This window comes from Oenanthe melanoleuca, chromosome 6 (genome assembly GCF_029582105.1).
Source record: "Oenanthe melanoleuca isolate GR-GAL-2019-014 chromosome 6, OMel1.0, whole genome shotgun sequence".
NCBI classification, from domain to species: domain Eukaryota; kingdom Metazoa; phylum Chordata; class Aves; order Passeriformes; family Muscicapidae; genus Oenanthe; species Oenanthe melanoleuca.
In genome coordinates, this window is record NC_079340.1 from 10,521,078 (window position 1) to 10,634,759 (window position 113,682).

Here is a 113,682-nt window from a genome sequence, read left to right on the forward strand (position 1 = left end):
CCTGGAGTTACAAGAGAATTATAAAACACCAAGAAATACAGTACAAACAGCATGGTCAGAGCACATCCAACACACACAAGAACATGTAGAGCAAATCCAGGGCACAATAAATGCTTGTGCTTCTTTTCAGGAAACCTTGGACAGAACTCTGGTAGCTGTAATTACATGGTTTTACCTATAAAAATATATAAAGATGTTCATAATAAATCAGAAGTGTGCCTCTAAACTCAGTAATGGCATTTGCTATAATGGATTCCCCATCAAAGCACTTCAGATATGCTCACCCCCTGCTCTGACTCCTCCACTCTCCCTTCTGTTCTCTTAGCTTTATTTTCATCACAGTTACAGAAGTTTCGTGCTGAGCAAGTAAAATGATAGTTCCTTTTCTAAAAATCTTTTGATGTTTCCCAAAATAACTGCATCTACCAGACCTGTGAACCAGACCAAAATACCCTTTCACTAGTATTCAAAGGCAGAGAAGATAAACAGAGCTGTATATGAAATAAGAATATGTCCCCCTCTGCAGAAAGTCCTTTCCAATCAATCTTTTTCTGATATTTTACTGCTCAGATCAACACAGATATATACTGTCCACTTTTTTTTTTTTTTTTTTTTTTTTTTCTCCTGGGAAGAGGACAGTTTACTTGAAGCCACAATCAAATGAATCACATTTCCACCTTGTAAAAAATTAAAGCAGCAAATTAACCCTCAGATGAGAGGTACATCACACTGCAGAATATTGGATTAACTTAACTTAGAGCAATCCATCAACTCAGAAAGGAGGAAAGACTCATCCATTTATTCTAGATAATTTCTTTTGCTGAAAGGAAATTTTTCCATTGCTATCTGCAGAGAAAATAGTTTCTCTATTCTCTATGGGATGTGCCTAGAGGAGGAGGCATAAATACAGCTCAGGTTCCCCAGGTGGAGGCTCAGCTTTACCCCAGGAGCTGTGGAGGCACAGGGCTTGCCAAAAACCCTGCACATTGTCCCTCTCAGCAGTGCTGAGCAGCTAATACTGCACCAGAGCTGAGCTTGCTCCCCACCTGAGGAGCAGGGACACTGACCCTCTACCAGGTTACTGATCAGATATCTTTTGATTTTTCAGTTTTCCAGTGAAAAATTTGCTCCCTGTGCATTTGTACAGCACCCAGCACAATCAGCACCTGATGCTGGCAAGAACCTTGTGCAGTGTCTCTGACAACAGACTGGCAGGATTATGTGCAAACAGAAAATCATTTTAGCCTGACATTGCTGTTCTATAGATTTGGATTCCCAAATCACCTTATTTTGTCATAATCTTTGAAACTGATTAGTTTGCATATAAAATCACAGTCCTTTTGGCACAGGATTTCCATACCTGGCTGCTTGTCAGTGCTTTGTGCAGAATTATGAACCTCTGTTCCCCCATTAGCATTCACTGCAGCAGAATGATGAATGACACTGAAGATGTGTTTATCTGATGTGATTTCTCACTTGTTTTCACCCATTTACTATATACTTCATTTTGTTTCCTTTATTGTCTTCAGTCTTTTACCTAGGAAAGCTGTTAATTATTTTTTTTCATGACCACCATTTTCTACATATCCATGAGCCTGATCCAGCTCCTTTGAAAGAATTCCTACTGACTTCAGAGCACACTGGAACTGGTCCCTGTGGAGGGTGAAAGTGCCTGGCATGCCTAATGCTGCTCTACCACCACCCACTCATCCTCTCTGGTTCTTGTCTCTTTTGGGGCTTGCCAATAAAATGCTAACATCTACCCCCCTTGCTTGCATTTCAGAAATATCCCAACCCCTGGCCATGCTGACAATCCTGCCTAAGCCTCAGTCTGCACTCTGACCTCAAAAAACAGCAATACCTTTGATACCCAAAAGCCAGCTCATCTTGTCAATCTCTGAACCAGCAGGAAGGTCTCATCATTTTGTGACATGCAGCTTAATCCATGATTGATCTTGCTCCCTTTTAAGCAGTCAAACATATGGGTTCTACTTCTCCATCACCTGTAAAAAGCACTTCTTTCTGGTTGTGACAGTGCAAACACAATGCAGAACACACAAGAATTTTCCCCATTACAGGATGTAAGGTAGCAATCTTTACCTTAGGACTTTTATTTTCCAATTCACATGCAACATTGCAGGATGTATAATTTCAACTGGAAAAAACAAATAATGCCAGAAAGGATTCAGCTCATCCTCCCTCTCCATAAGCCCAGCCAAAGGGATTGGCTTTTTAATTATCCAGCAAGAGAGTCAGTAAAACATCTCCACCTCCTTCACAGGATCCTCAGGCTCCAAACTCATTATCAGATTGCTTTTTAAGAGTCAGCAAATTAAACTCCCTCCAGCGTTATAATCACCACAGTGATTATAATTCCATGGTGCTGTGGAGTTTTAGGATGCTACAGACTTGGAGCCACTGTTAAAACCACAGACTGCAACACACAGCCCCCACCAAGCAGCACCACACTGGGAAGCTCAATCTGCTTACTGGAACAATCTTTAAATAGTATTAACTGGCAGACAGCATTTCCTCTAGCTCAGGCTGCAGCAACACTAGGGGGTTGTAATGCATCCTGAATAGAACACAGCACATGCTTCATAAGCTGTCCTAAAACTGGCTCTGATTTATTAGAGATTCAACTCTCCCATAAAGTGGGCTTAGAAAGGCAACAGAAAAAAAATAAAACAACCTGTACATTATTTTCAAACTATTGCTTCAAAACCTGCAATTTTTCTGATAACCAGTTTATTTGAAATCCACTATTTTTTGGCTAACCATTACAAAACAATAATTGAGAATATTTGTGAAAGCATTCTACTTGATCAAAAACAGTAAGTCAGAGATGGCACCTTTAGGCTCTAAAGTTTCCTTTACAGAAAAAAAAAAAAAAATATCCTCTTTTATATTTTAGCCACAGACTTGAAAGATGAGTGTGAAGGGCTTGGACCATTTCTCAAACATTTAGCACCTGGCCAGGTGAGGTCCAGGTATGGATAAAATCTGGCTGGACTTTAGAATCAGCTTCTAGGAGCACTCTTAAATCTGGCTGTAAATAGATGCCAATCTTAATCTAGTTTCTTTTGGAACTCTGTCCTTTATTAGATTCAATAATCACTCTTCTGAATGACAGCAGAGGGAAATTCACTAAAAACTGTTTGGAAGATCTGAAAGGATCTCTCCCAGAGTGATAATTACTATGTTTCCATTTCTGTTAATGACACGTAAGAACTGGAAACAAAAGTAGTGGTGGAGGATTAAGTAATTACGGAGTATTAGATGCATTTGAAGAGCAGGGTCACAGGAAAAGGCAGGAGGAGGAAAGAGTGAGCATGCTGTGGGCTGCTCATCAGCTTGGAAGCTGTAAAACATTCCCCCTTATTCCCAGCGTGGTGGTTGTAAAGGACAAAGACTCACAGGACAAATCAGCTGTTCTTTATTGTCCCCATTCTGGAGAGCCACAGCTTTTATGGGTAAGTAAAGCTCTTGTTAACTATAGATAGATACAATCTCTAGTCTGTGATTAAATTTCTCTCATCTAGAAATTGCAGATGTATGTGACAGAAATAGAAAACTAATTTAGGATCATTTAAATATACAACTGTAGTTCTGTGATAAATGCAATACCATAGGTGACCTAAAATTCTTGTGTCTTCTATTTCAAACAATACTTAACACTCACAGTCACATGAAAATCAAAGCTGGTTTAAAGAAAACTAGCCAATTATGAGAATGGCAATGAACAGGGAACTTAAAGCACTGGAAAATGATGAGTTCTTATGAAATTTAAGTATTTGAAAGGGAACTGAAATCCATTCCTCTCTGCTGACAGCAAATCTGCTCATGTGTGCCTCTGCATGCATTCTGCACTCTGCCTCCATGGGAGGACTGGGCTGCATTTAGGTGGTCCAGCCTTTGAATATGCTGTTTGTGACTCAGCCCTCAGCACAGGTAAAGCTGGAGTACAGGCTCTTAGCTATGACCTTCCCACGTGAAAGGATTTAAAATATGCCTTTGAGACTTGAATTTCCATTAGTCTCCAGATCATTCCAAGGTGTTGGGCAACTGGATCAAAGGGTTCAGCCTTCCACCTTCATCCACATGATGGCAACTCACATCACAGCTGGACCTTGTGACATCAGCAGAACTAATCTTAGCAATACTCAATATGTTTAAGGGTGAAATAATCTCTCTTTAAGAGCAGTATGACAACTGAGCTGCCATTTAGAGTAATTACCTCCCTAGCCAATTAAATTATTGCTCAAGTAAAGGTAAACATCTCAGTAGTTTTGGGGTGCTGATAAAATAGCAGGTCAAATTTAACTTAAAAGCACTTTAAACAGTCAGAGAGATGGGCACAAAACATAAGTGGACTAAACCAGTGTTGGGCAGGTATTACTTCTGGCCAAACTTCCTCTGTTTGTACAGGTAATTTCTGTAGGACTGGCCTGCTATTGCAATTCAGGTGGAGACAGCTGAACTTGCTGGGTTGTTTCTTCTGCATCATTTATGTGTACCTGACCTACTTTCTGAATGCTCTGCTCAGAAGGCTTTATCCTTTTGATATATTTGCTGGTCATGGCTCAAAGTTTTATGCCCACTTTTGCTCCTGCTCCTTCCAGCCTGCCTTTGCTCCCACAGCAATGTTTCTGCTGCCCAAGTACAAAACTCTGGGCAGGATAATGAGAAATGACAAACAGAAACCCACACACTTCTAAGTACAGGTTTGTCAAACTCAAAAAAAAATTCATTCATATAAAATCGTGTAACAATCGAGGCAATTTTTAGATGTAGGCTGTATTATCTTCCTTACAGCTAGAAATACTAAAGCCAGCCTGGAAAATAATTCCTGTGTGAGCAGCTTTCAGCATTCCCCTTGCCATTTGCTTCAACAGCATTACAAACCCATAATACATCAATACCATGGGGAAATCCCACAGCTGCTGCTTTTAATTCAAGTTGTTTTTCCTCCTAGCTTTTAAAGCATTGTATCAGATGCACGCAAATAAATCAGAGTCAAGAAATCTTATTGCTGCCTAGAACCCAATGAAAACTCAGCCACTCTTTCTGTAGAGCTGGAAATAGTCTGCACCAAAGCCAATAAACCTTCCTGACTGTACAGGCTGCAGGAAAGGAGACAGGGTCCCAAAAGCAGTTTTGAACCAGCTCCTCAAAGGCTCTCAGCCTCCTTTCTGAGGTGCTTTGTCAAACAAAGCTCCTGCACTTGAGGAAGGATGGGATTGAAGGCTCATACCATTCCATCTTTTCTGTTTCTAAGGACTTGTTTGTATCACAGGGTCACAAACAATCTAAAAAAAAATATCAAAAAAACCCAAAACAATCTCCCTATTCTTGCTCTGTTGCAATTCAAGTAACTTTTAATATCCATTCACCCAAACCTATCATTCTTGTGCTTTGGGATTCCTCCACAAGCATTAAAAAACATAAATTAAGTAAATAAAATACAGTGCTGCTTGGAAAAAGCTAAATTATCTTCTCACTGTTCTAATATAAAAATCCAGTTTTCAGAGGGAGCTGTTTTCTAATGGAGATACAATTTAAATTAAATCTATACAGAAAAAGTACTTCATTCAGGGCCCAGGCCAGGGAAGGACAGTGACACTCTATTGTTATTTAAACACTGGAATGGGATCTTTGCTATGGTCATTTGTAGTTAAGAGAACAAAACTATGTCCTGTCCAGTCTAAAAACATTTCAGACTAAAAGCACTCCAGCTTTACTGAAAGATCTGCAGAAACTCCTTCAAAAACACCAATTCCAGACAGAAAAAACAAATATCCATTTAAAAGAATTAGCCCATGATACAAATTAGAGAATATTTTAAGACTATAAGAAATATCAGAATCAGTGCTGTTCAATGCAGATGTTGAAGTACCTAGCACCACAAAACTATTTTATCCAAATAATTCTATCATTCCTTAATTTTTTTTTGCAAAAAAAGTAGAACAAAAGGAAGAAATCTAGTTACAAAATAATTCAGCCAAGACAAGCTCAGCACAGCAAAAGAATCTTATGACTTGCTCAGAGACAGTCCCTCCCTCTCTTTATTAAATGTTTCTTTTTCTGAAAAGCCCCTCCCACATTCTTTGATAATTTTGATATTAATAAAATTATTTAGATAATTTCTAATGATTGCAAGCATTTCTTCCAGACAAATAAAAGTAGGAGAAGCCTGCCAATATTCTTGAACCTGATAGCTCTAGGAAATGCCAAAAAAGCTTGCACAGCATTATGAAAACATGGATTTGTCCAGGAAAATCTTATTTCAACCTTCAATGCCCAAGCAACACCAACCCACTCATGCAGCAGAGCTCAAACCTACTCACACAGCACAGGTAACCAGGTCAACATAATTAAGTTAAAACAACCAAGAAATTACCCAGCAAAAAAACATATTGGATTTTCAAAATTGTTAAGACACCTGTGTCCATCTGCATGTATTTAAAATCTGATCTTTCTTGCTCTGCTGGGAATGAGCATAAAAGTAACACTTTATAGGTATTGATAAAGTGATGCACCAGTAAGCAGATTGTGCTGAGCAGAGCTCAGAATTGTAGGTCATATCTTACAGCACTGTGCTGCTCTGCACTAAGCACTGACAGATCCTATAAGGCCATAGCTTCTAAAATGTGTGTCAGAATTGAGAATGATCTCTTTACAGTACAAAGTCTCTTATGCTGCATAAAAATAGCCAAACACACACACCCACTAGGCAAGAGAAAATATTCCTGGCACCTCCATTATGCAAGCAACTTCTATACTGTGTTACAAGGATCTTCTTCACATCTCTCTCGTTGTAAAATGGGTCAAACACACACGTCAGGATCAAAATCATAAAACTCACCGCTACAGAATTTCAGACAGTGACACAAAAATATTTTGCATTTAACAGAATTTAGGCAAATTCCCACTAGATTATTGTGGAGATCACTGAGATTAGTAAGGCATCTCGCTCCATAGGTCATGCAGCACCCTTCCCTTCAACAGTGCAGGAGCAAAATCCTCCTGTCTCAATGGCTTTTTCCAAATCTTGAGTGGAGTCACACAAGCAATTAGCAAGAACAAGACAGGTGCAGGTGGAACACAAGTTACAGACAAAATTTACTCTTTTTTTTGGCATTGTAGCAGAGAAGCAAAAGAGAAATGAATACAGGCCTACAAGATATCTTTGTATTAGAGCTCTTCAAACAACATTTGTCACACACAAGCAGAACAGACAAATGCTCAGGCCTATTGACTTGCATAGAAGCAATCATTAATTAAACACTAGAAGTTCAGGAATTTTAATCTGGACAGTGGGACCTTTGTGCTGTGCCTGTTTAGGTGGAGTCAAGGCACAAAAGGCCAATAATTGCATTTGCTTTGTTATTTGTCATCTCTCCACTGGGCTCAGGGCTGGGCTGCTGCTTCCAGACCAGCCAAAAGCTCCTTCCTTTCAAAAAAAAAAAAAAAAAAAAAAAGCTGCTCTTTTGCTTGGCTAAAAACCCCTTGTAGGAGTTGTCAGCCAAAGGAAATCAGTGTTTTCTCTGCCATGGAGTCTAATTGGTTTTTTTCTCCACTGACAGCTCTTCAAGCTAAATGCAGGGAGCCAGAAAATGAGGCTGAATGCTCTTTGGCTGAGCCTATGGCTGATTTCCCATACACACATGATGACCATAGGGAAGGGCTCCTTTAATCCACTTTAGGCTGCAAAACTTAAAATGTATATCAACTGCCTGATCAAAGGCATCTTTAGAGACCAACATCACTCCACAAATGCAGAAAACTAGATCTCCAGTGAGCAAGACAGAAATTTCATTCATTTCCATAAATGAAGCCAGTTTATCCCCAGCTGTCACAATTTGTCTGATTGATTATCTGCTCACATGGAGCTTTGCTGCACTGACAATTTACTCCTCTTCCACAATACATGATGAAATCAACACCTCCTGGACCAAACCACTGTGAAAGAAGTTGAACTTTGATTTAAACCATCAAGTTTCCTGACCCCTTGTTTATTTAAAAAAAACTATTTATAGGTTTATAGTAATTAAATTTTATTTATATTCTGAAAATATTACACAAATTGTGCTGATGGTGCTTTGCTCATTGCTTTTGAGCACAGCACATTTGTGGCTGTTCCTGCAAGCATGACTTCCAGCCTTTGGATCTAGAATTTCCTGACCTTGCATAATGAATTGGAGCACCTGGGAGCTCAGGCTCAGCATTAGCCTACAAGTGTAGGTGTGTGTCCAACAGACCTATTCCCTAAGCACTAAGTCAGTGAAATTACCAGGCATGGAGAAAAGCACAACATTTACAGCATTGCTTTGTACTCATGCTTTAAAACATGAGTTTACAACATTTAGGTGCCTTTACACTAAAGTGAATTTTATCCCTATTCTCCATCCCTCAAAAAAAGGAGCAAGTTTAACAGAATACAATTAAGCAGCTCTTCATGCTATAGGTCATCTCTTTGGCACATCTGTTCTCCCTTGCTGCACTTGGCTGGCTTTATTTTGACTTATCTCACTGACCTGATTTAGGTTTTCATATTTTTCCTCTTATCAGTTTTCAGTCAGGGTTCTGCAGCCAATTTTCTTGTTGACTCCACAGGGTATTATAACATCAGCCACAAGCCAACAGGATCTGCTTCCTACCCTCAGTTTTCCTCACACACACTTTTTTCCTGCACTCCCTCCTTGGTGGAATTCAATCACACAAGAATAAAGACAAAAATTATAAAAATAAAGAGCTGCTTTCCCCCTCCCATGCAATCTCTATTTCACAACCCATTGCCATTTTTTCCTCACCTTAACAACATATCAGTTTGGGTTACCACAAGAATATCAGTATCTCTTTTTACCAGGGCCTCTTCTGAGCCTCTATTTCTCTATTAGTTTTCTCAAAACTTCTCCTGTCCATCTCAGTTTCTTTTTCTACCTTACTGCTAAGGGATTTCTTTACCTAATTAATAAAAAGAATAGATATTGCCCATCATGACACCCCACCAAAGAGCATTTTTGGCTGTCCTACCTAATTTATGACAATTAAGAGAATTTCAGATATTGATTATAGAATTATTTTTTTTAATCCTTGTGATTTATAGAGAACATTAATGTAAGTATTAGCCAGTCAGGCTTAAATTCCTGTCTTCATCAGCCCTTCCACCTGGGGCTCTCCTTTAAAACCTGCTGCTTTCTCATGTTCTTTGAATAGTAAAACGTTCAAAGGTCAATCCCATGGGATCATAGGCACTGAGAATGCTTTAAGGAGCTCAGGATGGGTCCATGCAGTCCAGAAGGGTTACAAAAGCAATGAGCAAAGGCTTGATTTTGGGGCTTTCCTCTGGTTTCCAGTTCTAGGCAAGAGGTGTTTTTAGTGCACACTTATGTATTTGGCCATTACACTGAGAATAATTAACCACAGTCTAGACCAGGAGAAAAGAATATTGGGGAAAGAAAATATGGGCCTTTTCAGATTCTGAAAGTGGGTGGAAGGAGATATTTCAATTCCCAGATGATGACAGGGCTCCAGACTTCTAGGAAAAGCTGTACTCATACATCCCTGCTCCTTTCCTCCTTGAAGGGAGTTGCTGAAGAATGCAGAGGAACAAGAGTTAAAAACCAGCCAGGTCAGGAGTTGTTCATAATTATATCCCTTCCATCCTCAGGATATGAGTTTTAAATTCTCTCCCCAGGTCCTTTTTAATCTCATGGTTTTTCTCCTAGCTCTCATCACCCCTGAGTGCAGTGACAAAGACACAAAATGTATCTTTTAACACGGCCCTAAGTGGCTTTCCATGGAGACACAGATAATAGCTTATCTGATTTATAGCACAATTTTCTTGCCATGGGTTTGAAAGTCTGAAGAGATGGAGAATCTGTTCCTCCAATGCTTTACTTCATGCACCAAGATAAGATAGTTCTACTGGACAGAATATATAACTCAGCCCAGTCCCAAAACAGTTGCATGACTTTCTGGAGATGAAATACAATAGTTCACCACTTGAGAAATTAAAAATATATATATATATATATATTTCCTTGAATTGAACTGCACCTTTCTTCTCCCTTCCCTGGTAACAAAATCAACAGCAGCAGCTTCTGCTGCCCCTGGTCACAGCAAAGTGCTCTCATCATGTAGCTGCAGCACTCACAGCCAGCAGGGATCTATTTGACCTCACAGGCTTTATTTGCTCTTAACACAAATACACTTGCCAGCCCTCCTGGACTTCTCATCTCCAACTGATGCCTTTATGTTTCATATGAAACAAATTTAATATCACATTCCCAGGCAAGGGGACCTGGAGCTTTATTTCAACTCCTATACAATAATATTTCCACTCAGCATACAGGTACATTTATTACCATGGGTTTATTTAGGACATGCCACAACAAACCAGCAATCATTTTATCTATTTTAGGGAAGAGCATTAAAAAATACTGTGAGAAAATAAGAGACTTACAGGCTGCCACACTTATATGAATGCAGGTCAATTTTTCTTTTTGCTTTGTTTTTAATTACATTGCTAGACAGACCCAATGGATATTTTGCAGTATTATGAGTTGAAATTTTAGTTTCTTCAGGCTAGATTTTATGCTTTTCAGCTTCTCTTGTCCTGCAGAACTCTAGGAGCTTCTCAACCCCAGCCCTCATCCCTCAGCTGTTACAGGATATGTCAAAATAGAGACTTGTGTTTCCTGCCCTGGTGATACAATACATTTACAGAAAACTACAGTCAAGAGATGGCCAGATGACAATTTCAATAAGGAAAAAAAAAAAGAATGAGTTATTTTCTCTCTCAGTCCAAAGTTATTTTGTGGCACTTTTCTCTAGTCCATGTTCTGCAAGCTAAATTACAAACAAATCCAACATAAATATTTCAGTGAATTTTAGTGCAATTAAACAGGATGAAACTTCCAGCAAAGAAAATCCCAATAAGAAGTTGATTACTAGAAGTTAAGAAAGTATACCTGGGAAAAGATAATTAGTGCCTTCTTTTACTGTTCTTTAATCACTTATTACCAGAGACACTAGATAAATCTCAATAGAACTCTATTGTGAATAACAAACATATCTTTACACTCTGGAAAAATACATTACCTTGTTTTTCTGCTTTGAATGATGCTGATGACAATAATCCATGGAAGAACCCAAAGCATACTAAAGGTGACAGAAGAATAAGCTCAGTATGTGAAATTACTGAAGGAAGAGGCAGCAAAGCACAAGGCATTTGACTGGATTAAGTTGTTTCAAGCCCTCAGATTGGCTCATACAGACCTCACATTGCTCAGGACCCAAACAACAATAAATAATACCAAGAGTATGTTGAAGGATAGAGTCTATACTTCCTCTAGGAAAAGAAAATTTCTACACATGTGAGTGGCTATGAAAAGGAAAAAAATCAGAAGCATTTCTGTTTTGGAAGGGGCACAATCAGCTGCTGAAAGAGGGAGATGTGTGGGATTCTCTGAGGATTTATAGGTCAAAACCAGCCCAGAGAATGGACACAGCAGTGGCTCAGGGGATCCAAAGAGCTCCCTGCTCCTGGCTCTTTCCCCTGCAGGAGCCAGGTGAAATTCCTGTGCTTCAGCCCATCTTCTGCACTGCTGTCTCTGCTCTCATTAGGATGATCAAAACCACCTCCCACAGCACAAGTCTGGTTCCTATGCCTCTTACTCAGTGTCTTATGTACAGATTTATGTGTGAATTAATAATCTATGCCATCAGCTCAGGAAAAAAAGCCTTTTGTAGCTCAGCCTCAAGGGATTTCCAAACTCAGGCCCTGCAGGCAATGAGCCCATTCCCCTTCTTCTACAGTGAATTCCTAAAGCTGGTGAGCAGGATTCCAGCAGAACTGCTGATTCAAGAGGATGAGCAGTATTCCTTGGGAGGTGTTTATTCTGCCAAAAGCCTCCTCAGAGGGCAGGAGGGCAGGCATCCCTCCAGCCTGGCTGCAGAAAACCTGGAACAAATCCTCCTGGTCTGCCCCTAGCTCCACCCTGCCAACAACCTGTTCCAGCACAGGGTGAAACAAAATGCCAACACCCCAGAATTCTCCACAGGAGAGAAATGAATACCTTTTTCTGGTCACTTTTAGTCACAATCTGTATATCTCCTACTGCTTTTTCACATAAATATCTGTCTTAACAGTGTCTGCTTCACTGGCCCTGCAGAAGCATGGACTTAAACACAAGGAGTATTGAGGAATCAATCCCAAGCTGGTTAAGTTAATCAAGGTTTTATGAATAACAAGAATGATAAAATTCTGAGTCCCTGAGAAAAGGGTTCAGTATTTTAGCACTGTTATAGTTAAATGCTGTTTTCTGTGAGGGTTTATAAGTAACTCTTCCATCAGCTACTGCTCATACTAATTTCAAAGCAGTACAGACTGAAACCAGAGGGGTGCTTTAGAAGGACTTTGTCTGTCATCATGCATGTGGTGTTATTCTACTGATCTGTTCCCTGGAGGAATGGCAAAGCACTTGATTAAATGACCCAAAGAGTGACCAGCAGACTGTCCCTGCTGCTTGTAAAACAACCTCCTCCATCTGAAGAAACCCAGGTGTCTTTCCATAACTTCACAGATCCTGAACCAGAAATTTATTAGAAGAGTATTTGCAAACATCACTGTTGTTCTGATTGAGAGCACAGTAAAATGCCAACACATTTTGGGTTGTGAGAAGATGAAAGCAGAGTTCAGCAGACAATTCAATCTCACAGGCTCCTAATTTATTTCATGTTGCTCAATCAGCAATTGCAGCCTTCTGCTCACTCCCACTAGATCTTTGTTTAAGATCAAACCTGATTGAACTGTTAAGGTTACTCAGGGGTTTATTTTCTGGTGGTGTTTTTTTGTTTTTTTTTTTGTTTTTTTTTTTTTTTTTTGTTTTTTTTTTTGTTTTTTTTTTTTTTGTGTGTGTGCATGTAAAAAGCTGCATCCTACACTACTTTATTTACACAAAATGATTTATTCAGCAAATTTTGGCAGGAGAACTGGACCTGATGAATCCAGCCATTTCTCTAGAGATAGCTTATTTAAAGCACAAAAGCAAAACTGCTTTTGATTTTTTAAGTCAAACAGTTTTTCTTCTCAATAGGCAGTAACAGCTTTTAATTGTGTTCTACTTCAACTTCCTTTACTTCATCCTCTTTTCAAAACAGCTCAGGACACTTTTGTTCCTCAGAGGTAAATTCCTGTGTGCACTAAATTAATGTGTTTTCATTAAAAAAAAAAAAATCTCACATTAATTAATGGATAGTTAGAGAAAGAGAATAAAGTGAGTTCAACAAACAAAAATAAGTGATCAATTATTAATCCTCATCAAATAATTTCTGAGGCACAACTCATTTTCAAGGAAGCCATTTGTAAAGCAGTTTATTTATTTATTTTATTACAGTTTTGGTAACATCCTACATGATATCCTGTAAACATTAACTACTGCAGACATCAGTTTTCCAGCAATATTTCTTACATTAATTGCAGCCACTTCAGGTCTTTTTGTTTTCAGAAAGTAGATGGAGGAATCTTCATATTGAAAGGACAGAAGATTTTGAAGAAATCAATAAAATAAGTGGCAACCAAGTGTCAGAACTGGATGCTATCCTACAGAGAGGTGAAAAGATGATTCATAAATCACTGACTGTGACATGCAGAATATCACTGAGATCATTAATAAAGTTGGAATGGGATGAGTTTGCAAAAACAGGTGCAAGGAATGTGGGAAACTAAAGTGCAGAAGTCTGATGTCTGCACAGGGAAATTGCAGGATTACAGGAAAGCACAGAGATACTAAACAGACATCATGAAAAAGGATAGTCTCCACTTATCTCCCCTTTTGTGCTCAACCTGTCTCTAAACATATTTTTAAGGAGCTGGTAAGAAGGTAAATAAAGGAGATACTGTTAATGCATTTCAATTTCTACAAACCTTTCAATACCTTTACCTAAGTTATCTTGGGATATGAGAGATGATTATCTGGTGAAGTCTGAAAAGCTGGATAAAGGCTGCTTTTACAATAGAAAGCCAAAATTATTAGAGGTTACCTTTGCTGGAATCTTTGTAATTCAATGTATTCATAAATGACCTAGAAATAGCAGAAGGGTAAGGAGTTTTTTCACTATTTGGAGTACCCAAAATTGACTGTAGAGAATTGCGGGAAAATTTTATCATCTTGTGTGGCTTGGGATAAAGAGGCACATCAAGCTCAGTGTCTGCAAATGCAAAACAACCCACTTGGGGGAAAGATGGCCAAATTATAAATGATGGTGGGGTTTAAGCTGACTCCCACTGCCCAGAAATGAGAGATCATTTTGATGAACTGCACAAAAACCTTTCTTAAACAGACAAAGAATGAGCAGAGTAGAAAACAGCACATGACAATCTCTGTCTGAATCCCAGTCCACCTGAGTCATGAGAGCACTTCCAAATTCTAGATCCTCACAAAGAATAAAAGTGAGCTGGAAAATTAATCGGGCAATTTATCAAAGTTTCTGTAAATACTAAGCAAATTGGCAGAGGAATTGCAAAGGAGGACTATAATAAAAATCCATCTGATTATGACAAACATGGAAGAGCAAATAGTGAAGGATAATTCCTGTCTCTTAGTACAGCAACTCAAAAGCCATCAACTTTTACCTTTCTGGTAAATATTTTAAAGCAAAGGGAAATATCTTCCTCTTACAACAGTGAAACTGTGGAACTTAATATCACTGTGTGATGTGGAGATAAAAATTATGAATTAACTTATACAGGTAAAAAAAAATTCTTTATAAAAGTTGATCAGCGTGTATTAGATAGATATTGATGCCAATACTAAGCATGTTCCTAAAAGCCAAAGTTGCCAGAAACAAAGGGAGAAGTATTTTACCTCATCTGGTTCTTGCATTCTTTCAGAGCCTGCCTCTGGCCACTGCCACAGTGGACACTCAGCTGAGCTGCAAGTACTGTCTTTATTTATGATAAACAGGTATTTAGAAATGACAGGCTTGATTTGAGTCCTATTAAGTAATTATTCCTCTCTCCTCCCCACCTCAAACTCTGCCATAGCTATTGGGTGTTAATTTCTGTTTCCAGTCAGAATCTATCCCTGCATGTTTGTGCCTGCACAAGAGCTCTGTGCTCTCTGAGAAGTGACCAAGCCTCTGACCTCCTGATGCTCTTGGAATAAATGAGCATGTTTAGGTCTTGACCCTTCAGGAAATTATTTTACAATAAGATATTAACATTGAAAAGAACTCAATCTTTTCCATGCTGGCTCACCAAAGTTTTCTATCCCATTCTGTTTAGAAACCCTGAGTAAGCACCTGGAATACCTTGGGCTTTGTGGAGATGACACAGAAGCTGAAGATCAGATCCTTGAAAGTTTGAATGGGATTCTCCTGGCTATTACTGAAGATAGTTAAGTATCACTCTGGATCACCAAGAAACAATTTGTACAATTCACAAGAATTCATGTTAGGTTTAGTTCATTGTGATAATCTGCATTTCAAGAAGTTATTCCTGCTGGAACTATAGCTGTCCTCAGGCTATGTTGCTTTCTCTTCTCTCTGCATAAAACTCACAAAATTACCTGTGACCAGATAAAGTTACTGGTCACTAAAATACCAAAAGCTCCAGAGAAATTCCAGGTTTAATATTCTATTTACTACACACTCTGAGGATTAATTTAGGGTGACCCTATCAGGTCAGGCACTCTAAAAGTAGTTTCTAGTCTACTTATACAAAAGTCCCTAAAGCCTTTGCACATTCTCCTAAAATGACATAAACCTGCATTTATTTGAGTCTCCAGGCAGATGGTGATTTACTGCCTTCAGGACAGCTGGCCACAGATCTGATGACAAAAGGCTAAGGGAATTGTCTGTTCTAATTGCTAGCCCAATAAAAGATGCTGTGCCTACCTACAGAATTAATTGCTAGGCCATACCTCAGGAACAGCTTCTTAATCCCTGACTTCCCATGCCTTATGCAGGCATCCTTTTATAGTCAGGGAAGATGAAACTGTTTTCCTCTTTGCTTTTCACCCCTGCTCCAATTCAGCACAAGGCAGAGCAATCAGTTGGAGCCACACCAGCTGCAATTCAAGCAGGTGACTGTGCCCATATATTCTGACTCAGAGAGCCTGTAAGAACCTTGTTAAATCAGAAGCTTGGGTCCCACAGATACCCACTCAGAACTCCAGGAAACAAAGGAGCACGTGAATAAAGCAGCTGCAAACCTCCTGCAGGTATTGCTAACACTCTTATCATTGCAGAGCAGAGATCCTTCCACCTACTCACAGGGAGTGGGATCTTCCCAACTCTGGCAAAGATCCTGAAGGGCAATCCACGATGTGCAGTGAAAGCAGCCCACGTGCTCTCAGAGATAGCCAAAAATGGTGAGTGGTGCTCAGATATTACTACAAGGCATCCTGCAGCACACTGGCATCATGTTTTCACTCTTGAACTTTGTTTCATGGCTACCAGCTATTGCAATTGTTTTATTCCTAAATGGCAAAAGCCTGGAATTGCCTCTTTTGTCTACACAGAGGAAATGAAGAAGCCATGTATGGAAGCAGATTTGGTTCTAACACTGATCCCTTTGCTGGAGAGCACAGACCAAGAGATGCTGCTCCATGCTGGGAGGGCCATCGGCCGCATCTGCTACGATAACCGTGAGTGCCACCGGGCAAAATCTGCTTTCCCTGGCTCTAAGGCACTGTTTTAAAAGGCATTGCAGTCTGCAACTCATCATAACTTCATGAGACCTGAGCACATCATGATATTCAGTTAGCTATGCCATTCACTGAGCTCACACACACCTGGCTGAATGCACCCCAAGCACTGCCTGAACTCTGGGTTTTCCCCCTGCATTTTTTACTTCAAGGTGGCACATCCCTGTCAGAACTGCTTTGAAATTACAGTAGGAGCAGAGCCTCACACATATCTTAACCAATTTTGCAGATTTGCCTTGGGTCCAAATCTTGAATGGCTTGGACTTCTTCCAAAGTAATAAGAACATTTATAAAGAAAAGCACTTGTTTAAAAAGTGTGTTAGAAAAAAAAACACAGATATTTAAAAAAAAGCAAACAACTGAGATATTTATCTATGCAAGGAATAGTCTTCTCTGAGAACTACTGCTTACATGCAGGAATTTTTTGTGCTCCAAACTGGCTGGATACCAGTTTGCTTGCTGGCCTCACAAGTTAAACAATTTGCATTTACTTGCCCAAAACAGTTTAAGACTTTTTTTATCTTTAACTCCCAGACAAATATTTATTGTACACTGAAAGTAACATTGAAATGTTCACCCAGTATCTCATATCCATTACCCTCTGCCTTCAAGCTGTCTTCTCTAATCCTACTAGTGTGGATCTGCACAGCTTTACTTAGAAAGTTGTGGGTTTGCCTCCCCCACTGTTCTTATGAAATCCAAGCATGATAGGCACCTGGAATAGATTCCACTAAGCTCCCTGTGAGTTACATGCATTCAGCAGGGAATGACACAATAGTTCAGAAAAGCTTTTCCCTGCAATTACATTCCTGGCTCATGCAAGTCCTGCACACAGCACTGCTGCAGCACACAGCCATCCTGCACATCTGCCTCCCTGAGCACAGGCCCAGCCAAGACAACTGTGACATGCTTTAATAAATCCTATTAGTGACACAGCAATAAATGCATCAAGGAGAAGAAAAATTACCTTCACCAATTCCCTGTCTGAATTCCAGTTGTTTATGCTCCAGCAGCACCAGTCCCTTCCTGGTGCCTGCCATGCACTCTGCCACCCAGCAGCAGCCCAGCTCTCAGCAAGACACTGTGCAAAAGCTGTGCCATCCTGCTGTTAAGCAAACATCACTGTCCAACTCTGTATCTTACAGTTCTTGGCACCCACAAAAACATTTCAGACATTAACCTTTCATTCATTACAAAACAAACTACAAAAACAAATAAAAGAGTTAGGGTTTTCCTCAGCAAGCACATGTGGATGGAGGCAGTGGCTTAACACCTTAAGTCAAAGTTGAACCAGGTTTAGCAAAAATCTGTTCCAAACTTGCATTTCCTCCACACACATATTAGCCTGGAGCCACCACACAAAAGCTTTACAGACTCTAACAGGGTGAGAAAGAACCAGGCTGCCTTGCTGCTCAGCATCTCAGTGGGACCCTTCCCACTGATTTAATCACTGATTTAGCACCTTTGACACCCATGCTTTGCTGCCCAGGTGCCCTTCAGGAGGAGCTGGTGAGGGTTGGAGTGATCCCATCACTGGTCCGAATTCTGACTGACCATGCAGAGAGTGAACCACTTGTCCAGGTTGCTCTGCTGGCCTTGTACAACTTGGCAGACCTTGGTAAGTAAGGTCTTTCTTTAAAGTCTTTTAAAGTTTTTCCATCTTAGAGCAAAGTATCATCTCCACAGTGTCACTGCCTTCCCATGCCCACGGGTTTGTGGGCTTTGTTTGTGCTCTCCTTTGGTTTTGGGGTGGGGTAGGGGTGGTGCTTGGGCTTTGTTATTAAAACACTACTGATACCTAATCAGGAACTGGCCACAGTATCTGGATTGGAGTACCAGCAATTACTAATACTATATTCAAGCAATTAAATTTTAACAGCCAGTTTTTGACCCCAAATGAAGAGATGGAACAACTTCATATGACAAATTGACTGTTTCAACTACTTCAGATTTGGTACATTAAAAGCTTGTTTATTAAAATTTCATTTCTATTTAATAATTAAGTTTCTATACCTTACTGAAACAGCTTCCATTTTCATTTACACAATTTTCAAGGCAAAAGCATCTCCACTAATTTAAAATATATTTGTCCTACACCACACAAGTTGTGAGTGGTAATGGAAGAAAAAGACCAAGTACAGAATTACTACCACTTATTTTTTTATACAAAAAAAAATCAAAATTTTGACTTTATCACAGATTCAGCCAAGGAAGCTCTAAGCACGACAAAAGTTGCTGAACAGCTGGTGAAACAACTGAGGAGAGCAGAGAGCCATGAGAGGTTAGAAATTGTGTTTGAGGTCCTGCAAGCACTTGCAGAAAATGGTAAGGCTGCTTTGGGTCTGGGTGGAACAAGGGGAGACTGGTGTTGTACTGGTTTAAACTCTGGGCTCCAAGTTTGCCATGGGATCCTGCTAACAGAACCAGCAACCCTGTCAAGAGAAATAAGCCCCAAAAACATGAAGATCCTGGCTCAAACAAGACTTGAGCAGGTGAGACAACAAGGGAAGGAGGGACAGAGCATCACTGCATTTCAGCAGATCCAAAAGACAGCAGGTTCAAACTTGCTCTCATGGTGGGAAAGAGGAAAGCAGCAGCACAGATCATTTGTTTAGTCTCATAAATCAGAACAAGCAGGTACCAGTCAATCCCTGTTTGGGCCATCTACTTAAGAGTTGGACTTGCTGCTCCTTGTGGATCCCTTCCAGCTCAGAAAATTCTGTGAATCTGTGAAGATTCACTCTAAGCAGCAGTGCAACAAGCACTGGCACTGCTCCACTAAAAATACCTAGATATCTGACACAGATTTTAAAGACATGAGAGCTCATGACTGGCAGCACAAGAAAGGCCACAGACCAATGCAGAAACCTTTGCTCATCCAGAAAGCTGGAGCTTTTGTGCTCAAAACCAAAACCAAAACAGTGACTGCACCTGAAAAATGACTGGCCAAAGTTCAAGGATTTATCTTTCTAGTTTGAAATGCTTCCACAAAAAGCCAAGAAGCTTTTAATGTGCTTTTGCTGTGATCTCTTCAGATGCTCTGAAGGTGCAGTTGGTGGATGCAGGTGTGCCAGAGGTGCTGTCTGAGATCCTGCTGAGGCTCCATGGCAGTTCCCAAGCTGAAGATACATGCATTGTGAAAGCTGCATCAGATCTCATTGTCTCTCTGCTCCTTGGAGGTAAAAAGGGGAATATTACAGGCCAGGTTCACAAAAAATCAACACCCAGAAGTCTCTTTAGCAGAGGAGTTACCATCCCTATTGGTTTATTTTACTTAACAGGGACCCATCCACAACCTCTTTTATCATCCTTGCAGGAATTCTTCTCAGGCATGACACTTTTCACTTCTACAACCTACAGCCCAGTGCTTGTGCCTAACAGCAACTTAGTTTATGTTATTGCTATGCTGTATTTTGGGGAACACAGATTAAAACATAAAATATCAAATGGCCTCTTACACTGAATCTCACTGCTCTCAACCCCAAAGCAATCCACAACATAAAGGTCTTAAATTATTAATCTTAGCAACAAACTAAGTCATCACCAACTGAACAGTTCAGTTTGGGGCTAATTATAATCAGATATGAGATATTCTCTATTTCTCTTAACACAAATAAGTACACACAGAAGGTTTTTGCTAAGGGCTGTGGCATCATCTCTTAGAACACAGATACTTGCACCACATCCAGACACTTGCTGGTACCCAGACAGGGGCAAGGCTTATTGCTAATTTTACAAAAGAAATGGTAAGGTTGGTTATTCTCTACCCTTAAAAGATGGAAAGCCTCTGTTTGTGAGTGCAGAGAAAACCAACACTGTCAGATTTCACTTCTCCCTGGTTCTGAAATATTTACTTTCTTTTCTGCAGACTAGACACTTGCATGTTTTTTAGTTAACAGATGCTAGTGATGCTAAAATAATTTGGGGGGGCATAACTGTGAAGAAAGGGGTGACCAGGTAGGCAAGCTTTTGCACTTGTCTTTTTCCTGAACCACACTTTATTAGAGGGAAGAGTCTGGAAGTACTTAATGGCAAATATATTTGTTAGAAATTAAAACCAAAACAAAACAAACAAAACAATTACCACAAAAACACACAGAAAAGCCCCCAAACAAACAAACAAAAAACCCCACAGAGTTACTCCTGTTTTAGATTTTAAATCCTTTCAGGAAGGGAGTGTTACTCAGACAATGGTGGGGGGAGGGAGGGAATCTCAAGATAAGGCATTTTATCTTTCAATTCCTATTATAGAAAGCAATGAGCTTTTATACTCTGCAGAGAGAGATTCTTATGAGCAGACTCCTGGAAAGCATGCTGTGCTCAATCAGTCAGCACCACACTGCCTGTCCTTTCTCACTGACAGCTGCTGTCCTGGCCCCAAACCCAATTAACACAATTGCTCAACTTTCTGCATTAACAGGCGCTTAATTATTAGAAGAGATTCCCTCACCTCTGTCTGAATGTTGGGTTTGGGGTTTTTTTTAAAGCAAGCTATCATCACACATCTCTTCACCTGAACCTCACAGTTTTTGTGGACTGCCTTTCCTGCCTGCCTCACGCCTTGTTCTCAATCAGCCATTGTGCACCATGGTCTGCAAAGGGCACAAAGTGCCCCCGGTGCCTTTAGCTGGCAATTCCCATTTACTCGCTGAATGCCTGCCTTTGTCACTCACTCTTCTCCCCTCATCCTCCCCACAACAGCTTCAGATGTTTCATGTGGAAGAAGTGAATAATCCCTCTCATGCCTCAGTGTGTGCCACTGATGTATGCACAGCTTTTAATCTGAGAGAAAAAAAAAAAATCCTGTGGAAATCTGTTCTCAGCATCAAATGACTTCTAGGCAGTGAAAAGATGACAGACAGCTTTTGCAGCTATGAAAAGTGGCTGTTCCCATCAGACTTTAACTATGAGCCATTAAATTGAATGTTCTGATGCTATCCAAGCAAAAACTCCATAGGAGAGAAAAGCAATTTGGAGCTCTGTGACAATCAAAGCAAGGCAACCACTAATGGGCTCTGCCTATTTGCACTTTACCACATGAGGAAAAAAAAAAAAATGTTCTCACATTCTTCAGTTTGAGAGGTGGGGGAGGAGAGAAATTAAGTTCAATTAAGGTTAGTCTATACGAAGATCAAAATGTTTTCCCAGTAGAATTTTATAAGACCAAAAGAGATGACCTATTTCTATGGAATCTGTTCCTAAAGAGGTCTGGGCAATTTTCCTCATATACTCTGATCTCCAAAGATTAGGACTAGGCAAGAGAACACTTGAAGAATGACAAGCAAAACCATCAACTTTAGAGAATATATGGATAAAATGGTATCGAAAGATTTCTCTGTGAGTTGAATTCCAACTATTTCACAGACTGACAGTTCCCTCATGAAAACATCCAATTACATTTTACAAGCATTTGAAAAATTCTTATCTAACATATGTAAGAATAGAGGGCAAAAACAGGCTACTGAGGGAAATGCTAAGATATGAAAAGAATAATAGGCACTCATTCAAAAGACAAGAGGAGTGTCTATGACTTTGAGGTGTAAATAACATGCAAACCAGCAGAGGTGCTAAAATCACTAAGGCCCTTTTTACATGCTATACATACAAAAACTAGAAGTCTGTGTGCTTCAGTCTGTAAACTCAGTTTTTTAGAACCTTGAAAAGTACTAATGGCACTTTGGGCCAGATCATGTATTTGCATGAGGTGTGATAGTTCCAGGGATAACTCCTTTTTCCAGGTGAATGTGTCTTCCTATTTAGAGTTCACACTGTTTTGCCATTTTTAAAACAGCTTTCACAAGGTAAGATCACAGCAGCGATGATATAATTCTCTTGAGGTATAATAAATTGCATAAAGCAAAATACAGGAAATTATTTTCCAAATGGCATCTTCAATAACTTCCTTCAGAAAGGATGCCATCTGTAGCATAGAGAATTTCCTTTTGCTCCTTAGAAGAACTTTCTAATTTCCTAACAAGGTGGGTTAAGCAGCTTCTGAAAACAAAGCTGCCACCTGTACAGAGCAAGTTCTCAAAGACAGGAGGAGAAATCCAGACATGCACTGACAAAATACTGCAGAGCATTGCTGGGCAAAGTGGTAGTTTTTGGAATACACAAATCTGCTCTTTCACTGGGATTTAATAAACCAGATACCTCCAGGTCAACTCATGTTTTCTGAGCTTTGTGTGAGTGCAATACCAATAGACTTCTCTAGTCAGAAAGTGGGTTTCTCAAAAGAGGTAAGAAAAACCTAGCTCTGATTCTTTCAGGGAGTAGTTAATGACAATTTATTTCATAGGAAACAAAGAATAACAGCAGTACAGAACTAGTAATCAGATTTACCATTGGTGGGTAAGACCCCTGGTTTCACAATAGTGTCTTAAATCAGTAGAACAGCAAAATTAAAGGAGTGTTAAGGCTATCCTGGTGAGAAATGAAAAAACCACTGGTATTTTACTACATGTATAGTGGAAAATGCAGCAGCACTGAGGGGTTTTGAATGGTTTTGAATTTGACAGTGATTGTCCCTTGAAAGCTCTCTTGAGCTAAGCTCCACTGGAGTCTGTCTCAGCATCAGCTTACAGGCAGCTGATGCTCACCTCTCTGAAGAGCTGCAGGTTGCAAAAAACAATGCAAAAGCTATTGTCTTGATCTTGGCAAGGCATGAAATTAGTCAAGGCACAGACTCCCTGGATTCTGAATTTGCATCATTCTTCTCCATCGCTGTGTTTCTTACCTCTCTCTTCAGATGGCAACTGCCTGCGGATGTTCCAGCTGGGAGTCATCCACCAGCTCCTGGATCTTCTGGAGAAGCACATCCAGAGCAGGGACACCTCTGTGCAGCAGGCTGCCCTCAGTGCTCTGCAGAACCTTGCTGTCCCAGGTACCCAGCCTGAACACATCTGTACAGATGGGTCCCTCTGCAGCTCTGACCGAGTCTCCAACACCTGCCCCTTGTGTTTTGGGGCACAATTGACCTTTTACTCCTCCCCTGCAGGAACACAGAGTTGAATAATTCATCAGGACTTCCTCATCTACCTAAAGAGTTTAAATATCATAAAGTGTAATCTCATTACTCATTACTGAAATAGTTTCATACTAATAGCAGCTCAAGACAAAAAAAATCAGAACAGCTTAAATTACAGATTTATGGGGTGGAGACACCTGGTAGGGATGTCAAATGTCAGATGTTTGTCTCCTATAAAGCTAATATTCATTCATATTACACAGAACCAGTAAATCTTAATATTCTTTGAAGCTGAATTTTAAAAAGCTCAACCAATTATAAAATATCAATATAGAGCATTTTGATTACCTGTTCTGTTCAAGCCTATTACAAACCATTTTAGATGTTTCCAAGTGTGTGGACACCTAAAATGCTATTCCTACAATGTACTTTTCCTCATCAATTCATAAAAGTATCTATAATTTATCTGTAATATTTGTTAGATATTCTCTAACAGAAATACAACACTTCTAGAAACACAGACTCCATCACTTTCAACAATATAATCTGCTACCCAAAAAAAGAAAAAATAAAAGACATTGAGTGGAAATCCATAAACATGAATTAAATATGGGTCAACACTTGGAAATAGACACAGAAGAACTCTTCAAGTATTGATCTTAAAAGTGAACAGATGCTTATAAAAAATTGAAAAAGTCATTATGATCTAGTAAAAGGAGTCAGTGTGTGCCACTGAAAAACAAGGACATTAGGAACAAGTTACTTAATAGGGCATGCTTCTCAATTTGCCCAATAAAAGGATGAAGGAATATAACAGTTATCTCCTTCATTCCACTGTCCAATCTTCCTCAACTCCCCCAAAAATATATGCAGAAATTAGGAAAAAATTTGCTCTGGAGGAAGCAGCTTTTGGTAGCACAGTTAAGCAGTATTAAAACTCCTTCCAGACAAGCTTCTGATTATTACAAGGGATTTACTGCACCAACCACAGGAGCAAAGACACAAAAATAAGGAGAGAAAAGCACAGAAACAAAGGCATGAACAACAGGGGATCAGCAAGCTCAAATACAAAGAGAAAATCCATTTTCAAAATATATGGCTGAATAAATCACTTCTTCAGTTAAGATGAGCTAGCAGAACAGGCTTCCTCATGTGACTGGGCAAGTGGATGGATAATTTATTACAACTAAAAAAAGGCAGAGAAACAACAATGCTGTGTTTTATGTACTTGGTTCTGGGCAGGGATAAGATCAAAAGTAACCAAAACTAACCCAAGGGCAGTTCCTATGAAAGTTTTATCCCAAAACAGAAGTCTAAACAACCAGGTAGCCCTGCCTTACTTTCTGAGCTAACGAGCTGGACTTTCCACTAGAAGCCTGTCAGAGCACACAGCTCACAAGGGTTATGTGCTGCCTGTGTTTGCAGCTGCTGGCCGAGGCTCACACCGTGTCTGTCTGTGTTGCAGCTGTCAGCAAGGCGCAGCTGAGGCTCACACCGTGTCTGTCTGTCTGTGTTGCAGCTGTCAGCAAGGCACAGCTGAGGCTCACTCCGTGTCTGTCTGTCTGTGTTGCAGCTGTCAGCAAGGCGCAGCTGAGGCTCACACCGTGTCTGTCTGTCTGTGTTGCAGCTGTCAGCAAGGCGCAGCTGAGGCTCACACCGTGTCTCTTTGCTGTTGCAGCTGCTGGCTGAGGCTCACACCGTGTCTGTTTGTGTTGCAGCTGCTGGCCGAGGCTCACACCGTGTCTGTCTGTCTGTGTTGCAGCTGTCAGCAAGGCGCAGCTGAGGCTCACTCCGTGTCTCTTTGCTGTTGCAGCTGTCAGCAAGGCGCAGCTGCTGGAGGAAGGCATCGCAGGGCGGATCCAGGCGCTGCTCAGCTCCCAGAGCCCCCCCGTGCAGTTCAAGCTCCTCGGAACCCTGCGGATGCTGGCGGATGGTCAAGGTGGGCACCTGCCAGCCCTCACCGACATCAGCTGCGAGTTCCCTCCCCCTGCCCTGCAAAGCCACCAGCTGAGCGTCCTGCTAACCCAGTTCCCCTCCATCTGGAGAGCTTCCAGCAGAGATTATTGCCACAGGCTGCAGCTTTCCCCACTGCCCTGCCAGCCTCAGAGGTAGCTGAGAAACAAACCACATGGAACAGATCCCCAGCAGTTGGTGAGAACAGGCAAAGCCTAAAGAGATGATGTTTTTTACCAGATACAGCAGCAAGGCATGGCTGTGATGAAAAAGAGCCAGGTTTCAGTGTCAAATCACAGGACAGCAAATCAATAAAGAACTAGAGAACATAAAAGGAATAAAAGGAGCTAATGTGGAGCAAGGCAGGAGAAATTAATTTCTACCAGTTTTATCTTGCTTGTGTGGCTCAAATGTTGAATTTACTTTGCATGTTAGTGTATTGGATTATCTACTTGTACTTTATTCATTTTAACACAGAGGCAGGTTTGCAATCTTTCTGTGCACATCGTTGCATTTTGAGAAACATGTACAATATTGGAACTACATTAAGATAAACTTCTATATCTTAATTTATCCTTAGGCTTCCTTAGCTCTTACCAGACCATGGCTCAAAAACAAGCATCATGTGCTTTGGTACTGTCTTTCACATTGCCAGAGCACTAATCAGTAGTGATTCCTTGATATGCAGGAATAGCATTAGTTAAAACCAGAATAGTTATTACAATTTTGTGATGGGGAGTGGTAATTGGCATAGGACAATTACAGACATCACTTCATTAGTTATATGGAAGAGGATAAAACCTTACTCTGCTACATTGCATGCTGCACTCCATTGCACTACTGCAGACATCACTTATTATGAGAACTATTTGCATCTTTCATCAAATTAACATGCATGACAGACAATTTAAATCTAGTCCTTATATTAATTTGCACTACTTCCAGTCCAGTGAAAAGCTGCTTTCACTTACATGTCACCATGGTAGGAAATGAACATTACAAGATACATAGAAATGTAGCATCTTCTTGTTCTGAGGCTTTGAAGAAGTCATTGTAAGGTCATTTCTCCAAAGTTATATCTCAATTGTGGCAGGGCATTTAACATTTAAAATTGAGACATCATAGTAACATAGATTTAAATTATCAGACACTAAATTATCTTTATTTTATTTACTAGCCCTAATACAAATGTGAAATTTAGCACAAGGTACATCTTCTGAATCTGAAACAACATAATTATCAAAATGCAAAGTAGAACAAAATATGTAAGAGACTCAGAGTTTATCCATTCCCACCTTTGAACACACAATTCTTTTACTTTTAATTACCGTCTATTCTGTTTACCCATGAGCTAATGTTGCCCTTAATTAACTCAGCCTGAAACTCTTATGAACACACATCTACTAAGAAGTCCACACTAAATCAGTTAATTGCCTTATCTAGAATAAATTCATGCCTGACTATCAACAGGCATGCTGAGGCTTACAGACTAGAAGAGGCAGGTTTCTTCCTAACCACAGAAAACTGCAGGCAGATCTGTCAGATTCATTACTCTGAAGAGATGTTTAACTCCTGGTTCTTCCACCACTGGGCTTCAGAGGAGCAGAATAATTTGTGCACTTCAGTAGCCAAAGGACTTTCAGCACAACTGAAAGTTCAATCTTATAAAATTACAAATTTGAATAAATTGTAAGTTAAAAGGTCTTCCTGTTAAGAATAACTAAATGGCTTTTATCTCAAGGAGATCTGCTGCCTGTCAAACTGACTAAAGAACCTGCCTTTGCAACAAATCTCCCAAAATGGCTCCATCCTCCAGCCTCTTACTTCAGCTTTCTGTAATAAACTGGATTACAGTGATCTCTGCAGACCAACGAGGAACATCTGACTAGAAACAAGTCTTGTGTTACAGGAGATAACATGCAGGGAGCTGTGCAATGCCCAGTAACTCTTATCTCAAAACAAAGTATGCTAGGCTACAGGCTCCCAGATTCCTTCTGGGATTTTAACCTGTGGATTGCTCCTTAGAATACTGGACAAATTAACAAGCAAGTGTGTGTACTTCCCCACCCCCCTCCCCAAAACAGAGCATAGTCTGACTTACAGCTTTTGGAAAATATCCAGAGCAATCATGTGGTTTATTGACACTGACCTTCTGGTGCACGCTCCATCTGACTCTTCCAGTGTTTCACAAAAGAAATGCAATGCACAGAGAAAGGGACAGGTGAAGGAACAGGAGCAGGGTGATGCCTCTATCAAACCTTCCCTTCTGTTACAGATGTTAACTTTTCATAGGAAGTGGGACTCTAATTATGTTATCTATCTAGTGAGGTTTTTTCAAATGTCAACCACAGATACTACTATTTCTGGCAAGTCTTAAGATAGGGTTCCTGAAACACAGGGGAATGGAAATTATAAGGCTCTTCCACACTAAGGGGAATTTCTGGTAATGATTCTTAAGACAGATCATCCAATTACTGACATGCTGCCATGCTGTACTAAGAATTGGCTTCCCACACTACCAACAGTAATGAATGATCACCAAAACAGCACAAGCAGGCTCCCAAGAGCCCACAATTAAATTTGTGCAGGGCTCAAAGTGCAAGTGCCAAAAGCCAGGTGGGAAAGGGATGGCCCTCCTCAAGTAACACAACAGAAGATTTGTTTTCAAAGACAGAAAGCTGCTTATTTTAGGCCCAACTTTTGTCCTTCCCTTGGTAAAGTATCCTTTGGTAAATGCTTTCAAGATGATTTAAAAGTTCAGTGCTTCAATTAGAGTTCTTGAAGGTTGCTGAGCGCAGTCCATGGCCCCTGTTCCCCCTTCCTCCACACTCCTGAGACAGACAGGCTGAGGGGTCTGGTTTGAATGCCTCTGGGTGATGCTCTTTTCCTCAGCTGATGCAGCTGAAATCCTGGGCCAAGACCCCCAGCTGCTCAGCAGGCTGGTGCAGTGGTGCAGCGCGAGCGACCACAGCGGCATCTGCGGAGAGGCAAACCGGCTGCTGGCATCCATCCTGCACCACAACCGCTCCCAGGTACGAGCTCTGCTCCGACACTCACCCCACCCTGCTCAAGTAGCTGTAAAGCTTGTAGGCAGAGCTAGGGCTTCAACAGCACATCCAGATTAGCAGTGAAAACCTCTCTGGTCTGCCTCAATGCCAGCACAGGGGAACCTGTGCGCTCTGTAAGCACAGACACCTCACAGAAACGAGCACCTTGGTCACTTACTGTCACTTGTCAGCACTGACCCTGCTTGGGCAAGGTAAAGCTTTTCTATGGCCATAAATATGTTTCAAATTTCAAATTAAAATGGTAAAAGTAACTCAGAGCTGTCCTAAACATCCATCCTCTGGAAGCTCCAAAGAGCCCACTTATCCACGATGGATGAATCTTGCATGATCTTTATGTGCTGGCATTTTTGAACAGGCTTCTGATTTTTGTAAATTGTGCTATTACACACAGGCATCCCAGCCATGCTTTACCATGAGGCAGTAACTAAAAAAGTATATTCTTGCACAGGCTTTGATAAAGCAAAACTAATCCTTGCTACTTTGATGCCTTGAAATGAAAGAGTGGAATAAGGACTAATTGAAACAAGACAAAATACGTATTTATCTCAGATCTATGCATCTATAGTTAATTCTAATTACTGATAGTCCAGGTATATTAGACCAGCCCTAAGCAGACATGATCAGTGCCAAAAGCAATGCTATCTCTAGTCTTTGAATCCTGCCAGCTTGCACTGCAGCAGACAAATTCCCTCTTCATCCTACTGTATTCCTGCATCAGATTTCCATCTGTTTCACCTTTGCTTTCACAGGAAGTGGTCAAAGCCATCCAGGCAGCACAAGGAGTGAAGCATCTGGTTTCCATGACAACATGTGAACACACTGCCATGCAGAATGAGGCTCTGAACGCCTTGGCAATAGCATCTGCCATCGATTTAGGTATTTTCTTTCTAAAAGCATTTATCTGTGCAAGTTCCTCAATAATTAAAAAACATTGTCATGCTGTTAATTCTAGGTAATGTGTATGAAAAAGCACATTTCTTGTCTAGATTTAGCTCTTCAGCATGACATAAAGGTGGTCACCATTCAGATCATAAAATCAATAGGCTTTGGGAATGGCCTGAAGTTTATTTAACTTAGGATAGACCCAAATTATCATGCTGTGTGGACAGGCACTATTTGAATAGCATAATATGATGCTAAAAGCCTACACAAAAAAAGAGGGAAAGTGAAGTTGATGGAGATAAAAAAAGATGATAAAGGCAAATTAAAGAAATTATATACCCAAATGATCAATGACTATAAGTAGCAGAAATAATCTTCAGACAGACATGAGGAAAGAATAAAGCAGAAGCATAAGTAAAAAGGAATTGTAGAAACTGCAAACTAAGCAAGTGAGAAAACTGTAATGATTCAAACTACTTTGAGCTAACTTTCAGAGTTATGTACAAATTTTTTTCAGATTTTTCCTGTATAACTTGAAAATAGGTCTCAATTTATTACAATAGAGAGACATCACAGAAATCTTTGTACATCAAAAGGTAAATTGAAAAGAAAAACTTGAAATTTGTAATTTTCTATACCAACAAGATTGAAAGAGCTCATTTTACTGCTTGTCTACCATTAAAACTCTCTAACTCACATTTGGGCAACTAATTGGGAATCAACAATTCTAGCACTGAACATTGCAGGTTTTAATTTACTATGAGGTTAACTATATACAGTCAATAGTAGACTGGTCCTGTCTTCAAGAGTAAATTCTGTAAAGGAATTCTGTACAGGAAAGAGCACAGAAATTCTTCAGTGCAGAAGACAGATGCACAAGACATCCCTGCAGAGCCAGTTTGAAATTAAGCCAGTCCAGAGTTGTTTTTTGTTTTTTTTTTTTTAAGCAAGCATATTCACTCTATAGTTTCTTTTCAGATAACAGCTCAGGGTTACTTTTTGTTTGCTTATGCTTTCAGAAACCCTTGAAGAATCTTTTAAAGAATCACAGCTAGTTCAAAGCTTACACAAACTTCTACAAGATGATAATACAAGTCCTGAGGTGAAATACAATTCAATGGGCCTTTTGTGCAGACTTCTTAATTCAGGTAACTTCATTTTAAGTTGTCTATAGTGGAAGGATGAACATTTGTGATGAAGACAAGTGGTTTCTGTTACCAAAATATGCTGCCTGCAATGATCCAGTGAATGAGTAAAGGATATTAGAGGTTCATTCTGTAATGATCACGAAAAATCATACTCAAGTAGTTTCCTTCTCTATGAAAAGCTGAGTAAATCATCAGTTGAATTAAAAAAAAAAAAAAAAGGAAAGCTTTATTCCAAGTGAGTCAGTGGCATAACCAAGTCCCAAAATAGGAAAATTAGAGTCTTGGAGTAAAGGCATCTTTGTCCAAATTCACTATGCACAAATGCCTGGCAGCCCAGAGCATTTCTGTGTCCAAAGAAACAGTCTGTACCATGCTGTAAGGCAGGCATGCATTTGTTCTGCCTGTGCTGTGATCAAACCAGAAGCTGAGATAAAGCAGCCATTTTAGCTGCCTTCACACAGTGACTTTCAGTACAGTGTGTGAAGGGCACGATTTCAGTTTCACTCCATTGTCAGGGAAGACTTAAAATGCTTCAAGCAGGATGGGACTATGCTGGATGTGTAGCACTGCAGGAAAAGGAGCACCTTGAACCCCAGGAGTCCAAAGATCTCACAGCAGTTTCTCACATCTTAACACAAAAATTACATAAATTGAAAATAATGATTGTACTTAGGCAAGAATGGATCACAAGTTGAGCTGCCTTTCAAATCCTGGAACCACCCTTTACTGACAGTCAAGCTGGATTTTGCAATATATTCTATTTTATCCCCATAGACACACAGATACTGGAATAGGGATAAAGAACTCTTTCAGTGCTTTCAGTGCTACTGTGAAGTATTGACATAACAGATATGCTCTAAAAGACTTTTTTCCAGATATGTATATGCTTAATATTTTATAGGCTAACTGTAAGACTAAGAGTTGAGTCTAATATGGAACAGTAGCAAAAAGCATACAGGCAAAAAAGTGCTAGAAATTGTCCTGTATTAGAATTACAGAATTTGCTTTTTCTCTGTCAATCAGTTCTTAGAAGTCAACCAGGAGAAAAAAAACCCTAATCTGTCCAATACTTCCAATGGCTGAAAGGGTATCTATTGAGAAAAATGTTTTAATTGAAGCAGCTTATTATGAACAGAATGTTGTCCAAAGTTCTATCTTTACAATTGCTGGGAGCCACTATGCCATGGCAGGTAACTAAAAGTCACCATTTCATCTCCCATTCAGGTGATCTGAGACAAGAAATAGAAGAGAACAAGATCAAAGACACCCTCGAGCAACTCTGCAGTCACAGCAATGCAAATGTGGCCAAGGAAGCCAGCACAACATTGCAGGTTTTGAGAGGAGAGCCACCCCACTAACCTCCCTCCTCCCACATGGCAAGCCAGCACTGCTGCTGAGGCAGACACCACCAGTGGGCAACCCTTGCATTTGTCCTGCTGCTGCACAACCAGCACTGCTGAAGCCCAGGTGCAGCTCCTGCTTTGAAAGCTGTGTATAAAAACCCCTCATTAGCCCAACTCTTTGGCCTGATACTTGCACCACTGCTCCTCTTCACTGATCCACTAACACACAGCAGCAGGAGAAAGTCCTGTCAAGCAAATGGTGTTAAGAAACATCACAGGAGAAACATCAGGCAATTACCAGACATTATAAATTTTTCAGCTCCTTGGTTTTGTGAGATTAGGATACACACTTGCAATTTTTCTTGTATCAATGGGACTTTTAAATAATTATATAAAAGTCTTAACCTTTTATCATGCAACCTGAAACACGAGTTAGATTAAAGCTGTATCTTAAACAATGTAAAGGGCTAACTAGCACCATTTCAACATCTGCACATTGTGAATCACACTGTGAGCTTAACTGTTGGGTGAACATGTTAAAACCAAAACTTTCTTTAAGCTAACAACTCCTTCAATCTCCAGTTTTAAAGCTTGCCTCTGAAACCAACCAACTCCTGTCACAAGTTTTATTCCTAAATACTTGAGGATACAGTCTTGTCCTGATTTCAGAGTTGCACCTACTGGAATGAGACCCTGCAGAAGCAAAGTTTACAAGAAACCACAGTCAGTGAACACAGTGCTTGGACAAGACACAGAAATAAAGCCAGTCAGAAATTACAAGTGGGCAAGGGGGAGGATGTGAAAGCAGCCAGCGTTGCATTACCATCTATAAGAGAACCTGGGTTTAACTTCAGATAATAAAAAAAAAAAAGTCATGCTGCCCAGACCTAGGAAATCAAATTCAAAACCATGAAGTGGTAGAGACTGAAAAGCTTGGGAGCAATTACTTTTTTTTAGCCAGCAGAAAAGCCATTAAGGATTAAGCTATTTCTGATCTTCAGAAACCTGTTATAAAGCAAACTGTATTTAGAAGACAACAAGGCCTCACGTTCTCAATTTGAGAACAACTGGCTTATGTCTGCAAACAAACATGCCACCTTGGGTTTGCAAGTAGGAAAGCTTTTGCAGGAACAAAGTAACACTACTTAGCCCACTACACTCATCACCAAATAGTCTTGAGTAGTCTTGAGAAAGGGAATTTCATAAAACCACCCCAGAGAAGTGTCATTTGTTGAGTAACACACAAAAGTTTTGACCTCATAGGACAAAAGAAAACAGCATTTTTAACTTTTTTGATGTCCAGAGATTTAATAGTTACTCTACACCATTCTGCAGCTCTTCACTTGTTCATGGCTTTCCATTAACAGTGCAGAGAAAAGCATTACTATTATCTATTATTCAACAGCCCAAACTGCAAAGAAAAAATATCAAGAATTAGTTTCGGCAATATACAAAAAACAAGTACCCCTGGACCTTGACCATTACTGAGTTATCCACAAACAAGGAGTCCCAGTGGCAAGTCTAAACCTTTGAGAGTGAAATATTAGTGAATGGAAGCAACAAATCTCAGGAATCAAACTAAGGAGTAGAAAATATTAAATTTTATTTAATCAAATTTAAGGCTTGAGGAAAAAAAAATATATTGAAAGTCACTCAGAAAAGCCATCCCAGCAGAGGAGACAGGAGTTCCCCTTCCAGTGGCTGAACAAAGTTCAAGCTGCATGGCAATGCACAGGCAGTAAGGGGAAGAAGGAGGGAAGGAAGGAATGGGGAGACAAAACCCAAGGCAATTTTACACATAAATCAATGGCCACATCGAGCTCCATGGGCTGGAAGCACACGTCTGTCCACATGGCACTGCATGAGGTCACCAAAGCTAAAGACCTCTTGGGAAGAAACATTCAGGTTTTCACCAGACAGCCCAAGGTCCTTTGGTCACTGCATTTTCTTCAGTGCTCATTCATTCTCCTCTTCATGTACAGGGAAACTGTGTCCAAATGCAGTTACATCAATAAAAACAGAGGCAGCTGCACTGTCAAACAGACTGACAGATACATACATTGCTTAACGGAAATAAATTGTGCTCATTTCTCAGAAATAGAAGTGATCACATTGAAGTTTGCTTCTCTCAGTTCAGTTCTTCAAGTCTGACCTCATTTGACATCTTCATGAAAAACCTTTGGTTCCACTGTAGTGTTTGTGAAGCTGTTCCAAAGGCAGCTGCTGAAATCTCAGCATCAGCAATGTATCAAACCTCTCTGTGAGATCATGAATTACTTTTCCTTTGAGGCTTTAGAGGCAGGCTCACACCCAACTGCTTTTGCTGACAAGACTTTTTTTAGACCATAACCTAAACCTTTAGCCATGAAGCCACTGCAGGTCCACAGAGAAGGTGCTAAATAAATCTAAATAGAAATTCCCATTACAAGTCTGAAATTACATTAGCCATGTATGGGAGTCCTTCAGAACATACAGGGACAAAACAACCTAGAGCCCCAGAATTTAAAAAATTATAATGAATAAGCACAGAGAAGTTTATCCACAGTGGCAAAAGACAAAAATCACTCAATGAATTTAAAGATCCTCATATAAGTTGAACTTCTCTCAAATTCAGTTCCAAATAACTGAAACACTGATATAAAGGCTGGTGCTAATATTGCCAAAGACATTAAGAATAAACTGTGGAAAGACAATACTTCTGTTACATTCTGGTGTGCATACAAACAGTACTTCAAAAATACACAAGTATTAATTTGTCTTCAGGTAACTTGGCAAGACTTGCAGACCCTGGAATGCTAATCTGTAATGCTGGCTCTTGTCAGCAGCTAATTTCAGTGTAGGAACTCCACAGCCACCTTTGACAGCAGAATGATTTTCACCAAACTGCTGGAATTCCTTCCTAGCATTAGGGGCTGGCTGTGTCAAGAACTGGCAAAGGGAAATGTACTCCCTAGCTGGTGTTTTCAATGCAATGTTTTATTACTAAGAAGTTCCAAATAGGAAGCATCTCTCTCAAATTTTACATATACCAGATTATCACACATAACCTTAACCAAATAAGTTGGTTGGTGAGGTGTTGTAAAGTTTAAAGCACCAGAATTTAAAGCAAAGTTTGCTCTGCTGCTTGCCAAGTCATGGTACAATCACACATTTCTGGCTGCTCCTCGTGGATCAGATTCAACAAATAAGTAATACAGACCTCAAATTCATGGCTTTACAGAAGAAATGCCTCTTGCTCTCCCCTCAGTGATCTACTGCTATTGTTTTCTTGTGGTATACCAAAGTTAAAAAAGTCACAGTGCACTTCGAGCCATTTTATTTTCAGGTTCTCAGATGAGTTAATAGCAGGCTATTCTCTGCTACTGTAAGGAAATCAGCCATCCTTAGACAAGCTTCCTTTTCCTGTTGTGTCTCAATCACTGGCCAGAAAAAGAACCATGAAAGCTGCAGTACACATGAGCACTGTCTGAAGTGCTTCACAGATTACAAGCTAGAAGGATGTCTGGACAATCAACCAGACAGAGTCTGTTACTGTTGATCAACCTTTGCCAGTGAAATGTTTGTTAATACATGCATAATAGAAAAAAAGGACATAATATATTTAAAAGTCTGGCTTCCAAAGAAAGCCACATACTTTAAAAATACAAGTATTAAAACCTTCAGGCACACTACATATAGTAAAATATCATTATAAAAATAGATACTTTTCTAAAATTTACACTGTGTTAGGCACTGTAAATGAACCTGCTCTCCCTGAAAAACCTGGTGTCACTGGAAGCAGTAAATGATGTTAGTTATGTGGCCCACAGTAAAACTGACAGCTACAGCTACTTCCAAGAACTTTTCAGCTACATGCTTTTACCTTACAGCTAAGGGTACAACACCAAAGTCTTACAGAAGAGATTGAAACTCCTACTGAACTACAGATCCATCTACTAACCCCCCACAAAGGGAGGACTGGAAGAAGAGTTTACTTTTCTCTTGATTAAAATAAAAACCCTGACAATAAGGAGGACTAGTTCAGCTTCATGTAGAAAATGAAGAAAGAAATCATTCTGGTTCACTGTATTTTGATTCACATTTGAACCATGAACCAGGCAGAACTGATGGCTGAATGGCTTTATACAAGACTTAAAAATTCAACAACTCTGTCTTTTGCTAAATCTGTACTTCCTTATTTAAAAAACGTGTTTCAGTAAGGATTAACACTGAATTTGTAAGTCTTTCATCAGTCCTGGTAGTGGCAGTTAGGACTTGTGAAGATCAACATAGCAGTTGTGAGAGAAAGAGGAATAACAAAAGCCATCAACAGCTAGCACGGCATGCTTGCTACCTACTGAAACAAGCTGCATTCTGAAGTGTATGCAGACAGCACTTTGTAAAGATATTACTGATCATTGAAAGGATAAGCATTTTTAAGAGGTTTTTCTTCTATAAATAAAGAATATTTACATTTTTCTCAGACATGAAACAGCATCAGGGCTTTACGCTCTCTTAGCTGAAATGGAGATTTGTAAGACTTAATGCTACAGATAGTCAGATTTTTCCCACCCTGGGAACTGGCTTGCATTTTTCAAAACATCATAGGGTTTGCACAATCTAAAATCAAGTAAAGATCTAGACAGTTTGTGATTTTTTTTCCCCAGTTTCCAATTATGGTTGCTGGATATGTTGCCAAAATGATTGGATACGTCTACTGTGGAGATTAGCATGATTGCAAGGTTCTGAAGAAATCAGCATATGACATTTGAAAAGATCACATTTTAAAATAGATGACAGGAGTGAAGATAGAACAATCTTCATAGCAATCCTTCAAGGAAAGGGTTTACAGCAGTTTCATGTCTCCCTGCTACAGTCTTTAAAATCTGTTCTCTCGATGTCTTGGGGAATTCCATTTCTTCCTCAGAGATCAATGCTGGTGCACTGAGTTACCTTGTTAGAAAAAAAAAAGTAGACAGCATGTGTTTGGTGATTTTTTTTTTTTTTTTTTAACAGCTTTTAACAAAAAATATGAGCAGGTAAAAAAAGTCCACATAAGGCTTTTAACAACAGGAGTATTTCATGGTCTGTGCATTTCTTCTGCCTTGATGTTCAATCAATAATCTTTACACTGTCTTGCAACATGCATCTGCTTTCATATTCAGAAGGCATTACTTGCCTTTACAGCTTCAATATCAGAAATCAATGTCCTGGCTAGGAAAATCCCAAAAATCTAAAAAGAAAAAACATACCATTTGTGAGATAAAACACTTGTACTAGTCTGCAATATGTTTTTTTGCAGGTTCAGATATCGTTTCATAGCCAGGATCATACACCAAAGTACAGCTATTATTAAAAAGTAATAAAGGCAACAGAATCCTGCAGGTAATAAAACTCACAAGAAAAATGCTTTCATGTAAAACTTCAGCAGCATTCAAAATAATAAGCTTCCAAATGCCTTAGAGCTAGAAAAAAATCCTCTTAACCAAGTTTGAATGTCATAAACACCCATGCTTGCCTACTGTTAAAGCTGCAAGACAGACACTTCCATTCATTCCACAACTTTGAATAGCAACCCAGACAGTTTTCAGATCAGTTTTTTAAAATGCAGACAGAATGTACAATTACCTGTATTAAAATGAAATTCTGGTCACAGACTACAGTTAGAGTAGTCCCAGATTAATCAGAGACATTTCAAATTTGAAATTTTAACATTCCCTGTCAGTTCTCAGGGAAATCTTCCTTTATAAATTGAGGATAAATTTGTAACTTGGCAAATTTCCTGAAACATTCTTCAAAATATAAAACTTCAGTTTCGGAAAGCTAAAAGATTTCATTTCAATGTAGTCAGGTTATGTCTAGTTCTCAGTCTCACTGTGAAACAGCTTAATGCACAAGACTGACTGAATTAGAAAATACAAATAACTGGAAGTGGTTTCACAGAGCCTCAGGAGATGAATAAAGAATAACATTGTCAAGTTCTTGTCAATCAACACACTGCCAAAAGATTAAACTTGACTATCTTCCTAGCAAGAGGTGCTGTTCTTAGCACAGCTTTTCTCAAACCCATGGAAGCACTATCACCAGATGGTGATAAAAATATATCAAACCCTAAGCTACAGAGGGCAGTACTACCAGAGATGAAGAAAGGTCTTTTGCTAGCACTCAATACTCATGGAAAATTCTTTCTGTAGCAGATTTACGAGTTTATTTTTTCCCATTGAAGTGAAGGAACTTCATAGCTTAGAAATTAACACAGTGCAAACAACTGCCACAATGAAAGCAGGATCCACCTTGAAAGCAGCAATCTAACATGCTTTATTGAGAATCTCAGCTCTCTTTGATGTACTAAGCACTGATGAGGTAACAAATCACAGCAACTCTTTCATCTGGTTCTGCTAACATCACATTTGCAACCTGTTCACCTATTTCCCTGCCCTTACATCCCAACCTTCTTGAGCAGCATGCTATACCCAGTTACAGTTGGCTGAGGGAACCTTAGCACAAAGGACAAGGTTGTATCTTAGTAATTTCAGGTTTGTGATAGAAGGCTGGAGCTCAGACCTACTGGAGCAGACAGCAGACTCCCCCTCCTCCATGACATTGAAACACAAGGAATATTTTATATAATCATCATATATTACAATATATTACAATTATCACACACTATTATTATTGCACTGTATTTTTATTATGACCTTCACTGCTTTGAGCAACAGGTGTTTTAACACTAATCCCCCTTTACTATAATTGGTCCTTGTGCCATACTCTTCTCATACCTAAAATATCCTCGTTCAAAATATTTATTACATCTGTCCATAACTCCTTTTACCTTCAGCAGGTGTGTATCTGCAAACATGACTTTTTTTGGAAGAATCATAACAATAACTAACCTGGAGCAGTGAGATAGCTATGAAGACACCTGCAACAATGTAAATATTTCGAGGTAACCAAGCTTCAAGTGCATGAATACATCCTTTGACAAAAATCTGATCATCCCATTGACTTTTGCTCTGAATGTAGAAAGGAAGAATAAGAATATTACATTTCTGCTCAAGTTTATTATAAGATCAATCACATGATCTAGCTAAGCTAATGTTTTGACACTTTTGCAGTAAAGTTTTTAACCACACTTCAAAAATACACATCTGAATCAGGGCAGGTTAGACATTGATATTTGTATCTTCCTGAAAATTCTGGTATTAGAAACACCATGGAATTAGCAGATAATAGATGGTCAAATTAGCAGACAATAGATCAGCAGAGTTAGACTATTACAACTGGTACCCTCCCACAGCAGAAGCTTACTTTAAGTAAAGGACAATGTCTGCCCTGCTCTACCTGTAGTATGATGTAGCACAGTCATTAGTTCCTAGAATTTTGAACTAACATCTATCAGCAATCCCACCACTTTTATAGTTTTGTCTATGCAGGCACAGAACACGACACAGCACCTTACCTTCTTTCTGATATCATAGCCACACTGTGTATTCACAACTTTTTGCTGCAAAGCAAAAGAGATTTTAAATAAACAAATCAATTGACTTCTACTCATTTCTGTTCACAGCAAGTTTTTCTATCTTTTATATTCATAAACATATCAGCATTGTCAGAGCCAGCCATTTTAAAAAGCATTTTTTAGCAAAAACAAAGCCCTAGCAGAATACAAGAAAATTAATGACAAAGCAAAATGTGTATTGGCAAGATGATACCCTGCACCAGAAATCTCAGCTGCTTCTATTACTTGGCATTCAACTTCTTAACATGAAAACTGCATTGCCAGCACACAAGGAAGACATCTGCATTTACAACATGCATAGTAAGTTATATTGAAATATTAATAATAGAATCTCACATTAAACAGATTTAAACATCCTTTTGCCTCCTAAAATACAGCACCAGAGAAATGTGCAGTTAAACAATACTGCTCCAAACTAAACTAGAAAATAATTACTGGGGGAATCTGAATATGGAATATGTCCCTGACAAAGGCTTTCCTTGGCTGATTTCCAGTACAATCAGAAGCCTACCAGGTATTAAATATAACTTATCAGTGGCTCTCTCTCAGCAAAAGGACTGCTGGATGGATTTTGAGCTGTAAATATTCCCAGCAATACCATAAAGCACTATATATGAGCCCCTACCTCCACATGTTGCCATCTGCTGTAAGGCTCACCAAGCTTCACAAAGTTTAGTAAAACAAATTAAACCTTGCCAAAATCAAGGATTGACTCAGAAGCTTTAAACTTCATCCATGAGTAGTTTACTAACTACTGACAAACAAGCAGCAAATGGAGTTACTCCTGCCTGTCTGGCAGAGGGGTGGTGAAACATTAATTCCAACTGGGGCAGACACACTTAGTGCTCTCGGCTCCTTACAAGCCAGGAACAAAAGCCAGGGATCCAAGTAAACAACACACTGGGAATAAAAAAAATGTCAACCACCAGTGCTTCAGACCAAAATCATACTAAAATAGCTTGAATTCCCAGTGACAACACATTTTCAGCTAACAGGTTGCCATGTGTGGACTCTAAAAAGAATGCAACAGAAACACAAAAAACGTTTGTCTGCACAAGAATAATTTTTGGTCATTTAGGACACCTCAAAGCCCTTCAACACCTTATTCAGGAAGTACTTCCTGTCATAACTTTACAACCTCAGACCAAAAACAAAGCCAGGAAACAACTTACAGCAGGATCAGGTATACAACAGGAAAAAGGAACTCCGCACTTCTCACGACTTTTGCTTTCACTCTTGCAGTCAAAATATATGTTAAAGTCCCAGTCTTCTGGACCTTGGGCACCACAGCAATGGTTCTGCAACAGAGAAACACATTCCAGAAGTCTGCTCAATGGATAAATTGTCTCTAAAATACCTCCAAACAGTAAGTGTTTGATTATAAATCTTCACCATCCCTAAGTCTGTGCAGAATCAATGACAACAGCAGAGTAAAAAAGAAATTAGTAAGACACTAAAAAGGCTCTTTGAAATCAAAGCAATACATCTGGAACACTGCTCCTGGAAATAGGTGTCAGCATGTCAAACAAAATAAAAAAAATTATCACTTTAGATGTAATTGTCATATACAACCAGCTCCATTGCAAAATTTCTTTAAGAGAAAGCTTTTTCTTAGGGAGCAAGGGAAAAGGGAGAAAAGAGAAAGGTCTAAGGCAGACACATGCCTGAGAGAGCTCCTACCATGTACATCAGAACAAGCCTGGATCTCAAGATATCTTCCCTCCCTGCTGCTTTCAATACAGAAGGAAGAAAACCAACATATCTGCAACACTCCACTATTTGCTGCAAAATATAATAATTCTATAAAAAAATGAAAATTTAAATCTATATTCTCCTAGGAGGCATCAAAGAAATGACAGGATATGAACTTACAATTCTCTGTAGTGAATCAATGATGTTCTGGAGGTCAATGTCATCTCGGTAGGATTTAATGTTATTCTCAAAGAATTCCTTTACCCTGTCCCTCACCCAGTCTTGGAACAGGAAAGCCATAACTGCTACTGCCAGTTCCAATAGGAATATAAACACAATTGTTCCACAGAACTGTAAAAAAAAAAAGTCTTAAATTAGAAAATATAATTTTTGAATGAATCTCTTTACCACCAGAAATAGAGACAGAATTGGGTTCAAATTTTGATTCAGTACAGACACTGAGCACATTGAGAATACAAAGCAAAGAAATCCCCAAGAGGCAAAGTTATCCTTCTGTTCTTGTCACCTGAACTTGACAGTAAAAAGAGCATCAGACACAGCCATTATGCATAGCAGTGAAAACAGTAATAAATGAGACAGTAAAACACAGGGCTAAAAAAGTCTTGATACTACCTCTTGGATTGTTTCTAATTTTATAATTACTATTTTTTAGATTTTTGTACAGCTTAGCAATTTTCAGATCTAAAGCAAAGAAGAAGTCTCAGTATAAAAACCTCTATTTAAGAAATTTTATATCAGACACTGAAGTCCCAAAGTTTTGCCAACATGTACAAGAAACTAGTTTTTAAGGGATTTTGTTTGACTATACTATATTCTCTCAATAATTGCCAACTGACTAGGCATATTCCATAACATCAGTATCAAATTCTGATATACCTACTCATCACTGCAGAGCAGGACAAATTAAAAATGACAAGTAAGAACATGTTCCACAAAGGGGAAAACAGGTAAGCTGGAACCACCTCTGCTTTCAATACCATTAGTCAGAGGTTTCTCAAGGCAGCAAGTTTACCATATACGTTGTCACAAACAAAATTCAATCATTAATTATCTGGGTTTGCTCTCAGTTCATCATTTGCAGCTGTCACACATATAATAATTCCCTCATGTAATGATGGTACTTACAAACTTCAGCAGGCAGATGTTTTCTCTCAATGCTCCCACACAACCAGCAAATCCCAAAGTAAACATCACTATTCCCACCACTAAGACAAGCACCACTGGGTCCAGACCATGAAGACCAGTCACCTTTGTCAGATCAGACAATACACCCTGAAAGAACAAACCAGAACAGAATGTGACCACTGTAAGCATGTTATTCATTCAGCATTCTTTTCTGGATGATTCTGAATGAACTGGTTGCAAACCCTTGAACTTGCCAATAGAGATACCAACCAAAAAAACTTGTTGTAAAATGGTCACTGACAATACCAATCTTCTTCACCCCAGCAGGGAAGTATTACAGTTATAGCTAGCAATTCTTTTAATAAGTCACTTTCTCAGATTACATCTCCCTAGGTCTATTTGCCAAACATAATTCCACAAGATGGTGCCAAAAGCTCAGTTCTATCACTGAATGCTCATTTAGTTTCAAGGCAAAATAATTAATGTTTTCTATTAACTTGAAATGTGTCAATCAGAAGGGCACTCCAATATAATGGGCTAAAAATAAATTAAGAAAAATTTTCTAATCCTAATGTTTAAGTGGACGAAAATGAAAGACATTCTAAGGACAAAGCACCTTGTGGATGACATTTTAAAGATAGAAATAATCTCTCTGGTTTTCAAAAGAAGCAGATTTTTCCTCTGATTTTAGTTACAACCCTTCTAGTGCCACAGTCTTACTAGTGCTCCTCCAAACTCTTTCAGAAATATAAAGGTATAGTCTAAACAGTTCACTCTCACCCTGATAAAAATTCTTACACCAAAAGGAGTTATCTATTCTCTATATTTGCAATTTGCCTAACAGACACAATATTTTCTTTTTTGTTAACTGTACAGAAGCCACTTACCTTGACAATGACCTTTGCTATGAAACCCGTCTGCCTAGATTGCTAAATCTATGTGAATGTAATGCTAACAGTGAAAACATTCCTTTTACTTCCTAGATTAGGTTTTGAAAAATTATTACACCAGCTACCATTAAAACTCAAAACACACACCACAGGATTCTCATGTGATGTGCAAGAACAAGATGGAACAAACAGAAGAAAGAAGGGACAAACTAAGGAAAACTCTTGATGAGAATGATTTGCAGGAACACCTGGGCAGCCTTGCAGTAGTCTGAATATTCATCATACAATCATCAACAACACACAGAACATCTTATAAGAAAGTAATTTTACTTTTGAAACAAATAAAAATCAACACAGCACAATATGCCATCATCACACGTTCACTAATTTTTTTCTTTATAAAGTATATTCTCAAGCTAACCATGTTTAGTGTGAGAGAAAAATATCAGAGACACTTACAATTAGCTGCCTAATTCTTCCAATAAAATGCAAACTCCCACCTTTCTACCCAGATACCTGTTCTAGAGTTAGATGCAAAGGATATACATCCTAAGACAACACCTTGGAAAAATTCCCTATCACTTCTTATTCAACTGCTTAATTAACAAAAATAAAATCTTTAAAATACAGCATTAGAAGAAATGTGCCCTTGGAGAAACTTCATCATCTGGAAGACATTGATTAACAGCACTACAGTGATCCACAGGACTCCATCTTCTTTCATAGCATGTTCCATAACAGATTGTGTCAGAGCTGTTAATTTGGCAGCAGCAAGACAGAGTTGTTTTTAGCAAAACTGGCTGATGGGATGAAAAGAAAAAAAATAATTGAACTGTAGAACTCAGAATTGCCTCGCAACAGCTGGTGACTAACAGATGAAAGAAGCTATTAGAAAATGGGCTCTAGTTTGTTGATCATGTGTTACCAGTCACACATTTTCCTTCTTAAAAACTGTTACACGTCACAGCTAGCTAACAAACTTGGTCTACTTGGTTAATTATGAGAGTCCCACCTAATCAAACCTTGGCTCAGACCCCACAATCAAGAAACACATGTCAAGATCAGATGGGCTAATGCAGCATCCTTGTAGAATCAGCATGCTGTGACACCAAACATTGCATGACCGGGATGCTGAAACATTCATAAATATTGCCAGCCACCTCCTGCCCACACCCAGACTCCAGCTCTTTGTTTTCAGACAATCTCACTTGCTCAAGACAATTTCCTCTGATCAAAGCATGTTACACATAGACATTGTCAGGAACTGGGCTTTATTATTCAACCTCAGATGTCACTGGTTCACAACACTTTCTTCATGTTCACACTTAACATATACAACATGGTCTTTTAAAAAGAAGGTTATGATGATTTTGCCTAAAGAAAGTCAAAAATCCTGAAGGATGAAACAAGGGAATTAATTCAGAAAACTCTCATCCCACCACACCCATTTCGTTAAAGACACTCCTGCCTGTGCCATCTGCACCTGGTGCAAACAGGCTGCCCTTCACAACACACATTTCCTCAGGAGTGCAGCCTGATACCTGCAGTCCACATCAGAGATTCTGCAACAAAGCTCACACTAAGTCTTTCTCTCGGTCACACAGAACAGTGACTTATTTCTCCATGCTCTTGAAGTCCCTCTAAGCAACAGTCCTGATTTGAAAACTGATTGTTCCCTCTCCATTTGTTATTAGCCATGAACTTGCTGGAATGAAGTTAGGCTGGCTAGCCTCTGATTCTAGATCTTCCTTTGTGTCCTCCTTGAAACCATTCTAACAAAAACTTTTCCTGATAAGAGGGCTCAGTGTTATTCACCTTCTTTCTACCAACACTTTACAATAATTCACTCTGTGACATTTGCAGTATCTTTTGTTTGACAGATAATGACACTTTAAATTTTATGCAGGATAGGCCAATTAGATACACCAGTTAGAGAGACTGGATCTTAATCAAGTAAGAGGAGTATTTCCATGCAGTATTTTCAACACTTCTCACAAACCAGCACTCTCATTTCAATATATTATCAGCCAAAAGAGAAGAACAGAATTTATAGTCAGAGAAAAAGACTGCTGAGGAATTAATCTGAAGTGTAGTCCTAATGCACAAAGAAAAGAGAAAATCAGAGAAATGAAATGGACTTAATGTACTTTATGTTGTGGTAAGAGACAGGATGTTCTTCCACCACCTGTAGTTTATCTTTGGGTTTACCACGGCAGCACAGTTTCTGCAATGTTTCTTTCTCTTACTTCCCATCTATTGTTCACCAAGATGTTTATCTGTAAAATACAGGCTACTGGCTGAAGAATGGCACTACTCTGAAAGACTGAAAACACAGCACAGAACAACTGACATAAGAAATAACAAACAGATTTCATGAGCCATTCAGAAGTTCAAAACCACAGGAAAGGCTTTGAAGCATTTGTTTGCAAGATAGCACAGAGAGCAGAAAGAGCTCAGGCAAAGTTAAAAAGAAAAAATAAAGACAGAAAGAGTCTGTCCTTGCCTTTTAGTAACTTCAGTGTACCATAAAGCCAATTCAGCAAATGGAGATACTAGTCTCCAGCCACACAGATCCTGTGTGCTTTTCTACAAAACAGAAGAATGAACATTAGAAAGGCAAGTTTATCATCCTCCTTAACGGGTTGAAAAGAAAATCCTTTAGTAACAGCAAAATAGGAGGCAAACACATTTGTGTGTTGCTTACTATATAGTAATGAGAATGTAGCAAGCACATAGAGAGCAGGGAGGAGAAGAATAAATACCTCAGAATTAAAATAAAAAACTCACTTCCAAAAAGCAGAGGAATCTCAGAACCTCTCTGCATGTGGATAGCTGCTGCATGTAACCACTTCAATTGAGGAAAAGTGAACATATTGAAGTCTTACTACTTAGTGGCACAACTGAACAGCCCTCCACTCCAAATTGAGATGCAGATCAATGCATCTAGTGATGGTCATTTTCTCCTAGTGCTTGAATTCAATAAACCCATCCTACTACATCCATTCATGGACTTCCATACCTGTATCATTCTGTTCTGTTGTAACAACAGAACTCACACAGCTTCCTTTGACTGAGGAAGTTTTTTTAGCTATAAGAAATCTCTGCCAAAATTTAGAGTTATTCAGCTACATCATATCCCCCAGTTTTGTTCTTCTACATAGAAACACAATCACTGAAGCACTCCATGGGGAATAAAGTGGACAACAGCTGGCCAACAGACTGGGAGCATCTTTCTGAAGTACTTCAAAGATGTAGGTTTAGATTTAGTGGTGCTTTTTCAAATATAAAGACAGCTCATACTCTTCACAAATATTTGTTTGTAATAAAAGGAGGTGGATGGAGAAATAGAGATTTGAGAAAACATGCCTTTGAAAGAGAACCTGTTCATAAAGGCTAAATTGTCCCTAGCGTCCTGTTCTTACAAGTTCATAGAAAAGCTCTGAATATCAAAGGTCACAGCTTAACTCCTGATCAGTGAAAAGAAGCAAGTTCCAGCTAAACTCAGTTTAGATTATTTGAACATGTTCCTGAGCTCAGATGCTACATTTAACTTTCACTTGTTCCTGAGGAAGTAGTTTTACTGGAGCAGGAAGGGGCAGCCACTTAAGTAAGACCAGTCATTTCTATCCTTACCTTTTCACTCCATGCCCACAGACCAGCTGCAAGGAAGGCCACTCCAGCTAGCTAGAATTAAAAAAAAAAAAAAAAAAAAAAAAAAAAAATTAATTAGATATACTAATCAACCACATTCTCAAAAAACTTAGCTAGTAGCACTATTGCTCAAATAAAACAAATATTGCCTGTAATTTGAGACAATGGTAATGGGACCCTCCTCCCCATGAGTCAAGCTCTTACAAAAATTAATTGAAGGGCATTTATTCCACAACGTTTATGCATTTTATAAATTACTTTTTAAAAAGTATTTTAATTTGATTCTTCCTGATTGATCAAGAAGCATATGGTACTTAACAGACAATCCCAGAAAGCAGCATGCAAGTGGGAGTTATCCTTGTCCCAATGACTTGCTATAAATGTCTGTCTGCCCAGTAATGAAGATGTCAGAATATTTAATGCATTTTGAGGTTACTCCCTATTTAGTCACTTAATAGTACCAATATTATGGCTATGACAGTAACCATGCTTGCTCCTTGTAACTTCTCAGTGTCAAAGCTCTCTATATTAGCCTCCTCTCTGATTAGATACAGTTTGTCTTCTGAATCCTTACTTTAAGCCCATCTGAATCAAGTTAGATTAATGGTCTGTTTGCTTACTTTCCATAAGCACTAAATCTAACTTACAACAAACCCTCCACTAATTCATGTGCTTGTATAATAAATACTTCTGAATTACAGTCACTCAAATGAAGCAAGAGCTCCTTGTTCTAATATTTCATTCCCTTTCTTCAATGCTCAGGCAATTTGTGTTTTACATCCAATTTCAACAATCAAACTAAAATGACCACTCCTTAACCCAAGGACAGCTCCTCCTCCCAAGTTAAAAAGCATTCAACCCTGTAAGGGGCCTTATGGCTTTCTACCTGAAAGCAGGCTGTAGTGAGGTGGATACCAGTCTTTTCTCCCACATAAGTAGTAACAGCACTAGAAGAAATGGCCTCAGCTTGAGCCAGGAGAAGTTTGAATCAGATATTAGGAAATACTTATTCCCTGAAAAGGTTATCAAGCATTGCAGCAAGTGGCTTAGTCACCATTCCTAGACATATTTAAAGGATGCACAGACATGGCACTTAGAACATGGACTCCTGGCAGTTTGGTCAATGGCTGAATTCAATCTTAAGAAATCTTTTTCCAGCCTAAATGATTCAATTATCCTGAAGTTGCCTCCCCAGTGCCAAGCCTTACACACACTGAAGAGTAAATCCCAACAACTGAAAAAAAACACTTTGAAAAAGGAATCCTTTTCTCTAGGAAATGCAACACCTCCCACCAACTAAATGGGCATCACAGGTAATTTTCTATAGCACAGGCAAGAAGCAAGAATGGAACCCTCTTACAGTCACACAAGAAAACAGATGTGTGAGAGTAAAATACTGCTGAGTTCATGGGCTGCTTGCCCTAATATCTCTCAGGGCAAGTGAAGTTGTTCTGGGTTTACTCTGCTGGGGAGAGTGGGGAAAAGCAAAGCCAAAAAGGGTTGCAAGCATCATCCATGCTATTCTGTAAAAATTACTCAAATTATGTTAAACACTTCTGTCTAGACAGGAATTATTACATGCCATATTCTTAAACATTAAGCAACCAAAACCACCGAAACAACTGGACAAAGCAGTGCTAAATAAATTCCCAGATGTTGCATAATAAGCAATATAGCACAATGACTATTCACCTTGGACTCTGAAGCAGCTAAGAACATCTGAAGTGATCATTCGGATCAAAACATAACTTGAAAAATGCTATTAAAACCACAAATATAAACAGAATATCGACCTAGATCTTAACAGAATAAAAATATAATATAAATATAAACAGAATATAACCCTAGATCTTAACCCAGTGATCTCCAATCAAAAAAAGCATGGAAAATAGTCAGTAGTCAAAATTGTATGTCATTAAGTTGCACAGTGAATGTAATTGATGCATCCTTCATCCTTTTCACTCCAAATGCTCCAGGAATGCTAGGAGACAAATGAAGATAACTGGTGTAATTTGCAGTAATCAAGGTAAATTATACAGACAGCTGGATCTTCAGGAACTTTATCTACAGAAAACAAGGTGGAAAAAAATAATTGGGAAGACATATTCCACTCTCTGTATACATACTAAGGGTACTAGAATACTAATATTGTACTATTGAATTTGCAAATAGGGTGACCTCTTCAGACTGTCTGCCTTTCATTATAATTATCTTCTTAATTAAATTGTAACAGATTTTTGATTGAGTATATTTTTCACTAGCATGCATTATTCTCACCTTGGAACAAACTTTGATCTCATGTTTTTATGAAACGTTCAGTTTCAAGAAACTATACTACTTTTGCAAAGTTATTTTCATAAGCATCTGTGCAAACTACCTACAATTAAAATTGAATTTATCAGAAGAAAAATAAACTTAGTCTCATTAAAACAATGTGGATAAATCTAAAACTTAATTCAGCTAAGACAAGTAATTCAAATTTTTCACTAGAAGCAACCAAACCAGATACATTAAAAATTTCTTTAGCAAAAATCCAGTGAAGTATGAGGTACTTGCAGAAGAAACAAAGCTATCAGCCACTACAGTGACAGGTGCAATTACCAAAACAACCAATTTGCAAAGTCAAATAGTAGTGAAATGAAAATAAATTCTCTTGCTTTAAAGGCTATTTGCAAGATACTTTAAAGTACCTCACTGAAAACCGTGGTGACCAAACTAGCTCACAAGTTGGTGCCATTGAGCATGCCCAGAGTTCTACAGAGAATTAGCACCAGGAAAATGCCCTCTCTAACACACTTGTACAGAGGCATCCAAGTGATGGCTATGAGGCAGAACAGAGAACTGATCCTGCCTAAACTAAAGGACAGGTTTTACCCTTCTTCAGCTTACTGAACTAAATGCCTGAGTGAATGGGACAACAAGCAGCTGAGAAGGAGCAAGGGCAATCAAGTGTTCCCAATGTGAGAGTAGGCTAGTCAGCTATTTCAAAAAAGCTGACATTTTGAAATATGCATTTTGAAATTTGCCTTTCCCCAGAATCTGAATGACATGTAACCAAGAACAAACTGGACTTCCCACTTCACTACTGTGCTGGAGAGTCCTTTAAGCCATATACTGCATTAAAGGCTAGATGGAAACATAGACAAGGCAGCTCGATTGTGCCCCTTTGAACAGGAAACTGAAACACTATTTACCAGCATTTGCTTATTTCCTGCTTTAGAACCGATAAATCCACTTTTTAAACATAATGCATCAAACTGTAGGCTCTGCTCAGATGTACAATATGATGCAAACTCAGTGACACTGTGCCCAAATTACCACTTTAAGCATTACCCATTTATCCATTCTCAATCACACTTGGAATTCCTTTAATTTCTACGACTGTGCTGTCAGAATCACACTAACAAGTGAGAAAACAGGGCTAATTTGTTTCTCAGCTAACTGACTCTTGCAAGACAACTTTAGTACACAAACTGATCATGGGCTGGTCTGTCCCCAGGTCTGATCAGCAGCAATAGGAATTACATGCAGGTTTTGTACACTCTTACAGAGAATACATTTCCCACTCCCTGGATAATCCTGTTTTACACTGCAGCTCCACCCATGCTAGAGCAATCAGCAGCCTGCAGCCCCTTCCTTCCTATCCTTGTCTCTTCGGAGACTCTTCCTCTCAGAGTCAGAAAACCACCTGGTGGTACATTCTCTCCACTTCCTGGCACAGCACTGCTGTTGCAGAAGTTTCTGGAAAACAACATACATAGCAAAAGCCAAGAAAACCTTATACTAACCCAGTCTTCTCTTATTTTTCAAAGAGACAAACTCAATTCTTTTCGAGAACTGAAGAGAATTTTTGCCCTTCATCACCATGTTCAGGACAAAATGCCACATCTATAGGATGAGTGACAAGTTCTGGATTTGTCTCCAAATTTGACACTCCTTAAGAGTCACACACAACTACAGACTTTTAGAAGATAAATTCAGATGATAGTAGCTAAAAGCTATTTTACCCTCTCCTCTCAATTCATGTGAGACAGTGAGTTCATAAGTAACCTAAAAGGCTTTGGCAGAGCACACATGCAATCCTTCACTAAAACAGCCATTGCCCAGCTGAGGTACAATTCTTAGTCTACCAAAAAAAAAAAAAAAAAAAAAAAAAAATCCCTTTCAGCTGGAGGCAAAGCACCGGAGCTTTCACAGAAGAGCTCACTCAATTGCCAGGATGATTCAGAACAGAAAGGTGCCAAAACCAAGCTCTTCACTTGGCATTGTTAGTCTTTAAATTGCACCATGACAAATGAAGTTATTTGACAAAAAAAAAAAAAAAAAAAAGCTTTCAAGCACAAAAACATCCAGCCTTATCTTGCTCTCTGCACTGCTATCTTAATGGCTGCAAGTACTGCCTTATCACCTCTCATTAACAAGAGTGTACTTGGACAAGCTAAGTCTTTTGAGCATGCTTAAAAAGCAAGATGGAAACAAAGAAACTGCACATCAAAATCATGCCTAGGCAGAGCCTTCCTATGGCCTCCATTCTCTTTCTTAGAAGAATAGAGAAGTGGTATTACAAGCCAGCAGTCCACAACTAAAAGCCAGAACTTTCTATCCCCAAGTCACTCACCTGAAAAAAAAGATTTACAGATTCCTGAAGGATCTTTACACTGAGCTTGCCATTATTAGTCATATTCATCCTCTTGAGTTCAATATTTTGTAACAATCTAAGTGAACTGTATTTGAAGCACGACACAAACTGCAGTAACCACTCAGTGAGGAGTTTAAAAACTCTGAGAATTACTGCATCACCACGCTTTAAAGATTACACAGTCAATGATACCTTTAGAGCTACAATTGGAAAGTCAACACTTACCTTTAATAAGTATGACAGAAGAACAAATTCAACTAGTTACATGTATATTACCTGGTTTGTCCATAAACTGTCCTGAGCTGAAACACAGGAAAGCTCTAACAGCTTATATGGGCAAAAGGTCCTCTGACATCTAGCTAAATCCAATCTTCATCCACCTCTAGAGCAGCCATGCTCCCTAACAAATGCTCACAAACAAGCTCTCAGAAGCACCTGTCCTGCAATCCAAGGAAGATTAATCAAAACTAGCATTCCCTCCTTAAATGCTGCTTGTGAGTTATGGTTACATTTCCACCTCTGGTTTCATAGCTCTTCAGCTTCACAAATGGTGAATTTGTAGTCACCTCAGTCAGTAGGATTCCACAAACTCCTGAATCCTTGTGTCAGCTAAATGATTCATGGATTGCCTATAGGGGTGTCTCTCCTCAACATTTACATAGCTTGTTCTACAACTAAAGGTGCCAAAAATCTTATCAAAAGAGCTGTAGCTGTACATCATTTACCAGGTCAGCCGGATAAAGTCAGCAGAAGCATCAGACCCTTTTGTTGAGGAAGATACCAAGAATACAGGTACCTGTTCAGAAAGCTAATTCCTCCAGCCAACAGATCAGCTGAAACACACAGGTTGTATTATGAATTCTCCTCAATGTTTTGGCATCTCTTTAAAAGTTTCTCTTTAAAGAACAGAAATATCTTTAGATCTTCACCACTCATCTCAAGAGAATACAGTTTTTAAAAGGTGAAAAAAATTTAATGACTGCAGAGAAGAAAAAAGATACAAAATTGATTCCTGTGAAAAAACAGAGGCAAACTCTTGACAATCTTTTCCCATTACAATGAAGACAAAAAAATTTCAGCTTTTTAAAAGGTTGTCAGAAACAGTCAGTCATAGACCCCACTTCCTGACACTCTAGAAACTAGAAACCATGAACTGCTGAAGAGCATCCACATAGCTATGAAGGGATTTCTCTGAAAACCAGAACAGTTTGGAAAATATCACTTCTCACTGTGCCACACTTCACTACAGGTACATGGGAATTGTACAATAGAGAAGAAAAGGAACTGCAGAGCTGGTGGTTTGTTAAGCACAATTTTTGACCTCCTGAAGGCGTCCTCAATTGTGACACAGAAAATATCATCAGTAATGAACACTTCCACTATGCATGCCCCGGTATCCACAAAAGGATAACTCTACTGTGGCTTAATGCTACAGTATCATCTTAGAGCACTGCACTAGTAAACAAAAGGTGGTGACAGTAGCAAAAAGTTCTGTGGTTTTCTGCAACTTTACTGCTAGCACGGGACAAGTCACTGTATCTGCACTTTTCCAGGACTACTCACGCCTTTCCATGACCACAGTTCCTAGGACTTCAGGTGCAAACTCTTAACATTTGGCCTGAAAGTTCCAAAAGGAATTATTGCATTTATCTGAATTGCTTCCTCCTCTTCCCCTCAAAGACATTTTAATTCTTTCTAGTGCAACACTATGCATTAACCTTTAAAGGGCCTTCTTTTCCAAAGCAGGTGCTTCATTAACCATCATACATATCTAAAACCATTCATTTATTATTGTACCTGTTCACACCCAAACAAACATTATAGGCAGGTTAGTCCATAGCTAAGCATTTCAAGACTGTATCAGACAATTCAGCTGCCCATAGAGCGTGACATGTGCTGCCAGCTGTTGACACATCTGAGGCAGCTCCTTTCTTCTCTTATTCAGAGTGTATTTACAGCTACACCACCCAACAGAGATCAAAGATGATCTGAAAGGAAACATTATAAGAGGGTTCTTTTAACAGGGAAGCAACTTAACATGGATAATATGGACACCGAGTCCTCACACTTTCAAGAATAATTAATTTCTCATATGGGATAAACTTCAATGACAAAACACCTGGGGTACACTATACATCAGCTTCCTGCTTTCAGGCAACTATTTCAGCTTGTTCTCTTGAACAGAGTAATGAAGTCAATAAAACTTAGCTATGCCTAAACTCTTTCAGCCCCAAAACTTTGTACTCACCCAAAAGACAATGTTGTAGCTGAAGAGCAAGTATTTGTACCAACAGCTGACTTCTGCATTAGAATATCGGTAATAGTGCATCTTCCACAGCACAGCGTCTGCACAGGAGAAAAAGAATAACGGGATTAGGCAAAGATTTCATGAATTAAGGGTTTTTTCCAGATATCTCTCACTCTGTTGAGAAAGGGAGTACCAGAGGTATTTTCAAAGCCAGCTCAAACTTCCACTGACCCTATACTTCCTTTCAGTATCAGTTGCTTAATAATCTTATCTTTAAGCACCCTAATGTTTTATCTGGGCAGGCACACCCACAAAGGAAACTCACTCTACAGTTAGTTTAGGAAGATCTGCATCAGCAAGTTGATACTCATCTGCCCTCTCACTCTTTCAAAACCATTTTACTTCTGCAGATGGCTGCTTGGAGTTATCCACAAACCCTGTGGATTGCACGTCCAGCAATCCAGCTAGCAGGATATCCAAAGTGGTTACCTGGAATCACTCAGTATCTATAGATGTGTCAAATATAAAAGGTAGTTGTACCCAACTATTCCATATTTGTGTGTTCCTTTACCAGATCATCTCCTGTAAGAGGCTTTATTCTCAAGAACCAAAGTCCCACCATTTAAAACCCATGTGCTCTGAGGAGTTTGGTTTGCTTCCTTAAACACACTAGAGAGATAAGGTTCAACCACAGCTCTTGCTCAAGTATTTCAGAGAACTACAGCTGCTCAGAGAATCATAACTAAACCACCTCTGCAGAAATGCCATGCAAAGAAAAACAGAGAAACTGTAAATTCACAGCAGGAGTGAGCACTTGCACAGCCCTCACATTCTGGACAGCTGAGTGCTGCCTAAGACAGATAAGCAGCATTTCAATCTTCCACTTCCTTGAGGTAAATGTCAGGGAAACATTTGCAAAGGCAAGGAAACAAGAATGCAGAACTTTCAAATACCTCCTAACGAAGAAAATCTACTGTGCCAGCCTGGTCATTCACAGACAGCATGCAAAAACCAAGCCTACCCAGTAAAGTCTGAAACCCAGACCATGGAACGGACAACTGGCCTGCACCACATCCACAGCTACGAGAAGGTAAACTTGGGTTCCTGGGGTTGTTTGTTTTTGGGGTTTTCTTCCTAGAAAGGAATCTGCACCCAAGTATAAAAAACACTCCCACTTACAGAAGAAACAGAAGTTAGCTTTGAGAATCCCATCCAATACAGACTAGAGTGTGAATTAATACTTGAGCTTGGTATTTCTAGAGTACAGATGTCAATTTCCATATAATTTGAACCAAACACTGAAGTTTTCTTCCTTCACCTTATAACTTCTGATGCACACAATCCATTTATAGCAAAAAATATTCAACTTTTGTTAAAGCAAAGGAAATTGCACTTTATGGCAATATAGGCAGTGACTGGAAAGGACCTTCCTACATGTAGCCCAGTCGTAGCACATAAAATGAGTTTTGTAATTTAGTTACTGACCTTCACAATCCATCCAGTGTAACAGACAAAATATAGGAACCTTTACACCTGTTATCAATCATAGCAAAGAACTCTTGCTTAAGCACCACTCTCCTGCTTATCTAAGTTCACAACTGAGTGAATACAAGAGAAGGAACAAAGTTTGGTTTTCCCAACTCGATTTCAGTTTCTAGCTCTAAATTATAATTTATATTTAAACAATCAATATGCATACACTTGTCCAAGTCAGTCAGTCTGATGTGCCTGGGCAAGAGAGGAAAGAGGGTACAAGAACAGAATCCCACAAGTCTGAGCAGAGTCCAAGACTTCATTTGCATGAGTGTAACCCCATTTTACAGCAATACACAGGCTGCCAGTGCAAATGTATTCTCCAGATGCAGACACACTGAGGCCTCCATCACTGTTCTGCCTCCTCCTTGTGAAAATCAGGAACCTGGTAAAAGACAGAAGCAGCAACTGCAAAATGCACATAAGGAGCACTGGCAGCTACATCTACAAAAGAGAAAGCAGTAGATTGCATTTAGCTAGCACATCATTAAACTTCACAAAAATGAGGTTTTTCTGGACAAAGAGGCTTAAAATAACCTCAGGCAAAAAGGCAAGCAAATAATTTCAGGACTTAAAATACAAACATCATCTGAAGACTTACTTTTTGTTAGCTTACCCTCCCTGGCATTGGACTTATATTCAACTGTTCAGCCCCAGCTTCACTGAAACTATTCACAGGAATAAGAGCATTAAAAATACCCTTATTGGTAAGCTCTACTCACCACCTACCTCGCTGTTTTGACCACCAGCTTGAAAGACATTTCTCCACACTTCAAACAACTACAGTCAATACCAATCACAGTATTTTAGCAGAATGAAAAAGCATTTTTTCAACATACACATTTCTAAATGCCCAGAAATGATGGAGGGGTGTATTACCAGTATTAGCAAGAAGCTGTTCTGTAACAGTACACAGCTTCTCAGATATTAGCTTCCAAAACACCTGCCTATCTTAAGAGCTGATCTGGCTCGCTCTGTGCTTACCTTCATCAGAATTCTTTTGGTGGTTCTTGACAGACCACTGAACACTGTATGACTGGTATGGGAGTAGCATAATAAATCTGAGGTACAGGTATGTGATTTTTTTCCCCCTAACACTACAAACAAATGAAGCAGTCCACTCAAGACAATATAGCCACTTTCCCTGAGTTTTTACTAAAAGCAGTCATGTTTCCTAACACAGAGGGCATCTGTTACCAGTCTAGAAATCTGCTTGTCAGTAATTCCCTTCGTTCACAGCACAGGCTGCATAGCTATGGTTAGGCAATGCTAAAAACACTTGGAAGATTAAAGCAGTATGTGGGTAGCACAGACTAATAACATTCTCTACTGTGTTTCAGACAAAGCAAGTCACATTGTGTCAGATGACAGCAATCACCTACTCACAGCAACAGGAATTTCTAAAAATTAGATACAGAGCACTGCTGCTTTGGTTGAATATAATTTTGTCTTGGTGTTTACAGCTTTAGTGAGAAGGGAAAAATGTAGTCATTCATCAAGAGGCTACTGCCATTTCCAAAGCTTTTCCACACCCACAATTGCACTCTTACCTTCAAAATGCTACAGCTAGTGATATTCCTAATGCATATTCCTAACTCTCATAAATAGATGATGTGATCTTCAACTAATCTAATGTAGATGTGCAGAGAAATCCTCATGGATAAGATGTCAAGTGTAGAACAACTGAAACAACATCAGTTTCTAGACCTAGGTCCAAAAACTCTTTTAATCCTGCAGAGACAGGATTGTACTTTACACAGCAGACCTAAGCCACACTGAAGTTCCAACTGCCACCATATAGAGCCCTGATCCCCTTCCCTGCCCCTCTAAAACCCAGAACCATTAATCAACCTTCCCAGTAGAGCAAACAGCCACACAGCAAACCACTAGCAAATCTTCAGATCAATCCTGTAATCTTATACCACACATCAAGAAGTAAACAGTTTTAAGCCTTCCAGTCTACCTCACCCAGAGCACATAGAAATGCCAGTGTGGGGGCAGTCAGGAGGGTGGCAGAACAAGGATGGGAAAGCAAATGCAGTGGCAGATTGAGTGTGCCCATGGAAACACAGCACCCCTCCAGTGCCAGCCTAAACCAGCAGCACACCTGAATCCAACACACTGAAACAGATGAAGCTGGGGGAACAGGGACACATCTGAGGCAAGAAAGAAAAAAAAAAAAAGTCATTTGCCAAGCTGTTGGCTTCTCCACCACTGCTCATCAATACAAAGCATTCCATCTATGTGAAGCTGGTGAAGCAAATGGACAAAGAAGAACATGCTGAGGAGCAAGGATTTTTAAAATACAGCAAGAGATGTATTTTGGTCTATGACTTTTTTTGATATGACTCAATTCCATTCCATCAAGACCAAATCTATATCAAAAAACATCAGCTCATTCAAGACATAGTGCCATTAGAAACAATTGTCGTTCTTTGAAGGTGCTGAATCATTAGGGGGTTTTGTGAAGGTAAAAGGCAGCCTAATCCCTGACCAGCCAAAATTCAGAAATATTCTTAGGACCTTCTAAGAGGCACCTACAGACTGCTCTTTCCACATCCTAGACAGAAGCTGACCACCAGAGGGGTTCAGAACAGTATCTGGGTGCTGGCCATCAAATTTTCACATGGAAGGGCTGAGCTGGTACAGCAAAAAGGCAAGATAAACTGACAGGATTTGATGCTCTTACAGGCTAATCTGCTCCTGGAAACAGACAGTAGTCTTGCTGATGACTCAGGAACTCCAAGCAAGCATGTGTCATTTTGCAATTTTGTCTCCAAGGAGCTCAGACTAGGGCCTCAAAAAGAGCAGACAAGCTCCTCTTAAGGAATACAAGCACAATTTTAGTTCTGCTGCAGTTCAGATGAGCAGAGAAACATTTGTTCGTTCTTAGAAGAAACGTGAGGATTAATCAACAAAAGGGTATTTTTTTAATCTGAAAGGCTTATGGTGAAAGACAGATATTATTAATACCTGTTTCACCAGAAAATAATGGCAAATAACAAAACTCAGAACTAAATGGAAAATGTGGCCAAAGCCAGACAGAATTCTTAAGACATCATTTTTTGGGACCTTTATTTTGTACTGAGCTGAAGACTCAAAGCATATTTCAAGCAGAAGTTGCTCCACTGTAAGCACTAAAAAACAATCCTCAGAGAACAAATCCCCAGGCTGTTGGGAAGGGTTTCAATGTTTCAGTGACCAGGGTTTATTCTATTACTGCATCACAAACTACAGCTTAAGAAAACTTGTCAGAAACATACACCAGCCTTTCCAAACCCCAAGCAAGGAACCCATAATTCAAAAAAGCTCCACTCCAGGTCTCTGTACCTCACACTCATTATGCTGCACTTTCAGCCAAGCCATTACTTCTATGTCAATGAAGGAGTTGCATCCAAAACACCATGTAAGTGCCTGGAACTCAGTCACAAAGTGGACACTCTATTTTTGGGAATAAGCTACATGACCATCAAGAAGCTCTTCTGAGCTCCCCACTTGACTAACCTCACCAATCCTTTGGCATAAATGTTCTACACTGCACAACTGTAATTCAAGGAGCCATTCAAGCTATGATTTATGGAATATTTTCAGCTCTAGCTGATTTCTTAAACTAACAGAACTAAAGAAGTTTAAAAGGCAAGCAATACTGCTCCCAAAGCAATTCAAAAGCTGTAACAGAGGACAACAGCAGTTCTATCAATTTCACTTGTCACTGTTCTTCATACAGAAGCTACAAAAGATACAGTTGGCTGGCCTTACTTCCATGTGAAGTAGTATTTATTCCTACTCAGCAACAAAAAGCTACTATTAATAATAAAAAAGAAAAAAAAAAAAATCACAAAAATAAGAAGTTCCAAAGATTCCATATTTTCATTTGTACAAACTGATCACAATGCCAGTCAATGACACTGTACAATGGAAGTCTTGACAATGTCAATACAAACTACAAATACTTTTAGTTACTGACATCGAGGAGAGGCACGACTCAATCATCCACAGAATTTTCCTGTATTGTGGAAATTTAGTATAATACCTCAGGTTCATTGAAGTAGTAACTGAACAGATAAGGCAGTTTCTGCTTCAACATACAGAGGTGCTTGACCAAGGTATCAACTAAAAGGCAAGGATATCTTATCTAGACCAAGGAAAATCTGCTCAAAGTGGCTGACTGCAAATAAAGCACATACTCCACATTCTGACTTAATGCAAGAGATGGCACAGGGAACAGTGAGAAAAGGAAAAGTTACATGTAGACACCTAAAAGCCAGCAATTTTCCAAACATAAGGAGAACACAGTAGAAGAGAGATGGATCCTATTGTGAGATATCCATCCCTTTACTAATATTTAAGAAATACAGAGAAGAGCAGGAACATAGGATGTAGGCCTTCACTGACCTTATCCTCAAAAGCACTATTGGATAAATCTCTGGAGTTAAAACCCAGCTGGATCACACCAAAGTGAGTGACAGCAATACTAGATACTATCATTACAGTTCAATAGATGCCTCATTAACATCTTAGAAAAGTTGAGTAAAATATTTCATGTCTATGGAAACTTTCTTTAATAAAGCTATTGACCAGTTTCACCTGAACAGGACCCTGTCTGTGCTGCAATTTACTCATTATACACAACAAGTCATGCTTTCCTTTTACTTCACAGCAACTTCAGGTATTGGGAAACACAGAAGCCAGTTAGTCATTCTGAGCAGGAATTTATCCACCCCAGGGTGCAAAACCTGTCAGAACAAGTAACCAGAATAATCTTAGCTGACCCAAACTTCTCAGCTGCTGTCTCCTACCTCTCATGAGAGCAGATACACACCCACTTTCTCTAACATCAACAGTTGTAAGGCAAAACTCAGTCTTAGTTTAAAAAAAGCATGTAATACGATTTTTTTTTCCTTCTAACCAAAGGTTTTGGAAGCCTTACAAAGAAAATACCTTATCTGAGAAGCCAGAACTTCCAGTTTGGGGAATATTTTTACTTCTATTTAGTAATCCACCAGTAACATAACCTGTTTTATACACTTTGCCTGCTCCCTCCCATCCCTCCACACAGAACAAAAGGTTTCAAGAACAAGAATGGGTCCCTCCATTTCCTATACCACCTCATATCATAAAAGAGACAGGAAGCCACCAACTTTCTTTGCTGACAAATACACTCTCACTTCAGAGAACATCCTAAACTTTATACATATTATGACTTTTCTCCACTTCCAGGAATGTCACTTGCTCAGTCTCAAGTTATAAGAATATACCTTCATTTTCTCTTTTCATAAGAAAAAGCCCCTGAGAAACTGATTACAGCAATATGCAACAAACAAGTGATGAGCATATAATTTGCTTTGGGTTTTGTGGTTTGCTTTCTTAAAAATGTTCCTTGCCTTGGATATAAAGGGCAGTCTGTCTACATCCACACCATATTTCTTAGCCTTCCCACTGAACATTACTATATATTAATTTATATATATACATATATAATAAAATAGATATTTATTTTAACAGTTTAAATCAAATCAAGGTATTTCTTGGTTAAAAAAAAATTAAAATTTCAGGGTTGAAATCTGATCTCCAATAACGAGCATGCTAATAAATAACCACAATATCTGGATAATATTAGTTACATTAACCACTTGTTCTGTTTAAACAATGCTGACTTCATGTCACAGAAACAAGATGTGGAATTCAATCCATAAAACCCCTTTTTTTTCTGCTTTCATACCCCAATTAAAAGGGTCTATGCTTTCAACACCAAGGAACACTCATTTCAAATGAGGTACCAGCGAATGCTACATTTTGGGGAAAGTCATGGAGGGTTTGGGGACAGTGCTCTCAAAGCTTTCCTTTGCTGCCCTCGACCTCCAGCAGCTGCATTTATAACACAACCAGGACAGCCTCATTTCACTTGCCAAGGAGGACAATCACCAGTTTACAAGCCACAAGAGAAAATGGCTCTTTGTGGCCACGTAGACAGCTCAACCAGCCTGTAATTCACCTCTTTATCTCCTTTCTGGTATAGAATCATACTCATGAAATATCCAACTAGAAGATAAACCTCCAAGGCAGGACTGGAAAACCTTAAAGATAGGACAAAACATCCTTCACCAATGTCTCACAATCCTAGCCACTGTCAGCTTTTCAGCAGAAAAAATGTCCCAGCCCAAATACACAGAAACAAGTTAATGCTTTGGGAATTATAGCAAGCAGGTTTGCAGAGCCCCCTGCACATGCTACCACATCACAGGGAAGATTAAAAAGAAAAAAACCAATGCTGCTTCAGGACAAGCCCATGCTTGAACAGCTCCAGCCCTTCCCCCAAAAGCCAGTGTTCTGGCAGGTCGTGAGAAAGCCTTGACTGTCTCGCCCAAAGTCTCTGTATCCGCCCCTGGGGAAGGAGGAAAAACAGGCTTTCCACCTCTCAAGATGATGCCAAGAACAACACTGTGCCATTTAGAGATCAGGGCAACAAAGGTTGTGAAGGGACACAGCCAGTGCTCCTTCCAACACAAACCTCAGTCTCTGCAACAGCTAATTACACACACGCCAGCAGAATTAGAAGGTGCAGAGCTTAGACACAAACACTTCCTAACCTGTGCCTTCAGTAAAACGAGAAGCATACCTCCTGATGGAAAAACGTGACAACGCAGGAAACTGCCATGTAAATGGGCTGACAGTACAGAGTGACTGGCTACACAAGCAGGCAGCTCAGATAAAACAACACACAGCTGAACTACACCTTCCCTTCTCACCCGCCCCAGCTGGACAGGCTCTTTCAGTTGAACACCCTGTTGTGCAGGAGCAGACCACTGCTATGACCACTTTGCCAAAATATCCTTTGCAAGCTCAGCCTGGTGGACACTTGGCAAAGAAAGCTGCCTTGCTGTCTTCCAACAGCCATCTCACCAACTGCTTTCCAAGAGTCATCTCACTAATTGCCTTCCATTAGCTTCAAGTCAGACAACTTTTTTGATGAACCTTCCTGCTCCGCAGGCTTGCCATGCGGCCAAACTGAAGTAACTTAGTACTCAGGGCAGGGTAGAAAGCTTTGCTGTTTTTACCCTTTATGAGATAACAGCTACACCACTGCAGGCATATTTCACCCCCATGAAGTCCTTCCCTGAGCACCATCTAATAACAAACTGTTGAGGGAAAAGCAATATGCATCAGAAGAATCAGCTCCATACCCTGGCAGTCAGAAGGCTGCTTCACATGAAGACCAAAGTCCAACCTCTCAGGTGCCTCCCTTCAGATCCAAGTTACTTGAGGCTATTCCCTTTATTTTCTATTCCACAAGTTTCTAGATGTCAATGAACATATTTCAGCATCCCATTTTATGTCCCAAAGCAAAAATACACAACTTGCCAAGCTGAACAAATGAGTTTTTTTAAAATACTAAAATTCACAGCTTTCAGCTGCCTCCAAGTACTCTGCTTCATCCTGTAGCCACGAGTGCAGCAACTCAAACACCTGACTTACCTTCAAGTCCATCAATTATTTAAAGCTCCCTTCCAGAGATACTCAAGTATCAATTATTTAGCCACTGAGCAGGAAACAAAAACCATTAAAAGAGGAAAAGAGATTTCTGGAAAGGGCTGTTGAGCCACATGAATATCTGGGGTTGTACACTAACAACCTGCCTGAAACAGAACGAGAATGCCAAAACAAAACAATCCCTAAAGCCAAAAGTTCACATGCACAAAAGCTCAAAAAGTGCCTGAGCCAATTAGTGCCAAAGAGCCCCAATTACATTAAGGAGTTTCAGGATAGGACTTCCCATAGAAGACCTTTATCAGTTTGGTATAAATGCTTATTCTCTAGCCCAGGAGCGTAAAACTCAGAGAAGCTCTTTCCTAAAACCACTGAAGCTCTTCTACAATACCAAGACAACTTTCAACAATGCTTACTACAAAGATCAAAGGGAAGCAGAGCCCTGTGTTTATTACACCCTTACCTTTCCCACTCAGGTTTATGTTGCAGACAGGTAGAGATATAAAAGAAAGGTCTTATAAAATATGGTTTAGGCCCTGCTACTCTAGCTAAGTTAGCAGTAGCTGGTAAGTTCCCGTAAGAACATCAGAGGAATTAAAAGTCAGTTAACACAACAACATATTCTGGCAAGAAAAATAAGTTTGCACCTGCATAAACAATAGATTTGTCCCATGAGAATCAGTGAACAAAATATGTAAACTAACCAAAAATAGAGAGATTTGACAGAATACACCCTAGCCATTTACCAACCAATAAACTGAGTATATTGTTAGCCAATTAGGTCTAACACACTTCTGACATTTCCTATAAATATGAGCTTTGTGAATAAAGAATTGGCTATTCTGCATGAAGAAACTGAGTCCTGTCTGCTCTTTGCTGCAACAGGTTTAGATTAAGGGTGAGGACAGGCCTAAGATTTTCAGCTTTTGCACAACTTCCGAAGACAATGACACAAAGAGCTTTTACCCTAGGGAAGAGCAGAAGTTCTTCCACTCACATGTATCATACATAAGCTGTGCTATAATGAAAATGACAAAACACTGTTGCTTGGCCCCCAAAGAGCTGAAGAAAGACAGGAAACACTGAAGCAAAACAAGTGCTGATCCCTCCCCCCTGCCAAACAGGGGCTGAGGCACAGTTTGAACCAAAACAGAAAATAAACTTATTTTTAAACCCAGTTAAGAGCCCTGGGTTTGGATATAGCTCCTATTGTGGCCAGCATATTTTGTTTTCATTTGTTAAAGGCCTTCTGCACAAGTGATAAGAGAACTCACAAGTCAAGCAGAATGGTTCTTCTCTCTGAGGGCTTCAATTCCAAGATTTATGTCAGATTGGCTAAAAGGTTTAGCAAAAGCCTGGCCATTCAAGGCAGCGGTTTCAGCTGCAAACATCTTCCACAGTCAATGTATAAGGATCACTATTTTTGCAGGTGATCTCAACACCTGCACTTTGCTGTTATCCTCACCTGTGACATTCCCAAAATAGAAGAATTTGCCCAACAAGGATTTTTCAGCTGACCATCTGAAAGCAGATTTTATCCAGAATAAAAAAAATAAAAAATCAAATATGAGCTTCAACTATACTTAAATAGTCAAATTATGCATTTAAAATTAAGTCAGAGCTCAGACATTTCAGTCCCTCTCCTTCTTTTTAGATTGCTAAATCAAAATTCAATTCCTGTATTCTTGGGAACATCCAAATTATTACTTTTAAAACCCACACACGTCTAACCTTGATAAGCTTTAGTCTGACATTGTCCTTAACACTTAGGAGATACTTTTGTCTGAGCATGAGCCAAAGGATCAAGGAGAAGGATACTGTTCCTGCCCACTGTGCCAGGGGCTGAAGGCAGCATCAGTAGCTCCACCCAAGCCACCAAGAGCCCAGCTCTGAAAGAGCCAGAGACTTCAGGCCAGACCAGAGAGGAAGACAAAGGACCATCCTCTGGATCTAGAATACAACCTTTGCATCTAGAAATAACTTCTTCTTAATTCCCCTTTAGTAACAGCCTGCATCATCTACTGTTAGAATTTACTTTATCAGACCAAATTCGGCTTGAAGCAAAATGAGAACCACAGCACGTTCATGGATTTTGTGAATTGCAGCTGTCTTAGCCTTAGAAACTCACCACAGGTGGCAAAGTATGAAAGTCTGTTGTACCAAAAAACAGGAAGTTTTGACACAAGAGGCCACAGTGCAAAGCAACATGGCACAGAGAGCTCACAAGTAAAGTGCATCTGAAATCCACAGATTTTTCCATACCCACCCAGGTGAAACTTTTTGTAAAAGCAAAAAAATAAAGGCAGGATCTATGGAACAGTTTTGACAATTGCTCTGTGAACTCCACTTCCCCTCACACCCCAGTGAGAATTCTGAACAAACACAGGGAGATCAAAACAAGAGTTTAATTTATTCACACAGTGCTCAAACTGTGCCACACCTAACCCACAATGAGAAACTTGATAGACTATGAGAATAAATTGTAGAATGAGAATAAATTGTCAGCAGAAAAATTCCTCTTTTTTCCAAACACCCATTTACAGGTAATGGCACACTAGTAGCCACCCACTAAAGGTTCATAAACTAGATTAAAATACCTCTAAGAAAATCAGAGGTCAGCCTCAAAACAGAGCAATCCAATATTCCCCAGTTATTCACTGGAAGCAGACAATAAACTCATTCATCATCCAGATATAACCAAATTCATAAGACACCATGTCAACAATTTTCTTGCTACACCCAAGAGGCAAAAAGTTATGCCTTCAATACCCAGGAAAGCATCCCAACTAAACAGCATCTTAGGGCTCAAAGCAAGGGCTTTTTATGGCTGTTTCATTAAGTATTACAAGGCCTAACGCTAGTAAAAGGCAGCCCAGAACACACCCCTTGCAGTCCTGTTAGGTATGTTACCCATGTGAAGGCTCTGCACAGACATTGATACTAAAAGATCACACTTTTTCTTTCTTTTCTGCCACCCTCCCGCTCCCCACAAGGAGGCAGGAAGGACAGGAAAGAGCTCTTAAACGGGAAACAATATGATTAGTTTGTCCACAATGCACTGAATGTCAGGCAAAGCCTGTGCCCAGAAACATGAACAAGACTTAAGTGAGTTTTCTTCTGATTTGGGGACTGGAGATAATGCTTCAACACAAAGGAAGCTAACTCGATCAACTTACACTTAAAGAAAAAAAAAAAAAAGAAAAAAAAAAGAAAAAAAATCAATCAATCAATCACACGGAGCACATATCACCCAGCTTCCCATAACTGCAATTTAGACCTAGACTGCACCTTCAGCAAGTCCACCTGGGAACAACATCAACAAATACAAAACAAAATGCCAGCTGTGTAACGTTGTTTTTTTCAATATAAATGCACTTCCAAACTTTTGGAAAGCTATTTCTAAAAATTCCTGTTTCAGTGGCATTATAGTTTTGAGCAAGACAACCTTCTAAGGACAGATAACAGCACTATATTCCATCCTCCAAGAACAGAGCTAAAAGGATATAGAGTACACCCTAAAAGTACTTTCTTCCAGTATCATTAACCAAAGGACAAAGAACACCCTTCTGCCAACTCAAGTATCCTGAATTCCTGTGAAAAGAAACAAAACACACAAACCAAATCAAAAGCTGCAAAGTAGTTTCTGCCACAGCTCATTCGTACTTCACACCAATGACTAGACTTGAATTCCCACCTGAGCCCTTCTCTCTGTACACAATTCTTGTGTCAACCTTCCACACCAAAGCATTTCAAGCTTCACACATTTATTGTGAGTATAAAGTGTCTCAGTAATGATGCCTTACTCCCTGCTGGAGATAGCCAGGAAAGAGATGGATCATCTCACCAGAGAGCACTTATGAACAAGACACACCCTGTGCTTCCATCCTCTAGGAACTGCTCTCCTTCCATTTTATCCAGAGTTCTAGGTCACAAGGCTTATGTCACTGTAACAAACAAAAACCCAAACAAACTAAAAAGCAGTGCTGGAAGAACTTTGTCCTGCCAGTCATTTTAAAATATCCTTCACACCTCTACCACCATCTCCTTGGAAGATCCACTAAAGAAAGGAAAAAACACCCAAACAAGTAGCTTCTTTTACAGCATGGGTTAGGTTTCTTTGTCGGGTTTTATTTAATTTTTTTTTTTACCCAGAAGTCTCAAAATGAGAGACATGTTAAGTCTACAGATCACGGAAGGTTAAGCAAGAGCCAGAACAGAACTGAGCACGGAGCATCACCTGTGGCACCGCGCTCCACGGCCGGGGCTGTTCAGCAGGAGGCTGAAAGGGTGTCAGAGAGGTCCCTCATTACCACAGCCTACAGGCAATTAAAGTTAAAATATTTTCAAAATTAAGCGACGGGCCTCAATCCTTACACCCACGGCGCCCCTCCAAGCAGCCTGGGCTCAGTCTGGCAGCAGCCGGGGCGGACAACGGAGCGGGCAAACCGGCTGCAGCACTCCGAAAGGCCGTTTTCTATTTTTTAAATTTGTATTATTATTTTTTCTCCCTCGTGGTAGCTCACCGACACAAGCTAGCGTGAGCTCCCAGAGGAAGCCTCGCCCGGCCCCTCCGGCTTCCTCTGGCGGACAAGGACAATGGCAGGGGCTCGCCGCAGCCCCGCGCTGTGGGAAACTCGGGCAGCCGCAGGGCTGTGCCCCGGCTCGCCGGCCGCCAGCCCCGGGGACGCTGCAGGGAGCAGACTGCTCCGGGGAGAGGGGCAGAAACACCGGCTCTTCCACACGGGGAGGGAAAGGAGCACTCGGAGCTCGGCGCGACCCCCGGGGCGGGGCGGGCAGCACTCACCGGGCAGAGCCTGCTCGCTAAGTTTCGCCGAGCGGGCGGAGGGCGAGGCGGCGGCGGGCGAAGGCGGGGGTCCCTCCGCTGCCTGCGCTAGTCCATGGACACGGCGGCGCTCCGGAGCCTGCTCCCGTCAGCCCAGCCGGCGAGCCAGGCGCGCCCCAGACCGAGCCGAGCCGCCCCGCCGCTCTCCCGCCGGGCCGAGGCAGCGCGGAAATGAATGTCCCGGCCACGCCCGCTCCGCACGCAGCCGTGCTCCACACAAAGGGGGCGTGCAGGAAGCCCGGCTCTGCCTCCCGGCCCCGCGGTCCCGCGGGCTTCTCTCGCCGTGACCCGCCGCCGGGCGTTCCCCAGCGCCCCGGGCCCGGGCCGAGCCTACCCCGCCCCTCACGGTCCCAGCGCGGCCCCTCGGCGGCGCCTTTGTCACCTCGGGCTGGTTCCGTGGCCGCGTTCCCCGGGCCGGGCCGGCCCTGCGGCACAGCCCTCAGCGGTGCCTCCTGCCGCCGCAGGGCTCCGGAGCGCCGCCCGCCGTGTCAGCGACAGCGCGGCCGAGCCTACCTGCCGAGCCCGAGGCGAAGGAAAGACAGCAAATAAAACGACCCCCAGAGTATTTTGAGTTTTTTACGCCTCCCGGGAGAGAGGCTGAGCTGTTGACAGCCGGCCAGTGAGCAGGTGATGGCTCCCGCCTGAGGCAGCACCGCCTGGCAGGTGGGAATGCTCCCGACCTCCGGCTCCCCTTCTGTTCGCTTTCCACACCTTGAGATCTCTCTAAGAAACCTTTCTGTCACCTTCACTCCCTTCCTCATACATAGAGCAAAATGTCTTCAGTGCCTCGCTAACCATGAAAATACATTCGTGTGCCGGAAGGCAAGGCCGAGGGAGGTCGTGCGGCCCCACACAGGCTGCCTCATATTGTCTGCACTTCCTCACCTGCTCCCTGGAGGAATTCCTTGAGGAACTCCTTATTCCCGCTGGATCAGGAGCAAGCCTGCTCACAAAGACAGCAGCAATCGCGCCGAAGTGAAAGGAACTGTTGAGCAATGGTGTGGGTTTAGCACTTGTCTAGTGTGCTAATGCTCCGCTCATCAAAGCTGACAACCAAAAGCGTGCTAGAACTAATGGCAAATGCACAGTTTTCCTCACCCACGCCCTTCTGATGTCTGACAAAGCAGATACACACCAGTGTGTCACCCACTCACATGATCAAGATTCCTTCTCTTTTCCCACATGCAGTTATTTAAGTAAATGGGGGGTTGGGTTTGGGTTGGGGTTTTTTTTGTTGTTGTTGTTTTTTAAAGGAGGGGGAGTATTTGCCAGCCTCCCCCAAGCTTGCTCAAGACTTCTTAGAACTCAAAGCAAAATTGAACTGAGTGTTAAAGCTAGAAGAACTACCCGAATTTTGAGTAGAATCTAAGAGGGGAAGGGGAGCTGGGAAAGGTCGCTGGATTATCAGATGGTAAGAAGAACTAGAAGAGATCCTTTCTCCATCTCAGAAGTACTGAATCTCAGAGCACTGAGTCACTTCTTCAGAAAGTCCAGAGCCAAGGCAGAAAGCTCTAGTATGCTGATTCTGTAACAGATAGGAAGATGGTGCAATGGTAACTGCTACGATTCAACGGGGAAAATGGGAAATTTCAGGGAAATTCAGCAGCTTTAGGATGTAAGAACTGTGGAATTAGGAAGGGCATTTGTCGATAAAATAAGGTTCTCTTGCAATTTACCATTTGTAAAATGGTTAGTGTTAGCAGTTGACAGCATAGTTGAATTGACTGTGTGCGCTGTTAGCATGGAGCTGGTTCCAACAGCCTCTCTGTGTCCCATTTATTTGCCTTTGACATTATCTCCGCACAGTGCTTCACTGTGTTGCCAAGAAAATTGGAGTAAAAATCTCATCCATCACAGAAACCATTAACTAAGTGCTAGGGCAAATTGGAACACTCTTAAAAGACAGTCACTTCAGGAGTTAGAGGTGTAATAATCCTGCAGGAATAAAAATAGGAAATCTGATTTTTTTAAGTGCACATGTGCAGACCAATGTTCATGTTTTCCTCTGAGTACTGCAAAACATTTTCTAAAATTAACGAAATCATCATGAGCTGGTGGAAAATGGCCTGACCAGAGCTGTTCACCCCTGTATATGTTCAACATTATCACTAAATACCATTTTTCAGTGTAAAAAAAGTCTGTTTGTGGAGGAAGGCATCCAGAAATCAGAGTTAGAGTTGGAATTGTTATGTGGTTTTGATAATTACGATGTTAAGACAAGGGGGTGTGAAAGGAAACAAAACCCACAGAAGCTACTGGGAGACCTTAAGCAACCTCAAATACAAAGAAATCAGCTGGATCTAAAAGAAAAAGCAGAAATATTTTGGGGGAAAGCCTTTATAACACGTTCGAGATCGATTAGAAGAATAATCAGTTAGGATGGGACGGGTCAGATACGCAATAAAATTTGAGGGGATGAGGCTGAACCAGTGATTTGCTTGTCCTCAGTCCCCAGCGTTTCACCATCTCCCCCTGCTGTTACCAGCGGCTCTCTCTCTGCCCCGGTCCCCTCCAAGCAGCCACCACACCCCGGCAGGAGCAGAAATTAGCGCCACAAAAGCGCAAGAGGTTAAATTTTCTAAGTATTGCAGTGAGCCTGTTAATAATTTATTCCCTCCACTTGGAAGTATCTATAACCACAGACCGTGTCAGTCCATAGAGTATATCCTTCCTCCAAGTTTCTTATTCTTAAAAGGGAAAGGTCCATACAAGTGAAAAGATCGCAGGAACAGATGTTTTTCCCAACAGCTTTCTTCCAGTGAATCGAACCCTACAGCGGTCTGTTCCTGGAACCTGTTCAGCAGATCTGCTGCAGAAATCCCCCGTGGGTCACCGCTCACCTGCACTTCGGCTGGCTAGCAGTGACATCCAGCGGTGCCGAGAGAAACTTGCTCTTTTTTTTTCTTTCCTACCACAGTGCATCACAGCAAACGCATCAGAAAATGGCAGGGATCCCTTGGCATTCCCGTCAGGTTGTGGATTTTCGCGAATGGCACCAAGGGCAGGCAATTTGACAGCCGTGGGAACAGGTAATGCGCATGGGGAAACAAAAATGCAGAACCAAAAACACCCTCTGGGCCAGACTGTCTTTCTAATAGCCCTAAAAGGACACTGCAAATAGAAAATGCATTTGGTGATCCCTAAAGCTCGAATAAAAAGCACTTTTCCATATTACACCTACATCATTGACTTCACAGCATTTTCATGCTGGAAATACTTTCATAAACCCCAGTTATGTACTGGAAAAAAGATAAATGGGCTGACAAAGAAGGAAAAGTTGATTGAAGAGAAATTACAACAGCAGAGTTTTGTTTCTCAAGCCCTACCCTTGCACTTCGTGCACTTTCCTGATCTGATCCACCTTCAACCTTAAAGATGAAAATAAATAGAATATCATACTGCATGGGTTCAAAATGCACATTTCAGAATAACAAACAGACTTTTAATTATTATTTTCCAGTAACCAGCTGAGTGTTAAAGTATGATGAGATATTTGATGTGTTGAGAATTGATTTAGATTTTGGGTACATGTTGTGTTAAAAGAAAAAAAAAAAATCAAAAGATTAAATGCATACAGAGAACTGGGCCAGCAGAGGTAGCTGTTAGCACAACAAAATCAACAAATTTTTTTCCAATGAACATTCTAAATTCAGTCTGCAGTATTGGAAATGCACTTAGATTTAATTTGTTCCTGGTTTACTATTTTGCTTTAATTTTAGTTATTTGGGTTAGCCCACTTCCAATGGTAATCATCTGTTCCTAGCTCCGATGTACCAGCTATTTTCAATCCTTCCCATTTTTATTTTGTCAATATGGGGTTCAGAAAGGATGAGTCAACTCCAAATAATCCCAAGGTTGGCTTGAAAAAAATAATCAGATTTATCGATAACAATTTTTGAGAACTATTTCAAATGTCATTTTTACCTTCTAGGACTCCAAATGTTGAGTTGATTTCTGAAAGACAGGGTTAGAAAACTTTGAATGCAAGTAAGCTTATGTAACTTTCAAACCAAGAAGTGCACTAACTATTTACAGGAAATAATGCTGTTTAGAGCAGGGAAAGACCTTGGTCTGATATGGTTTCTGTATACATCCCTCTGGGGAACCTGCCAGAACAGAGAACTTTCAGTTTCCATGAGTACTTTAATAAACTTAAAAAGATTTCATGGGCCTTTCTAAAAGTGTTTTTACACTACAGTAACACTTCAGCATGTGGTAGCGTTAGTGATTTATATGTTAGATAGCCATTATACTTCCATGTTGCTGGACAACAGCTTCCTGCTACTGATTCCACTCCCTTTGGGCAGGCTGGGAGCAGGCTGTAGCCCCGTGGCATCCTTGTCATCATCAAAGGCTCCCTGCAGTCTGACTGGGCAGCCAGAGCTGACAGAGTGGGTGGAATTCAGCTGCTTGTACACAAAATTGTAAGGAGATACTTTCCAGATTCAGCAGGTTCTACAGGCACTTCACTTTATCTTCAATTTCTTGGAATTTGTCTGGCTTCCATCCCATTCTCCAAGGACTGTTTATGCCTTTCACATTTCATGTTTATGTGAAATGCACAAACAGCCCTTGGGACAAGGTCTGAAATGCAAGTCTAAGAGCAGTACCTCCTTTGCTGGTCTTTGTGCAAGATCTATTCTCTGGAAATGGCAAAGCTTTCTATTTCCCATGAGAAAGAGAACTCAGAACTCTACAGAAGCCACCATCCAGAATACTCCTGCTGTAAGATTTTTGTTATTCATAGCCTCTGTAGCTCACCCCCATTGCTTTCAGCATCTCTTGTGTTTCCTACCACCTGCACTCCCAAGTATCCATATGCAGATTGCACACAAGTGGACACTCACCCAACACTTGGAACTTTTTAGGGGCCTTGTGTCAGCACACAATACCAGTACTGCCTTTCAGTGGTAAAACCCAGGAAAAGAATCCCTCAGGCACAATTCTTTATTTCATGGATCTCTACACCTGTCCATGGCTCCAAGGAGAGCCTCTATAGAAGAAGCCCATATCACAGAGTCAATTTGCTGCTATACTCTCCAAATCCTGTTCCTTCCTCCATCCGCCAAAACAGTCAAACAAAAATTTCAGCTGACAGCAGCATACTTGAGTCCAATTTCTATTTAGTTTCCAAATGAAACATATGAATCACTCAAAATCCTCCCTGCTAGTGTTGTTTTTGTGAACTGTGAAAAACAGACCCTGAAGAGCATATAAATATTTTTAGTTAAACTCAGTTTTACCTGGACATAAATACTAAGGGAAAAAAAAAAAAAAAAAGGTTAGAATTTCATCCATAACAATGTAAAATTTTAAAAAATAATCTTAACTACAAAAAGGAACCTGCCCTCAAGCCACAATTATCTTCCTTGCAGGGAATCACATGGACTTAGAAGATCTAGAGCCAGCAGTGAACTAACAAGAAATTCGCTGTGCAGACATAGTGGCATATCTTGAATGCAAAATCTCAGAGTTAGACTGACAGGGTGTAGTCTTCTAGACACACAGATTTATTTATTTACATGTTAATGAAACAGCAAAAACCAAAGGCATGTCATTTACATAAAGTTTTATTATCTTTTCCCCTCAGCTGGTACTCCATTACTACAGCCTTAGCAGAGCTGTGTTTCCCTAGGTAGACAGGTTTTCAACCGACTGTCTCTGACTGAAAACATCTAGGCTAGGTCAAATTTTAGACCCAGCCTTTCATAAATGCAGTCAGATACAAAGGACCAGTTGAAATCCTGACCACCTGGAAGGCTGCAAAGGAACCAAAAACAATCCAAGAGGATTTTCATCATTTTCTGTGTTTGAATAGAGAACCTTTCCTGTGCATTAATCCCTAAATAGTTAAGCAATTACAACACACATTCAAGACATGGATACATTCTACATTTCAAGCTCTAATCAGAAACATGTGCAACTGTTTCTCCACTTATGAAGCCTGTGGTTTTATCTTCTCAGCAGCTTCAAGGACAGATGGAAGGCTGACTTTGTCTCCAAATTCTTTCTCACGATGCTCCAGTAAAACACCCTAGTCAAAGACACAAGAGAGAAATTCAGATGTGTTCTCTGCAAAAGAGCCACTACCCAACCAAACAATTCCAGGAAACAAACTTCTGATCTTATATGAGTGATAAAAACCTCCTAGATGGCCTGCAGTACCTGTTTTCCTGCCCCAATCACATATACACCTCCCAGGGTGAATCCTTCTCCTTCCAGATTTCCACTGTATCCACCTCTCCAAGCACGGAAGAAATTTTGCCAAACTCCCAAGCGGAAAAAGCCTGACAACATCATTTTTCGTCTGCGTGGACCATAAAAGCCTTTCTGCAGGGGACAGAAAATAGGTCACTAAACAAAGGGAAAAGGACCTTTTGCTCATGTGGATTTTAAGCTCACCTACAATATTGAAGCCCCATGTACAGCTGCATCTCTGTTGCTGACAGCAGCGGTGCTTTGTGATAAACATTTTTTTTTGGTCAGTTGGTTGCTGGGTTTTTGTTAAATTCAGTCTGATTCTTTCACACAGGGCAGGAGAGAGAGAAAATAAAAGGATCTAGTAGATTTTGAGTATTACATATTCTTTCTTCAGAATCCAAATGATTTTTAAATGTGTCTCCTGGTTTAGGGAGAAAGCAGGGCAGTGGTTCTGTAGGACATGAGATGGGCAATTCAGCACGTGCCAGTGTACCAGGACAAGCCATATCACTGCCATCTGGCCTGTACATCATGAATTAATTATGTGTCCCCTTCAAACCTTGATTTGCACATGATAAACATCAGTGAGTCACACAGCCAGTAAAAGAAAGGAATTAATATTACAGGCTGTATTGTTTACCTGTTAAAGGGGAGGAATAATCCTGCAACAGCACGTTATCAGTGCATAGCTACACTGCAGTTTGTAAGCTCAGCAGGATGTATAAATATAGAAAAACAAAGCCAATTAACTTCTTAAACTACAGTGCTACTAAATCCTTTTCAATCAGACTACATTCTACTTATTAATACAAGCTTCTCAAAGAGGACATTCATAGATTTGTTTTTAAACAGAAGGAGAACACCAAACTTCACTATACCTTTTCATCCAAAAAGATTTCTCCTTTGAAGTAATGCTGAAAATCCTCCACTTCAGTCCCTATCTTCTCTTTCACAACAGCATAGAGAGGGACACCCAGCTTGGACAGCTGGGGTTTCAGAGAGGAGAGCTCAGAAGCCTCCTAAGCAAGGAAAAAAAAAAGCAAACATATCAGTCAATAAATGCAGGTTGGAAAGCTTCACCTTGAATTTCAAGACCATCAGAAACACACAAATTCTAGCTTGAGGCACAAACCAGAAACAGACCTGTAGCATTTAAGCTAGTAATACTCCTAGGCAGCTCTTCATCAGATTTATTACAATTTTCTTTGTTAAACATGGAGGAATCAGATTCTTCTGAGCATTTACTTGATAAAACTTGATATTTTTAACTTAAAGCTGTAGGTATACCTTGCCTGTAATAGGGCTTCAATTACATTTTGAAGTATTTGAGAATGGTAAAAAAATAATGCCTGCACATAATTTAACTTTTTCAGAATTTTCAATCCTTTTTTCCAAGTTGACAGCCATCATTATCAGTCCTTCTGCAAAGTAGTTTGAGGGCTCTGCACAGCTGTAGGCTATACAAGTTTAAAGTAATGAAGAGAAGTAGAGTGTTCTACTTCCTAAATCCCCAGTAAAAAAAAAATATATATAAAAAAAAAAATCAGGGAATTTCTTCATAGACTTTCAGTATCCCAGAAGCAAAACTTCTTTTTCTGGTGTGTAAGAGTGTAAGGTGTCACCACTCATCTGCTGGGCTTTTTGTTCCCCTAAAAGAATCCCAATTCCCACAGTTTGTACAAAGATCCCTGAAGTTTTGAACAGATCACAGTGTGCATTGAAAATAGTTTCCTATGTCCCATGGAGACAGGTCATTTTTGCAGGACGGAATTCCCACAAAAAATTCAACTCCACACTTTAAAAACATGGACACGGTTTACCTGATCACTCTCAGTCACCTAACTGAAATACCTTAACTGAAAGGCTTGAAGGACTTCTAGAATCTACTGAGAACTTAGGAGCAAACAGGAATGAAGAGACAGGAAAATTTGAAACTTTTGGTAATACTACTACTACTACTAAAAAATCACTCTTGGATTCTTGACTGACAGTGTGTGAAAGTTAGAGTCAGGCACACAAGTGCATTCTCCTCCTGCCTATGCTACACCTGTTCAGAGAGCAAAGCTCTTTAATCATCCATGAATTCTACACCTATATAGGCAGTTACTACTGATGGGAGCAGATGCCTTAATGAAGAGGTTACAATATTAATTACTCCATGTTACAGACTAGTGACAACATAATAACTATTTTTCCCTATAGCTATGAGAAACATAATGTCCAAGGTGCAAGCTCTGGCTGTTCCCAGGCAATTGGTACATTCAAATCGTATTTTAGTTGCCTGCTTCCAAGGAGCTCCACCCAAGGAGCCTAATGTCAATTTAAGGACCAAAATCTGTTTTCCAACCCACCATGCTATGGAACAGGAACTCCTTATCTTCAGAGTCTGTATCTGCACCTTCCTGCCTCACATTTAGCACCCAGAACAGAGAGGTACTTCCTCTATGCACACCTCTTTTTTCTGCATATGAGCTTTATCTGATGGCTTTCTGCCAATCCAGTCTTGGGTTCTATTTGACCAGAGACTACCTGGCTCACAGAGACTTATTTTGGACTATACATATATAAATAGCACATAAGACTCATTACCAACTGAATCTTGTGCAATCTCCCTTTCTAATTGCCATGGGCTAGGTCCCTGGCAGATGTAAAATTCATGTAACCATCACCTTCAGAAGGAAAAAGCTCAGGACCTGGACCACATAAACCAGCTGCAAAGGAAACTAAGTATGCTGGTAAGTTGGTGACCAGTTTGAACCCAGAAATAAAACCTTTCAGACATTTTAGATGACATATTTGATGACTGCCCTATTAATCTCCTCCCTTTATTTACAGACTACCTATGCAAGCAGACCTCAAGTCTTCTTAATTAATCCCCAAGCTAAGCAAGTACCTCTCTGCACAAAAATCATCCAGGTCTTCGTACAGCCATGATCACTGCACCATTCTCCTTCCATAGTTCACTTGCTTTGAATGTCCTTTGCTCTGTTTGTACAGAAGAAACAACACCAACAATAATATCAGTCATTCTTGTTTATAACGATTAATGCTTTATGGACCAACACAAAGCACTGCAGAGAATTCCACATTCAAATACAGTTCTAACAGAAAAAGGTTCTTATAAAAGTCCAATTCTTGAAGAACTTGGTCTGAAATAGCCAGAATCTTACCTGGTCCCAACGTTTTTAGGTCTATCTCCTCTAAAAACTCCAGTGTAGCCTTTTCTGGCTTGGACAAAAATAAGTCGGTGTTAGCAAGGACAATCCCTGTCACAGCTGCTCCAATAGCTCCAAGGCCAACAGACCACATGCCCATGGTGAAGGCCCCCAGGTCAGGCAGGAAGGACATTTCTGGAAAGAGAAAGAAAGAACAGCTCTGACACTGGAAATCAATGATGCCAGAGGAGGAGAAATTGGATTAAAACAACTAAAAGCTCATGCAGATATTTTTGGTTTAATGGAGATGATCTGTATGTTTATTAATGTACTGAAATTGGTTTTAAAAGATAGAGATTACATTCCAGTTCTGTGCCTGACCTACTTCAAAACTAGATATTAACAAGATGTTCTTATCCTTCCCTGCCACTAGACAAAATTATTAATACCTAAGTGCTCAGATGCAATGAGGAGGAGAAAGATAATCAAAGTGTATGTGTGTAATAAAGAGTCTCTAACAATATCACCTGTACATTACCAGTAACCTAAATAATTACAGTAAGACAGCAGTTTCTTTCAAAAAAGAGAAGCATTTGTAGATTAAATATTTTACACACACTAATCTATATTAAACAGTGAACTTTACAAATACACTACAGAAGACTTGAAAATAAATTTAAACCTTCTATATCTGATTCATCCTAATTGGTAACCTTTCACATTCCTTACAGTTCCCCACTGAGAACCAAAGCAGGCACAAAGCCAAACTTAGAGCTCATGCCTGCAGACAGAAAAATGTAGACTTGCAACCATTTTATTATCCAGCATTACAAACATGCCCAGGACAGCACCCCTATGCTAACTCACTGCCACTCTTGCTAAAGGAGAAAGGGCAGCAGGAACAAACAGTCTGAACTCACACCCACCAGCTGGAATATGCTGATAGCATTGCAATGGGAACCATTACATACAAATATTCCAGTGTTAAAGCACAAACTCTGCTTGTGGTTTAAAACTGGCGGCTCAAGTTAGAAGGCAGTTTTGTTTAGCCACCTTCCATCCACAAACCCCCACAGCCCAATCCTGACCCTTGCAAGTGTTTCACAAGCCTGGAAAGGGCTTCCAAAGAAGCAGTAACAGTTCATGAGGATGCTGGAAATCACAACAGGCCCTGCCTCATGGACAAAGTTCAAGATCCAGCTCTGAGTAATAATTGGTACAAGAGTCACTGGAATTTTGGCTGCATAGGAAGTCACTGCACACTTCCATCACAACCGCTGCATATTTGCACTCACATAACTGGAGCATTACACATTAGAGAATCTATTTTTTTTCCACAAAAACCCCATTTCCTGATAGAATATTTTGGTAAATATTGCTGTCTGTATATACTTTTGAATGGGTGAGGTTCCCACCCCAAGAAATGTAAGAAAATACTAATTACTCTTTTGAACTGTGACTGGCAATAAACCAGACATACACATGATCTTTATCCCCACAGCTAGCTATTGCCAGAATTCAGAATCAATTAGGAGTAGCTCCTCACTTTTCTGCCCAGAATTTTCTGTGAGAAAACCCCTTTCTGTCCTTAAACCCAGCTCCAGAATACTACTGATAAACAAATGCAACACTGAGAAACAAAGGAGGAGGAAAACATTGTTCTTTCAACAGTGTACTTGGTTTCAAGGGAACCAGTATCATGGTATCTAAAAACATAAGTAATCCATGATCCTGAGCAAGAAACAAGGCCAGTTTACACAAACATCATGCAGATAAGAGAACAGATCCTACCCTATTTCACCACGTGTTTCTAACCAAGGCAAAGCTTCCTTGACTGTATCTGCTTTCTTTACATACTTCTTTCAACCATGAAGTCACATTGTAATAACATTTCTTAGTATCTGCCTCTGACACCTATCAGAGACCATCCTGACCCCAGCCTTTGGAATGATGCAAATGTAACTGCAAATGTATGTAATGCAGCAATATCCTTGTGTTAAGATTTAAAATCTGTGGCATACCCAAAAGACTAAATCCCTGCTCCCTCCTAGAGTCTGATTAGCCAACTGTTTGGATTCAATCTCATCAGGTCAAGAAGACGGTGTTTTTCAAAATTTAGAGTTACAGGCAGTGGAGGGGGACCCAAGTATTAATCCCTCGTGCACATAATTTGTGTACAAAAATGTCACAAAATTTGTGGCAGGTGATTAATGAGTGGTTCTCACATAGCTTTTCATTTTTATTAGCATAAACAGCATCTCTAAAAGTCAGCTTCCAATCAGTAGTTATTGATCCAGGAGATCATTAAGTGTAGTCAACACACCTCTTCAGTTTAGTTGGACTCTGGTCTCCACACAGTGACAAAACCCCCAACCTTATTCAAATAGGGGAAATTCTTGCTATTTATATAAAGAGGAAAAAGGAAAATGCAGCTCTGCAGGGTGATACCTAAACTCCTCCCCTGCTAAGCAAACACTATAATGACCCACTTTGAAAAATATGCATGGGAAGCAGCAAGCAGGATTATTAAAACATTTGCTAACGAGCCAGGCTGAGCCCTGACGCCTCGTGTCATTGAACCCCAAGCGCCGAGTCTGTCTGAAAACAGCTGAGCATTTACAACTAGCAGCTTCATTTCTGGTTAGCTGCTGTTTATTACGGAAATCTGAAGCTCAAAAGGACTTGACAAACTTCACAACCCTCCCCCCTACCTTGAAATACAAACACAACCGCCCTGTGATCAAGTTTTTAACCACCGAGCAGCAATGAGGAGACACGAGAAAGCATCCCACGAGCCATGATCCACGAGAAGAGAGAGGGGAGCACCCCGCAAGCCCCGAGCAGGGTCAGCACTCACCGGAGCCCCCGCAGGCTGAGCCCGGCCAGCAGCGGGTCCCGGCAGGCAGCGCCGGCAGAGCGAGGGCAGCGCCGGGAGGAGCCCGGTCCGCAGCTCTGCCCTCCCACCGCACAAACCCAGCGCGGCTGTCCAATCCGGGCAAAGAGACATTACAGCTATCTTCATCACCCAACACCCCCGCTTTTTTCTTTTTTTTTTTTAACTGAACACATGGTTACCCTTTTCATGGGTGGCCAGGTACAGGGAATAGGAATTACAGAAAGCTTTTCTGAAGCTGGGAGCACAGCACAAAACTTTAGATCTGCATGCTAAGCCATGCTCCTCTGTAGAACTGAGTGTTTTTACCAATAGCGTTTTCCCTGTGCTTCAGTCTATTCTACATCTAACTCACATGCACGCCACATGCCAAAATAATACAAAAAATCCTGGAAACAATTAAAAGGTCATCACAATGCACAATATTAGGGAAAAAATTATTAGCATTGTGGCTGTACCAGAGAATTAATCCACTGTTTCTATGGTCAGTTACCTGCTTTAATGGCAACATCCCTTTGCTAAAAAGTCTCATTTTCTCTGGGACTATCAGATAATCCGTCTCTCAACCCTTAAAATTTCCAGAAAATAATGAACACTCCTCTTTGAACAGTACAGTCCAAAGAAAAAAGGAAAAACGTCTTTCTGTGTATATGTTTTTGTGGTGATCACAAGAGATCGACAAAACAACATGCCCTGTCAGTACTCAGTTAACCAGAATTTAAACAAGCTTAATCTTAATCCTGTATTAAGTGCCAGTGGATGGTCTTCACTTTTGTCAAGACCAGTTAAAACGTTATTTTCTAGATGTCTCATTTCCCTCCCACCCACAACCAAAGAAAAAATTGTCATTCAGAGTACAGCTATCCTTAAACATTTATTTTAACAGTGTAAACAGGACCCATTGCAGCTGTATCCAAAAAAAAAAAAAAAAAAAAAGAAGAAGAAAGACTGTTTTCAAGATGCCAATAAGACTCAGAGTAGCAAACAGATTTCCTTACATACTTTTCCTAAAAAAGAAAATGGTCTTGGACCAAGATGGACTGCACTAGCAAATACTCTCTAGCCTAAAGTGGCTTTGACCATTGCTTGTTCTTCCTTTCTCTCCCACTCCAGCTTTCCCAAGATGTTCCATATCAAGCCTAAAAATGTTTCAGAGCTTTGTCAGAACTTGTGTATTCCAAACAAGTTGAGCTGATTTTTTTATGAGACATTCCCCCCCAACCATGTGTCATTATTACAAATACCTTTGTAAGCTAACTCCTATAAAGAAAATTTACAATTCACAATAACCTGGTAACATGCTCATCAAGATTTCATGAGCATTTAAACAGCATTAAGGATTACAAAATACAGCATCCTGACAGACCTTCAAACTTAGCCCTGCTTGAAGCAGAGATCTGACTGGAGAAACTAGGAGGACTCTTCCAACTTAAATTGGCCTGTAAACACCAAAATCAATGCACAGCATGTATGCAATGCTCCTAGCATTTCTTGTGGCATAAATGTAATTTTCAAACACACTTTCTTTTTACCATTGTAAGGACCTAACAAACCACACATTGTGTCAAGAATAACAATCATCTTTTTAGGTTTCCTCCCAATCTGTGCATGGTTCACTACTGAATTCTGTGCTCTTGGCTGTAGCTGTAGAAAATGTTGCTGCATCAAGCAAACAAACTATGCTCCTTCCTTTGAAAGGAAGTTAGTTGTTGCCCCCATTCTCAGTCTGTTTTAAAGAAACCTAACATCTCAACAAGCCTTTTATTTTGAGCAAGGGAGAGCAAAGAGCTCTGGCAAACCACTCTGGAAATCTTCCAGCTCTGTTGGAGAGGGAACAGGCAGCTAGACACTGTGTATGGAAAAATTCAGATCTCTGATCAATCAGTGAATGGATACCATGGAGATGTGAGCTATTTCATAGATCACAGAACTGCAAAAAGTACCTATCTGGAGATAATACAGGATGAACTCACTGCTTGGTCTGCTGGTGATCCAGAGCAGGAAAGCTGCACTCTGTGTCAGTCTGCAGACAGACCCACTAATAATACAAGTCAGCGTTACTGAAAGCACAGCAGGTGCTAGGCAGCAAGTATTCCCACCTTGCAGATCCAAGAATTCTAAGTCCTGCAGATTCAAGCTTAAATTAAGATTTTTCCACTTTTTTTTGGGTTCTTAGGTCTTGCTTATAATTTAACTTTCTCATTTTTCACGCTATAAAATTCATAACAGCAAAATTGTTACTAAAAGCAAAGGCACAAGGAAATGGACACGTTTCGACTCCACCCCATAGGGCAGAGGGGCTCTGTGCATAAACGAGGCTGTAACACATTGCCATACACCCAGTGCAGATTCATTTCCCCACAACCTTGTTTCCCCTTTCATTGCCTGCTATGAACCAGGTCTGATGGGAACAGTGCCCCTGTGGTTATAAAAGGCTGGGAAGCTCCAAGCTGGTCCTTCTAACACGTCAAAGGTGGATTGATTTCCTGAGCTGAGCCATTGCACCCATGACCCAACCAGCGCATCACGAATGAAATGAGAAACGAAGCACGGAGCCTCCTCGTCCTTCACGGACCCTGCTGTGTGTCTACTAACACACAGGGATCTCCCAAAAGGTTAAACCGCGAGGGCAGACATAAGCAGGATTTCAAACCTGGACAGCCCGGGACGGGCAGCAGAGGTCCCGATGGCGAGAGCCGCGGGGGTCCCCGGCCGCCCCCCGGCGCTCAGCAGCCGGCGATCGCTGCCGGGGGACCAGCGGGGCGGGACAGAGCAGCGCCGGGAGGGGACGGGACAGCCCGAGGGGGGACGGGACAGCCCGGCCGCGGGCGGCACAACGCGGTCCCGTGGCCCTCCCGCCCGCGGCTCCGCGGCCCCGCTGTCCCGCCCACCCCCGACGCGCCGCAGCACACGCGGCCCCGCACCCGCACTCACAGCGCACCGCAACCTCTCGGCCCCGCGCTCACAGCGCACCCCGACAAACAGCGCACCCCGCACCCGCCCCGCCGCCCTCGGCCCCGCACTCACAGCGCACCCCGATAAACAGCGCACCCCGCACCCGCACGGCGGTCCCTCGGCCCCGCACTCACAGCGCACCCCGACAAACAGCGCACCCCGCACCCGCCCCGCCGCCCTCGGCCCCGCACTCACGGCGCCGCCGCTCCGGCCCGCGGCACCGCCCCCGGCGCTCTCCGCGCACGCACCGCCACCGCCGCGCTCGGTGCCCTTGGGCCCGGCGGGATTAGCCCCGCCGTTAGCGGCTGGAACGGATGGAAGCCTTCTGCTCCCTCTCGGATCCCATTGTCCCCTCTCGGGGCTACTGTAGCTTCTGGCAAAGCAAAGAAAGAAACTAAATATATTACGGGATACAGTGCTTAAATATGCAAGGCAGAAAAAGCACCCAACCCATTACGACCTGAGTCCAAGAATGTAGTAAGCTTATCATTCAACTAATCTGATTAATGGGGCACTTAAAATGTTTGCATATATATTGCATTCAAGATTATACTTGCTCAGATAAGGCGGCCAATAACATGTCACAACGTCGTTTAACAAACACGCTCTTCAGATGCTTGTGGTCATTAGGCACCACTCCAACCACAAACGCAAGAGGACTCGTCTATCACTGCCTTGGGACTATTTCCTGAGGTCTCCTGTTAACCTGGCACCTAAAATCCAAAAAAAAAAAAAAAAAAAAAAGAAAATAAAAAAAAAAAAAAAAAAATAATAAAAAAAGAAAAAATAATAAAAAGAAAGAAGGTAGTAGCAATGACAGAGCAGCCTGGTCTGTAACACAACAGTAGCTGAGGAGAATGAACATAACCCTTTTGGTGGTACTGGTGTGTCTACATTCCACCAAACACTGTTTTTCACTACAGTCCGACCCTAACCAGACAAAATGGCCTTTTCTTATCACTCTGCTCGTACAGCAGAGCACAGCAGCCCTGTGCTGCCAGAAAGCCACATGGGACAGCAAGTTCTGCAAGACAGAGCCTATTGCACCATGTTGCATTGCACATGTCAGAATGGCATGGGCTCAGGCAGTTGCAAGGAAAATATTCTGAGTATTTTTGCCCAAAATTGTGGTAGTTATGCTTTTACCTACACATATTCTTTTAGAAATCAAATGGATTATAAAAAGCACTAAAGTGCTTTTTAGCAGCAGTAAAAAAAATAACCTAAGCAAACCTAAGCATTACTAGACTGCCTGAAAGAGATGGGGAATTTGGAAGGATTAAGAATTTGTGGATGCTTTTTTCCTAGAAAATACATGAAACATTATCTCTGCTTTTTCTCCTTAATTAGTGTGGGTTGGTACTCTGTCAACACCAAACATAATATGCTGAAGTGACTGTCATTTTTTAAAAAGTCCATCAGCATTAGAATATATGTATCTGCCATGCTGACGCAGCAATCTTTAGAAAAACAGTATGAGCAAAAAAAATTATTGGCAATTTTTTTGTCAAATTGTCAGCAATCATTATATAATTAAAACCCTGATTCCTACAGGCTGTCAAGATTCCTTTCTTCTGAATTTTACCATGGTTGTGGACCAAGCTGACAATATTTGGCAATGGTAGAATGGCAGCTCCATTATTTTTGTTTCCACGGTAAATGAGCTTTTTTTTTTCCATGGTAAATGAGCTTTTTTCTTAATGATACTTCTGCACATTACACCTCTAACAGGCAGCTGGCCTTCACAATTCCAGGGTAGCCAATATTACTGAGGAGGGAAAAAACCCCTACCTATCACAAAAATGAAAATATCTATTTATTCTTTGTCCTGGGCAGGAGTCCACGACAAGGCACCAGGTGAGAATAACAAGCACTTTATTTCAGAAGTGACTGATTTCATTTGTTCCTATTGTAAAAATTTTGCAAAAAATGCAGCAAAATCTGAGCCCACATACCTGGATTCCATACAGAAATACCCTCCTACTTTACAAAGCAGCAAAATCCTTTGAATGTGTGCACGCATCTAATAGAAATAGAATTCAAAGAAATACGGTGCCATGAAAATACTGGAATCTTACCTTCCCTACCCACACCTCCAGAAAAGCTTGCTTTCCTTGAAAAGCTACTGTGTTGTATTAAGTGGAGTTGCAGCAACAATTACTTTGTCTTTAATAAAACACCTTGGCCTTCATTGCTTCAGAAGAATAGCGAAATTTTGGAAGGAAAGCTGAATGGGAATTTGACTTCTTTGGTTTTCTGGTTTTCCTTCTTAATAAAATCATATTGAGTTGAGTTTTTCCATGCACCTATTCACATGTTATTCATGTATTTTTCCTCTTAAAAAAGAAACTAATAAACTCTCTTAACATATACACACGCACACTTCACAAAGCAACAGACACCAATATGTAATCTTCAAGTTCCCAGGTTTTGAACAGTGTTCCTAAAAACAACATTCAGCCCTTCTCTTCCTGCCTTCATAACTCAGTTTTATAGCAGTGAAGGAGGAGAATCAGTCTGTAAACTGCTTGTACATCAGTTAATTACATTTCCCTGGCATGCCTGTAAGTCAGAATGTGCTGTATTGGTAGCTGTGCTAAAACATGATCTAGTATTACAAAACTTTCAATTCATGTCCACAATGACAAGGCTGTTATTTCAGGAGTTTTTCTTGTTGGATCATGCTTCTATAGATCAGCCTTAGATCAAGGGCTTTGTTAGAACAAATGGCTTATATCAAAGAAACTGTCTTTTCTATGAGGAAACAGATCTCTAAGGCAACAAGGAAAGACAGTGGTGGGATTTAGGCCCTAGGTCTGTAAAAGGACTTCCAGACTAATTAAGACTTTTGATACCAAGCCAATAAGGTTAGATGTAGATATTAAAAAAAAAATACAGCTTGAACTTTTTACCTACATGCTACTAAAGGCAAAGCCACACAGAAGCAGACTGACATAGGTCCCCACTAGGGCAGGCAGAAGCTGCCTCTTGTTTGGAGGCTGTCCAGTGACATGTACGGGTGCTCTCAACCTCATCCTGATTCTCAGGAAATAAACACACCAGTCAGCCTAGACACAGAATCTCAGGTTTATCTTAGCTAAGATCAGGGTGCAGTAGTCACAGAAGAAACCAAAGGAAATACAGGTCTTTTGAAATTAGTACATTCACATAAGCAGTTCACAGTGGGACACCAAGAAGAGATTGGTGCAATACCCTCCATCTGGACAGGAACAGGAAGAAAGAATTAGTAAGTCTTTTCAGCGGGTATACAGATTCTTACAGCAAATCTCTTTTGCAATAGCCTAATAAACACTGAATCACAGAAAAGCCTACCATTTACAAGACAAAAGATAACCAAGGCATTTGGAAAGTGCAGATGAGGTCATCAGTGCTCCCACTGTCCTTCAGTCTTTAAATATCCTGTCAGGTAAGGGTAATTACTAAGTATGAGAAAAATAGAATCTGTGATCTATAGTTTGTCTGTCTCCTGTTTACTGCAGTGCTACAAATAAAGTTACTCTGTTTTTTTCATATTCTTGTATTAGGTAAGACACTGAAAAAAAGTTATTTTTAATGATTATTCAAGCCACTAGAATAGTGATCAAGCCTCAGGCTCTACAAGCAAAACCAGGCTCTTGAACATCCCAAATTACTCACAAAGATAGCCCTGAAAAAGCAGTAATTGCACTTCTGTAAAATCAGGACATCAGAGGAAAACAGTCATTCTGTAGTGATCCTGGTCAATCACCTGCAACTACTGTGTAGTTTCTACTAAAATCCAGGCACTCAACAGGTTTTTAGGCTATTTCTCTTACAAGTTGTGATAAAACTGGCACTTTAATTTTTTAATTTCCCACTGGACTTCAAGAGTGGCTACACATCTTACAGTTTATAGAAGTCATGAGTAAGGACAAGACTGCTTGTGTTGTTAATACTACCAAGGTGGTTGTTAGTAGCTAGAAAAATCTGATGTAAATGCTTTTCGTGTAAGCATTGGAGGTGAGCAGCTGTTAAGGTTCAAAACAACCTTTTGATTTAGCTGTTACTCAGAAGTATTTGTCCAAGCTCTAAAGCAGAAAACTGGTCTTTCTAGAACAAATTTGACCTTCTCAGTAGAAGATGAGCTGTTCTTAATATTTAAAATCTGAGAGAAAAATTCCACGACCTCTTTTGCTGAAGAACATCCATGTTATAAAACCAAAACTAACCCTAGTATTAGAAGTGTTGATGCCAATGTGAGTCCTTTAGATAGAACTTGGCTAGGAATCAAATACACATGCCAGCAAGCCATGGTTCCAACTCCTGGTGGCAAGGTTGTAATGAGTAGTTAGGCACAGTAAATTTCTAATCTAGCAGAGCTACAGCTACACTCTCTAACCACAGCCTTAGAGTTGAGCTCTTAATCCTCTTATTACACTGAGCTATTTGTCTGTGTAACTTTCTTCTGCTAGAGCAAAACATCAATGTGTTACTATCAAACTGAATTTCAACACTGCATTTCTGTATTTTGTGATAGTACTTGTTCTTGGTCTTTATACATTAACCTAGGAAAGGCCACAAACTGTATTTCATATTTTCAATCCATAGTTTGTTTAATTCTTGAAGAACTTTGAGAGGTTATGCTCATCTCTCATTGGCATATGAACAATTTTCATGTTGACATCTACCATTTTTACACAACTTGATCACAACAGCTTGAAAGAAAAGCAATATAACAAAGTATCCAATGCACAATCATAAAGTATGTGAAATAAACAACTCTAAATAATGACTTAACCTGATAAGGGTGAACATCATGGAGAAATGCAACAGAAAAGATGTTTTACTTACTTAGCAAGGTACATTTCAAGCCCACAGCTTCCCTTCTGCAAGTCCTATTTCCAAAAATATATGGGTTTATGTCCCTTTAATGGGAATGTGGAAGGCTTCCAGTAAAATTCATAACTAAACCATGATCAGCCTTTCTTCCTAGAAGCAAATTAAGACTCCATAACCCTTCCTCGTGACTGGTTTAGAAACCAACATAGAACTAAAAGTTTATACAGATATTGTTTGGATTGTGCCTGAATGTTTGGTTAGATAAAGCCTGTCAAATTGTAATTGGTTTGAGGAATTTTTTTTGCCCAAGTTAAAAAAAATAAAAAATCACAGAATATCTATATTGTCTTCTGTTAGTAATGTGCTTAAGTGTACTTTCTTTCAAGCATTTTTCCCCACACCCACTTTGTTCACAACCACTGTTAATTTTTCCACGGTATAAACTGTCAAACAAACTTAAGTGTAGAATGATTGCACAGGGAGTAAAACCTAAGAACTTTTTAGTTATTTAATTTTGTTAAATTAATAAAAAGCATCATTTTAATGCATTTTGTATCCTGATCTTGATTTAACTAAATTTGTGTTTGGGTGATAAGTGGGACAGCATGATGTGTGATATGAAATAGTGTGCTGATTATGTTGAGAACTTTCAAGGTTGCCATTTGCTGTGCTGCACTACCAAGCCAGCATTTTAACAGGGACTGTTCATTTTTATCTTGCAGGTTAAGCTTGGAATGCAGGCTTTTGGAAGGGAAAGGAGCTTGCTTAGGTAAAGGTCAGTAGTAAGGCTGATTTCATTTCAAGCCACAACTATCCAGCAAATGTTCCATGTCATTGCCCATTCCTGCGGTTTTATTGTTATAAGAACAATTAACAAAAAAAAAAAAAAAAAAAAAAAAAAAAAAGAGTTAGCAGGCTGAGATAATTTGGCAAATGCTTTTCTGCCTATGCCAGCTTTTGTCCCAGTAACAGAAAACCTGCAGAGGTTCTGGTTAGCCAGAATTCAAAAAATTCTAGAGAACTTATTGAAAACTTGATTAATTTACAGCTTCTCAGATATAGTAAGATTACAGACCCAAAAGATTTATGGGATATCAATGAAAATCACTTCACCTGGGGGATGACAGGTGAAGAAAGATGACTAAGATATACCAGGGCAGATGAGCAAAGCCCTAGATGCTAAATAGGGAGACCAGTGAAATTCACAAAGAATTCTGAATTGCAGCCATTTGACTCACCTGGAAACCATTAGAGTTGTGTTCTTGTTGAACCAGGGGAAGCCCTAGGTAAGCACATTACAGATGACTCAGAGGAGCTGGCTCTGAAGCAATGTCTATACAACAGAGATGCCAAAGACAACCCTATCATCAAATGTCATAGGTTGAGCTTTGGATGAAATACAGAATAAACAGGAAAAATTATGTTTCCACTTTAATTAAGATGGCATTCAGACTTACTCTAATTAGTTCATTTTTAGTAATTTCCTTTAACTATTGCTATTAAACCATACAGCTTATTAAGAACCACAAAACATCACAGATCTAAATGACTACCTAACAGCTGCAAGCAGTTCATTAGTACCTACAATCAAGCTTTTCTCCCACAGGAAGAAGGCATCAGTAACTACCCTTCCATTAATCCAAGGTTCTGTTTTTCCTCAGAACAGTAGGAAATTACCCAGATACTAAAATTCACTGAGAGCTTAGCATTCCTAGGGCAGCACCTCTATATGTATTGGAGGGGCTGTTACACAAAGAAACCAAACATAGCTTTTTTCAGACTTACTGCTTTTGTTAAATATTAGCAAAGCTCTATGGCATCTTACTAAAGAAATCAGTGTCTTGAATCAAGAAACACATGGCTGTTATTGTGATATCCTAATCACTATGTCCTTAATACTACTAGGCAGGTAATCTCTTAGGGAAAGTGATAATGTCCCTGTAAACATATTTTTGGTCCTATCTGATCATCTGCCTTAACCACCCTGTGATTCTTTTATGCTACACCCTGCAATTATATTCTGTTATTCTCTACATGTGTTTTTATTCCTAAATTTCATAATATAGTAAATAGTTACTTCATGTCATTGTACAAATAGAGCACCCAACCAAAATAAATGACTCATGGGATACTTTTTGCTATCCCAAGTAAACATGGATTGCTTGAAATTTTAATAACTATAAAAACAAATACCTGCAGCTCACAAAATGACCAGTTTTTAAAAGAAGATCTAAGTAGTTACACTTCAAAATTCAGAGCTAATAAAAGCTTCTAGAGACCATCTTCCCATTAGTCAGAAAATTCATGAACATAAACCACAAAGGTGAGTCGAAACAAGCTCCTTAAAACCACACAAAAACAAGCTGAGTGGATAAAGAAAGGAAATGAAGAACAACCAAAGTCTAGTACTTCATTTAAAAAAAGGCTTTTAATATAAATCTGAATACAAAAATAACCAAAATACCTTACAGTCATCACAAACAAATCCTCAAGGTTTTCTCTTATCAGTTCCCTGACAGTTTGGCAAGCGCTAGTTTTCTCTGTTCTGCAGTCATATATTCACAAGCTTCCAAAATATTTACTATAATTAAAGTCTGTTGAACTGTTTTTGCTTTTACCCATATTCTTCCATTCATTCCCAGCACCAGCTCAAATGGGTACAGTTGTGACAACTCTTGAATTATTTCACATTTGGGAGCCAAGAGCCTGTGAACAAGACCAAAAAAAAGTCAGAAGTGCTCACACAGACACCACATTATTACTGACCAGTAACTCCAGCAGTACTGCTATTATGGGAGCTATTTAACAAACACTGAAAGATGATAAAGTTGGATATACACCCAAAATAGCAATACAGTTTCAGATTTTTAATGCTCCTGTCATATAAAATACATGCACCTAAAAAATAAAACCGTTGTAAATTTAGTTTTTTTCTCACTAGATTCAGAAGCAGTCCTTATCAAGTTTACAGTGAAATTATACTTTTACATTAATTCTATGATCTAATAAATTCTAAAAGCATACTGTTTGACAAAATGATATTTTTGAAGTGCTATTTATAAATTGACACCCCAGACGTGTCTTCCAAAACAGGACATCCCTTCTGCTTCAGGAAACAATATTAACAACAATAAACAGACTACCTCATTTTTATTAGATGACAGCATACTAAGTGCTGTAATGTGTCTAGAATTAAATTAAGGTTGAACAAGTATTCACAAAAACTAAAAGCATATCAGGATTTAGCAGTTTAGTTGTAATATGCTGTTAATTTTTTACTTGCATACAGACAAAATTTGGAAAGCAGAATGGCTGCAAAAAGTTTTTATATCAGTTCACACTGACTTCTGATAGGGCATATAAATCAGACAATTATAGGTATGAAAAAGCTGCTCTGCAATGACAGACTGCTTACCCAAAGAACAACAAAAACAAACAAAAAACTCCACCCAAAAAGCAACAACAAAGTCTGACTATTGTTTATCCATGTAATCTAGTATTCTTTGACAGTCACAAAAAAATCTTGTATTTACATCAGCATAAGCAATTCCAAAGTTGGCAAAACATTAAAAGCTCATTAAACACATCCTGGATTAATGTGTCAGTTTTAAACTAAAATCCTACATTTTTTTAATCTGTATCTTTATTTCAATGCTATTTAGTTTTCTTTAGAAGTCAGAAAATAATGTGTACTGATGTGCAAAGATCTCTCTAGTCAGCTGTCAGCCAAACACACACTCTCCACTACCCCATAAAACAGAAAAAGGACAATAAGCGTTGACAAGTTTTAAACTCCAAGGTAATATCTGCATACCTGAAACACTATCCTGAATGTTTGACTTTCCCAAGTCACTACTTTTATTTTCTATACTGCCTTAGCAACCACATCACTTTTTTTAAAACAGGTCATGCAACACCATACAAAAGAGCTTCTAAGCCTCTTAAGAGGAAAAAGAAACTTTCCTTCTAGATCAATCCATACTCTATTCAGCAAAACTGGTTTAAATGCACTACAAGAATTACACAGTCTGATTTACCAAACTGCCCACACTGCTCAGAAGAAACAGTTGTGGGAATCTTACACGTGAGAGTGACTACTTACATTTCTTAGTACTTACTTTCTTATTAGACCTAAGGAAACTTTAAAGAGGAAGCCATCTTGTCCAATTATTCCCATTCCACTCGATTTTCCACTGCTGTCTATACAGACCATCTCTGGTTCCATGTCTTTATTTGCTACAACGAACTGACCATAAATAAGATCTCCCACCTAAACAAAACAGCGTCAAAGAACAAAAGTATAATCTCTTATAATCACGTAGGAGGACAACAATAAAAAAATAACCACACAAGCGTATTTTGCTTTTTTTCACAACTCCTTTTACATTCTGGTGATGGCATTTCATCAGAGTGCAGAAACTGTGGCATGCATGTGCAACACAACCATTCATAACAGTGCGGTTAAAAAACCCATACAACTAAGATTTTCTGCCAACATAAAATGTTTTAAAACCTTAACACAGGTTTTAAATGCCCTTTCCGATGCATCCTTCTCATGAACTGTGTCTGCTCCTGGCAGCACTATGAGCAGATGAAAACATGAGAGTGAAGCAGGCAGCAGAGAGCAAACCACGCTAGTCAGTGCTCCTAAGGAACCCCAGAAAGGCCTCATGGTGCAAAACCCTCCGAGAGGAGCAAGGCGAAAGCATTACAAGCAGACCTGCACAGCTCTAACGTGGGCTGGCCACTGAGAACAGCTTCAAACGCAGCAGAAGCGCCCCCAAACGACGCCTGAGCTAAGCACGGCACCCACCTGCACGTTGGGCCTGTTCCTCTTCGTGGCGCCCTCGAAGGCCAGGTAGGACAGGGAGGCCGGCTCGCTGCCGCCCACGTCCAGCCGGAACACATCCCCCGCCTTGGCCGTCACGATCCCGATGACGTGGTCGCCCTTCACCGGCACGTACTGAAGCGGGGAGGGGACAGAGGGTCAGGGCGGTACGGGGGCTAGGAACACTCACACGGACACTCACGGACACGCGGGGCCCTACCCGCTTCTGCTGCGAGTCCACCCAGTAGGCGCCGCCGCCCGCGGGCCGGTGCCGCAGCAGCCCGCACTTGGTCACCAGCAGCCCGGCCCCGCTGCGCCGCAGCCCGGGCCCGCACAGCAGCCGCCCCTGCGGCGCCGCGCCCGCGCTCAGCCGCAGCCGCTCGCCCTCCGCGTCCTCGTCGTAGTGCGCGGGGAGCAGCAGCAGGTCCCCGGGCAGCACCACCTGCCCCACCATGGTCTCGGCCGCCGCGCCGCGCTCCGCCGCCATGGCCGCGCCGGGCAGGGCCCCTCAGGCTGGGCCGGGCGGCTGCGCTCTGCGGCCTGCGCGGGGCGTGCGCGGGGCGGCAGCGACACCCCCCGGCCGGAACGGACCGGACCGGACCGGAACAAGTCCCGGCAGGAACGGGAGCCCGGCCCGACCGCCGTGCCCGCGCCCCTGCGACCCCCGAGCTCTGCAGCCGCCCCCTCGCCGCTCACGGCACCTCCGCCTCTCCTTCAGGGCAGCAGCCCGCCCTCCATTTCTGCCTGGGAGCGGCTAACGTAATGATAGTGCGCTTAGGCGTCGGGATTAATAAACACACGGAGTTAATTCTTCCAGCGGCAGTTGTTTGTTTAAAATACCGATTAGAAGTTGACAGTAAAACAGCTGGTCAAATCTGAATGTCGGCCGATGAGTTTGAAAAGATCCGGTTAGTTGTGAAGGGAAACTGCTCACAGAGAGCTGGCATTAAAACAGCTGGAAAGGATCTCAGTGGGTCATCTGGTCCATCCTCCCTGCTTAATTAGGGTCGTCCTAGAGCACATTGCACAGAACTGCATCCAGATAGTTTTCAGTATCTCTAGATGGATTCCACAACCGCTCTGAGCAATCTGTTCCAGTGCGTGGTCACCTGCACAAAGTAAAGAAGTTCTGCCTCGTGTTTAAATGGAACTTCCTATGCATCAGTTTCCACCCATTGCCTGGTGCCCTAGTGGTTGGCAGCACGGAGCAGAGCTTGGCACCTCCCCTTTAGATATTTATACATATTAATGAGGCTCCCTATCAATAATCTCAAGGCTGCACGGGCTCAGCGCTCTCAGCCTTTCCTTGTAAGAGAGATGCCCCAGCCCCTGAATCATCTCCACAGCCCTCTGCGGGACCCGCTCCAGGATCTCCACGTCTCTCTCGCTGGGGAGCCCGGAACTGGACACAGCACTCACCAGGGCTGAGCAGAGGGGCAGGATCACTTCCCTGGACCTGCTGGCAATGCTCTTCCTATCTATCCCCGGGATACCATTGGCCTTCTAGGCCACCAGGGCACTGCTGGCTCATGGAGATCCTGCTCAGCAGGCCCCCAGATCCTTCTCCACAGAGCCGCTCTCCAGCAGCTGAGCCTCAGCTTCTCCCGGTGCTCGGGGTTATTCTTCCCCGGCTGTAGAACCATTTCCACTGCTGAATTTCAGGCTCTTCTCTGCCCATCCCTCCAGCCTGCCGAGCTCTCTCTCAAGGGCCACACAACCCTCTGAAGTCTCGGCCCCTCCTCCTGGGTTTGTGCCACCTCTCAGAGCAGGCCCTCCGCCCCGCTACCAGCTCCCGCGGCCGGCGCTGTTGCGGAGCAACCCCGCGCGTCCGGGCCGGGACCGTGCGGTAGGGCCGGGGCGGGGCTGGGACCGGGCGGTAGGAGCGGGGCGGGCCGGGACCGGGCGGTAGGAGCAGGCGGGGCTGGGATCGGGCGGTATGAGCGGGGCGGGCCGGGGCGGGGCTGGGACCGGGCGGTAGGAGCGGGGCGGGGCTGGGACCGGCGGTAGGAGCAGGCGGGGCTGGGATCGGGCGGTATGAGCGGGGCGGGCCGGGCCGGGGCTGGGACCGGGCGGTAGGAGCAGGCGGGGCTGGGACCGGGCGGTATGAGCGGGGCGGGCCGGCGCTGCCGTCCCGGGGCTCTGGGAGCTGCTGCCGGGAAGGAGCCGGAGCGGCACTGCTCTCTGAGGGAAGGCGAGCGACTGCAGCGCCGCCCCAGAGGCAGGGCAGCCACAGCTCCGGCTGCCGGTGACTGTGGCGGAGCGGGGGCGAGGCGGGGTGACGGGCCAGGCCCGCCCAGGATCCCGAGCCCAGGCCAGGGATGAGAAGCGGGCCCGCCCCGCCTGCAGCCTAGGGGAAGGGAAGAGGCTCAGGCAGTGTTTAAAAGGAGCCCAGGCAAGAGGGGAGAGATGCAGGCTGTGCTTAGATGAAGCTCGGGTTATGTGGTGGGCACCCCTGAGGCACCCGGAGCTGCCGCGAACGCAGAGTGGGGCGGCTCTCCGCCCCACATGGATTCAGCCCCCTTGACAGCAAAGGAAGGCTCACGTTTACTTAAACTAGTAAAGTGTGTGCACAGAGACATGTGCCTTTCATAACTGTGCTTCAGGCCCTCATGTCCTAAAGATAGCTTTGGCAGTTCAAGCTAAAACTCCCCCTTAATCGTCCTCAGAACTACTTGCCTGTTCTTCGAGTATCTGTGTAAAAGTTTTGTAGGTCCTGTTGTGGTTTTCAGATTTTTGTTTATTTTGTTTTGTTTTTTGTTATCATGCAAACCAAGAATTAGCAGCATGTTTCCAAATAGTTTATGCATTATACATGTCCAAACAGTAAGGTGGGGTTTGAGCATTTTTCTTCTGCAATGATTAGTATAACTGACGTGTCACTGGAGCTTTTAAGAACTAAACCACTACTAAATAACTTCCTTGGCTTAGTAAAAAGTAATGTCATAGTCAGTGTTTAGTGCCCGAAGCAAGAGTTCTTAACCTACTAACTTAATTTTGACATTGATGTCTAATATGTTTATTGTCAGTAGATTTGGATGGAGTCTCAGTATCTGAAGCAATGTCTGGGAAGTTGCTTGAAGAAAGGACTGGCAGAGGTTGTAGAGCGTCGGCCAGCAGATCCAATAGAGTATCTTGCTCACTGGATTTACAATTACAGAAGAAAATTAGATGAAGAAGAAAAGGTGGATCCACCTTAAGCAAAAAAAAGATTGCTCCAATATAGCTAATGCTATGTAATATATCTTTCATTTTTATGTTTAATTGATTCTGTGTTACCTCTGAAATAGAGAGCACTGGAGAGAGCTGAGCTGGAAAAAGAACGGGAGGCAGCTCTAGCAGAACTTGAAAGGTTAAAAATCCTGGAAGAAGAGCAGAGGGAACTTGAAAAACAACGTCAGGTTGTTAATACTTAATAATTCTAAGCAGCATATGGTGCTGTGGCATCTTGGACCTGTTTGTATACTTCTAATAGCTGTATAATGATTTTGATAAAAGTGAGATAAAGCAAGTAGTTTAATCTCACTTTTCTGAGTAATTGAAATTTAGTCAGCACATGGGTAGGAAAACTTACATACTATGCAGTAAAATGTTATTCAAAATGATGGCTGTTAAAGTAAAAGGCCAAATTAGGATTTAAGTGAGAAGAAACTGAAAACACTATTTGGGCTTATAATATGAGAAATAAATACAGTATCTGTGTTTCTAGCCATTCTTTATAAAGGAGTCATGTGAAGTCAGTGTTGCCATAGTGATGTTGATGTGACCTGACTGGATTTTTTTGTGTGGATGACTTTCATGATGTAAAAATCAAAAACTTAATTTTGAATTTATGCTGATCACATTAAGCCCAGCTTTAGTGTAAAATGCAGTCATTTAATTTCACTTGCAGTTTTAAAATTTGGGGTTTAGTAATTTGCAAACCAAAAGTAATGTGCTTAAGGATTTCATGACTGATGTAAAATAGCAAATGAAAATAAAGAGATTTGTCTAGAGATAATTCACAGAGACTTAAATAATTTCACGTAAGCTATGGGAAAGATGTTGAACAATACTCAGATGCATTTTTTTTTTTTTTAACAATCTCAGTTTTGGCTGTAGTCAAATACTGGGTAAGTTTGCTTTTATGTACCAAAAAGGAATACAAAACTGACCATACTTGTAACTGCTCACAAAATGCAAGAGCAAACAGTGTTCTGTAGAGCTGATGAATGTAAATATACAGTTTCTGAAGTTTTGATATAATAGGACTTATGTTCACAATTAATAAACACTTCCTGTTAGATATTTCCAGTTGTAAATACTGAAGGTTGCTGATGGGCCTGATTAATGTTAATGACATTGCTTGCCAGTTTTTTCTATGGGTTTGATTATATATGGATTCATCCATCAGTGCTAGGTACTATACACAGTATCAGAGCCTTAATCCAAAAGATAGGAGATAACTAATTCAGACTGATAAGGAGCGTGTGCAATGAGACAGTATCTGAAGTGTGTACACTAACTTCAGTTGACTGTTTTTTCTTCCTGTTGATAGTAAAGCCTTTTTATCCATGAGTCTCAGATATTTGAAAATGTTAAGCCAGATGATACTGAAAGGACTTTGCTATTAACATAACATAGCAGTTATATTTTGTGCTTACTTTGTATTTATTAATTCGATAATAAATACATTGTAAACAGCGTGATGAAAAAGATAAATGTGGGACTTTTCTAATTTGTCCTTTCTTAAACTGGTTGCAGGCTCAGTTGAAGAAAGAACGTGAGGAGTTGGAAGCACAGAATAAAGAAGCTGAAATGCTGTTGCAGCAGGAAGAGGTTTAAGCCAATGCTTAGTTGGTGGTTTGAAAACACCATTTGTCAGCCATTTTTTCCAGATGCAGGCATCAATTACAAAACACAAAGCAGAAGCCCATGGGTGGTGAACTAACACAAATTAAAGAAACAGGAGTGTAAATAGGGGGAAATATCTAACACGTGGCTTCTAGTCTGAGTTTTATACTTTAATTTTGGTCAGAAGAAAACATAAATTTATTGCAAAAATCCAGTGTAAGGTCAGCTTAGCTGATACTTTCACATTCCTTGACAGTATTTATTAGAAAATTATACCTAATGTCTAATTTAAATATCAAGACAGTAATGTTTTGCAGGGTGTTAGCACAAAATCCATTTACTCTACCTAGAAAAGGAACTATGATTTGGAATTGCAATGCATCTGGATTCTGGTATCTTAGGGTGTATGGGAATTTATACTAACAAAAGAATGTGTAGACAGTACTTATGGTCTTGTAATGCTACTTCAGTAAAAACATACATGGATAATTGGCATGCTTATCTCCCTAAAGCTTTTAAAACTGTGGAGCACAGAGTATTTTAAAAATACCTAAGTTTTTAGAAAACTCTGTTAGAATACTGGGAAGGAAGATGAGATTATGAAAGTGACAGAAAAAAATGAATATGTAAAATTTTAAAATTGCTGTTAATTAAGAAAAAAAGATAAAAAATAGTGTTAAGCATACCAAGACCATATTCCCATACTACTACATTTGTATAGCATTTATCTAAAGTATTCTCTTTATATTAATACATAATGTCATTCTAACACACCTGAAATGCAGTTCCTTGGCATGGGACATTTTAACTGAAAACTGATTTTCATTACCACAGGAAGATGAAAATGGAGTAGCTGAAGATGGACCTGAGGAGCCAGATGAGAGTGAACCAGTAAGTATTTTTTGAGGAGCCAGATGAGAGTGAACCAGTAAGTATTTAGAAAAAGATTATAAATGATTGATTCTTACAGATTTCATTTTCTGTGCTGACCTATCAGAAAGTTAAAATTGTTTAAGGGATGGTACTTTGGTCAAAACTTCCAAACTGCCCACAGCTGCATTCTGGTAGGAGTTAAGCCATTCTAGAAGACTCTGTGGTGTTAGCTGACTAAATCCTAAGATTTGAAACACCCTTTTGTATTCAGATATGTTACTGACTAAAGAATTAGATATGACACAGCCTTCCTGTGCTATGTTAGCAGTTATATACAAAATGTACTGAATAACTTCATTTTTGGTATCAGTAGTGTCATGCTAGCTCAGAATTTATGTTGCTGTATTAATATGCTTTATACATAAGGTAGCTTTAATGGCAGACTGTTTTAGAGGTGTTCTGATTTATGAAAATACTTATGGCTGTTCTTAGGGTCAGGTTTTCACAGGTGTTTCTTCCACTGAGGTAAATCAGATGAGTATGCAAGATCTCATATAGCCCCAACTTTTATAATTTTCTGATAATGACATATTAAAAAATATTATTGAGGCTTTAGGTGTATTTTGTATTCTTTAATAGGCAAATCATAAAACCAAAGTGAAAATGAGTTGTAACTAGTACCTGCTGCTTCCTGTATATGCCAGGTTTTTATGCCTAAAGGCATTAGATTACATTGGCTTTTGGGGATGTTATTTCAGATTTTACAGTGATATGTTTGCTACAAATTAAGAGCAGACTAATAAAATAAGCTATATAGGCTTGTATTATTGATTCTGCCCTTAGAATCACAAAGCTTCATCCATATTTGCTGGATTTTATAATAGAACTCTGATGATGACATTCATTGTATTCATTGTATTGAATGGATGAATACATGATTATACTGATAAGTAGCAATTTGTCTATGGGCAGTTTTTTCCTGTTTTCCTTTTTACAAAGTTCAGTGAATGCTGGGAAGTGATAGATTTTTTTTTGTTGTTGTTGTTTTTCAGATTCAAACAGATCTCCCAGCAATAATAGAAGAAGAAAGTTAGAACTGCCCTGAAAGCAGTAAATGGGTTTTCTACTCATTACTTGCTGATCCTGAAGTGTAGTATCTTGATTTATGTATTTTATAAATAGAACTGATTTACATACCTGTTTTTTCCAGTGTCTGTTTTTAAAGTGTTTGTATAAAGTCAGTTTCTGATGCTGATTATTCCTTTTTCTTCTTAAATCATTGTACCCATCATGGCTGACTTGCAGGAATAAAACTGCAGCTGAAGTGAAAGCAGCAAATATATTTTCCACTTATTGCATATCAAAGTAACCATAATAATTACAAATATAACTAATATGTCAATATAATTTGAGGATAGATGCTGCAATATATAATTTGAATCAATATTAAAAGAATAAATTATTACTGAAAATTATTTTCCAAGAATTTGAATGGTTTCTGATAGAAAAGGGGCATGCTCTAGAGATTAAAAGATGGAGAGAGTATTCTGGACATTAAACTTAGTGCAAAAATCCAATCAGATTTCCCAAATGTATTTGAAAGAGGTAAATTTAACTCTGGCTTAGTATGTACTAGAAGATCTTGTCCCCTAGAAGTCATGAAGGGGCTTTTGTAACATGAGATTTTTGTTCTAGGCTTTATTATTAGGTAAATATATTTATTATTAGAACCTTTTCTGGGTATTGTGTTGTACTAGGTAAGCTGCAAGTGTCTGCATATTAGTTTTGATTAGTCAAGTTTTTAAGACTTTCCTGCATCTTCCTTGAACTTCTAAATCAAGAAACTAAATCTGTGTTCTCTACTAAGTGCTATTATTATTTCTCAAAACTTCACTTCTAAAAATTTGGAAGAATATTTAGCTTGATCCATGGTTATCTATACAAAGATGTTTTATAATCCTTGAAGAATTTTTTACAAGAACAGATGTCTGTAATCACTGGTATCTTGGTGCAAGTTGTCAAGAATGTTCTGTGTATCTTCATTATAAATGGAAAACACATCAGCATTAAGAAATCCTGTTCTCCAATAAAATGTGCCTTTGCATCTCTGTCTTCTACTACAGGTTAGGTGGTCATGTTCAATATTGTGTAATGAAAGTACCTTTCACTACAAAATCAGTGCATAGTTAATGCATTCACTGCATTCTTCAGTCTTGGGATGAAAGAGATTTTTCTCCTAATTTCACTTCAATTTTTTAATAATATTGCTGAGTCTAAGGGGCTTGCTATCCTTGGCAAACTGTTAAACATATCTATACACCCAAAAAACAAGGGTCAATCACATAATAAACATTTTCCTGCTCTGAATAATGTGTTTTGATCATGTAGATCAGACTAAGAATAATATTACCAAATTTTAAAAAGACAAGCACTAGTGATTTTTCATACAGTAATATATTATTTTTTCCTTTAAAGATAAAATACCTTTATTATGTGCCCATTTTATTGCTACATTGCTTTTTAGATACTATTAATAACCACACCTTATATGAGCATCCTTAAAGTCAAAAGAGGAAAATGTCACCAGATATAAATACTTAGAAATGTTTATGTAACTTCTGGAGTCATGAAAAATGGAACTACTTTTGTGTCTAAGTGGTCAGGCTTCACTGTCTACAATAATTCTGGCTGGTTTGCAATTTCTGTGATAGTCAAAACCTTTCCTGTGGCATGAATGGGGCATCCTGTGGTTGATATTCCAGTAAAGAGATTTTGACACAGTTTACAATTATATTTGTTAGTAACAGTTACAATAGAATCATTTATGGGCAGAGGTTGATACCACAGTTCTAATTACACCTGTTACCACTGCATGCAAAGCAGCCTCTTGTGCCAGTCTCAAAGGGATGGAGTAAAGGGATAAATAAATAGAGTTTGTCATTATGCATATTATGCATATTATACATATTATACATATTATACATATTATACCAATATGTTTAACTGATTCTTAGTATTTAGATTAGCATTTCAGAAACTGATAGCTCATGTCCATTTATATTTAATGTCCAGTCACATTGACTATGAAAATTTCAACCTTCACACAGCCTTCAAAATGTAAGACATTATTTTAAAACATGCAAGAAATTAATTCTAAGGATGTGTTGCTTTAATTTTTTTATCATTTCACACTGTTTGTATCTATGTTTGATTTTGTTATGTGTGTGTCCACTAGAGTGCATCCTGAATAAACACACTGGGAGCTCTGTCAGTTATGGCCCATGAAAACTACAACTTCTGTTTGACATTTTGTTTCAGCTTATTTTTAGCTATGACTTTTTCTTTGTGATGCTGCAGTCCATATTCCTCACTTTATTTCAAAGTAGGAAGTTTTGGATGGAAACTTTCATCAGAAAATTACTGAGCAAGGGTCAAAATAATGTGATAGATTTCAATTTACCTTTTTCTTTATTGTTAGGTACAGAAAACATTTGATGTAAAAATGTTATTTATAGGAATTCCCATGTTTTCAGGGTCAGATGTGCACAGACCTGGTGCATTATTCCACTTCTACAGCTTTATAAGAGTTCTTTTCTTGGATGTGGGACAAGAGGTAAACAGTTCTTAGCTCAGCTCTTTCTTGAGATGCAAATCTGCCTGTAGGTTGCTTGAAAATGTAATTCACAACATAGAAGGCTTCTCCTTGGGTGTCTAAACCTGAAGGAAATGAAGGCAGCTTAAAATAATTTTGGCCTTCTCTTTCTGAACTTTCACCTTATTTGGAATATAGCAAGCTTGAGCCTGGGGCAGGACAGATGACTATTTTAGTTACTGCACATGATGTGATTTCAGAAGCGTTAACACAATTTAACCTCTGCATAAAATGTAAAATTGTTGGTTGGAAAGAAAAAAGGAAATTACAAAATGTAACTCCATCTGCAGCTGACACTCCCCTTGAATAAATTTTTATGGAATGAAGATTGAATTCATGGACAGATGATGAAAACTGTCACTGAAAAGAAGGTGCTAGATACTGAGAGAATATTTATGAAATTGTCATTTTTCCTTTCTTCAAAGTCAGAGCACCCTTGTTTAGGCTGTGACCAGGCCATGTCCAGATTCTTCAGAGAACATGCTGATAGTAACATGCCCATTGACAGCTGTTGTCATTCCAGCAATACTGAAGCACAAGGATGAAAACAGATATGAAGCCCAGAATAGGACAAAATGATTCAGATTAACTATCAGTCTGCTCACAGAGGTGAAAACAGCTCTGCAGTGTGAGAACCTCTTGCATGGAGCAATACATGTTGCAGCAAGCACGTTTTCAAGTTATATTTTGATAGAATAGGTTTTATTGAGTTTGCAGTCCTCTTAATGATGAATAGTTTTCCATCATAGTCTAAAGGAACTAACTTTTTCTAAGCAAAAGTTTTATACAGTAATTTGCTAATGGTAATGGGAGCCAGATTAATTAGTCTGGATTAAATGTTAAATTTAATTCCTCTGAACTTTGCTAATACAGCTTACTCATATTTGAAGTCAGCTATTAATTGCTTTACTTCTTTGTAGATTTTCCTGTACTTAGGTTAGAAAAAGAGTAGTCTATTGACTACAGCTAGAAAAGAGAGTCTAAGCCTGTTATTTGCTGAAAAGGACTGATGTACTTTTTAAAGTATCTTAACAGTACACTTATTTGCTCTTTTGGTTTTGTTTTTGAGGTGTTGCTTTTGGGGGTTTTTATTTGGGTTTTTTTTTGTGGGAGAGTTTGGTGGTTTGGTTTTATTACCTTTGTTTTCTGGCACTGCTGTTATAGACCTTAATGCAGTCATTGTGTTTTATACTTGTGTATTTGTTATAATTCATACAGTGGAATAAGTTACACTATTACAAGCATTTGTACAGGTATTGGGCAATAGTAATGGAAGAAAGGCTTTTCTTAGTAATGGAAGAATGGTAACTTAATAATTAATTTAATTTTATAGTAGTATACATTTATATATACATGTATGGTACATATAGTACATATGTAGTACACATATATAGTAGTATACATTTGATAGTAATGGAAGAGGGTGCCCTTTTTTTGAGCTGTCACAGTGTAGAAGATTTTTAAGAAGCTCAGCAGAAGACTCATTCCCAGAATTTAAGAGTCAGATGTATATGCAACTTCAATACTATGGGTCTTCCCTGTTAACTTGTACATCATAGAATTATTATCATTAACCAAAATCTCTGTTTAATTTAGATCAGAATTTTTGTAATCTACACTATTTTTATTATAAATAAATTAGAAAATACTATATCATGAAAAATTATGTTCCATTCATTAGAGTCTGAAGATACTGAGTGCTCCCATTTTTTTCTTTAGTTGTAGGTTATACAAAATCAATGCCCAAAAATTCAAACCATTTTATTATTAATACTAGGCATGTTTGTTTTATCACCTGAAAGTAAATGCACATTCATACTCTCAAGTAATGTAATGAGCAGAGAAAGTTGCCATTTGTTTCTTGTTGATTAATCTTTTTTGAGTTATCTGTTTCAAAGGCTGTATTGACATTTCTGTATTGCTACAGAAATATATGATTCACTAAAAGATCCAAATTTTCCCCCATTACTTTCATCCATCACAATTTAAAATCTAGGTGTACTTTAAATCATGATGTGAAGCTTGGATTTGATTTAGAAATAAAAATTTATATTTAGGCATATCACACCAAAGTTATCTGAATAATCCCAGCTTCTCTAAGGGCATTTAGAAGGTTTAGGAATTTTTAAATGAACTCCCCAAGGGAATTCTGCCATTTTCTCCATGTAGTCATTCATGGATCTCAATAGAAGTTGATATCATAAAAGTTTTAGGGTTTTTTTTTCAAAAATCTTGGGAAACTACTTGTGAAAAATGTAGCTTTAGTTTGATGCAAGAGCCAACTGGTGTTTGAGTCCAGCAAATTTTTATTCATATTTTAATATTTTAATTAAAATTTAATTTAAATTTTTTAATATTTTATTCAGTGGTTCCTCCATAGTTTAGATGTTGTCTAGCAGATGCCAGATAAAGAAATTGGCTTTTCCTGGTGGAGGAGGAGGATGTATGTTTGAACTTGATCAGTATTTTGGTTAGTCTATTTTTCTTAATGAACTGAGTCATATTTTCAGCTCCATTATAGAGCTGATTGTTGTTGTTTAGTTTAAAAAAAACAAAACACCTTTTTTGGTGCACTGAAGATGCGTTCCAAGGATCTCAGTCTTGGTCTCATTGAAGTTGCTGAAAAAGTTTTGGTTGCAATCATAAGAGGATTGAGTTCTACCTCTAAGAAGCCATCTCCTAGTTATTAAACTTTTAATGTACTTAACATTAAAACAGGAGAGAATTGATTGCTTTAAACTGTATGGAAGACAGATACCACAGAAATAAAAAGAGCTTAATTGTGGGGAGGGTTGGAGAGAGGAAACAGTCAGGTAATAAATCATTCCCATTTCAGCAGAGGGGCACTGCAGCTCTCTTTTGCTCTTTTTCAAGTCACATTCCTGGGAGTGTGTTAGGCTTCTCCAATCATTCTGCTTAATTTCTACTCCACCTCTTGGATTTACTTTCTTGCAGAAATGACTGGCTGCACACAGACACACCTGTATTTGGTTCATTATCTTAAGCAATTGTGGTTTTGCCACTGATGTGTTTAGTAGATAAGTTTAAAAAATTCTATTTATTTAGCTGATAATTGTAACCCTGGAAACAGGATCTGTTTGTTTCATTGTAAGCCAGGCTGCACTGAAAAGTTACCCTTAGGCCCTGACAGCTGAAAATTTCTAGGTCTGGGACTGTGGTGCAGTTCTGAGACAGCTGTTCTTCAACATTTTTTCTGTGGGCATTTGTATCTAAGTGGAGCCTATAGCAAAAATGCACCAGCATTTTGTTTCTCACTTGAATTTGGGTTAAGTGTTATTGCATTTGCTTGTCTTTTAAAACTATTGAGTCAGATTTATTGGTAAGAAGTATGAACTCTACAAAAACTACCACTGATGATATACTAAAGCACAAGACTGAAACAATAACTATTCTCTTATATCAAAAGTTTGTGTTTATAGGCACTTGCCTCTTAGTATCTTTAGGATAAATGGTTTTGCCATTGCTCACTGTTAACTGTATGCTACTGTTAACTGTAGCATGTTTCCCCCTTACCCCCTTATGTGACTTTTCTGTGTTGTTTTTTTTTAGCTATCTCTTAGAAGCTCAGCATAGTTACAGTGTATGAATCTGTCTATGAATTTGCCCAAGCTCTTTGCATGGCACAAAAAATCAGGAAGTACAGCCAGACCTGTATATTTCTATTTCTATGCATTTGGCCTGTCTCTTGACACAGTAAAAGCAGGCTTCTTTATTTTGGTGCAGTTTCTTCAAAAGTCTCTCCAGCAGCTACAACTTTTTCATTATTCTGTGACTACAAGAAAGTCACCACTCTTGTGTGTGGTGAGCTCATGCAGCTGGCAGCAATGCATCAATATTCTTCTCTATACTTTTTTAAATCAAAGTGCCATTTAACCTTTACAGAAAGGTCAATTGACTTCTCTCAATTTTGTTTTGTTTGGTAGGATAAGTAAATTCCTAGTTAAAGTAAAATAATTTTTTATTGCTTACAGTATTTCATTTTTATAAACACCATAAAAATGAAACCTGCAGCTTTGAATAGGCTGACATATTTGTGAACTCAAAATCTGGAAATGAATTTCCTGTTTAAGTTTCTAAGGAGATCAGGTCTGTGCTTACTGAATTTGCTGGCAGGAATCCAGCTTGAGTCCTAGAAACACGCTCATGCCAACTGCGTGGGAATATCTGTATGTGTCTTTAAAATAATTACACATTGAAATAACCTTGCTGACCTTGCCTCTAAAAACTTACAGAATCCCAGTGGCATGTTTCATGGTACTGCAGAGGTGGAGAGGGAGCAAGCTAGAACTGATTACCCAAAACCTCTGACTGTTGCTCTTGGGATTCTAAGCCAATTGGTAGCAATTGGGAAGAATTTAACAATAAGCTGCAGCATAAACTTGCCATTAGTTTTCTCATTAGCCAAGATTTCTAAAAACACAGAAAAGAGGATACCTGAGAGGAGTTGCTAGGTGTCAATTTCAGTACCAATTTTCAAAAGCAGAAAATGAGATGCTTCACTTTACTGGTTAAACCTAATATGTGTGAGTCAAATGTTTTTTTTTCTCAGAGTCAATAGGAGTGGTTGATAGGTTTGATTGTGGCAGGTCTGATGTGATCTCTTTTTTCTGGCTGACTTATCAAACTGTTGAGAGGCCAAAGGCAACACTGGTGTTTAATTACAAGCAACACAGATTGTGGACATAAAAAAGAAGCAGCAGCAGGAAACCTGTAAGCTGTCAACCTCCCATCAAGAAACAGGAAAGAATCCTCTGCATAGAAATCAAATCAGTGATTGGTATAAATGTAGGAAATTTAGGCGCTCCTTAAATTCATTAGTAGGAGAATCTGGAAGAGGGAAAAAAGAAGAATCAGGGGGTAAGAAAATATTGGAGGAGAAGACAGAGATATACCCGAAGAGGAATTCTTCCAGGTGTTTAGCTATGAGCTGTTACCTGTGGGGAGGCTATATACCTATGCAGGGTAGGGTTTAAGGTGGTAAAGATAATAGGTTTGTCCTTCTCTTTCCCTGCCTAGTAGAGCTGCAGGTTTCAGTTTCCACTTAAAGCACTAAAACCCTCTTCTTCCTTGAAATGATCTAGTGTTGCTGGTTTATTTTCTGGAGTACAAGTGCATAACTTGAATATTCTCCATTGCAAAAATGAAAATGTTATTGATCTTAAACCTTAAGAATAAAATTTTGAAGTTTATAGTCTTAATTCACATTGCAAACACGGATCATATTCAGCAGGTTTTTTGGGGGCTTTTATGTTCCTTTGAATAATTTTCCATGTTTTAATGCAACATAACATTCCAGGTACTAATATTGCTCATTGTTAAAAGTGTTCTTGTTGCTAAGGGTCAAAGCAAGATTGTAACACATCACAAGTCTTGAGATTTTTAGTTTGTTTCAGAGTAAAGGACTTGGAAGAATAAAAAAGAGGAAGAGTATAATAATGAAACTGTGAGAAGGCAACTATGTCTATAAGCCTAAAGTGAATCTTTTTTTGTGAGATCAATTTTCCATTCCATATTCTGTCTGTTAACAAGAATCTAAAAATATTGATGAGTTGTGATTGCTGTATGAATTTTTGTGTAGTACTGTTTATATACTTGTGTGAATTGATCCTGCATACCCTTCATCCATTATTTAATATCCTCTGTTTAGATAGATATCTAAGAATCTTTTGGCTGTGTTTTTGTTCAGACTTTATCCAAAACTGCTAAATGACCAACTGCAGTGAAATCTTTCAGACATAGATGAAAGATAATAATCTTTGCTGGTTGCTAATGTGTTTGCCCAGGTGACGTATGTGAAATTGCTGCTTAGATGGCAACCTTCCCAGTCTGGATCAACTGTGCTACCAAGGTCAGGTTGGAGGATTTCTGAAAGATGTCACCAACCAGTTGATTTAGTTAAGGGTTTCCTGCAGATGTCACAGCACCAGTAGAGCATTTGAGCTCTGTAGCAGTGACAGTGGGAGAATGTCTGAAAAAGCTGTGAATAACCACAGATAGGAATCATGGCTGAAATGGATGTTGGATGTGTGCAGTATTTTTTTCTCCTGATAGCCATACAAGCCTGATTCTTGAGATCACAGCATTGTGTAGTTATTTTCAGTCATACAAAATGCATGTAAAATTATGCTGTGCATTATTTACTAAGTTACTACTGAGTGTTTGAGTAGATGTTTGCCTGTATCAAGCAGTTCAAGTATGTAAATATTTTCATTGCAAGCATAGAAGAGGTACATCTGCAAATATTGGTTCTTGTTTCACATCCACTACACATATAGGGAAGACTTGTAAAGGGTTTTGGTCCAGAGGAGTAACTACAGTTTTATACCAGATGAAGGAGAAGTATCTTCTGGCATTATATCTTGAAAAAGTCAAATGTGTCTGAATTTAACCTAATGTTCCTTGTCAGGAAGCCAGAATTAACAAAATTCCACAACTGTTCTTGCAGATAGGTTCCTGAAACTTGACTTCGTGTACTAAAGTCAATATTTGTTTCAAAGTCCAAAGACCACCTGTACTGTAAACATCTATGAAACACTGCAGCAAAAACTCTTGGGTAATAGCTGTTTAAATGCATCAGTCTCTTTCCTAAGGTACTGAGGAAATCCTAATGGTTTACATATGTACACTAATAATGTCACAAGGCGCAGAAAAGCAGAGCCCAAGCTGCTGGAAGCCAGCTGAAGTTCCCTAGCCAAATTGAGATACAGATCTATGGCTGTAATGAGGTTTAGTCTGGGCAGGTGATCAGACCTGTCATTCACAGCAGAGAGCTCTAACTACTCCCACAGAAAGAAACTGTGGCTATGTGTGGATCTCATGGGTGGCCATACTCCATGCAATTGAAATTAAGGGTTGTGCTTTGTTACATGTCATGACAATCTTTCCCTAGCCAAACAACTGACCATAGCAGCTGGAAAAAGCATCCAGTAAAATATATACATGGCTTTTTGTAAGGTTAAAGGGAGACCATTTCTGATTGAAGACTTTTTCCACACCTGTCTAAGGCATAATCTCAATGATAAATGGCTTAATTTACTAAATTTACTATAGTGGCTTAGGAGTAAAATGCTAAATCAGAATGTTGTACACTGCTACATTTGCACACTGAAACTTTTAATTATGTGAGGTGAATGTGGAACAGGGCTCTATTCTTTCCCTTCTACCCTTTCATCATTTCTGAAGGATGCAAAGAACTTCTGATTCTGTTGTAATAGGCCTTCACATAAGCATGTAACATAAACAAATACTTGTGCATTACTTTACAGAGCTTGTAACTTAAACAGGAAAACTGCCAAAGACTAAAGGCAGAACTAATTTTATACCAGTATGGTTTAATGCTGTTTAAATGAAGGAATAGTAACCAATCAGTAAATGGAAAACTTTGACTAATCTAGCTATTTTGCACCATTTCTGGTACAATAAGGCTTATTTATGAAGAATGATTAGAAAAGGGACTTTTAAATTTATCATTATCTCGGGGTTGAGACATGAACTGCTAGTACTTTTATTAGGTGAATAAATAGAAAATTAATTTGTGTTCATTTCTGCTTACTTTTAAAGAAATAATGCTCTCAGTGAAATTAACACCAATATATATTTTAACGAAAGCCCAGTTTAGCCCCAATGTAGCTTTAATTATTTCCTGAGAAACTAGAAGTTGCCACTTCACATTTAAAGGCCTGGCACATATTACTTTATAACATGGCCATAAACAACCTACTCAAGTTGTTCCTGCTTTGAGCAGAAGGTTGGAGTACAGACTGTCCAGCTTCAAACATTGTGGTTCAGTGAGGCATTGGAATAGAGAATTTGAAGTCACACAGATGCAAAAACAACAAGCACAGGGGAGAGAAGCAAAATTAATTATTTTCACTGATATTAGTAATGGAAGAACCTGGAAAGACTTCTTAGGAAGTGGCAGGGATGGCAGATGGGAGATGCAGCAGATGATCTCTCTGAAGCTGAAGTTACTGTAGAATGAGTTACATAGAAGGCACACCAAGAAATTGTTCTGAGTGGAGCTGGTATTTACTCAAAAGTCATAAAATGCTCATGGTCATGTGCAGGAGGTCCCACAGTCCAGTCCAGAGAAGGTGAAAGGTGAGATGAAAGAATAAATGCTAGGTGATAAACACCCATCTCAGGGCACACACTGCCTTCTTTCCTTCTACAATCAGAACCATTTTTTTCTGCTTTGCAGTATTTATTTTACCCTGGATGTTTATGTACCAGTGAAATCTACACCTGCACATTTGAGAGTCCTTGAGCCACTCTCATTTTCAGATAATACTAGATAGAGGTGAGAGTTCTGAAGCAGGTGGGAAGTGAGTTTTGAATTCCCCGTGTTCCCCAGGCTGTCAAGGCTTTTCACCAACCAACCAAAAAGCCCTTGAGGATATTCCCATGACGCTCACATAATTTCTTGCTCATTTCCAATAGGAAAAAAAGGTGGACTGCAGTAATTCCTTGAAAACATGTTATTTGTATCATACAAACTACTAATAGTAAATAGCAAAAATGAAACTAGTATTAAAGTTGTTTTTGTAAACACCTGAAAAATTGTTTCCACAGGCATTAATTAGGAGTAAATTCCTTGTACAAAGTGAGAATAAAATAGCCAAATAAGAAATTTAAACTATTAGCCTGTTAAACAGTTAACTTGGTGAAATCATATCTGAAGATAAAAGAGAACAAAACAGAAGCATTTAGAAAAACACTTTTCCTAAATGCTATCTGTATCCATGAAGTATTCCTGTATATTGCTACACTTAAGCATGTTTTGATTCTTTAATGTAGTGGAATTGTAATTTTAAGTTACTACAGTAACTTGTAAGTGTACTGTAGTGTGTGATCTTTACATATCATTATCCTTAACATTTGAAAGCTGTGATAAGAGAGAGAAATTGCACAGCTTATTGAATAACTGATTCTAGTAATAACTGATTCTAGTAATGCAGAACTTGTTCTAAGTTCTTCATACAATCCTCACTCAAAAGAAGTCCCCAAAAAGTTACCATGGTGGTGAAACCATATGAGTGAAAGAGTCTGTACTGCTTGCTGGGCAAACTTGATTTTTCTGCAGCTGAAGTGAGGATGCCTAAGTCTTAGAGATACCTGCCTTCTTCTTTCCTCTTCTGCTGTCCTCATGTTTTGTCTGTTATTTAGTAATAGTCAAACTTGTTTTTTCACTTCTACAGGTATCATTCACCCATGTAAGCTCCATTTTCAGTGGTTTATAACCTGAATGGGATATTAGTAATGACAAGAAAGGAGATGGAAACACATAAGTAAAAGGAGGGGGAAAAAAACAGGAAGAAAGGGAGATGTGTTTTATCTAAATGGATATAAGCAAGACAAAGTGAGGGAAGGGGAGAAAGGCAAATAAATGTAGAAAAGGGGAAAATGAGCAGGTAAAACAATCTGATGAAAGTGTGAGGTCTAGAGTCAAGACAATTTATCAGTCATCTTTCCAGAGAATCAGCACCATCAATAGCAATCATTCATAAAAGTTTTTGTCAGTTAAGTCTAGTTCACTAGTTTCCAGGGCTTTCTCAAGGCTGCAGTAAATCTCTGCCTTTCAGTCAGTCTTTGTTATATGAACTAGAAGAGGGGTGGTCTTCAGAACTGCTGTGAGTAAAAGCAGCAAAACTATAGGATGGTGCCAAATATGAAGACTCTTACAGTCAATAGAAAGATTCACATTGCTATTCCTATTGGAACAGTGGTTTCAATTGACATTATAGACAATGCAGAGAAATGCAGAGGGGCAGGGTTGTTTTTACATCAAGTTTTTTCCTGTCTTTAGCCTCATTTCAAAGCAAAGGAGTCATACTTATCTGGAAGATTTTGTCCGTAGGCGTTTTCTGAGTAAAGATCATAGAATACAATCAAAAGATAATATAATGATAGGCAATACATGAATTATAAAGAGATTTACAGAGAAACTTTATTATGGCTCAGTCCAGGTGAGTATGGCAATAAAGTTAACAGAATATTTGGAATCCTGTTACATTTAGTGATGAGTCATTATCAGTAAAATGGAATAAGGGAAAATGCTGATATTAGTCATTCTCTTAGGATCATCTTTTTTTTTTTTTTTCCATAGACAGAAGTGCTATGCCAAAAAGACATGATGGTAAAGCACTATCATACCTTTTCACAAATATTTAAAAAGTCAAATTGTCTGGGAAGAGAAGCCAAATTAAACATTACATAAGCCTACAACGCTGTAGTGTTGGTCACAGTTGTCCTAGAAGAGAACCTGCTGAGGTGCTTCATGGCCATGAAGCAAATGTATTGCTCTTGATAGTAAAAGCACAGCTGGAAGAAGTTCAAATTTGAGGTTTTACAAGTTAATGTGAAATGCAGCTGGGCAACATTTCTGGAGTACTAGTACCAGAGAGGCTTTTTAATGGAGGGTGACCCTCCAAAGGTCACAAGGACCAATGCATTTAACTAGACAGAAGCAAGTCCAAAAAGAACTGTGAAGGCAAAATAAACAATGATCCTTCAAACTCATTTCTCATGTATGTCAAATACTTGTGGTTTTCAGCATTTTGAAAGCTTTGGGTTTTTTTTTAATATGTGATTAGAGGATTATTTGAGAGGCCTGCATTCTCCTGAAGTGTTACCTTAAAACCATGAATGCTTATTCCCAAATTACTCTCCTTAAGTGGCATTGAAAACCAAGAAAAAGCAAAACCAAAAGCAAGAGAGAGTAGAACTCACAAGCTGGTGATAGTCAGTCTTGTCTGCTTTTGTTGGATGATTGTTTGTAGAATCAGAAAGAAAACTCTTAATATATACAAAAACATTTTTTGTTTCGTTCATTCCCATTGTGTCTTTTGGTGCCTCCATAACGAAGAAGAATGCATTTAAGAATGAGCGTCTATCACTGGTGTTATTTTACTTTAAAAGTTAATATAATTTTTGCATGTTACAGATTAACTAGGCTTAATATGGTTAGTTACTCTTTGGTCTTATATATATATTTTTTTTACTAGTTCTGTTTTTCCGGGTGGTGTTAATGTGTAATTTATTCAGGATGGGGTAGTATCTTCATGTCAGTGGGGTGAGCACAGTTTACTCCAGAGAAATCTGTTCCTCATACTGTGTAACTGATGTGTGAATTTGTGAAATTTTTAAAGTGCAACCAGTGCTTATCATTACACCAGATGAATTCTGTACAATAGAAAACCAAGGAAGAGTATTTGAAATGAATGATTCCATGTCAATGATAATTAGAGAGGGGCCAGTGCTGCAGCAGATTACTGGTGAACATTCACAGGCATTGGTTATTGTTTTCAGGAAAGTAGGCAGAAAGTGAAAATTCTAATGAATTCTTATATAAATATGTAGCAGTGCAGAAATTCGAATCCAAAGAACCATCTTGGGGATTTTTAAATCATAATGATGATAATAATAATAACAAGAATAATAATAGCTAAGGGTTTGAAGTGAACTAAGTTTTTAAACTTAGTGATAAGAATTAGAGTGATAAGGAAGTCATTTTTTTCATAGACCAGTGCTTTGGTCAGAGTTTGAGACTATAATGGTTTCTGTAAAGGAAAAAAGGAAAATTACACCTATTTATAATGGTGTAATAGTGGTGGGCATTTTGTGGATCTGTCCCATGGGTATGTTTACTTGTTTTTTATATACTCACTTAAAAACACAAAACCCACTAAATGCCCTCTGCCTTCATACCTGACATACCATCAGCATATTCCAGACATGAGCCATCTGATTAGAA

At 39.8% G+C, this 113,682-nt stretch overlaps 5 protein-coding genes across 21 annotated transcripts; 2 read left to right on the forward strand and 3 right to left on the reverse strand.

The window, feature by feature from the left end:
- Positions 1–3,332: 3,332 nt before the first annotated feature.
- LOC130254886 (rap1 GTPase-GDP dissociation stimulator 1-like) lies at positions 3,333–32,743 on the forward strand. Its single transcript, XM_056494965.1, is given in 14 exon segments — positions 3,333–3,416; positions 3,419–3,473; positions 15,293–15,403; positions 16,257–16,379; positions 16,530–16,655; positions 18,205–18,333; positions 18,915–19,040; positions 19,751–19,894; positions 23,464–23,598; positions 25,496–25,621; positions 28,528–28,667; positions 29,453–29,579; positions 30,605–30,733; positions 31,958–32,743. Coding segments are annotated over 14 exon segments (1,689 nt in total). The 3' UTR covers positions 32,092–32,743.
- A 912-nt stretch (positions 32,744–33,655) lies between these two features.
- Positions 33,656–67,980, reverse strand: TSPAN14 (tetraspanin 14). The gene is made up of 9 exons (XM_056495428.1): positions 67,666–67,980; positions 53,841–53,938; positions 46,936–46,986; positions 42,413–42,559; positions 41,447–41,617; positions 40,747–40,872; positions 39,515–39,559; positions 38,949–39,068; positions 33,656–37,288 (listed from the first exon to the last, which is right to left on the reverse strand). The coding sequence occupies exons 2-9, from the start codon at positions 53,919–53,921 to the stop codon at positions 37,217–37,219; spliced, it is 813 nt and encodes a 270-aa protein (XP_056351403.1). The 5' UTR covers positions 53,922–53,938; positions 67,666–67,980; the 3' UTR covers positions 33,656–37,216.
- A 5,276-nt stretch (positions 67,981–73,256) lies between these two features.
- On the reverse strand, positions 73,257–83,849 carry PRXL2A (peroxiredoxin like 2A). Of its 10 annotated transcripts, none has more exons than XM_056495439.1 (6): positions 83,466–83,849; positions 77,076–77,255; positions 76,799–76,890; positions 74,784–74,924; positions 73,870–74,034; positions 73,257–73,738 (listed from the first exon to the last, which is right to left on the reverse strand). In XM_056495439.1, the coding sequence occupies exons 2-6, from the start codon at positions 77,251–77,253 to the stop codon at positions 73,640–73,642; spliced, it is 675 nt and encodes a 224-aa protein (XP_056351414.1). In that variant the 5' UTR covers positions 77,254–77,255; positions 83,466–83,849; the 3' UTR covers positions 73,257–73,639. The 10 variants fall into 10 exon arrangements, with proteins under 10 accessions (XP_056351414.1, XP_056351410.1, XP_056351407.1 ...); XM_056495435.1 differs by having other exon boundaries at positions 83,462–83,849; XM_056495432.1 differs by lacking the exon at positions 83,466–83,849 and adding an exon at positions 83,104–83,382.
- A 6,286-nt stretch (positions 83,850–90,135) lies between these two features.
- On the reverse strand, positions 90,136–93,068 carry EXOSC3 (exosome component 3). The gene is made up of 4 exons (XM_056495429.1): positions 92,775–93,068; positions 92,540–92,689; positions 91,845–91,996; positions 90,136–90,432 (listed from the first exon to the last, which is right to left on the reverse strand). The coding sequence occupies exons 1-4, from the start codon at positions 93,039–93,041 to the stop codon at positions 90,231–90,233; spliced, it is 771 nt and encodes a 256-aa protein (XP_056351404.1). The 5' UTR covers positions 93,042–93,068; the 3' UTR covers positions 90,136–90,230.
- Positions 93,069–93,097: 29 nt separating this feature from the next.
- DYDC1 (DPY30 domain containing 1) lies at positions 93,098–100,672 on the forward strand. 8 transcript variants are annotated; one of them, XM_056495442.1, is made up of 7 exons: positions 93,397–94,395; positions 94,435–94,459; positions 95,584–95,736; positions 95,842–95,952; positions 97,295–97,369; positions 98,219–98,275; positions 99,310–100,672. In XM_056495442.1, exons 3-7 carry the CDS (start codon positions 95,590–95,592, stop codon positions 99,349–99,351), a joined length of 432 nt encoding a protein of 143 aa, XP_056351417.1. In that variant the 5' UTR covers positions 93,397–94,395; positions 94,435–94,459; positions 95,584–95,589; the 3' UTR covers positions 99,352–100,672. The 8 variants fall into 8 exon arrangements, with proteins under 8 accessions (XP_056351416.1, XP_056351417.1, XP_056351423.1 ...); XM_056495441.1 differs by lacking the exon at positions 94,435–94,459 and having other exon boundaries at positions 93,098–94,400; XM_056495448.1 differs by lacking the exons at positions 93,397–94,395; positions 94,435–94,459 and adding an exon at positions 94,398–94,430.
- Positions 100,673–113,682: the final 13,010 nt, after the last annotated feature.

Coding starts and splice junctions, on each gene's coding strand:
- TSPAN14 (XM_056495428.1), bottom strand. CDS start 53,921: ATGCACTATTACCGATATTCTAATGCAGAAGTCAGCTGTTGGTACAAA. Junction 40,873..41,446: donor TTGATTCACTACAGAGAATT/GTAAGTTCATAT, acceptor TCTCTGTTGCAG/AACCATTGCTGTGGTGCCCA. Junction 37,289..38,948: donor TAGCTATCTCACTGCTCCAG/GTTAGTTATTGT, acceptor TTTTCTTTTTAG/ATTTTTGGGATTTTCCTAGC.
- EXOSC3 (XM_056495429.1), bottom strand. CDS start 93,041: ATGGCGGCGGAGCGCGGCGCGGCGGCCGAGACCATGGTGGGGCAGGTG. Junction 91,997..92,539: donor GGAACAGGCCCAACGTGCAG/GTGGGTGCCGTG, acceptor TGTTTTGTTTAG/GTGGGAGATCTTATTTATGG. Junction 90,433..91,844: donor TCCTTAGGTCTAATAAGAAA/GTAAGTACTAAG, acceptor TCTTGTTCACAG/GCTCTTGGCTCCCAAATGTG.
- DYDC1 (XM_056495441.1), top strand. CDS start 95,590: ATGGAGTCTCAGTATCTGAAGCAATGTCTGGGAAGTTGCTTGAAGAAA. Junction 95,737..95,841: donor AATTAGATGAAGAAGAAAAG/GTGGATCCACCT, acceptor CCTCTGAAATAG/AGAGCACTGGAGAGAGCTGA. Junction 95,953..97,294: donor AACTTGAAAAACAACGTCAG/GTTGTTAATACT, acceptor AACTGGTTGCAG/GCTCAGTTGAAGAAAGAACG.